Source organism: Mobula hypostoma, chromosome 31 (genome assembly GCF_963921235.1).
Source record: "Mobula hypostoma chromosome 31, sMobHyp1.1, whole genome shotgun sequence".
Lineage (NCBI taxonomy): Eukaryota > Metazoa > Chordata > Chondrichthyes > Myliobatiformes > Myliobatidae > Mobula > Mobula hypostoma.
Genome location: NC_086127.1, coordinates 2142002 through 2286180, shown reverse-complemented (window position 1 = coordinate 2286180; position 144179 = coordinate 2142002). Strand labels below are relative to the sequence as shown.

Below are 144179 nucleotides of genomic sequence, written 5' to 3'. Positions count from 1 at the left end.
CCACGCTCCAGCCACTCTCTCAGTAAAGAGCCTTCCTCTAAGATCCCCCTTGTACTTCCCACCTCTTACCTTAAAGCCATGTTCTTTTGTATTGAGCAGTGGCGCCTTGGGTAAGCGGCGCTGGCTATTCACTTTATCTATTCCTCTTATTATCTTGTACACCTCTATCATGTCTCCTCTCATGCTCCTTCTCTCCAAAGAGTAAAGCCCTAGCTCCCTTAATCTCTGATCATAATGCATACTCTCTAAACCAGGCAGCATCCTGGAAAATCTCCTCTGTACCCCTTCAAATGCTTCCACACCTTTCCTATAGTGAGGCGACGAGGACCGGACACAGTACTCCAAGTGTGGGCTGACAGAGTTTTAAAGAGCTGCGTCATTACATCGCGACTCTTAAACTCTATCCCTCGACTTATGAAAGCTAACACCCCATAAGCTTTCTTAAGTACCCTATCCACCTGTGAGGCAACTATCAGGGATCTGTGGACATGTACCCCCAGATCCCTCTGCTCCTCCACACAACCAAGTATCCTGCTATTTACTTTGTACTCTGCCTTCGAGTTTGTCCTTCGAAAGTTTACCACCTCACATTTCTCCGTGAACTCCATCTGCCACTTCTCAGACACTTCTGCATACTATCAATGTCTCTCTGAAATCTTTGACAATCCTCTGCATTATCTGCAACACCACCAACCTTTGTGTCGTCTGCAAACATGCCAACCCACCCTTCTACCCCAGCATCCAGGTCGTTAATTAAAAATCATGAAAAGGAGAGGTCCCAGAACAGATCCTTGTCGGAGACCACTAGTCACAATCCTCCAATCTGAATGTATTCCCTCCACCACGACCCACTGCCTTCTACAGGCAAGCAAATTATGAATCCACCTGGCCAAACTGCCCTGCATCCCATGCCTTCTGACATGCTGAATAAACCTACCGCGTGGAACCTTGTCAAATGCCTTACTAAAATCCATATAGATCACATCCACTGCACTGTCCTCATCTGATCACCTGGTCACCTGATCACCTCCTCAAAGAACTCTATCAGGCTTGTTGGACACGATCTGCCCTTTACAAAACCATGCTGACTGCCCCTGATCAGACCATGATTCTCTAAATCCCCAGAGATCCTATCTCTAAGAATCTTTTCCAACAGCTTTCCAACCACAGACGTAAGGCCCATTCGTCTATAATTACCTGGACGATCCCTACCACCTTTTTTATGAACAAGGAGACAACATTCTTATAGATATGGACGGAGAAACGGCATATGACACTGAAACCGGCCAAGTGTGAGGTGTTGCAGTTTGGGAGATGATTTGCAAATCAACACTGCTCAGTTGTTGACACGACATTTAATAGCGTTGACGTACAGAGGAACCTTGGGATCGCATTCTCCAAAGTGTCTGCAGAGGGTGATAGAATGTCAAAGCGGCACCCAGGAAAGAGACATCTGAGCCATTGAACTCCATAGGGGTGGCGTGGAGTCTCCGTTTGAGTCGGCGCTGGCACTTCGTGCTTCCTCAGCAGAAAACAGTCCATATTTTGTTCGGCTGCCGGTTTCTGCGACATTCATTGATACGAGCCACGAGCCTAATGTTTGTGTGACTGTGTTTTTCTGATATCATTGATATGTTTGCATCTTTTTACTGCTTTAATCTGTATGTGGTTGTTGGTACTGGGTTTTGCACCTTAGCCATGGGATAACGCTGTTTTATTTGGATGTATTCATGGGTTCACGTATAGTTGAACGGCAATTAAATTTGATCCACGAACTATAAGGTATAGCACATTCGCATTAAATAGTTTAGATAATGAGGTCAAGAGCCAGGAAGTTGTATCGAAGCTGCATTAAACTACTGTTAGACCTGAAGACTGCTCAGTTCTCCTTGGTCCATAATGGAAAACTTGAAAGGAGAACAAACGAGGCTTGCATGGATATTGGCTAGATTGGAGAGCAGGGTTGCCATAAGCAGAGGTTGCTTTCTCTACAGACGTCGTGAGTTAGGGGAGATTATCATTCAGGTGCATGTGGATAATACTAAGTAAAATGATAGCTCTGTTTGGATTATTTCGGCCGAAGGGAGCTCTATGATTCTATATCTACAATGATGCTACGCACGTATCACCCTATATTTTAACTTTCTATCTATTTCGATTACAATACGATAAGCCAGAAACAATCAGTACCTGTTCGTGAAATTTCATTCAGTATTTTCCTTAGATCTGGGTCAATATTCTGAAACTTGAGAAGTCTTTTCCAAACTTGACGTACTTTTTTATCGTCACTTTCACTGATAATGTCAAAGAGGGATTGGCGAGAATCATTCTTTGCAAGTAGCTCCTGCAGAAATATCTGGATAAATCATGTAAAAATTACACGGGTTAATGAGATCATAATCACTACACCAAATATCCCCGATGAAGATTCGCAGTGCTACTCAATTGCAGGCGCTCTTGGCGAGCTTTAAATGTAAACCACAGTGACATAAATGCAAGGTAGCAAACGCAGTTTGCGACTAGACTTGTTGAAGACAAAATAGTATGAATAGAATTGCTTCTATGGGTAAATTTTGCCGAAGAACATGAAAAACGCCATCTCATATTTTGGCAATTTATATTATCTGCTTTCATTTTACCTGGCATTCTTCCGAAGTTATTACATTTTCTTGCCCCATAATCCATATGAAATCAGCAATTGTTTTTTGAAAGACACCTTGAAATCCCTGGAGATATTTCTGTATCATTCTACGTAGTTCCTCGGCGTCTGCAAATGTTATGGTGTCGTTCAATGTCGTCCCTGGGGGTGAGAACGTGAACAAATAAAACAATTTCGGAAAACATTCTGTGAATGGTGTGGGGGAAGCATTTCGCTCTCTGTCCACCAGAAAATCCATATGCAGCCCCTAAGCTCTTCGCCACATTTGGTTCACCACGAGTCTACCAGAAATAGAAACATAGGAACGTAGAAAACCACAATACAGGCCCTGAGGCCCACAAAGCTACGCAGAACATGACCTTACTTTAGAAATCACCCAGGGTTACCCATAACCCTCTATTTGTCTGAGCCCTATGGAACAATCTAGGAGTCTCATAAAGCACCCCACCACCGTATCTGCCTCCACCACTGCCGCCAGCTGTCCGTTCCACGCACTCAGCACTATCTGCGTCAGAAACTTACCCCGACATCTGCTCTGTACCTACTTCAGAGCACCTTAAAACTGTGTCCTCTCATGTTAGCCATTTCAGCCCTGGGAAAAAGCCTCTGAATACCCATACGATCAATGTCTCTTCTCATCATCCTATACACCTCTATCAGGTCACCTCTCATCCTACTTCGCTTCAAGGAAAAGCTGTCGAATTCACTCAACCTATCTCAGGAGGCATGCTCTGCAATCCAGGCGACATGTCAGAATGCTGGGGAATCAGGAGGCTACATTGATAGTCCAAGAATGCTTTGGAAAGGCCCATAAAGTGACTAACAGTTCTTGCACTTCCTCCTTCATTACAGACATGAAATATTTGCATAAATCTACGATCAACATGGTCAGAAAGAATCAACACTTCCGTAAATCTTTATGTTTATTGGAAACGCCCATGAATTGAGTAACACTTCTTTGACTTCCAACTTCATTTGAGACTTTAAGCAAATGCATAAGTCCACCATAAACATGAACTATTTAAAACACTTTCGGAAATATTTAGGTTCATTGGATTTTCAGATAGATAATCAAAAAGTAAACAAGGCTTCACTATAGTGATTCTGCTTTATGAGGCATACTTCACCCACAACACTTCGGATACAACGCTCAAACCCAAAGAGTCATCAATCGATCAGACGGAGAATCCTAGAATAGACAGAGGCGGTGGGAATTCTGTCATGATAAACTCATCACGGTGCTCGGAGGTGCCGGAATTGTCTCATTCTTGTTCTCTGGACTGGGACACCTAATGATTAAATACCGACCGCATACAAAACGAGAATCTTCTTCGCGTGATGTTGATCGTATGTCACCTGAAACGTTAACAAACTTTTATGGATGAAAAGTACAAAGTATCCTAAAAGGTTGCCCAACGGCCTGGTATAGACACACCAATACCTTGGTAAGAATGAGTCTATAGAAATGGAATATCTAGACAGCCCAGTCCATAACAGGGAAAGCCCTCCCTGGTATTGATCGCATTTACATGGAGCGCTCTCATAGTAAAGCATCATAATTCATCAAATTCCGCCACCATTCAGTGCATGCTGTCTTCCCGCTACGACCATCGGGAAGAAGGTGCAGAGGCCCAAGTTCCATCCCACTCGATTCAATCAGCGTTAATACCCTCCAAACATCATGTCCTCAGCCATCGCAAGATCTGCACTCACTATAACGCTGATCTGTTTCCACAGAGTGCAATCTCTCTGTCAAGGACTCCACAGCCCGTGAGTCTGCACTGCGTGTTCCAGTGTAGGTTCTCTATTATTTGCGCAATTTGCCTTCATTTTTCAACATTATTTTTGTTTTCTGCTTATGTGCATTTTCTAGAAAAAAATAATTTATACTCTATTTCTTTATGTATCTGTAACTTTCGGAATCAAATACATTTCGTGTTAGGATGAGACGACATATTCCAAGGAGGAGAATAAATGTGCATTGAGAAATTTTATTTTGACTGCATTGAATGCTTATTGGTGTCTGCAGGGATTCGGAAGCCGGAATATTTAGACTTATGCAAAACCGAAGGAGGAAATATCTGTCAGTGAGGTAAAATATGAAAACCCTTTTGATAGGCAAAACTGGAAACTGTGTGCATTTCTGGTTAGCATGACTTTGACAAGGCTGCTGCTTCTCTTCCTTCTAAGTTTGCAAAGATACTGCATGACGTTTGAAGTTATGAAGAATTTCCATAGATAGGTAGAGGTGATGAGCTCTGCTGGTTTGGAAACATCAGTAACTTTGAAAGGAGCCTTCTACAAATATAGTGGATACTTCTACGTTCATCAGGGCACATGTTCTCTTCTCCAGAGAAAACATACACACGGAGTGCTGTGGCAGATTATTGGTACCTGTCATCAAGAATCACAGCGTCTGGCTGTGCGGACAGCTCGCCACAACCGTCAGAAAGAAGTTCCAGCTGACTCAGAATCCACATTAGCAGGTTAAGGAACAGTTAATAACCATCATCCAGCAGGATTTTGAACCGCAGGAGATACATCATTCAACTTTACTCGCCCCGTCACTAACTTATTCCCACAATCTATGGACTCAATGTCAAGAACACTGCATCACACGCTCCTGGTATTAATTTCTTACTGTTATGTTTTTTTTAAATTTCTTTTCAGCTCAATCTGATCAAAAATAAAATATGAGCGGAGCCAAACCCGCCTATTTTGCAATTGCTATGAACAATCGAACTATCTCTGTCGCGCTTAGTATTCGTGCTTAGTATTGTGTCTTGCTGGAGATTTACATAGTTATTGCTGGTCAATGCACCTAAATGTTGAATTGTATTGCGTAGATATTTTGTGATGATGCCAGATGTATATATTACCATTGATAGAATGTGTGCCCTGCACATGTGATAGCAATGGCTATATATAAAAAGTTGCTCTTGCTTGCTTGTCCTTCAGTATATCCGGACAGTAATTATGGATTGCCCTCTCTATGGTCATCTCTCGGTATAAAACCGAAATGTTGTAGGAAGAAAGTGCGACAATCAGTGGACAGAAATGGAGACAGCTATCTTGTGAGACTGTCCTTGCAGCCCCCATTTTGTGAACTCCTTGGATGGATTTCTTGCTGTGCGGTACTTTAATCCGAGCAATGGAATGTGGATGCAGTTGATGACCTGCTAACCCTGAGATTATTCTCAAACATGTATCTGCTTCTTATATAAAGTGGCTGGCGTGCAGGGGGAGCAGATGGATACTCAATCACCGTGTTTGACTGGCTTGAGCCAGTCAGAGTTGAAAAGAACAAAAGGAATGAGTCTGAAGGCAAAGGCCATAGAACACTGTTGGTTGTAGCTCTGGATCAGAGCCAACTTTTGTTGTGTGTGTTGCAGCCATCAAATTCTAGATTTGTGTATGTTTACAAAATACAATTAAGTTGGTCAGTGAAACTACTGAAAATGTCTTCTTTGTATTTATGTCAGTTAAATAAAGGTTCACGTGAATTAACATATCACAGATTTTTGTCTTATTGCGTTTTGGAAAATATCCTAACTTTTCTGGAAATGGGGTTTGTATTATGCAACAGCAGCCTCGTAATATTTTGTTACTGACTTGCCATCGATTTCTCACTTGACCGCAAACTGGACAGGTGCTGTGGAGAAGGGAAGTAATATAATCCATCAATAGACTATACACACTAAAGTAATCATAACCCATGCAGCTAAGGCTAATGGAATACAGAGTGATTCAGGCTTTTGGAGTAAGGTTTCGAATTGGGAAACAAATGTTCAAATACAAACATGGGTGAGGGTAGTATCGTATGCTGCCGTAACAGTAATTATGTGTACCCTGTGAACTATATTGATTAATGTACGTCAATTTAGAAGGTGCAAGGCTGAGATAATGCAAACAAAAAAAAAATAGGATACTGTGTTATAAAATTATAAAGACGACTGTTGTCGTAAGGTGTGTGAACTCAGTAAGTAAATGTCAGCATTATTTATATAACGTAAGTTTTGCACACCTACTGGGATTCCATGTCAGTCCTATAAGCAGGCAACAGAGGAGAGGAGGATACTAATCCAAAGATAAATATCTTTGAACCATTTGGATGGAGATATTGTCCAAAAAGATCGAACATCAGTGAACAGAAATGGATGCGGCCAGCTTGTGATATGCTCCCTCTGAGATTCCCTCTGTTCCGGTTTGATTATGATTACTAATGGGCAGATCCTTGTAACGAATCGATAAGGATCTACTCCTCAATAATAATAACAATCAGAGAAGTTCCGAGGAAATCTGTATTTGCTGACAAATAACCTTTATTTTATCAGCTAAAAAGCATGTGGTTTCACAAACTAACTACCTGTTTGCACACCTGATTCCCTGAACCTCTGTATCACCCGGGAAGAAGTCCTCGCTGGCCAGGCAGTCCTTTTGTCCCTGCTTCCATCTTCGGCGGTCCGTCCTGTCCTCGACATCCGCCCAAGGTGGCCTGAAGAATTGTCGCTGCTTTACATTTAAAGCCACTTTATTAAAACTCCTCATCAGTGCAAATATCGCCTGTTGCGTTCACCAGCAACTTTGATGTGAATCGCATTTCCATCTCGTTGGCTGGACGTCAACCTGACCTCTTTGGGTCATGTTATTATTGGCTCTGGTCCATGGCTCCAAACAACATTATTCTGTGGCACTTGTCCTATCGCTCATTCCTTTAGTTCTTTTGAACTCTCACTGGTTCACACCATTGGAACCTAGTGGCCCAGACACTGAGCCTCCTCCTGCTCATCTTTATTATTTCCTCTCCTGACGAAGTGTCTCAACCTGGAACGTGGGCATTTCGCTGTTTTCCATAGTTGTTGCCTGGCCTGCACAGTTCATCCAGCATTTTGTGCGTGTTTCTTGGTTTTCCATCATCTGCAGAATGTGTCATGTTTGTGATAATAAGTAGTTACTAGTCTGAGAATGGGCTCACGTTTAGCAGGCCATTCGCTGAAAACTGCCTTCACATTCCAAACCTCTGATTGAACTATCCCAGAGCGAGAAATCAGTGCAGGCAGCTTACAAAATGGGGCCTGCAAGTACAGTCTCACAAAATGTTGACTCAATTTCTGTTCACAGATTGTCGTTATTTCTGAGCAATAGGTGTACTGAGGAGGCTTCATTAGGCGTTCATCCGTATACAGTTGGAATATTGTGACGATATTTTTGGGCCCAGAACTGGAACAGAGTGCGTCCAAGAGAGGCTCACATGAATGATCTCAAAAATGACATGATTAGCTCCGAAGAAATTTTGATGGCTGTGGGGCTGCACAAAAAAGTATTGCGAAGGGTGAGGCGAGAGGTCATTGAAACATATCAAATACTGAAAGACCTGAATAGAATTGAACTGTAGGGAATATTTTGGTAAGCAGAAGAGTCGAGTATACAAGGGCACAAACTGAATACTAAGGGGTAAGTGAAATATGGATACACTTCTCCAGGTAGAGGTCGTATGTCAGTGCAATACATTTTGAAGTAAACCGGTTGATTCCAAGACACTGAGTGTAATTAGGTCAGCAATTGTTAGGTCATTGTATAGCAAAAGGGTTAAAAGTTACGGCGAGAGTGCGGAAATATGACGTTAAAGAACATCATTCAGGAATGAAAGTTGTATTAGAGCCTTAAGTGTGTTCCTATAGCCCGTGCCATCATGATGTTTTAGTGTCCGATCCTGTTATGACATAGTTAGACCAAATAGAAAGGACCAATTTACATTAGAAAACAGACGAAGGACAAAGATGCGAGTTGAAAAATGAACGGAGCGACCATGTGAACGAAGGCTTTTATTTTCAACCTGAGTGTGAAACTCTCTGCCTGAAATCATGGTATGCGGATAAGCACACACAATTTCCTGTTGGTGAACGGCTTGGCTGCCAGCGTAGATAGCAGACATAAGTAATCCATGCCCAAAGTCCGGCGACTGTATAGCTGATCACATACACCTGCACACAGACACACACACACACACACACACACACACACACACACCACACACACAAAAGAAGAAGGATGATAACCGTTATATAACCATATAACATTAACAGCACCGAAACAGGCCCTACTAGTCCTTGCCGAACTCTTACTCTCACCTGGTCCCACCGACCTGCGCTCAGCCCAAAACCCTCCATTCCTTGTCTTTCCATTCAGCTGTCCAATTTAACTTTAAACGACAACATCAAACCTGCCTCAACCACTTCTGCTGGAAGCTCGTTCCACACAGCTACCACTCTCTGAGTAAAGAAGTTCCCCCTCATGTTACCCCTAAACTTTTGCCCTTTAACTCTCAACTCATGTCCTCTTGTTTGAATGTCTCCCACTCTCAATGGAAAAAAAGCCTATCCACGTCAACTGTATCTATTTCCCTCACAATTTTAAATACCTCTATCAAGTCCCCACTCAACCTTCTACGTTACAAAAAAAAAAAACAACTTGTTCAACCTATCTCTTTAACTTAGGTGATGAAACCCAGGTAACATTCTAGTAAACCTTCTCGTTACTCTCTCTATTTTGTTGACATATGTCATATAATTCAGTGACCAAAACTGTACAGAATACTCCAAATTTGGCCTCAGTAATGCCTTGTACAATTTCAACATTACATCCCAACTGCTATACTCACTGCTCTGATTTATGGAGGCTAGCATACCAAAAGCTTTCTTCTCCACATGAGATCCCACCTTCAGGGAACTATGCACAATATTCCTAGATCCCTCTGTTCTACTGCATTCTTCAATGTCCTACCATTTACTATGTATGTCCTATTTTGATTAGTCCTACCAAAGTGTAGCACCTCACAGTTATCAGCATTAAACTCCATCTGCCATCGTTCAGCCCACACTTCTAACTGGTGTAACTTTCTGCAAGATTTGAAAACCGACTTCATGATCCACAACTTCACCTACCTTAGTATCATCTGCATACTTACTCATCCAAATTACAACCCCACCACCCAGATCATTAATGTATATGTCAAATAAAATGCACCCCGTACAGATCCCTGAGGGACACCACTAGTCACCGGCCTTCAGTCTGACAAAACAGTTATCTGCCACCACTCTCTAGCGTCTCCCATCCAGCCACTGCTGAATCCATTTTACAGCTGCAATATTAATACCTGAATATTGAATCTTTCTAACCAAACTTGCGTGTGGGCCTTACTGAAGTCCATATAGACAACATCCTCAGCATTCCTAGTACCGTCTTCAAAAAATTAAATCAGGTTTGTCAATCATGACCTTCCACACACAAATCTATGTTGACTGCTCCTAATCACACCCTGTCTATACTGATAATTATATACACCACCTCCAAGAATATTTCCCATCAATTTACCCACCACTGACGTCTATCTCACAGGCCGATAATGTCTAGGTTTACTCTTAGAAATCTTTTTAAACAATGGAACAACATGAGCAATTCGCCAATCCTCCAGCACCATCCCCGTTTGTAACGACATTTGAAATATTTCAGTCAGAGCCCCTGCTATTTCCACACTCACATCCCTCAAGGTCCTAGGAAATATCCTGGCAGGACCCGGAGACTTATCCACTTTTACATTCTTTAAAAGCTCCAGTAGTTCCACTTTTTTAATCATCATAGTTTCCATAACTCCCCTACCTCTTTCTCTTATCTTGCACACTTCATTATCCTTTCCTTAGTGAATTCTGAAGAAAAGAAATTGTTCGGAATCTCCCCCATCTCTCTGTCTCCACATATAGCTGTCCACTGTGATACTCTAAGGGTCCAGTTCTATTCCTCACTATCCTTTTGCTATTTATATAACGGTAGAAACCCTTGAGATTTATTTTCACCTTACTTGCCAAAGCAACCTCATATCTTCTTTTAGCTTTTCTAATTTCTTTCTTAAGATTCTTTTTACATTCTTTATATTCCTCGAGCACCTCATTTACTCCATGCTGCCATTTTTATTGTAGGTATCTCTCTTTTTCCGAACCAAATTTCCAATATCCCTGAAAACCATGGCTCTCCCAAACATTTAACCTTCCCTTTCAACCTAACAAGAACATAAAGATCCTGTTCTCTCAAAATTTCACCTTTAAATGACCTCCATTTCTCTATTACATTCTTCCCATAAAACAAATTGTCCCAATCCACCATTCCTTCTAAATCCTTTCGCATCTTCTCAAAGTCTGCCTTTCTCCAATCAAAAATCTCAACTGTAGGTCCAGACCTATCCTTTTCATAATTATATTGAAACTGCTCTAGAACTTAATTTTGAAATTGCACAGGAATACGGGCAACTTCTTGAAACCTCAACTGCAGACTTTAATGTTATCAGATATCTACTAATCATTTTGTCAAGTACGGCGCCATCTTAGCATAGCGGTCAAGGCGACGTCGCTACAACTCAAACTGCGGGAGTTCGGAGTTCAATTGCTTCGTCCACTGCAAGGCGATTCTGTGGGTCCTCACCTGGAATGCAAGGATTTTTTTTTTCCTTTCCGGGCCCTCCGATTTCTTCCTACTATCTCAAATCTTTGGCCATCGTTTACTTATTTAATCTGCGATCCATATATATATATTATGAATGGGGCCCGGTCAATACATCAATCGGGAAAAAGTTACACGAACGGATTTGTCCCTATTTACATTTCCATGAGTAAGTCGGCACATAGCCAAGGACTGACCAAGGACGTCAGTTAATATCCTGTAAAACTCAAGTAATTGTCTCCGCTTCTTTCAGCTTTGTTTAATACCATTATTCATGAACCCTAGTCTTTATAAATTCATGCTTTCCATTGCTCTCTAGGTTACATCCCTGAGATAATAAAATTCATCGTTTGATATATACTGTGAAAATTGACGATGTCACATTATTTTCTGTTTTGCACAACTATTTACGATTTAATATGTTCTTTTCAATTTATTGGCGCTGTGTGTATTGGGGAAGATGGCTGGGATGGTTGGGAAGCAACGTTTGATCAATGTTTTATCAACACGAGCGTAACTTCAGTTGATGGTCATGATCAACTGGCAGTTTAGGTCTCCAGCTCTAGTCAAGATTCAAGTTTTATTAAATATCAGATATACATGGAAAGATATAGTGAAATGGACAGTTTGCGTTAACAATCAATACACCGTGGTGTGCGCGGGGGTGTGCACGGGGGGGGGGTGGGGGGGGGGGAGCTGTCCAAAAGTTTTGGCACACTTCCCAGTGCGTACATGGCATGCCCGTTGTTCTCGACAGAGCAACACAGAGCACACTAAACAACAAAACAACGGCAAAATAACCACTCCGACAAATGCACGTATACAGTCTGTAAAACCAGTCATCCTCGGGCCCCAATATCCGACCGCCTCACATTTCTCCTGTCACTACAATGCCGGGCCGGGCCGGTTGTCCTGCTACACTGCCACAACAATGTCGACCAGAAAATAATGAGCAGTACGAAATCATCTGGATAGAATTCAGCAATAATTTGTTACCGTTATCGACAACTGCCGCTAATACAAGGAATACAAATGCAAGGAAACAACACATTCCATATAATATCAACAAACATATTGGGGAGCTCGGGACTAAAGGGTACAGGCGAAAGGACAAATTTCTCGGGAATGTACAGGTGTAAACTTGATAATCTATCCCGAAACGGTGAGTTGCCCCCTGACTCTATCGGCTGTTCCAGCAAATTGCCCTTCAGTTTGATGCGTTAGGTAATTGTAGAAATAATATCTTACGTGATCGAGTATCCATCCCTTCAGTCCTCGATTGTGTCGGACTCCTCAAATTATTTTAAGCGACCAACTTTGTTAAACTGACACAATGGAAATGCTCTTGGAAGATTCTTTCTTGGTAACATGAACTGAATTTTTTTTGTTGGAGATAATGTGGGTTCATGATCACACCTTTGACAAAGTTCAAGTACCCTTCAGAGTTGCCATGGAGTTGATCAATAAAACATTCCACGCCTTGATTTCAAGTAATGCGCTGTTTCTCAGTCTGCAAGGGAAGTATTGAGATGTTGCAATTCATGTGAGATAACCGATATAAAGCAGCAAACAGCAGCAGTAGTAGCCCGCCCTAGACTAGGGCTCTCGCGTTCTCCTTCTGTATTAGAGAAAACGAAAAGACGATTTCAACATGTTGTGTTGTAAAGTACATTCGTTATCAGATAATTCAATGACGTATATTCCAAAGGTTCAATTTATAGGTCGTTTATTAGGATTGCAGTTCAAAGAGAAGGTTGTTGAGATGATAAACGAGCAAGACTTTGGTTACATTTCTCTTCCATTTTCAGGGCGTTGTTTAACTTATTAAACTTGTTCGCACACTATTCACTTTGGGACATTTTAACTCTACTATCGATTTTTTAGTCGTCGGGAGTGCAATAGATCCTGACATGTGAGATTCTGCTTAAGTAATTCGCACAAGGTCACATTCGTCAAGTTAGCGGGATCAGAAACATAGTTTCAATTACCTAAACTTGCTCAGGGAATTTGTGTGACGTACATCGTCGGATACAAGATGCTTTTTAGATCTATTTTGCAAATCACATAACGAACAGGAGAGAAGCAGCGCTGTATGATAATACCGGACATAGTTTCGTAAAGAGATTGACTCTGTCGGTCAAGGAATACTTCAAAATTGCATTCGCTAAGAATGGGGAACAGGGGTATGGTCCTGATTATTTTCAATTGGAGTCAATGATACGCCGCATACTTTCATTGAACATAAATAGGCAGTGAGGACCGGATTTATGAATCACAAAGTTAGGAAGTATGTGTGTAAGGCCAGTTTTCTGTGCTCGGTGTCAGATGTGGGAGGTCCTGGAGTTTCCTAGCCTCCCGGACGGCCATGTCTGCACCAGATGTGTCGAGCTGCAGCTCCTAAGGGACCGAGTTAGGGAAATGGAGATGCAGCTCGATGAACTTTGCCTGGTCAGGGAGAGCCAGGAGGTAATAAAAAGGAATTATAGGCAGGTAGTCACACCAGGGACACGGGAGAGAGAGACACGTGGGTCACAGTCAGGAAGAGGAAGGAGAAGAGTCGGGTATTCGGGAGTACCACTGTGGCTGCCCCCCTTGTCAATAAGTACTCCTGTTAGATGTGGGCGGGGGGTGTTGGAAGGTGGGGAGCCTACCTGGGGAAAGGACGGTGGCCGTACTTCTGGCACAGATTCTGGCCACCTGGCTGAGAAGGGTACGGAAAGGATGAGGAAGGCAGTAGTGGCAGGGGGCTCTATAGTTAGGGGGCCAGGCAGGCGATTCTGTGCACGCAGGAAAGAAACTCGGATGGCTGCGTGCCTCCAGGTGCCAGGGTCCGGGGTGTTTCAGATGGCGTACAAGATATCCTGCAGTGGGAGGGAGAACAGCCAGAGGTCGTGGTATATATTGGTACCAATGACATAGATAGGAAAAGGGAATACGTCCTGAAAAAAGAGTACAGGGAGGAAGGAAGGAAATTTGAGAAGCAGAACGGAAAGATAGTAATCTCTGGATTACTGCCTGTGCCACGCGACAGGAATAGAATGAGGTGGAAGATAAATGTGTGGCTGAGGGTATAGAACAGGAGGCAGGGATTCAGATTTCTGGATCATTGGGAACTCCCTTGGGCAGGTGTGACCTGTAAAATAAGAACGTGTTGCATTTGAATCCAGCGGGACCAATATACTGGCGGGAAGGATTGCTAAGGCTACTGGGGAGGGTTTAAACTAGAATTATTGGGGGGTAGGAACACAACTGAAGAGATTGGGGAAGAGGAGGTTGGCTCACAAATAGAGAAAGCTTCTGTACAGTGCGAGAGTGAGGATAGGCAGGTAATAGAGAAAGGACGCTCTCAAACCGAAGGTTTGAAATGAGTCTATTTTAACGCCAGGAGCGTTGTGAACAAAGGGCATGAGCTTAGAGTGTGTATCGGTACTTGGAGATATGATGTGGTGGCATTATAGAGACTTGGCTGGCTCACGGACAGGAATGGTTTCTTCATCTGCCGGGTTTTAGATGCTTCCGAAAGGACAGGGAGGGAGACAAAAGCGATAGTGTAAGGGATGCAGAAAAGGTAGACACCATAGAGGGATTGTCTACGGAGTTTCTGTGGATGGAGGTTAGATAGAGGAAGGGGTCAAAATCTTTATTGGGTGTTTTTTATAGACCGCCCAGAAGTAACAGGGATATCGAGGGGTAGATAGAGAAAAAGATCCTGGAAAGGCGTAATAATAACAGAGTTGCTGTGATGGGAGATTTTAATTTCTCAAATATCGATTGGCACCTCCCTACAGCAAGTTGTTTAGATGGGGTGGAGTTTGTTTAGTGTCTTCAGGAAGGTTTCTTGTAGTGATTGTAGTGATGATTTGCAGCGGACTGAAAAAGAAAAAACCTTGAGCACGTAGTTATTAAGAAACAGGATGCGCTGGAACTTTTGGAAAGCATCAACTTTTGGAGAAGTCGCCAGGTCCGATTGAGATGTACCCCAGTTTACTCTGGGATGCGAGGGAGGAGATTGTTGAGCCTCAGGCGATGTTATTTGCATCATCTATCGGGACGGGAGAGGTTCCGAAGGATTGGAGGGTTGCAGATGTCGTTCCTTTATTCAAGAAAGGGAGTAGAGATAGCCCTGGAAAATATAGACCAGTGAGTCTTACTTCAGTGGTTGGTTAGTAGATAGAGAAAATCCTGAGAGACAGGATTTATGAGCATTTTGAGAAGTATAGTATGATTAGGAATTGTCAGCATGGTTTTGTCAATGCAGGTCTTGCCTTACTTGTCCCATTGATTTTTTTTGAGGATGCGACTAAACACATTGATGAAGGAAGAGTAGCAGTTGTAGTTCATATGGATTTCAGGAAGGCATTTGATAAGGTACCCCATGAAAGGCTTATTGAGACTGAAAGGAGACATGGGATTGAAAGGGATATTACTCTGTGGATCCAGGCCTGGCTTGTCCACAGAAGACAAAGAATGGTTGTAGATGGGTCATATTCTGTATTGAGGTAGGTGACCAGTGGTGTGCCTCAGGGATATGTTCAGGGACTCATACTCTTCGTGATTTTTATACATGACCTGGATAATGAAGTGAAGAGATGGGAGAGTAAGATTGGGAGTGTTGTGGATAGTGTGGAAGGGTGTCAGATGTTACAGCGCGACATTGATGTGAAGCAAAACAGGGCTGAGAAGTGGCAGATGGCGTTAAATCGTGATAAGTCTTATGTAGTTCATTTTGGTAGGTCGAGTATGATGGCAGAATATAGTATTAATTGTAAAACTACGAGCAGTGTGGAGGATCAGAGGGTACTTGGGGTTCGAGTCCATAGGACGCTCAAAGCTGCTGCACAGGTTGACTCTGTGGTTAAGAAGGCATATGGTGCATTGGCCTTCATCAATCATGGGATTGAGTTAGGAGCCGAGAGGTAATGTTGCAGCTATATAGGACCCTGGTCAGACCCCACTTGGAGTACTGTGCTCAGTTCTGGTAGCCTCATTACAGGAAGGACGTGGAAATCATAGAAAGGGTGCAGAGGAGATTTACAAGGATGTTGCCTGGATTGGGGAGCATGCCTTATGAGAATAGGTTGAGTAAACTCGGCCTTTTCTCCTTGGAGCGACGGAGGGTGAGACGTGACCTGATAGAGGAGTACAAGATGATGAGAGGCATTGATCATGTGGGTGGTCAGAGGCTTTTTTTCCAGGGGTGAATTGGCTGCCACAAGGGGGGCACAGGTTTAAGGTGCTTGGGAGTAGTACAGAAGAGATGTCAGGAGTAAGTTTTGTTTTACGCACAGGGTAGTGTGTTCGTGGAATGGGCTGCCGTCAAAGGCGGCCTTCTAAGAGACTTTTGGATGGGTGCATGGATCTTAGAAAAATAGAGTGCTAAGTGTAACCCCAATAATTTCTAAGGAAGGTACAACTATTTTTGGTATAACTTTGTGGGCCGAAGTGCCTGCATTGTGCTGTAGGTATTTTATATTTCTGTGAAATACTTAGAGTCATGGAGCCATGGAAACGTACAGCACAGAAACAAGCCCTTCGGTCTGTCTGGTCATTGCCATGCCATTGCAAGAGTCGTCTGTGCTCGACCTGGACTGGTACCATAGTACTCCATAACATTTCCATCGTAGTAGCGATCTAAACTTCACTGAACTGTTGGAATCAATCTCGCAACTATCACTTCTACCGGCAGATCTTTCAGTCTGACTACCCACTGAAGGAAGAAATTCGCTCCCATGTTCCACTTAATCTTTTCACCTTTCATCTTAGAAACACAGAAGCAACGAAAACCGACAGAACAATACAAGTCTTTCGCCCACAAAGTTGTGCCGAACATGTCCCGACCTTAGAAATTGCTAGGGTTGCACAGAGCCCTCTATATTCTAAGCTCCTTTTCCATATCCAAAATTCTCTTAAAAGATCCTATCGTATCCGTCTCCGTTGCCGGCAGCCCATTCCATGCACACACCACTCCCTGAGTGAAAAACTTACCGCTGACATCTCCTCTCTACCTGCTCCCCAGCACCTTAAACCTGTGTTCGCGTGTGGCAAATATTTCAGCCCGGGGAAAAAAAAAAACTCTGACTATCCACACGATGAAAGCCTCTCAACATCTTGTACACCTCTATCAGTTCACCTCTCAGCCTCCCTCGCTCCAAGGAGAAAAGGCCGAGAGCACTCAACCTAATATCATACGGCATGCTCCCTAATCCAGACAGTATCCTTGTAAATTTCGTCTGCAGCCTTTTTAAGGGATGCACACCCTTCCTGTCGTCATGCGATCAGAACTGTGCACAGTAGTCCAAGTGGGGTCTGACAAGGCTCCCATATAGGTGCAACATTATCTCTCGGCTGCTAAATTCAGCTCCACGATTGATGAAGGCCAGTACACCGTACGCTTTCTTAACTACAGTGTCAACCTACACAGCTGTTTTGAGCGTCCTATGGACCTCGAGCCCCAAATCCTTCTGATCCTCCACACGGCCAAGAGCCTTACTAGTCATACTATATTCTGCCATCATATTTGACATACCAAAATGAACTACTTCACACTTACCTGGGTCGAACTCTATCTGCCACTTCTCAGTCCAGTTTTGCATCCTATATATGTCCCGCTGTAAACTCTGACGACACTGGTGAAAAGCTGAATGGGTCCTAATGCCCTTCCCTTGAACAACATCAGTGGCGTGGAGAGGGGAGACTTGCAGCATGGGCAACTGCGGGTCTTCCACATAACCTTGCCGAGGCTTGCGCCCTGGAAATCTTCCAAGGCGCAAATCCATGGTCTCACAACACTATCAGATGCCCATATCTAAAATCTCTGACAGCCCTCCACACTATCCACAATAACTCCAACCCTTGTGTAATCACCAAGCACACTAACACATCCCTCCGTTTACTCATCCAGATCATTTATAAAAATCACGATTGTTAAGGTCCCAGAACAGATCTCTGAGGCACACCACTGTTCACCGACCTCCGTGCAGAATATGACCCGTCTACAATCACTCTTTGCCTTCTGTGGGCAAGCCAGTTCTCGATCAACAAAACAATGTGTACTTGCATCACATGCCTCCTTACTTTCTCAATAAGCCGTCCATGGGGTACTTCGTAAAATGCCCCGCTGAAATCCATATACACTACCTCTACTGCTCTTCCTTCATCAATGTGCTTGGTCACATCCTGAAAAAAAAATCATCAATCAGGCTCGTGAGGCAGGACATGCCTTTGACAAACCAAGCTGACTATTCCTAACAACACACATCAAAGTTGCTGGTGAACGCAGCAGGCCAGGCAGCATCGATGCTGCCTGGCCTGCTGCGTTCACCAGCAACTTTGATGTGTGTTGCTTGAATTTCCAGCATCTGCAGAATTCCTGTTGTTTGACTATTCCTAACCACGTTATACCTGTCCAAATTTTCACGAATCCTGCCTCTCAGGATCTTCTCCAGCAACTTACCAACCACTGAAGTAAGACTCACTGGTCTATAACTTCCAGGGCTATCTCTACTCCCTTTCTTGAATAAAGGAACAACATCCTCAACCATCAATGCTCCGGATCCTCTCTCGTCCCCACTGATGATGCAAAGATCAGAGCCAGTGTTTCAGCAATCTCCTCTCTCGCCTCCTGCAGTAGTCTGGGGTATATATCATCCGCTCCCGGTGACTTATCCAACGTGATGCTTTCCAAAAACTTCAGCACATCCACGTTCTTCATATCTACATGTTCAAGATTTTCAGTCTGCTGCAAGTCATTACTACAATCAACAAGACCCTTTCCATAGTGAATATTTAAGTACAGTACTCATTCAGTACCTCCACTATTTCCTCCAGTTCCATACACACTTTCCCACTGTGACACTTGATAGGTCCAATACTTTCACATCTTATCCACTTGTTCTCTACGTACTTGTCGAATGCCTTGAGGTTTTCCTTAATCCTGCCCGCCAAGGACTTCTCATGGCCCCTTCTGGGTCTCCTAATTTATTTCTTAAGCTCCTTCCTGTTAGCCTTATAATCTTCTAGATCTCTAACATTACCTAGCTCTCTGAACCTTTTGTAAGCTTTCCTTTTCTTCTTAACTAGATTTATTACAGCCTTTGTACACCACGGTCCAAGTACTCTAACAGAACTTCTCTGTCTCATTGGAACGTACCTATGCAGAAGTCCACACAAAGTTCCCTGAACATTTGCCACATTTCTTCCGTAGTTTTCCCTGAGAACATCTGTTCCCAGTTTAAGCTTCCAATTTCCTGCCTTTTAGCTTCATACTTCCCCTTACTCCAATTAAACGCGTTTCTAACGTGTCTGTTTCTATCCCTCTTCAATGCTGTTGTAATGAGAAAGAATTATGATCACTCTCTCCAAAAATGCTCTCCCACTGACAGACCTGACTCCTGACCAGGCTCATTTCCCAATCGCAATCAAGTACAGTCTCTCCTCTAATAGGCTTAACTACACATTGTGTCAAGAATCCTTTCTGAACACACATAACAAACTCAACCGCATCGACACCCGTTGCTCTAGGGAGATGCCAATCGATATTCAGGAAATTAAAATCTACCCTCATAACAACTCTGTTATTATTACACCTTTCCAGGATTTGTTTTCCCCTCTTCTCCTCAATATCCCTGTTACGATTGCATTGCCTATATAAAAAAAAACACCCAGTAATGTTATTGAGCCCTTACTGTTTCTAACCTCCACCCTCAGAGGCTCTGTAGACAATCCCTCCATGCAGTCTACCTTTTCTGCAGCCGTTACACTATCCCTGATCAAAAGAGCCACTTTCTTGACTTGTATTACCATGCCCCTTTGTTCTGCAGTACACCTCTGTGCGATACCATTCAATGTGTTAGACCTAACTCAGTTGGTCCTTCCGAAGCGCAATATCTCGCATTTCTCAATATTAAGATCAACTCTGCCGTTTTTCAGCACATTTTTCCAGTTGCTTCCTTGCTGTCCACTACAGCCCTAACATTTCTGTCTTCCGCAAATTAGCTGAGCCAGCTAACCACATTAACACCCAAAAAGTTGATACAGATGACGTAAAACCACGGACCCAGTCGGACCCCAAAGGTACTCAACGACTTACACGCCTCCAGTCAGACCAGACTAACGCAGACCAGCCAATATCTAATCCAATTTGCTACCTCATCTTGAATGTTCAGCAACTGAAACTTGTTGACCAGCCTCCCCTGAGGAAGCTAGCAAATCCCGTGATAAAGTCCATGTAGACAGCATCCACTCCCTTAGCTTTATCAATTTTCCTGCTACTGCCCTCGAACAAAAAAGCTCTGTACGATTGTATAGACACGACGTACCATGCACGAAGACATACTGACAGTCCTTAATCACTCCATGATCTATTCAAATACTCATACACTCAGTGTTTTAGAATGCTTTCCAATAACTTTCCCACTACTGATGTCAGTATCACAGGCCTAAAGTTTTTGCTTTAGTTTCAGAGCCTTTCTTAAAAAGCTTCACAACTTCGGCTTGCCTCCAATTCTCCGGCAGTTTACGTTCACTAACAATGATTTACATATCTTTGATAGGGTCCTGGCAGTACCTGTGCTTGCCTTCTGCAGGTTCCGAGGGAACATCTGGGAATGATCCACACTAATTTGCTTCAAGACAGCAGAGAACTCGTCCACTGTAATCTTTATCATGAAGTCTATGCCGTTTTGCCATACTTCGATAGACTCTGTGTCCGTCACCTGAGTAGAAGCAGATGCAAAAATAAATGCACTTCAGATCTCGCTCACCTCTTCCTGATAGATTATCAGTTTGATATTCCGAGGAACCAATTTTGTCCCTTGTTATCCCTATTCCCTAACATATCTCTGGAATCGTTTGGGATTCTCCTTCACCTTGTCTTGAATTCCGTTTGAATTCCTATCCCCATTTCTGTTCTGACGTATTCGTCAAGGGCATTTACCATTGCCACACAAAGGCAATTATCCGGGTGGAGGCGCAACACGTAATATTCCGTCTGGATAGCCTCCAACGCCATGACATGAATATCATTTTATCCTTCCAGTCAAACAATGAGATTCCCTCCCCCTTAACTCTTCTTTTATTCTCCACTCTGGCTCCTTTCCTTCCTTCTCACGTGCAGAACACCGCACCCCCCCCCCCACCACACCCCCGGCCTTCCGCCTTCTTCTCTGTCCAATCAGTCTCCATCTTCTCCAGCCCTTTCCGTTTCCTACCTACCTGACTTCCCCTACCATCTCCTATCGAGTTCCCGCTCCCAACCACCTCACCTTTCTCTTCTGGCGCCTTTCTGCTTTCTTTCTTGTCCTGAATAACGCTCTCGACCCGAATAATAATTTTCATTGATGCTACCTGCACAGCAAACTTTCCCCACCATGTTGTGTGTCTGCATGTATAGTGAACAGCGCTAAATTAAGAAGGAGCATGATTTTTTTCTTAAATATATAACGTAAGACTGCCAGTTAGGGATTGCATGGCATCGAGAGAGTTTCCATGCGAAATACCGCTCAAAAGCTAGGAGAATATAATGATACTGCTTGGTTTGCAACTGGCACTCTGAGACAGCGATGCAAACATCTTTATGATCCTGTTCCCTTACACACTGCTCACGTTCTGAAGAAAACGGTTGGAATTCCTGACCGTATACAAATGTTAACAGACTGCCAATTGGCATCAATATTATTTGCAGCGACAGTGTGAGAGGTAGGACACATGGGAGACAGTGTGTGTTTGTTTGATGTTGGATGAGGAATATATGCAAGAGACAAGATGTGATTACTGTAGAATTCTTGTAAATTGGTGCGCGATGCTCAATGTCAACTTGTTCTACTGTCTGCCGCATTGTGTCACTCTAAGATCTCGTTTCAAAATACGAGCTATTCTCTGTACCTGTCTGTCCATGCCAAAAGCACCGTCGGCTGGATCACGACAAAGGTAACCCAGTGGTATACGGAGCGGTTCCGTAAATCTATTGAACGTTGTTGGAGTTTGAAACGAGGTAAAGAGAAGTACATTGAACAAGTACAAGAGAAGACCGAGCAATGCAAGGAAAGTAAACATAACTAATTTAATGCGCTGGAATAAATTTCAAACAATTGATCAAAAATTTGAAGTAATGACAATGAAGACAATGCACAGTCTATAGAATATAACCACCTGAGTCAAAAAAACTTCATGCGATCTGATACTCTCTAACTTCTCTGCGTGCTTCCAACATCTTACGTTTGATCCAAATGTCAGCATGTACTTTATCTCTCCTTTTTTTTTTCAACGTTATTAAGATTTCCCGTCAATGTAAGCGTTATCCATCTCAAACTTTGAAAGGACATCACAGTGATCCCTTGAAAGAGAATTCACAATTTTTCAGATTCCTCAATCTTATTAGTCCAATATTGAAAAGCTAATTGCCCGCAAGAGGCATTTCAGGACAAAGCGAGAAACGAATGTAACTTGAAGATAGAATAAAAGAGATAAGAACAGAACTCAAAACGGGATCCCACTTTTAGGGGAAAACACCATAAGCAACTGGAATCCTAAATTAAAGATGTTTTGGACAACTTTAGCGAATCACTCTTAAGTGGAAGGCTGTTGGCAGAATATATCCATGAGGTGTGAGTCATGTCTTCTACGTGCTATACTAAAGTAAATAAAACAAGTATTGTAAAGTCAGAAAATCAACGATATAGCCACCATCGACACAGTCCGAAATATTGACCTCTGTTTTCGCTAGTTCATGCTGCCGGGCTCGCAGAGATCGTCAGAAGTTTGCTAATGCTCCTTTATTTATGTGATTTATACAAGTATCTGAAGCTGATGCGTAATAGGTTTGAAGTGCAGTCGTTCTAATGAGAGAATAAACTTGAAGCTACTCAGATTCCAGCAATGCAGGAATGGTTTGTGCGTAGGACTCGCTGTGTACATTTAATACAATTTGATGTGAACAATTCAGTTTATTGCAGTGCCAGGATGATGCCGGATCACGTCAGAGCTCTGACATATATATATCAAGATCTAGTAAGAGATGACTATCTCTTCGTTCAGTTAGTCCTGACGAAGGGTCTCGGCTCGAAACGTCGACTGTACCTCTTCCGATAGATGCTGCCTGGCGTGCTGCGCTCACCAGCAACGTTTATGTGTGAAGTTTATTTGTGTAGCACTAAAAAAAAAAGACAGTTGGAAGTCCTTTATATTGACAAGAAATAAAAATTAAACAACATTTTTCGAACAATATATAAGAAAATTAATTTACACAAAAAATACATTTTACAGCGCAGGAGATTCTTTTATAAATTCTACAAACAAAAGAAAAACGTTGAGCCTTGATTTGAAAGAGCTTAAAGTTGGGGAAAACTACAGATTCTCTTTAAGGTTATTCCAAATAAGTGGAGCATACTAAAAGCACTTTACGTTACCGTAAAAGCTTTCGTCACTATTTTTATTTTTGATTCTGTGGACAGTAAGATGAACCGCCCAGACGACCTGAAAGTTCCAGGAGATTTATAATGCAGCAACTGAAACGGAGACACCTGTTTATCTTATATTAGGGAGAGAGAAAGAGTCTGTGGTATGTCGCATTAGTGAGTGAACGAGTAATCTTTGTGGTACTGCAAGTCTGTGTCTTTATTGATAATTTGCCGCACTCTTGAGTGCTTTGCAGCAGCGCAGATGTTTTTTTGTTTGGTTGGTGGAGAATAAGGGATCGCTGTTTCTCCGACATTAAATGTACCTATTGAAACCTTAGAACTGATGCCTAGAGACAGCGTTCTCACAGGGAATTTGGGGCCACCAGGGAAACATAATTTGGCTGACTGCTGGCTGGCTACGCCTCATGTAATGGAGAGTCAAATTCCAAATGTGCCAGTTTTTGGGTGAAGCCAGAAGACGGGAAAGGACCTGTCAAAATCGTCCATCGGAACCACATTTTACCTCCAGAACAGGAGGTAGGTGTTGACTCAGAGACTGACGTGGCGCAACACCTGGTAGGAGAATTCTGCAAGCGACGTGTGAGAACTGAAAGACAATCAGTGAAGAGATCTGAAGAGGTTCTAACCAGTAAATATTGTACGGACTCAGAATAAATGGAAAAATATACGTGGTATATGTTAACTTATGCAAACTCCTTAATAACTGATGAAGAGTTTCCCGAACATCCCCACGCTGATGCGGATATAGCATTGGGTGACTGCAGCTTGATAGACAGGATTGTGGCTGGACAATGAAGGGGACATGGGAGCCACTATAACAGTTGATGACGTTGGGCTCAGCCAAGCGTCAGGGGAACCTGAGTTGGCGGGATGCAATAGCAGTGGGCTGGGAAAATCTCTTCAATTAGACAGGAAAGAACCCAAGGCAAGGCTTAGATTGAATAAGTGAAAGATGGGATACGGAGCTCAAAGAGTCAGGTGATTTTATTGATGCTGAGCCTGGCATTAATCCTCCTACTGACAGATGTCACTGCCATTTAGAAAAAAAGATTGACAATCCCAACATCACGAAATTCCTTTCGTAATAAAGTGTAAGGTAATAAGGACATAATTATTTTGGTTGGTTGGGTAGGGGGCGGATAGTGTAATACACTGGTTCAATTTTTTTTACTATATGCTTCAGGTATTTCATTTTCGCAGTTCTGGAAGAACCGTCTGTCGTGTTTTCCGCCTGTTTGTGTTACCGTCAAAGTTAAGGATGGCATAGGAATGATGTGTCATCCAGTCAGGATGGTGTAATTTGGTGAAGTTGCTAGAGCATGCTGGGAGAGAGGTTTCTGTGACGGAGGCTAAGGATGGTTGAGTTATTTTTTTTTGGCGAGAGATGAGGAGAGAGTAAGCTTGAAGAACTGGCCGGAGGATTGGATCCATCGGGAATGCAGGATACAATGGAGCCAACGTTCCAGAAATCTACCCGTAGTATCGGGGAATATCAGTTCGCAATTTGAGCATATCAGGCACATTGGCTTTTCGAAGAACATAGAACATAGATTAGTACAGCACAGTACAGGCCCTTAGACCCACAATGTTGTGCCGACCCTCAAACCCTGCCTCCCATATAAGCCCCCAACATAGATGACTCCATATACCTGTCTAGTAGTTTCTTAAATTTCACTAGTGTATCTGCCTCCAGCACTGACTCAGGCAGTGCATTCCACGCACCAACCACTCTCTGAGTAAAAAACCTTCCTCTAATATCCGCCTTGAACTTCCCACCCCTTACCTTAAAGCCATGTCCTCTTGTATTGAGCAGTGGTGCCCTGGGGAAGAGGCACTGGCGATCCACTCCATCTATTCCTCCTATTATATTGTACACCTGAAGACAAGGCTCAGACTGAAGAAGTGAATGATGGGAGACGAAGCTCAAAGAGCTAGGTGATTTCACTCCCCCCCCCCCCACCCCCGTCGATAGGTTTGCAGCTGTCGTGCTATTGAAGCAGAGCCTGGCATTAATGACAAGAGAAGTCAAAGCCAAAGTTAAAGCAAAGGAGAAGGCATACAAGGAAGCAAAAATTAGTGGGAAGACAGAGGATTGGGAAGTTTTTAAAACCTTACAAAAGGAAACCAAGAAGGTCATTAAGAGAAAAAAGATTAACTATGGAAAGAAACTAGCAAATAATATCAAAGAGGATGCTATAAGCTTTTTCAATTATATAAAGAATAAAAGACAGGTGAGAGTAGACATAGGTCCGATAGAAAATGAAACTGGAGAAATTGTAATGGCAGATGAGGAGATGGCAGAGGAACTGAACACGTATTTTGCATCAGTCTTCACTGAGGAAGACAGCAGGATACCGGACACTCAAGGGTAGCAGGGAAGAGCAGTGTGCGCAGTCACAATTACGACAGAGAAAGTACTCAGGAAGCTGAATAGGATAAAGGTCGATAAATCTCCTGGACCAGATGGAATGCACCCTCGTGTTCTGAAGGAAGTAGCTGTGGAGATTGCGGAGGCATTAACGATGATCTTTCAAAAGTTGATAGATTCTGGCATGGTTCCAGAAGACTGGAAGATTGCAAATGTCACAACGCTATTTAAGAAGGGGGCAAGGAAGCAAAAAGGGAATTACAGACCTGTTAGCTTGACGTCGGTGGTTGGGAAGTTGTTGGAGTCGATTGTCAAGGATGAGGTTACAGAGTACCTGGAGGCATATGACAAGACAGGCAGAACTCAGCATGGATTCCTTAAAGAAAAATCCTGCCTGACGAACCTATTACAATTTTTTGAGGAAGTTACCAGTAGGCTAGACAAGGGAGATGCAGTGGATGTTGTATATTTGGATTTTCAGAAGGCCTTTGACAAGGTGCCACACATGAGGCTACTTAACAAGATAAGAACCAATGGAATTACAGGAAAGTTGCATACTTGGATAGAGCATTAACTGATTGGCAGGAAAAAGAGAGCGGGAATAAAGGGATCCTATTCTGGTTGGCTGCCGGTTACCAGTGGTGTTCCACAGGGATCAGTGTTGGGGCTACTTCTTGTTACATTGTACATCAACGATTTGGATTATGGAATTGATGGCTTTGTGGCTAAGTTTGCTGACGATACGAAGATAGGTGGAGGGGCAAGTAGTGCTGAGGAAACGGAGAGTCTGCAGAGAGACTTGGATAGATTGGAAGAATGGACAGAGAAGTGGCAAATGAAGTACAATGTTGGAAAGTGTATGGTTATGCACTTTGGCAGAAAATATAACCGGGCAGACTATTATTTAAATGGGCAAAGAATTCAAAGTTCTGAGATGCAACGGGACTAGGGAGTCCTCGTACAGGATTCCCTTAAAGTTAACCTTCAGGTTGAGTCTATAGTGAAGAAGGCGAATACAATGTTGGCATTAATTTCTAGAGGAATAGAGTATAGGAGCAGGGATGTGATGTTGAGGCTCTATAAGGCGCTGGTGAGACCTCACTTGGAGTACTGTGGGCAGTTTTGGTCACCTTATTTAAGAAAGGATGTGCTGACGTTGGAGAAGGTACAGAGATGATTAACTAGAATGATTCCGGGAATGAGAGGGTTAACATATGAGGAACATTTGTCCGCTCTTGGACTGTATTGCTTGGAGTTTAGAAGAATGAGGAGAGACCTCATAGAAAAATTTCGAATTTTAAAAGGCATGGACAGAGTGGATGTGGTAAAGTTGTTTCCCATGATGGGGGAGTCTAGTACGAGAGGGCATGACTTCAGGATTGAAGGGCGCCCTTTTAGAACAGAAATGCGAAGAAATTTTTTTAGTCAGAGGGTGGTGAATCTATGGAATTTTTTGCTACGGGCAGCAGTGGAGGCCAAGTCATTGGGTGTATTTAAGGCAGAGATTGATAGGTATCAGAGTAGCCAGGGCATCAAAGGTTATAATGAGAAGGAGGGCAGTGGGACTAAATAGGGTAAGATGGGCCGAATGGCCTACGTCTGCTCCTTTGTCTTATGGTTTTATGGTCTTAATAATCTTTCTACTGAAAGATGTCAATGACATTTAAACATAGATTGACAATCCCAACATCACGAAATTCCTTTCCTAATAAAGTGTAAGGTTATAAGGACATGACTATTTTGTTCGGGTAGGTAGCGGGGCGGATAGTGTAATGCTCTGGTTCAATGTTTTCCTGATATTGCAGGTATTTCATTTTCGCAGTTCTGTAGGAACCGTCTCTCCTGTTTTCCGCCTGTCTGGGTTACCGTTAAAGATAAGAGTGGCATAGGAATGATGTGTCATCCAGTCAGGATGGTGTAAGTTATTTTTTCGGCGAGAGATGAAGAGAGACTAAGCTCGAAGAACTGGCCGTAGGATTCGATCCATCGGGAATGCAGGATACGATGGAGCCAACGTTCTGGAAATCTATCTGAAGGATCGGGGAATACAGTTGGTAATTTGAGCATATCAGGCATATTGGCTTTTCGAAGATTTGCATGAGCACATTAGATTGCTAATTAAAATGGGCCCTTTGACGTTATTTTTTTCCTTTTCTTTAATATTTATTTGGCTGAGTTAACGTTCATACATTTTCGTTACTTACAACTGTATGCAGTGCCCGATCTGTTATTTCTTACGGGTTAAGCGAATACATAGGGCGGAAAATTACACTGCCGTAAGTGCATTGGCTGTGCACAGACACAATCCATCAGTTAGCCAGTGCAAGATTGTACCCTATCCATTCTGCTCAATTGACCGGTTCAGAGTCGCTTCCGAAAGCAGGTGCAGTGGTATCATCTATTTGGGTACTGCAAATGCTTCTCCTTCTATCTGGCTGCACAAATATTGTCGTAATGCAAGTGAACTTTCTCCCACAATTACTTAGCTTGAAATTACTGCAGTACTGGATAATAGTGGAATGCTGCAAAATGTCTCCTTTCCTCGTTGTATCACAATCTTCGGACCTAGCACATACTACGACGGTAATATTAGCTCAAACGCAAGGAATCCGCAGGAGCTGGATTTCTAAAGCAAAGCACACAAAATGCTGCAGGAACTCAGCAAGCCAGACAGCATATTTGGAAAAATAGTAAGTAGTCGAAGGTTTGGGCCGAGACCCTTCAGCAGGACTGGAGAAATTCAGAACATGGAGTTGGGATGAGTGGAAGGAAAAGTACATGGTGAAACCAGGAAAGGGGAGTGAGCGGAGAAGTAAAGAGCTGGGAAGCTGATTGGTGAAAGAGACAAAGGACGAGAAGTGGGGGATCTGAAGAGCGTAGAAGAACAAGGAAGAAAGGGAAGGAGGAGGAGGACCAGCGGGTGGTGTTATGCAGTGAAGGAGGTAAGTAGAGAGAGGAAACCGGATATGGAGAATAGACAAGGAGGGCTGCAAAATTAGAGGAAGATTGCGAATTTGATGGTCATGCATCAGGTTGGAATTTACTCAGACTGAATCTAAGGTCTTGATGCTACAACCTGAGTGTGGACTCACAGCGGCCGTAGAGGGGTCATGGGCTGAAATGTCGGAAAGGGAATGTGAGGTAGAACTGAAATGGGTGGCTACAGGAATATCCCGATTTTTCCGGTGCTTTTCTGTGATAATTACGTATTTATATTTCGGGTTTCTGGTAAATTTTAAGACACCTCCACCCGGCATATTGTCTGTATTTTAGCATTTAGAATGTATCGAATCTAGTCACACAGTTAGTTGTCGAGACCAAGCATTCAATGTGCTCACTGTCAGATTTTGTGAGTGTCGATGGGACATATTCTTTGCGGATTCACTGGAGAATAACCAAGTTTCTGAAAGAATGGATATTTGCAACTGGAGATTCCAGATGATTGGAGTTGATGGAGGAAATAGGGAATTCGGTTAGCTTGAACAACAGAATAAGATTAAGATGAAATCAGGATTTTTGCGGTGAATGGAAAAAAATATGGTGTACATTTAAGTTGATAGCAGTTTATCTTGGACTTTTTTAAAGCATTGTTATGTGATGGCAGGAGTTGAGATTAATTCATCTACCTGTCCTTTACCACAAGGTGGAGGTGCTCGCGATCTCGCCCTCACTGCAGGGTATTTCTGCAATTTAATGACGTTATACTGACCGCTGAACCTCACGAAACTTTCCTGCCCACCACCCAACTCAAACTGGTCAAAACTGGTTAAGGTCCCAGGGCTGTATCGAGTTAGAAATTCCCAAGCATTTTGCCAGTCTTCATTTTAATTAAACGAAGTATTTGCATATTACTTCAAAGTTCTAAGCTCTATATCAGGGCTGGCATATTGATCACCATTTTAGCAATTTTCTAGCGCAACGCTTCACGTCAATAAATGGGTGCGGTCTTTCATTCCTCAAGTAACATTGTACATCTGCTACACCAATAAATGAACTCTGCTATGTATACGTTAGTCCATATGAAGCTGGACAAATTATGCTAACTGATTTATAATACACTAGTGAATCAGCTTCTGCTAATGCGAAAAATGTTTGCAGACGTGTTCTCTGGCTAGGCTGTTGGGCCAAAAAGATGTAAGAATGCAGGACATGGAGCATGGTTCCTGAGACAACTATAATTCCCTGTTCCTGCCAGCTGCACAAATCTCTATATCAAAAAAAAAACAGGTTTGGAAAACCTAACGAAATTCCCGATACGACGATGGATCTGCTTGGACCTGTTGGTGAAATTGGAATCAGAACACTCAGAAGTACCGACTTTTAGTTGATTCATACTGTTTGTTTTTGCTTAAAACACAGTTTGCAGTGGTCAGCGCTCCCCTTCTATTGGGAAACGTTTGCTCGGGTGTTTCGAAAGGGCTCGTCCCTTTCGCCAGATTGCTGGAGAGTTCCGGTTGTAGATGTTTCAATTGAATACCGTAAGTTTAGTCTGGTCTAAGCGCCGTAGATACCAGGATAGTTTGTTGACAACGTTTAATAAATCGGAATATCGCCGGTCCAGTGCGCGGACGAAGAGTTAATTGCAAGCGGCTAAACTAGCAGAAGTAAAATGTCGAAGCTTGCAACTGACTGAAATTGCTATGAAGTCGGGACCAAAATTAAACTTGCTACTGACGCTTCAGTGAAGTTTTAAAAGCGGAATATAATGAAAATATAAGGAAAAGTAAAGGCTTAATAACATCAATTAAGGATTTCATGGGCGATACCAATAAATCGTTACAAGTGCAATCATATTTTAAGGATTTCACTAGTACCTGTTGCTGAGCAACACCGCGTGTAGTTGTCTTTAATTCCAGAGCCAGGACAAGAAATCAATTTGGAAGTTTCGTCGAGATTGAAAATGTAAAGGTGTTTTTTTTTTTTTCAAATTCCAAGGGGTGACTTGCCTGCGCAGAGGACCGCCAGGGACGAGCAGCCGAAATTGCAGGAAAAAAATTGCCGCACATTTCAGGGCTTTATTTGAGGTGGGTGCGAAACGTGTTCCAGCAGGACAGTCCTACGGTGTGACACACAATATTGATAAGGTACAGAGAGAACCCAACACACTGTGTGTCAGTGTTGATTTATTTTTTTTTCTCTAATGTCTTTGAGACGTAAGTCAGGGCCCCAAGAGGTAGTTTAGCAGGTGCTCATAGGGACATAAACGTGATAGAGTTTAAAAAAAAAAGGGAAAAGAAATAGATGTTATGAGAAGACAAAATTAAATGACAATCTTATTGGAACATGAGCACACTTCCTGCATTTGGTTGAACAGTACACGAGTGGCCGCCCTAAAGAACCTGTCAGACGTTGCGAGCATGTCGATCCTAAGGCAGGATTTCTAAATGCCATCGCTTAACGACATGAACATTTTGCTGATGAACAAGAAATTGCTTCGTCCTAAGTACGATTGGTTCTGTCGTGGGCACCTATCAAATCTGAGGACGTGATAGATCTTCAGAGCTACAGTTCTTTTTATTTTCATAGAGGCTGAGATAACGCCATGGAAGAAGTAGAGTACATGCATGAACTGACAGCATGTCTATTGCTTAGGGAAAAATAGACTGGCAGTGTTGCTTCCCCCCCCCCCCCCCGCCGAAAGACAAGTAAAGATTACGACTCCTTTGGTTTTTGGTAACATACAAGATGGGACAAACATAAAATAAGCAAAGCTGTAAACAAAGCTAAGTCAAATTTTCGTTCTGAGGCTAGACGAAGCTGCTTTGCCTGCCCTCTGGCCATTATGAAGAGAAAAGCAAAACTGAGCCTGAAATCTATGAAACCTTGCGTCAGTTTGGCGAGCCTGGGGGTAGAGTTGTGTGTGTGTGTTGGGGTGGGGTAGGGAATGGGGAGCATACACTGAATTCGTGCCCTTAGCTGGAGAAAAAGGCTCATAGTGATACTTTGAGGTAGTCCTTCGGAATGCAAATTAGTAACAGAAAATGTGCACAGGACCTACCAGCAATTACTTCAGGAAGCGTCTTTCATGTAAGCATTGGTGATCAGCCCAACATAGTTTATATTCACTTTGACTGAAATTATATAGAATTAAAGCAAGACGTGAAATAATCACAGGGCTGGCGACCATGATTGTAAACTTCCCACAACTTCAGTCCAGACGAGCTCCCAGAAGGGGACCAAGCCAGTGATTACTTGTGCTTTCGTAGGTCAATGGATTTCCCCAGTGCTTTGCTCAGTTAGCCTCTGAGCAAGTTCAAACTAACAGGGTAAGGCACTCATTTTCTTACGCACCATGAGTCCAGAGAAGGTGGTGAGAATTGGAAGTGGCTTGCCTAGATCGTGAAAACTATTGTGAACTACCGAATGTCTATACGCAGAAACGTATGCCTGTCCACAGTGGTATCTCCGGGAATGGTCTCACCTGAAGCATACACATTTGCCGGAGACAATCGTAACAGTGCTCTGCTTGTTTGCCTTTTGTAATTTTCTCTTTATAATTTATATTCCACACCCTGGCTACTGTTCGGGGAGGGGAGGGGAGGGTGTGGTGGAAGGGAAGGGTGGCTGAGCATAATTCCCATCAGGGTCTTTTTACCTTTGCATTTTATTAACTCCACCTTCCGAACATTTGTCACCCCTCTCAAAGGATTTGATTTCAAATTTTAAACAATAGACCATCCCACCCCATCTGCATTCTTGCCTATCCTTTTCGATACAATATGTATTCTTGGATGTTAAGCTCGTAATTATGATCTTCCATCAGTTAGGATTCGAGAAGCCCACAACGCCATACTGACCAATCTCTAACTGCACTGCAAGATCATCTACCTTATTCCGTATACTCCGTGCATTTAACTATGTCATTTGCAATCCTGCATTCGTCACCATTTTCCATTGTGTCCCTATGTTTCACCTTAACGCATGCCACCGCTTCAAAATTTGCCGTATTATCTGCCTGTACTTCCTCACAGTTTCACTGCACTTCAACTACTTATCTTGAGCCCTGTCACTCCGATTTCTATCCCGCTTGCAAAATTAGTTTCAATCCACCGAAAGCTCTTGCGAATCTGCCAGCAGGGAGTTTGGTCTCTTTTGGACTCGTATGCAACCTGTTCTTTTATATGGGTTATTTATTCCCCAGAAGAGATCCCAATGATCCAAAAATCGAAAACCCTGACATCTGTACCGGATCCTCGGCCACCTACTCGTCAGTACTAGCAGTTTACTCTGAGCTGTCTAGCAACTGACACTCCAAGCCATTCGGAGACCTTAGTTGTCCTGTTCTCAACCTTTTCATAAATTCCTGTTGGCGCTGTGAACCACGGCCTCTAGATAAACTAAGCGATAGTCTGATTCATGCAGCCAATTTGACAGAACAGGGCGGGTGCGTGCATGGAGCTAAGGCTTGGGCCTGAGGAGTCAGTTAAAGGAGAAACGCCTTTAGACGGGAGTGATGTGTTGACCTGTTTTTGTAGATGGCTCAGGAAAGTACCATGACGGTAGTCGGCGAACAGGATGGTCTGTTATGGATAAAGGAGGAAACCTAAGGGCAGAATTAAAACTCTCGGGCCACAGGTCAATACACGTGACAGGAGTAATCGCGCTAACATCGGCCCTTAAATTCGGTAAGGGACAGACAGTGAGCAATTTCAGAGAGAGCAGCGCATGATGATATGACAGACAGAGCAAGGCGAGGGTACGTGACCTCGTCAGGAAGAAACAGACTGAACATTATGAAGAAATAGTGAAAGCGCTAGTTGAAGATGCTAATGTGGTAACAGGAACCGAAGACGAAGCCTCGAAGTACAGACATAGTATGACGCCTAAAGCCCGGGAGTTTCGTTAATTGTGTACTACAGTGCAACCGTTGTTGTAATAGAATACAGGATCTACTGTCTGACAGATAAACCCTTTATTCTGCAATCCTGATCTAGTCCGTTGGTTAATTAAGTCTTCTTGAGGTCACCATTCTGATGTCCATATGTAGGTGTGATGGCAAACCCATCCACTGAGGATGTAAAAGCTCTAACAAATTCATGCTTAGGTAGATCAATTTTGCCTGGTCTTTAGGTTCGCACCATTTTTAATAAACAGTCCATTATTTCAAACACCAACGTCGGTGTGATCTTTCTGGTTTTGTTTTGTTTCAACATAATCATTACATATTTCTGGCAACAAAATGTGGAATGAAATTTCCTGAAGTAATCCAAATGCTGAAAGTGTTGTATTAATTAGTATCAGAATCAGAATAGAAGTCATGTTTTATATCTTCAGTATATGTCGTGAAATGTTTTGTTTTGCTGTAACATTACGTTGCAATAGATTGCATTAGGAATTGCACAAATGGTATTTCCTGATGCTCGTTAAATCCAAAGGCCAGCCCTAAAGGATAAGATAATTCGGAAAACCGACAAATATTCTGTTGCTTCAGGACTGAGAGTGGTAAAATGCTATAGATTTAACATCTTTAGATAGAGCCAAAACGAAGTTGTCTTCAGTACTTTGTAAGTTTCCAGTCAAATGTTGCAGCAGATATATTGACCAGTAGATTCATTGCTAGCATTCCAGATGGCGTTTGAAATGTTTCTATGTTTGGCCTGAGAACCCTACAGTGGGGATATGTGTAGCTGGGACGACTAACATCCGGATTGGAAAAGCGCTTGTCCCATTGGGCAGTGAGCGGGAAACTTAATAACCTGGCTTGAGTCAGATTTCTCTGCTGATAATACTTATTTGTCTGGACAAGAATTGGGCGAACGAGAAATGGTAAGTTTCCTCGCAATGTTGTGACCTCTAAACTTGATACAACGGACATTCTACTCTTTTTTATATAACTCATATATTAAAATACCACAATCAATTAGTTTAACGTAGAATGTGCGTCCCTGTCTCAGTGTGACATTCTGTGAAGAGAAACTTGCTACCTAATTCTTTAATCAACTTTTCGGATCATTGGTACCGAGAAAAATCGTTAGTTTTTCCGACATGTATGAAGTGATTGTAATGCACTGAAGCCTACGGTTTATAGAAGAAAAAAAATAATATAAATATCATCAAAACGTCACGAAGTAAACAGTGGTTAAAATTAACAGAACGAAAAATAAAGTAAATAATGTAAGACATTCCAATAAATATCATTCCCCAATTCTGTCCCCCTTTTATTAATCAGAATGCGGGTATATTGGAAGTGGGGGAAGACAGAAGGGGAATTTCCCCAAAATGTAGAAGAAAAGGGCGGACAGTCCAATTTCGCGTCCGTTACACTTTGTAGTGATTTTAATCTTCGGAGGGAGGTGATTTTAAATCGAGGTATATTCTGCTTTGTCTCGACAGTGAGATATCAGAATTAATCGCCATACGTTGAAGTCCGCTACACATGTTAACAGCTGTTTCCGAAAATAAGATAAATCAGTTGGTTGCCTTTTTAGCTTTCGTATGGAAAGATTTGCGCTCATGTTACTCGCGCAGAGTCAATAATATGCCCTCCCGATACAGGTGAAATGATATATCCAAAATTAGTGAGCATGTGACAATCACTTGTGCAGGGTCATGAATGACTGAGCACGTAGGTTATTCATTCGTTTCGAACTAAAAAATGAAATCAGGAAACTCTCTTCACACATTCGTTCTCTTTCTAAATAATTGCATACCTATATCGTATGTGGAAGAAGCACTGAACCGAGTAATCTCCAAATCTTTCACAACATTTGCAAATTACCTATATTAAGGTTTTGTTATTTCGGTATAAACATAGGGAATAAGCCATCTCGTCACCAAACACAACCGTAGATAATGCAACTTTCAGTAAAATGAGGTAATATAGTTCGTGACACCATAAAGTAACCTGAACAATGCATTGTCATTTTAATTGGTGAGTTGCTTACATGTCACCTAGTTTTATTATTTGCATCCACGGTATAATTTCATCAGAATTTTGCAAGATATTCTCAGCCAGAGTTAGAAAAATATCCGGAAACATTATGATAGCAGTCAAGGTTGTTACCTTACGATGTGCGGGAATAATTTGACAGCAGGAAAGTTTGTTACATTACTATATCAGGATTGGATCGATAAGTTTTGAATACACGCACATTGAAAAATAAGCCACAACCTGCTCCTCATCGTGTAGGGTTGGGATCAGTAACCATAGCGGACGGTAGTTTGGATCTTTTGAACTGTGTTATTTTCCGTTGTTGTCGACGTTATTTCAGTGTTTTGTTTCCATTTGTTGATTATCTTGAATGTTGCCAATCTTTTCATTTACTAGATTATGAAGACGCTCCTGAATTTCCTATTAGATTACATTTCGCTGGGTTCTTCCCCCGTTCTTGTTTAGTCCCAAAAAAGGCTGTGGCATGAAAAGTCGACTCTTTATTTCCCTTCAAAGTTTCCGCCTGACTTGTGCATTCCTTCCATATTTTGCCTTTTTTTTGTTTTGGATTTCCAGCATCTGCAGAACATCTTGTGTTCACTAATAAATCATACAAATTTGTGTGGAAATCGGTACTTTGTTCCTTACACCCCCGTTTACCAGGCTGATAATCTGTCCTTCATTCTGTGATTACAGTTAAAACATTCAATGCAGTTTCATCCTTTGAACTATTTTGTTCAAAATCTCGAGAGCGTATCAGTCTGAAAAGAACATAGAAACCTAATTAACAAATGCCTACAAGTAGAATTCCCTGACCCATATCCAGAGGCATTGTTTCGTTTAGTATCAAATACATATTTAGCAGCACGAATTTATACAATAACGAATTATTGTTTCGTGAGTTAGGAAAGTATTAATTTTATAGAACGTTATATATAAAACAAGAAAATCTTTCTTTTCACCGACCATGAGATTGAAAAGAAAAAGAAGTAAAGAATAAAGCGTAACGCACCTGATTTGCTTCAGATCGCTGTTCTGTATAACATTCTGCAGTATGTCAGTGGTGAATCGGTTGGCCTCCTCCTCTTGCTGTGTGGAATTGCTCAGGTCCAGCTCCGTCAGTGACCGATTTCTAGCGAGCGTGGAGAACAAATCTTCCAGACAATCATCTGTGAGCTTGTTGGATTTCAGCCTGCAATACAAGTGAAATATTGGATTAAGCATTGACACAGAGTCTTACCTTGCCGAACGGAAGCTACTGCTTGGGCCCTCAAGCCGGCTCGCTATTGAGCACGATTATAAGTGATCCATCATGGTACCAATCTCTCCCCTGTGCCATGTGTCCGGTAGCTTCCGGGAATTAAGCGAGTTCTGAATGAAGAGTTAAAATAATGGATCTATCATCCTCGCTCCCACTTTGTTCACAACCCTAAGGTACAAACCTTGGGTTTACTGAACTATGTCTTCCTTTCGGCACGTGAACATTTGGATTAACTGATTAGGTTTTTAAAAGATTCCTCTCTGCTGTAGAAATCTGCTCACTTGCTATCTTTGGTATCTTTGTACTGCCCACCAAGGAGAAAACAGATGGAAAGGCGATGTCGAGTTTGTGTGTGTGCTTTTTTTTTCTTTTGGTTTGCAACTTGTCTTTCTTTGCACATTCCTTGTTTGTCAATCTTTGTTTACCTGTGGTTTTTCATTGATTCTATTGAATTTCCTTGTTTTACTGTGAATACAGGCAAGAGACAAATGAAAAAAAAAGTTATCATGTGGTAATAAATTTACTCGGAACCTGAACTTCTACTATTCCATGTTTATTTGGTATTAACATCATCGCTCTCTAAATTTCGCTCACACACGTGAGGTGCATTTTTCCGCATTACGTATCCAGAGAAATTCTTACTCTTACTACTTTTTCTGATGTTACAGCTATGTTGACTTTGATTTTCCTGCCCTCTCATCAGACGTTTAGTCTATTGTTGGTAAACCCTAAAAACTGCCCGTCCAGTACTCTGTCCTACCACCAGACTTGATATATTCTACTTTTTAAGTTTAGCACGTTCTCGTCTTCCTTTGTCAACTACAGAGTGTGTTTTATTCTTTTTGAAACAATATTTCCATTTGAGATTAATCAGTTTTGAGTGTTAATCTCAACTTGTTTGAATACCTGCCACTGGCAAAACTTTTAATCACATAACTAAAGTTCGGAGGCAATAGCATCTCCTTAAGAATACAAATTCATATCTTTCCGCTACAACGAGGTTAAGGGCTTACTGTAGATAACGCACAGGTCACATGTGACTCTAGTTGTGTAGTTTAAGTCACATCAATGGAATGTCACACCCTCACTACCAGTAACACATATTCCGGCGGACCATCCATTAATCTGTCGCTATTCATCGACTGACAGGTCTCTGGTATCAGTCCCATGTCTTGTATCACATTTCTACTACATCCCTGTTTAATCTTCTCATCCTCTGTCTTTTTAGTCTCTACTAACTTTCACCACACACACACACACACACACACACACACACACACACACACAAGCACCGTCAAAGTGATAATATCGGCCACTAATAAAAACACACACATACACAGAGACACATCCTTTCACTCACAGACGCCCAACCATCCACTCGCACACCCAATTTATGCTTCCACACAAATAAAAATAAATAATGTAGGTACAGCATATTGATAGGCACACGCAATCTCTCTCTCTCTGACACACACACACACACACACACACACACACACACACACACACACACATCAATAAAACATAGACGTGCACGCGCACACACACATACACACACATTGCAACCATAGCCATACACATCAGAGCCTCTCAGAACAACGCACCGACACACACTACACGAGAATAGAAAGAGAGGCGGAAGAAAGCATACAAACACAAACGACTCTTGATATAAAACGATAGAAAGACAATTGCAAACGCACACACATGGACAAACATACGCGCGTGCGCATAGACACACACACACTCTCCCTCTCTCTCACACAGATGCACACACACACACGGATAGGTGTTAACGGATCCAAGTCTGGCTATTATGGTATGGATAACTCACAGTTTAGGCAGTATATTGATTGTATTTGTATATCTAAACGCAGGAGCACAATTGTTAAACAGCAGCTGACTGCTACAGAGTAATACCCTGATGTATACTCACTCCAGTCTTTGTACTCTGCAATCACTTTTCTTCAGAACTTCAGAAAGAAACTTCACTCCAGCATCTCGCAGGTCATTGCCATTGAGTCTAAACGTGCAGAATCGAGGGCGGAGGATGCAACAGAGATTATCACAATTAGTCGTCGTATTCGACTTGTTTCTCGCAATGATACAGAAAGCAATGATTTTGTTTCTGGTGATTTTCTGATTCATTGCCTATGTAAATAAAGCTAGGAAGATGTTTTGCAGCTCAATTAATAAATTTTGTAATTTTGGTTGTAAAATGCAAATGAAACATAAAGTATTTAATTAATTTTACTGTACAGATGTTTCTGAAACAAGGTACTTTTCAAAGTTAGTAAGCTTGCTCTCGATCCAATATTATTCTACGAGGAGAAGAGAGTTGGTGCCGATAGCGGAGTTTTGCATCCCAAATTAATTTAGTCTGAAATACTGAGTTACAGAGAGCAAATCAGAATGATATGAGGTTATGCATTATTGTAACCTTTCAGCCTCAATTAGCCCCTGCTCAACATGGTGTTCATCTAATTTCATACATATAGAACATAGAATAGTACAGCACAGTACAGGCCCTTCGGCCCACAATGCTGTACCGATCCTCAATCCCGTATAAGCCCCCACCTTAAATTCCTCCATATACCTGTCTAGTAGTCTCTTAAACTTCACTAGTGTATCTCCCTCCACCATTGACTCAGGCAGTGCATTCCACGCACCAACCACTCTCTGAGTAAAAAGCCTTCCTCTTATATCCCCCGTGAACTTCCCACCACTTACCTTAAAGCCATGTCTTCTGGTATTGAGCAGCGGTGCCCTGGGGAAGATGTGCTGTCTATCCACTCTATCTATCCCTCTTATTGTCTTGCACACCTCTGTCATGTCTCTTCTAATCCTCCTACTCTCCAAAGAGTAAAGTCCTAGGTCCCTTAATCTCTGATCATAATGCATACTCTCTAAACCAGGCAGCATTCTGGTAAGTCTCCTCCGTACCCTTCCCAATGCTTCCACCTCCTTCATATAGTGATTCGACCGGAACTGGACACAGTATTCCAAGTGTGGTCTAACCAGAGTTTTATAGAGCTGCATAATTACATCGCGACTCTTAAACTCTATCCCTCGACTTACGAAAGCTAACACCCCATAGCTTTCTTAGCTACCCTATCCACCTGTGAGGCAACTTTCAGCGATCTGTGGACGTGTATACCCAGATCCCTCTGCTCCTCCACACTACCAAGGCTCCTGCCATTTACTTTGTAGTCTGCCTTGGAGTTTGTCCTTCCAAACTGTACCATCTCACACTTCTCCGGGATGAACTCCATCTGCCACTTCTCAACCCACTTCTGCATCCTATCAATGTCTCTCTGCAATCTTCGACAATCCTCTACACTATCTACAACACCACCAACCTTTGTGTAGTCTGTAAACTTGCCAACCCACCCTTCTACCCCCACATGCAGGTCGTTAATGAAAATCACGAAAAGTAGTGGTCCCAGAACAGATCCTTGTGGGACAGCACCAGTCACAATCTTCCAAACTGAATGTACTCCCTCCACCACGACACTCTGCCCTCTGCAGGCAAGCCAATTCTGAATCCACCTGGCCAAGCTTCCCTCGATACCATGCCTTCTGACTTTCTGAATAAGCCTACCGTGTGGAACCTTGTAAAATGCCTTATTAAAATCCATATAGATCACATCTACTACAATACCCACATCTATATGCCTGGTCACATCCTCAAAGTACTCAGGCTTGTTAGACACGATCTGCCCTTCACAAAACCATGCTGACTGTCCCTGATCAGACCATGATTCTCTAAATGCCCAGAGATCCTATCTCTAAGAATCTTTTCCAACAGCTTCCCCATCACAGACGTAAGGCTCACTGGTCTATAATTACCCGGACTAATCCTACCAACTTTTTTGAACAAGGAGACAACATTCGCCTCCGTCCAATCCTCAGGTACCATTCCCGTGGACAACGAGGACATAACGATCCTAGCTATAGCCTCAGGAATCTCTTCCCTCGCATCGTGGAACAGCCTGTGGAATATTCCGTCAGGCCCCGGGGCCTTATCCGTCCAAATGTATATTAACAACTCCAACAACTCCTCTCCTTTAATATCAACATGCTCCAGAACATCAACCTCACTCATATTGTCCTTACCATCATCAAGTTCCCTCTCATTGGTGAATACCGAAGATAAGTATTCATTGAGGACCTCGCTCACTTCCACAGCCTCCAGACACATTTTCCCACCCTTATCTCTAATCGGTCCTACCTTCACTCCTGTCATCCTTTTTTTCTTCACATAATTGAAGAATGCCTTGGGGATTTTCCTTTACCCTACTCGCCAAGGCCTTCTCATGCCCCCTTCTTGCTCTTCTCAGCCCCTTCTTAAGCTGCTTTCTTGCTTCCCTATATTCCTCAACAGACCCATCTGATCCTTGCTTCCTAACCCTCATTTATGCTGCCTTCTTCCACCTGACTAGATTTTCCACCTCACTGGTCACCCATGGTTCTTTCACCCTACCATTCTTTATCTTCCTCACCGGGACAAATTTATCCCTAACATCCTGCAAGAGATCTCTGAACAGCGATCACATGTCCATAGTACATTTCCCTGCAAAAAAGTCATCCCAATTCACACCCGCAAGTTCTAGCCCTATAGCCTCATAATATGCCCTTCCCAACTAAAAAAAAAAATGCTGTCCTCTCTGATTCTATCATTTTCCATGATAATGCTAAAGGCTAGGGAGCGGTGGTCACTGTCACCCAGATGTTCACCCACTGAGAGATCTGTGACCTGACCCGGTTCATTACCAAGTACTAGATCTAGTATGGTATTCCCCCTGGTCGGCCTGTTCACATACTATGACAGGAATCCGTCTTAGAACACTTAACAAACTCTGCCCCATTTAAACCCTTGGAACTAATCAGGTGCCAATCAATATTAGGGAAGTTAAAGTCACCCATGATAACAACCCTGTTATTTTTGCACTTTTCCAAAATATGCCTCCCAATCTTCTCTTATGTATCTGTGCTGCTACCAGGGGGCCTATAGAATACTCCCAATAGAGTAACTGCTCCCTTCTTGTTCCTGACTTTCACCCATACTGACTGAATAGAGGATCCTGCTGCATTACACACTTCAGCCCTTCTACCTTACTGTCTTTACACCGTTTATTCTGACTCTCTTTCCTCAATGCCTCTCTTTATGTTAGATCTGGCTTTACTCCATGCTCTTCTTTCACTGCTCTATCGCTCTGGCTCCCATCCCCCTTGCAAATTATTTTACATACTCCCGAACCATGCCAGCAAGCCTACCTGCAAGGATATTGCTCCTCCTCGAATTCAGTTGCAATCCATCCAATCTGTACAGGTCCCACCTTCCCCAGAAGAGATCCCAATGATCCAAGCATCCAAAACCCTGCCCGCTGCACCAACTTACCTCAGCCACGCATTCAACTGCCATCTCCTCCAATTCTTAGCATCACTGTCACGTAGCACTGGCAGCAAACCTGAGAACGCCACCCTTGAAGTCCTGTTCTTCAGTCTTCTGCCTAGTTCCCGAAACACAATTCAGGACCTCATCCCTCTTCCTGCCTATGTCGTTGGTCCCTACATGCATCACGACTTCTGGTTGCTTTCCCTCTCATACCAGGATGTCATGCAATTTCGTACCATTCTCCCGCGCCTGGACCATGCAATCTGTACATACTTATCCGCGAACTGACATAAGCATTTTTAATTGCTGCTGTTACTTACTCCAAGCCCATCTCTTTGAAGCTCTTTCTATATACTCAACAACCTGAGATACTTTTAAATATTTTCCTTCTCGCTTTATATCGATGCCATGTCGTTTTTAGTTTCTTCTTCCAAGGAACATAATGTGTGCATTCACCCTCGCTGTATATCTCACAGTTTTTTTTTTATCGATACTCCTTCGTAACTGTTCCTACGATGAATAATGCCTGAGTTTGTCTGGCGTTTCCACGTAACTCAACACTCCCAATTTGGACAACAAAAGGAAACAGCAATGGAAAGTTGCTCACTATCATGTATTGAGTAATTGTCCACGACTATAGAATTGCTTCATTCAAATGAGAAATTGGAATACCATAGCTGTGTAAAATGCATGTAGGCTGAGAGAGAAATCATAACGTGATATGTAATTGTTTGATAGAGACTTGGAAAGACCATAAAATAGGCATGAGAGCAAAAGAAGACAGATATTGAAATTTTACTTTTTGCCTCTGCAGATTACACTGGAAGATACTCACACATACACCCAGTGCCACTATGTTAAGTACAGCAGTGGAACACCGTGTTGTCTGCTGTTGCAGCTCATCCACTTCAAGGTTCGACCTGCTTTGTGTTCAGAGGTACCTTTCAGCGCACCTCTGCATACTTGAGTTACTGTCACCGTCCTGTCATCTGGACCCAGTCTAACCATCTTTCCCTGACCTCTCACATTAATAAGGTGTTTTCACCAACAGAACTGGCACTAACTGGTTGTTTTTTTTTACTCTTTGTTTTTGTACTATTCTCTGCAACTCCAGAGATGTGCATGGAAATCGCTGGTGGTCAGATGGTGCTGAAATACACTAACCTTCTCAAATCGGCCCATACAAAATGAAAGATATAAATGCATTCTAAACATTGTTCTCCTTTGATGCACGACTTGAATGCTTATATATTTATCATACGTAAACTCAACTAACAATACATTAGCGATTAATATCCCTTTTCCTGATAAAATGAAAAGAAAGCAGATTGCGAGACATTGACTTAATACACAGCGCATGTGTTTTTTTCTCCTAGAAATTTTACTTCTTTTTAAAATTAAATATCTGCTTTTGTCTGTAATGGTAGAGTAGGGGTGATGAGAGTTGGTAGTTCAATTCCGGTACCGTCTGCAAGGATCCTGTGTCCGAGGATCGACCGGTTAGTCGATTACCTCGTCATCGCAAATTGTCCTGCGATTAGACTGTTGCTAAATGCATGGTCTGTCGGACAACGAGTTTCGTTCGGGCGGACGAACCTGTTCCTTGCTGTACCACTAAATAAATACATTTACAAAGTCTGGTGAATTACCTGAGAATTTCACATTTGTGAAGAACGGGTTCCAGTTGTTGGATTACTTCTAGTTGTAAACGGCATGAACTGAGATCCATTTCTGTAACAGTTTCAGAGCAGGATAATGTGGTGGATATCACCGTGCAGTCGGAATGTCTGAGAAGGCATTGATTCAGCTTTATTGCCGGTATCATTGTCAGTGCATTCTTGGTTAGTTGTATGTCTCCAAATTCAGATAAACAGTGTAGAATGTTTAAGAAAGTGTTCTGGGTAAACTTTCCCTCTAGATTCCCGATGCGACTTTTGATCGTTTCTGACAACCAATCGGAGATGCACCGGGATACATCAGAAATACATTTGCCCAGTAGCCCCTCTAGAAGATCACTTGATTCCTCTGAACAAAGGCCGACAAGAAAACGTGAAAATATAACCCATCTGTCGTCGGTGAACGTGAGCGTATCGTTTAATATTCTTTGCAATTCAATTCCCTTTGTATGCAGCCGTTTACTAACTGCAGCAATAAAGTCCCGAATAAAGGAGTGCGTAAATTTATAAACAGAAGCAGTCATATCGTTGTCTTGAACTTGAATTATAAATGTCGAGGCAAAATTGGGAAGAAAGAAATTCAAATCACTTAATTTGTCGGATTCAAACGAATTCTTTTTATGACCAATCGATTTATAGGCTAATTCGCCGATTGTACGGAGGCTATTTCGGGAGAATTTCACATTATAACCGGACCGGTCCAGAAGCAGTGCAAAGAAGGCGAAGAAAACCCGAGAGTTGTACATGGCGCACGTTGTCCTCTCTCCTTGAATTTGTTGTGACTTCAGTGAAGAGCAAAGGGCCGAGCAGAATAAAGGGTTACGGCACATCCTGCGCAATATCTCACTCTTCTCAATGAGTTTGATTACATTTTCCCCTTGAAACCCATCTCGAAAATAACGATTAAAATATTGTTTTGCTTGATCAGTGGTGCACCCAATGATTTGGAATGTTGCATCTATCGGTGCCTCGTGCAGAGTCTCGAGGTTCCACGGCCGGGTTGTGATCAGCAACGAGCATCCCTTCAGCAAGTCTCCCTGCAAGAGGGAATGTACAATATCGGACACTAAGCAAACAGATTGTGGTTCCAAGCACTTTTGCTGTGGGTTCCCTTTCTTCACCTCGTCCTGATAATAACCGATTCCCGCAAATTGATCGAAATCGTCAAGTATGAACAATAGATTATTGGTTTCACTCCATAGATGTTCGAGATTACTTTTGAAGTGAGGATAAGCGTCAAGGATCAACGTGTTTAAATTCGTTTTGCATTTGATTGCATTTAATTGCCGAAGCGGGAAATGCAAGATAAACTTAAATTGTTTGTACATAGTCCCCGTGGACCAGTCGTGGATAATTTTCTGTATCATGGTGCTTTTCCCAGTTCCAGCAGCCCCGCATACCACAGTCATAGACGTATTGTCTGTTAAGGAGTTGCCACTTCTAAACAATTGATGGAAATCAATTTGAATGTCTTGATTGTTGTTTTCCTCCTGCATCATATCGTGTTCAATAAACAACCGCTCCCGGGACGTGGCAATAACGCACAAGTCAGTGTAGATATCATCGAAATTTCGTGTCTCAGCCAATACGCTTCCTTCATTCTCTGTGCCTTTCCAAAGCTTGCTCTGTTCTCGGAGAAAACACTTGTGCAACTGTTCAACATCTTCAATATGGAACCAAGAGAAAAAGAAAATCAATTATTCGGTTTCCGTTCAACAGAAAATATGCAATATTTCAACTAAATATCTGGAACCCACGAGAAGGAATAAAATCAACAACACATTCTAAATTTCGTCGCGAACGTGTTGCAGTTCGCTGTCAGTATACCGGATAGTCAGGAAAAGGGTCATATGAAACATTGCATGTGTGTTTAATTCGAATGTTATTCAAAATACCTCGCTGCTCGTTATGAAATAGTTTTGACTTGATGTAAGTGACGGGGATATGTGACATCACAGAGAAAACCTTTTTCATTGGGGTTTGAACTTCAGTGCTTATGGTTGGCAAAACATAGTGACAGTAATGGTAAGAATTAGAGGAAATGGTATTTGAATGCGTGGCTGAGGAGTTGGTGCAGGGAGCAGGGTTTTGGACTTTTGGATCATTGGGATCTCTTCTGAGGAATATGGGACCTGTACAGATTGGATGGTTTGTAGCTGAATTCGAGGGGGAGCAACATCCCTGCAGGTAGGTTCGCTGGCATGGTTCGGGAGGGTTTAAATTAATTTTCAAGGGGGATGGGACGCAGAGCGATAGAGCAGTGAAAGAAGTTCATGGAGTAAAGCCAGATCTAACATATAGAGAGTCTTTGAGGAAAGAGAAGTAGAATAAACGGTGTAAAAACAGTAAGGTAGAAGGACAGAGCTGTGTGTACCTCAATGCAAGAAGCATCAGGACCAAAGGCGATAAACTGATATCTTGGGTACATACGTGGAATTATGATGTAGTGGCCATTACAGAGACTTGGTTGGCACCAGGGCAGGAATGGATTCTCAATATTCCTGGATTTCAGTGCTTTAAAGGGGATAGAGAGGGTGGAAAAAGGGGAGGATGGGTGGCATAACGGGTCAGGGGTACTATTACAGCTACAGAAAAGGTGGGCAATGTAGCAGGATCCTCTTTTGAGTCAGTATGGGTAGAGGTCAGGAACAGGAAGGGAGCAGTTACTCTATCGGGGGTATTCTATAGGCACCCTGGTAGCAGTACAGATACAGAGGAGCAGATTGGGAGGCAGATTTTGGAAAGGTGCAAAAATAGCAGGGTTGTTATCATGGGTGACTTTAACTTCCCTAATATAGATTGGCACCTGATTAGTTCCATTGGTTTAGATGCGGCAGAGTTTGTTAAGTGTGTCCTGGACGGATTCCTGTCACAGTCACAGATGTCAACGTGGGTGAGCATCTGGGGGACAGTGACCAGCGTTCCCTGGCCTTTAGCATTATAATGGAAAAGGATAGAATCAGAGAGGACAGGAAACATTTTAATTGGGCAAGGACAAATTATGAGGCTATAAGGCTAGGACCTGTGGGTGTGAATTGGGATGATGTTTTTGCAGGGAAACGTACTATGGACATGTGGTCGATGTTTAGAGATCTCGTGCAGGATGTTAAGGATAAATTTGTCGCGGTCAGGAAGATAAAGAATGGTAGGGTGAAGGAAGCATGGCTGACAAGCGAGGTGGAGAATCAACTCAGATGGAAGAAGGCAGCATACATGAGGTTTAGGAAGCAGGGTTCAGATGGGTCTATTGAGGCATAGAGGAAGCAGGAAAGGAACTTAGGAAGGGGTTGAGAAAAGCAAGAAGGGGGCATGAGAAGGCGTTGGCGAATTGGGTAAATGAAAACCCCAAGGAATACTTCAATTATGTGAAGAAAAAAAAAAATGACAGGAGTAAAGGTAGGACAGATTAGAGATAAAGGTGTGGAGATGTGCCTGGAATCTGTGGAAGTGAGCAAGGTCCTCAATGAATACTTCTCTTCGGTATTCACCAAATAGAGTGAGCTTGATGATGGTGAGGACAACATGAGTGAGGTTGATGTTCCGGTGCATATTGATATTAAGGGAGAGGAGGGATTGAAGCTGTTAAAATACATTAGGAACAGTAAGTCCCCGGGGCCTGACGGAATATTCCCCAGTCTGCTCCAGGAGGAGAGGGAAGAGATTGCTGAGCCTCTGGTTCGGATCTTTATGTCCTCGTTGTCCACGGGAGTGGTACCAGAGGATTGGAGGGAGGAGAATATATTTCCTTGATTAAAAAGGTAGTAGGGATAGTCCGGGTAATTATAGACCAGTGAGCCTTACGTCTCTGGTGGGAGAGTTGTTGGAAAAGATTCTTAGATATAGGATCTCTGGGCATTTAGAGAATCATGGTCTGATCAGGGACAGTCACCATGGCTTTCGGAAGCGCAGATCGTGTCTAGCAAGCCTGCTAGTGTTCTTTGAGGAGGTGACCAGGCGTATATATGGGGGTGGAGCAGTGGATGTGATCTATATGGATTTTAGGAAGGCATTTGACAAGGTTCCACACGGTAGGTTTACTCAGAAAGTGAGAAGGCATAGGATCCAGGGAAGTTTGGCCAGCTGGATTCAGAATTAGCTTGCTTGCAGAAGGCAAACGGTTGTGGTGGAGTGAATACATTCATATTGGAGGATTCTGACTAGTGGTGTCCACCAAGGATCTGTTCTTGGACCTCTACTTTTCGTGATTTTTATTAACGACCTGGACGTTGGGGTAGATGGGTGGGTTGGCAAGGTTGCAGACGACACAAAGGTTGGTGGTGTTGTAGATAGTGTAGGGGATTGTCAAAGATTGCAGAGACACATTGATAGGATGCAGAATTGGGCTGAAAAGCGGCAGATGGAGTTCAACCCGGAGAAGTCTGAGGTGGTAAACATTGGAAGGACAAACTCCAAGGCAGACTACAAAGTAAATCAGCGGTCCCCAACCACCGAGCCGCGGACCGGTAACCGGCCGCAAAGCATGCGCTACCGGACGAAGGGCCTCGGCCTGAAACGTCGACTGCACCACATTCTAGAGATGCTGCTTGGCCTGCTGCGTTCACCAGCAACTTTGATGTGTGTTGCTTCAAAGCTGAATATCCTGAGATAGCCACAAAAGCACCGAAAAAGTTGCTTCCAACATATTTCTGCGAAGTGGTGTTTTCTGCAATGAATGCAACGAAAACTAAATTGAGGAATAGACGGGACATAAGGAACCCCCTTCGAGTATAGCTGTCTCCCATCACCCCTCGACGGGGCAGTCTTGTTGCAAGGAAACAAGCCCAGGGCTCCCACTGATTCAGCGATATTGGTGTGTTGCAAGAATTTTATCTGTTCAAAAGGGGGAAAATATGCGCTGTGTGTTTAATATCCAAACGTTACTTAAAATGTTATGATGCTATTGACATGTAAGGGACTTATATAACCATATAACAATTACAGCACGGAAACAGGCGATCTCTGCCCTTCTAGTCCGTGCAGACCGCTACTCTCACCTAGTCCCACCGAGCTGCACTCAGCCCATAACCCTCCATACCTTTCTTATCCATATACCTATCCAATTTTTCTTTAAATGATAATATGGAACCTGTTTCTGCCACTTCTACTGGAAGTTCGTTCAACAGTTACTTCAAGCTCCCGTGTCCTCCCCTGATAATTGACTTATCACAGCATTCATGAGAGGAAAATTTGGGCCATGCGTTTAAAATTGAATTCGTTAGATAAACCCTGTTTGAAACGAAATTGAGCGTATAGCCACTTATCACCAATATTCCGCTCGTGATTAACACCACCAGCCCACACCGCTACCACCCCCCCCCCCAAACGGAATCGACAAAAACAATTTGCAGGGGAAAAGATCGGCAGGCGCACGTGTGCACAGGATACGCGTGCGCAGGATACGCATTCGCACTGGTAGCTGCGCAAGACTTCACGGTCATTGTAGTCTTTTGTGGAAAAACGCAACGTATTTGACTGCTATTCTTGTCCGATGGCAACCCTAACACCGCACCCCCCAACCCCCACCTTCTAGTTCGGCCGGTCCGCAAGAATATTGTCAATATCAAACCGGTCCGCAGTGCAAAAAGGTTGGGGACCCCTGAAGTAAATGGCAGGATACTTGGTAGTGTGGAAGAGCACAGGGTATCGGGGTACATGTCCACAGATCCCTGAAAGTTGCCTCACAGGTGGATAGAGTATTTAAGAATTCTTATGGGGTGTTAGGTTTCGTAAGTCGAGGGATAGAATTTAAGAGTCGCAATGTAATGATGCAGCTCCATAAACCTCTGGTTAGGCCGCACTTGGAGTACTGTGTCCAGTTCTGGTCACCTCATTATAGGAAGGATGTGGAAGCATTGGAAAGGGTGCAAAGGAGTTTTAACAGGATGCTGCCTGGTTTAGAGAGTTTGCACTATGATCAGAGATTAAGGAAGCTAGGGCTTTACTGTTTGGAGACAAGGGGGATGAAAGGAGACATGATATAGGTGTAAAAGATAATAAGAGGAAGAGATAGAGTGGATAGCCAGCGCCTCTTCCATAGGGCGCCGCTGTTCAACACAAGAGAACATGGCTTTAAGGTAAGGGGTGGGAACTTCAAGGGGATATTAAAGGAAGGTTTTTTTTTACTCAGAGAGTGGTTCGTGCATGGAATGCACTGCCTGAGTCAGTGGTGGAGGCAGATACACTAGTGAAGTTTAAGCGACTACTAGACAGGTATATGGAGGAATTTAAGGTGGGGGCTTATATGGGATGCAGGGTTTGTGGGACGGCACAACATTGCGGGCCGAAAGGCCTGTACTGTGCTGTACTATTCTATGTTCTATGTTCTGTAAAAATCAGATGTTTGATTTATTCCATGAAATGCTTTTACTCATTTTGATTCCTACCTGTTCAACTGCAAGATGTGGAAAAAAGAATGGTAGCTTGGATTCTTTAATCTGGAGCAAAAAAAATAAACGCTGGAGGAATTCATGGGGAGGGTAGCAACACTGGCGGAAATTCACATTCGACACTGCGTTTCGAGGCGATCTGTACTCGCGGCTAGAGTAGAGATAGTCAAGAGGGAGCAAGTAAGAGCAACGGTGAACAGAGGTGGAGGAGAAAATAGCGATAATGGTGACAGAGGAGGGATGTGATTGGTTAAGTAAAAAAAATGCTCTAGGTTCAAGAATACAATTGGAAAGATAGATATGTGGACACAGAAAGGAAGGGGTTTTCTGATGGGAACAGCGAGGTAAAGATGACTTTGACTAGTGTATGCATTCACAATGGATCGAAAGCGCCTCAGTGAACATAATACTTTTTTTGTTTTACACTATGAGATTACGACAGTGGTGTTAGCTTCTCAAGACTGCCAATGCCAAAACTCACGGACAAAAAAAAAACAACAAAAAAGAAAAAAAACACAAAGAATATATCACTAAGTCCTGTTTAGGTTGCTCCTGTTGGAAACGTCAGTGCAACAGAATGACGAGAAAAAATATACGTATTGTTGTTTTTGCTGTGAAGTTCCTTGTCAATAACTTGGAAGTGCTCCTGTTCTAGAAGTGAGTCTCGGCGAATGTCTTGAGGACCACTAGCACTCTCTGGGAGTTCTGAAGGGAAGATGGAAATGCAATTTGTATACAATCGTACAGGGTATACTAGCTAGAAGTGTTTTTTTTTAATAAGAATTACAGTACATGAAGGAAAAGCAGCTACCGCTGTAAATAATCTCTGCAGTATCATCACCTGTCACCTGCCTGTGTGTGTCACGATGGTGGGGCATTGGGAGCAAGGGTGGACCTAATGCAAGACAAATCATGTGAGGTTAATTAGATTTAGTTTATTGTTTGATACCAGGAGAGCAAAGCAGAAGGAGGAATAGTGAACACGACAAGGACTACGACTAGGCTGGGACCAAGGCTCTGGGCTTGGACTCGGAATCGGTTCCCAGAACTAGAGGAAACATGAAGGTGCTAGGGTATGGAATCCGAGCCAGAGACTGGGCAAGGGCCCAGTACCTGGGTCTTGCCTCGGGCTCGGACCCTAGAACCAGGTATGGACATGACATGGGCTAGGGAGAGGAGGAACCTGGAAAACGGAGCCTCGGTCTCGGCAGAGCAGGTACATGGAACCATGGACAAAATACACAGAACGCAGATTCGGGACCCCTCCTTGAGAACAGGACATAGGGCCGGGGCTCACACACAGAAGAGAGAGCTGGACCCTCCTTGGGTACAGGACATGGGGCCGGGACTCATGACCATCCGCGAGGCAACGGCAAGATGGCCTGACTTACCCCACGGAGGCGAGGACCAGACAAGACAAGGCATGACGCCCCGCGGGGCAACGGCAAGACGGCCTGACTTACCCCACGGAATCGAGGACATGACAAGACCAACACGAAAGCAGTCCAGACAGTACCTGTCAAGCTCCGGCGATAGAACTGGACCGAAGTGCAGGCGAGGGCTGCAGGTGAGGGCTAGAGGCGAGAGGGGTAGTGCAGGGACTCAGACAGCGGGGTTGGACAGGAATCACAGACCGCCAGAGCCAGGACTTGACTCGGAACTTGGAAGCCGCCAGGGCCAGGACTCGACTTGGACGTGCTACTTGGATGGTGCCGGAGCCAGGACGTGCTACATGGATGCCGCCGGAGCCAGGACGTGCTATTTGGAACCTCCAGGTAGTGGCGAGCACTAGACTCGGCCCAGGAACAGTAGACAGCGGCTCCTGATTCTCTCCGGCGGGTTAATTGACGGACCCACCTAGATGAGGAAACGTTGCAGGCCTGCTTCGGCGAGGTAACTGGACAGGGTTGCTCCGGTGAGGAAGGACGAATTACTGGCACTCGTTTCGACAGAGACTAGGCTTGCTCCGGCCAGATTACATCGGCACGCCGTACGTTTGATGACTTTGCAGACACTCCCGCGCCGATAAGCTGAAAGCTGGAGGCTATAAACTACCGGTTCAAACGAGAGTAAATTGCCTCCAATCACCAAGGCCGAGGGACACGGAAAAACAGGGAACCAAAGGGAAACACATGAGTCAACGGTTCGCATCGTAAAATAAACAAAGTACATTTAAAGGGACTCCGATCCGGACTATGACAGTGAGAGATTTTTAGAAGGATGCCGATGCGCACAAGCAGCGATTACAAGTGGCTCTCATTTAATTATGGACCGTTTGTTTTCGCACATGGCATTCCGAACCTAATGTAAACAGTTTTTTTTCCAACTCATGTATGCACCAGTATTGACTTATCAAAATAAGCACCAAGAGCATGTTAGAAATATATGTTCAATAGCTCTCTGAGAATCAGTTCGGTTCGTTGCAAATCAGTTTCATTTAAGAAATTTTGAGAAGCAGTGTTGCTCACGTGCTTTTAGTCGGATTAGTTTTTTTTTGTGTTAGACGCAGGAGAGAACGAGAATAAGTAGATTTCAGTCAGAAAGTGTGCGTTCGTTTTAGCTAATCGCGGTCGATAGGCGGGGAATTTGCTGGTGTGTCGAGGAAATGCAATTGCTAATAGCATTAAAGGCTATGAGAGTTTACAACGACCTTACCCCCTCAAGGATAGCAAGTTGATTGCAATGTCCACTCGGTAACTGAGTGCATTTTGAATAAGTTTCATATTACCCTGCAGTCGAATTTGCGGATTAAATATCAAGCCATGAAGCTCAGATTACGACTTGCATATTCACGCAACCAAAATTGTCCATGTATGCATTGCACACAGGTCCTGTACTGAGAAACCTAGAACGGGCTGGCTACCTCTTGAATCTCCCAACCTGAGCACAATGCAATTAAGTTTACAGAGTAAGTGGTTACTTGCGTCAATATACAACACACATTATGCATCACCGGACTGGATTCGGATACGACGCACATTTTAACAATGCAGACCCTGGCTCTGGCTCTATTTGCCATTGTAATGTCATTGCTTACTCTCAGAATACTCCAATTACAGAGTTAGTGCAGATCTGTATTGCCCAATAAAACAGAATATTTACCGGCACTATCAGCCATGATTGCCTGTCCTGCATCTCCCTTTTCAGCGTGCAGTGCAACAGCTCAGCATGGTTCAATTGAAATTCTCATAGATGAGGTACTCAAAGCAATTACATCCATTTTAGCAGGCAAGTAGGAGTATAATTGATGTCGAGGGCACGGCCTTGTAGCGATTTAGAAGCTTAGGTGCCTCAATGAGCGGGAGAGCTACATTGGCTGGAGTCAGGGTTTTGACTTATAGCTCTTGGGACAGCCAAACATTTCCAAAGAGGATATACTCAGTGTGATAAGATTTATCAATCTTTCTGTTCTCTAATGTTGTTGGAGACGCTGCGGAGTGTCTGGGATATTTTCTTTTGTGTGGTAGCACTTGGAGTAATTTCAAGAAATGTGTCAACATTGTCTTTAATATCTCGAGGGGAAAGTGTTAATTTACCATGGATGGAATGCACTATAAATCGTTTTATAACTCTGTTTATTGCCATTTAGACGAGAACCTGCCGATTGGAATACATGGCGATCAGTTAACAGCATTATTTAATCTTACGGACAACATTAGTCTGCATTTTATTTTAAACAACTGTAATAAGAGCACATCAACATTGTCGAGAATATGATTATAAAATAACCAAACTGGCAATTTTATGTATTTCAATCCAGTTTGACATTTGCAATCACGGTACCAGTTTCATCTGAGCAGTTTTGTCGTGAAGCTGGACACAAAGATGACGATGATGATGTCCGCATCCCTCCTCCCGCCTCCCCCACCCCGGCACAATTTTGTCCCAAGTTATTGTCCGGGTATTCTTTGCACATACCATCCACTCATCGAGTGCCAGCTCTGGCCAGCTACTATGCGTTCTGTGAGGACAATTTCCTGGATCCGTTTACAACGCATTACTTTCTTAGATTTCAACCTCACTTTCCCCTTCATTATTTTATACTAGTTTGAATGAAGACCACGCATCGGGCGATCATTCCTGATCCCGTCCGTCCTCGCAGGTTAGGGTTATGCACTTGGTAATGTTACCAACTTGTTTTCCGTAGTCTAATCCAATTAATGCACCCACCCCTGACCCCGCCCCAGCCCAATGGCAATCACAACCTAGCAGCCAGTGTCGCGGATTATTTACCAAAAAGCATTTCTATAATAGGTTATGCAACGCGATACACGGAGCGAGTTGATAACATTTCACATAAATAACAAAGCATTCATTACACATCGAAGTTGCATCCTTAATTTCAAAGAGAATATCTTTATATCTGTTGTAGACGTTGGGGCAATTTCCAGCATAGTTCTACTTGGTTAATTAAAACAGATTGTTATTTTTGGTAGAATTTTAATGCAACAGAGTAGTAAAAAAAAAACTCACCATCGTCTGTTTTGCTCGCTTCGAGGCTTTGCATCCCTAACACCTGCAATGCGTCTGGTCGATCTTCATCTGCATTGTTAATGTTGGTCCTATACCAATCTGCAAGAGAATGTATTCCTCTCACTGACTGAGTTTCCATTTGATCTTGATCGACATCCAGCTTTAGCTTTCTATCGCTGTCTGAATCAGTACTGCCCTTCTGGAGTTGCTGAGATTCTGTTGATGCATCTGCAGGAAACGTACACAATATAGTCGGTAGTTTCGTTAATGTCGCGAGGGAAATTATATTTTTTGGCCTTATGAAGGAACCCTGGCCTTATTACTTCATTCAAGGGCATTTGGATACAGGTGTGCCTATTTACCCTAGAAAACGCGTGATACGCCCTGGTACAGTGGGTCTCAAACAATTAAACTTTTAAGAACAATTTTCCGTTCACGAATGCGCATTAGAATGCGGACCTCGCCCTGGATATGCGCTCTTGTTGCTACTCTCTGCTTGCGAACATGTATTAGAATGAATGGAACGCCAACTTACGGCAATCTGGATACGATATACAAGAATGTTCATTTTTTTTTTCCAAATCGGAGCAAGAGGCTGATAGTAGAGGAATAAAGTAATCTCGGAAAGAAGTCATTTTTTTACACTGCTCGTGGAAAAGGGGCTAGACAGCGCAAGCGCGTGACGTAGAATTCCAAAGGTTTAGAAAGGAAAGAAATTTTCCACGGTCTTTTTCAAAATTGGAGCAAGAGGCTGAGAGTGAATCAGTAAAGCAATCTCGGAGAGAAGTCATATTTTTACATTGATCGGGGAAGAGAGGTTAGTCTGCGCACGCGCTTGACGTACAGCGCCAAATGATTAAAAAAAAAGACCACCATATACAGTGGGCAGCGGAGTGAGAGGAAGCAGAGTGGGACGGCTTTGGCTAAACAGACTTCGGCTTGAACATGCAGAGGCGAGGGTAGGTTCCGGTAAGTATTGTTTTTTTTGTTTAGAGTAGAGAGAATGCCAGGCAGGATGTTGCAATGCTCCACTTGCAAGATGTGGGAAGTCAGGGAGACCTCCGGTGTCCCTGACAACGACACCTACAAGAAATGCATCCAGCTGCAGCTCCTAACAAACCGCGTTAGGAAACTGGAGCAGGAGCTGGATGACCTGCGGGTCATTCGGGAGAATGAAGAGTTTATAGTTAGTAGCTTCAGGAAGGTAGATACCACAAGGGAGCAGCGTACAGGTAATTGGGTTACCGTCAGGCAAGGCAAGGGGAAAGGACAGGCAGAGCAGGGTTCCCCTGTAGCCATTCCACTCAACAACAAGTATACCGATTTGGATGCGGTTGGAGGGGGTTGACTTAATCCGTTTCTGCAGTCCAGAAGGGAGGGTGGAAGAAGAGGAGAGCGGTAGTGACGGAGGACTCGATAGTTAGAGATACAGACAGTATGTTCTGTAGTCGTGATAGAGACTCTCAGATGTTTTGTTGCCTCCCAGGTGCCAGGGTCAGGGTTGTCTCTGATCGCCTGCACAGCATTCTGAAGTGGGAGGGTGATCAGCCAGATGTCATGGTACACACCAGTAGCAATTACGTAGGAAGAAAGAGTGAGGAGGTCCTGAGGAATGAGTATAGAGAGCTTGGTAGGAAGTTGAAAAGCAGGACCTCGAGCGTGGTAATCTCAGAATTGCTACCTGTGCTACGTGCCAGTGAGGGTAAGAATAAGATGCTCTGGAGGATGAACACGTGGCTGAGGAACCGGTGTAATGGGCAGGCTTTCAGATTTCAGGATCATTGGGACCTCTTCTGGGGCAGGTGGACCTGTACAAGAGAGACGGTTTTAACCTGAATTGCAATTGGACCAATATCCTTGCAGGGAGGTTTGTTAGTGCTATTGGGGAGAGTTTAAACTAGATTTGCCGGAATTGGGATCCAGAGTGCCAGAGCAGATAGTGGACCAGGGGTAAATATTGAATGTTGTTCAAAGTTCACTTAAAGTCACAAATACAAGGATTGCGTGTAGTGATAATACTCTTCTGAGCTGTGTCTATTTCAATGCAAGGAGTATTGTGGGGAAGGCGGACGAGCTGAGGGCGTGGATTGACACATGGTATTCCGACATTATAGTTATTAGTGACACTTGGCTACGGGAGGGGCAGGACTGGCAGCTTAATGTTCCAGGATTTTGATGTTTCCGACGTCACAGAGGCAGAGGAATGAAAGGTGTGTGTGTGTTGGGTGGGGGCGTTGGCATTGCTAGTCAGGGAAAATGTTACAGCAGTGCTCAGGCAGGACAGATTAGAGGGCTTGTCTACCGAGGCCATATTGGTGGAGCTGAGAACCGGGAAAGGTATGAACACATTAATGGGGTTGTATTATAAACCACTGAATAGTTAGCGAGAAATGGATGAGCAAATCTGCAGAGAGATAGCAGACAACTACAGGAAGATTGTGATAGTTAGGGATTTTAATTTTCCACATATTGATTGGGATTCGCATACAGTTAATGGTCTAGACAGGTTAAATTTGTAAAATGCGTTCAGAAAAGTTTTCGAAATCAATATTTCGTGGTACCAACTAGAGAAGATGCAATATTAGATCTCCTATTAGGAAAGGAGTTAGGACAAGTGACGGACGTGTGCGTAGGGGAACAGTTTGGTACCAGTGATCATAACACCATTAGTTTCAACTTCATCATGGACAAGGATAGACCTGGTCCTAGGATTGAATTTCTAAACTGGGAAAAAAGGTCAAATTTTAGCAAATGAGAAAGGATCTAAAAAAGCTTGGATTGGGAAAGGTTGGTCCCTAGCAAGGATGTAGCTGTTCAGAAGGAGGCCTTAAAGGACAAATTTTGAGAGTGCAGAGTTTGTATGTTCATGTCAGGATTAAAGGCAACGTGATTAAGAATAAGGAACTTTGGTTTTCAAGGGATATTGGAATCTGATAAAGAAGGAGAGAGAGATGTTGGACATGTATAGGAAACAGGGAGCAAATAAGGTGTTTGGGAAGTATAAAAAGTGAAAACAATACTTTAGAAATCAATCAGGAGAGCTAAAGGAAGACATGAGGTTCTTTTGACTGTCAAGGTGGAGGATAACCCAAAGAGCATCCACAGGTATATTAAGAGCAAAAGGATAGTAAGCGATCGAATTGGTGCTCTTGAACATCAGAGTGGTCGGCTATGTATGGAAGCAAAAGAAATTGGGGAGAGCTTCAATGTTTTTTTTTGCGTCTGTATTTAGTAAGGAAACTGGCGTGGAGTCTATGGAAATAAGTCAATCAGGTAGTGAGGTCATGGTACATATACAGATTGAAGACGCGGAGCTGCTTGCAATCTTGAGGCAAATCAGAGTAGATAAATCCGCACGACCTGACAGGGTAGTCCCTCCGACCTTGAAGGAGACTAGTGTTGAAACTGCCGGGGTCCTGGCAGATATATTTAAAACATCTGTGTCTATGGGTGGGCTGTGGGACGATTGGAGGATAGATTATGTTGTTTTGTTGTTTAAAAGAGGCAAATTATAGTCCGGTAAATTTAACGTCAGTTGTAGGTAATTTATTCGAAGGAGAACTAAGAGATGGGATCTGCAAGTATTTGGATAGACAGGGTCCTATTAGGGAGAGTCAACATGGCTTTGTGCTTGGTAGGTGATGTGTAATAATCTTTAAAGTTTATCGAGGAGGCTACCTGGAAAATGGATGAAGGGAAGGCAGTGGATGTTGTCTACATGGACCTCAGTAAAGCCTTTGACAAGCTCCCGCATGGGAGGTTAGTTAGGAAAATTCAGTCGCAAAGTATACATGGAAAGGTTGTAAATTAAATTAACATTGGCTCAATGGAAGAAGCCAGAGAGTGGTAGTAGATTATTGCTTCTATGAGTGGAGGCCTGTAACCAGTGGTGTGCCACAGCGATCAGTGTTGGATCCGTTGTTATTTGTCAATCTACTTCAATGATCTGGATGATAATGTGGTAAATTGGATCAGCAAATTTGCTGATGATAGAAAGATTGGAGGTGTAGTGGACAGTGAGCAAAGCTTGCAGAGTGACCTGGACCAGCTGGAAAAATGGGCTGAAAAATGGCAGATGGAGTTTAATACTGACAAGTGTGAGGTATTGCTCGTTGGAAGGGCAAACCAAGGTAGAACATACAGGGTTAATGGTAAGTCACTGAGGAATGCAGTAGAACAGAGAGATCTGGGAATACAGATACAAAATTCCCTAAAAGTGGCGTCACATATAGATAGGGTAGTAAAGAGAGCTTTTGGTACATTGACCTTTATAAATCAACGTATTGAGTATAAGAGCTGGAATGTTATGATGAGGTTGTATAAGGCATTGGTGAGGCCGAATCTGGAGTATTGGTTGCAATTTTGGTCACTAAATTATAGGAAGGATATAAATAATGTTGAAAGCGTTCAGAGAAGGTTCACAAGGATATTGCATAGTGTTGAGAAACTGAGTTACAGAGAAAGACTGAATAGGTTTGGATTTATTCATGGGTATATTATCATGGGTATAGATAGAGTGAATGCAAGCAGGCTTTTTCCACTGAGGCAAGGGGAGAGAGAGAGAAAAAAAGCAGAGGACATGATTTAAGGGTGAAGGGGGGAAATATAAAGTGAACATTGGGGTGAAGGGGGAAAGGCTTAAAGAGAACATTAGGGGTGAAGGGGGAATTTTAAAGGGAACATTGGCGGGAGGGGCTTCTTCACACAGAGAGTGGTGGGTATGTGGAATGAGCTGCCGGATAAAGTGGTAAAGGCGGGCTCACTTTTAACATTTCAGAAAACTTGGACAGATACATGGATGAGAGTTGTACGGAGGGATATTTTCCAGGTGTATATCAGTGGGACAAGGGAGAAAAACGGTTCGACACAGACAAGAAATGCCAAAAGGCCTGCTTCTCTGCTGTAATGTTCTATGGTTATATGGTTATGGGGATACCCAGTACTCAGCACTCATCCCTGCGAAGCTGTAAAACCTAACTCAATAAAGAATACAATTCAGCTATATCCACGGTCTATTATTCAATACATTCACAATATAATGACATCCGTAGCATAATAAAATTTAATTTTCCCATTAAGGGCGAAGGACCGAATCGCTATGGAGGACTTATTTGCCTTATGGGATAAGGTCTTTCCGGACAATGGGGACCACTCTGCTTGGTATGTGAGACTTGCGACTGTGAAACAATCTCAGCCTTTGTGGGTCTCCTCTGTGGTGCCTGGAGGGGCTGACTCTAAGACTGCCGGAAGTTGTTGTGATAGCGGCTGCCTTCTCTATCAATTGACTCTGCTCTGTTTAACTGAAAGATGTGTCATCTCCGGATGACACCGGACTCAATCTCGACTATGCAGGAGGGTTTTATAGCTCGGTCCTTCATCTTTCCGAGTAGCCATTTCTGATCATCTCTGTAGTCCCTCTGCAGAACTGTTTTTGTTGCAGGAGTGAAACATCGACATTTTTCTCTGATGAGTAAGGCAACCCCTCGCACTTTAATCCCTGTCACGTTTAAAGCAACGGAACCTCGGAATACTGAGCTGCCAGTCCTGCTACTATTCTCACTGTCTTGTCAATGCGTCCGATGTCATATTTTCATGTGCTGATCCATGTCCTGTGCTCATCTTTATTTCTACGATACAACTTGCATTGACATATAAAGAACCCTGTACATTAGTCGCACAGTGATCAACATTTTGATACCTGACCAACTACCGTTTCCGATCAATTCCATTTTCATATCCGGTGTTGGAATATTAGACTTGGAGGAATACCACGATATTATTGTCTTCTTATGGCTATATCTACTTGAGATGCCAGTCTCATTGAATTTTGGACATGTTTTACTTTGTTCCATCGCACTCGTCAGTGCCCTGTCCTGGTTGGTCCTACCGAGGTGTGACACCTCCCATTTGTCTGCGATAAATTCCATCTGTCATGATTAGCTCATTTTTCCAGCTGGTAAAGATTGCACCGTATGAAAGGATTGTCTTCCTCCCTGTCCACAACCCCCAACCCCCACAGTCTTGGTGCCATCTGAAATTGTGGTGATCCTTTAACACGTTATCATTTGAGATAGATGGCAAACCGATAAGCACGGCAGTCCCCTAGACACAGTCCTTCAGTCAGAGAGGCAAACTACAAACTAATGTCTAATCCAATTAAGTACATCATGTTGAATATCTTGCGACTGAAACCTTTTGACCAGCTTTCCATGAGGGACGTGGTCAAGTATAATTACTAATATCCGTATGGATAACATTCATTGCACTGGCTTCATCAACATTTCTGGTAACTCCTTAAAAACTCAATAGGATTATTTGGACATGACCTACACCGCATAAAGTCCTGATGAGTGACCCGAATCAGTCCGTGTCTCTATACCTCTTTTGGGAAAGATATGACCTGCATCGAAGGCATAGGTTACATCTGAAACCGAGGTGGTCAATATCTTTGGTGCAGGTTTGCAGAAGTTGCTCATGTGGGTTCAAACTAATTTGGCAGTGGTATGGGTACCGTTGATATAGTTCCTTTACAAGCAGACGGAATATGCAGTGAGACTGCTAGCAAAGCAAAAGCGAATGATAGGGCAAGATTTCTCACAACGGGCTGAGTTGCAACGAAAAGGCGTAAACAATCGAAAAGTGTGAACACCGTACTTAGGTGTTATAATTGACTCCAAGCAGTACACGTATTAACGTCGATGAAACGTTAGATTTTTATCCTTGGAATCACTGCTGAAGGTAGGTTAGAGTTGGGAGTTCAATCTCCAAGCATACACATTGTATCGGAAGAACAGGCACGAAGGCAAAGGGGACGGTGTTGATCTGTTAGCAAAAATGGCATTAAATCATTCGAAAGCGGTGACAAAGCGTCAGAAGGTATTGAATCATTGTCGATAGATCTACGTGACTGCAAGGTTAAAAATACAATGATGGGAATTATATACAGACATCCAAACAGTAGTAAGGATGCAATCTGCAAATTACAACGGGAGACAGAAGGACGATACCAAAAGGACGATCCTACAATAGACATGGGGATAGATTAGGAAAATCAGGTTGGTGCTGGATTCTAAGACAGAGTAATTCTGGAATGTCTACGAAATAGTATTTTACAGTAGCTTGACTTGAGACCAGTAGGGAATCAACTGCTCTGGATTCGACGTTGTGTAATAAACTGCAATTCACTAGAGAGCTGAAGGATAAATAACCCTTGAAATAAGTGATCATAATATGATCGGATAGACTTTGAAGATTGAGAAGGTGTAGCTAAAATCAAATGTATCAGTATTACAGAGGAGGAAAGGCACGTAGACAGACATGAGAGAGGAGTCAGCCGGAAGTGATTGGATTGATACATTTATATATGCATTTATTTCTTTGTATCATAATGAGAAAGAGGTTTTCTAAAGGCAAAAATGACACAGCCGTACATAATGAGAGACGCTAACGTCAACATAAAGGCCCAAAAAGAAGACATGCATAAGAAAAAAAAAGGAAGTTGTGCAATAGGGAAGCTTTGGAATAAGAACAGAAGATTTCAAATACCGTGCTTCATTAAGTGTTTGAAAAAAATTTCGGTATGCCGACAAAAATACTCAAAAACTTCAATAGATGTAGCTTGGAGAGCACTCAGACTGGCTGCATCACTGTTTGGTATGGGGGTGGGGGTTGCTACTGCACCAGACCGAAAGAAGCTGCAATGGGTCGGAGATTTAGTCGGCTCTATTTTAAGTACTTCAGGGAGCACTGTCTCAGAAAAACAGCGTTTGTTATTAAGGACCCCTAGCACCTAGCGCATGCCCTTTTCCCACTGTTACCATCAGGAAGAAAATGAGGAAGTCTGAAGGCACACACTCAGTGATGCAGGAAGAAATTCTTCCCCTCTGCCATCTGATTTTCAAATGAACATTGAATCCACGAACACTACTTCACTTTTCAAATATATATTATTTCTGTTTCTTTTTGCAGAAATAGATGTTTACACATGTACTTTAATTGATGTATTTATTTGGTATTATTATTATTAATAATATTATTATTTTCTTCTTCTATATTATGTATCGCATTGAACTGCTGCTGGTTAGTTAACAAATTTCACGACATTCAACGAAGATAATAAACCTGATTCGGGTTCTGATTCTGTTTCTGAACCGTCCTCCAGATAGTAAAGATTGAATACCAAATTAAACTAGCCCAGCATATGAACGAGAATACCAAAAGTTGTTGTTGTTTTTTTTTTTCAGATCCATAAAGTGTTAAAGACAGGCGAGAATGGATATCGACCACTGGAAAACATTGCTGGAGAGGTTATACTGTGGTGACAAGGAAACGGAAGTCGAAATGAAGAAGTATTTTGCGTCTGTCCTCAATGTGGAAGATAGAAGGTCCAAAATGTGAAGGGCAATGAAGTGTGTGAAGTTAGCAAAACTATAAACGGGGTTGTTGGGAAAAAGAATGGCCTGAAGGCAGTTAAGTCACCTGGACCCTGTGGTGTACACTTCACGCTTCTGAAAGAGGTGGCTTAAAAAACTGAGGAGGCATCATTAAGCCTTTTGCAAGAATCGCTAGTTTCTGGAGTGGTTCCAGAAGACTGGGAAATTGCATATGTCACTTCACTGTACAATAAGGGAAGAAGGCTGAGCAGAGGAAATTTTAGGCCTGTTAGTCTAACCTCAGGCGTTGGAAAAATGTTGGATTAGATTGCTAAGGATGTGGTGTTGGGGTACTGAAGGTTCATGATAAAATAGGTCATAGTCACTATGGTTAACTCACACGAATGTCCTGCTTGAAAAATCCATGGGATTCATCGAAGAAACAGCAAACTGACTAGACAAAGGAGAATCGGAGTATGTTGTCTGCGTGGATTTTCAGAAGGCATTTGACAAGGATGTATACGTGAGGCTGCTTAACAGTCTACGAGCCCATGGTAATACAGGGTAGATTCAAATGATGATAAGGCAGGTGGCAAAAAAATTGCGAAGACAGGGAGCCATTGTTGGGTGGCTGTCGCCGGCTAGTGGTGATCCTCAGGGGTCTTTCTTGGGACCAAATCTTTAACCTTGTATGTTAAAGATTTAGAAGGTAGAATTAATGACTTTGTTGCAAAGTTTGCAGATGACACGAAGACACGTGGAGGGAAAGGTAGTTCTGAGGATGTAGAGACACTACAGAATAATGTAGACAGTTTAGGACAATGGGAAAAGTAGTGGCAGCAGAAACGCCGTATCAGGAAGTGTATGGCCTTGCACTATGGTGGAAGAAATGAAGGCTGACTATGTTTTAAGTAGAGAGAAAATACAAAAAAAAACAGGGAGGGATGTGTTTGTGCTGGATTCCTGGAAAGTTAATTTGCAGACTGAATCTGTGTTGAGGACGGCAAATGCAATGTTAGCATTAATTATAAGAGGACCAGGATATAATTTTTGAGGAAATTACCAGTAGGCTAGACAAGGCAGATGCAGTGGATGCTGTATATTGTATTCTCAGAAGGCGTTTGACAATGTGCCACACATGAGGCTACTTAACAAGATAAGAGCCCATTGAATCACGGGGAAGTTACATACGTGGATAGAGCGTTGGCTGATTGGCAGTAAACAGAGAGTGGGAATAAAGGGATACTATTCTGGTTGGTTGCCGGTTACCAGTGGTGTTCCACAGGGGTCCATGTTCGGGCCGCTTCTTTTAACATTGTACATCAACGATTTGGATTATGGAATACATGGCTTTGTGGCTAAGTTCGCTGACGATACGAAGATAGGTGGAGGGGCCGGTAGTGCTGAGGAAACGTAGAGTCTGCAGAGAGACTTGGATAGATTGGAAGAATGGACAGAGAAGTGGCAAATGAAGTATAATGTTGGAAATTGCATGGTTATGCACGTTGGCAGAAAAAAATAAACGGGCAGACTATTATTTAAATGGGGAAATATTTCAAAGTTCTGGGATGCAACGGGACTTGGTAGTCCTCGTACAGGATGCCCTTAAGGTTAACCTCGAGGTTGATTCATTAGTGAAGAAGTCAAATGCAATGTCGGCATTCATTTCTAGAGGAATAAAGTATAGGAGCAGGGATGTGATGTTGAGACTCTATAAGGCGCTGGTGAGACGTCACTTGGAGTATTGTGGGAAGTTTTGGTCTCCTTATTGAAGAAAGGACGTACTGACGTTGGAGAGGGAACAGAGAAAATGCAGTAGAATGATTCCGGGATTGAGAGGGTTAACATATGAGGAACGTGTGTCCGCTCTTGCACTGTATTCCTTGGAGTTTAGAAGAATGAGGGGAGACCTCATAGAAGCATTTCTAAAGTTGAAAGGCATGGACAGAGTGGATGTGGCAAAGTTGTTTCCCATGATAGGGGAGTCTAGTACGAGAGGGCATGACTTAAGGATTGAAGGGCGCCCATTCAGAACAGAAATGCGAAGATTTTCTTTTTTTTAGTCGGAGAGTGGTGAATCTATGGAATTTGTTGCCACGGGCAGCAGTGGAGCCCAAGTCATTGGGTGTATTTAAGGCAGAGATTGATAGATATCTGAGTAGCCAGGGCATCAAAGGTTATGGTGAGAAGGCGGGGGAGTGGGACTAAATAGGAGAATGGATCAGCTCATGATAAAATGGCGGAGCAGACTCGATGGGCCGAACGGCTGACTTCTGCTCCTTTGTCTTATGGTCTTATAAAAGCAAGGATGCAAAGCTGACAATGTAGAAAACACTGGTGAGAGAATTCACTTCGAGTGCTTTGAACAGGTTATGACTTCTGATCTTAGAAAGGGTGCGCTGAAACTGGAGAGGGCTCAAAGGAGGTTCACAACAGTTATTCCAGGATTGAATGGCTTCTCATATGAGGAGCGCTCCATGGTTCTGGGCATAAATTTACTACAATTGAGAAGCATAACTGTTGACCTCATTGAAATTTATCGATTGTTGAAGGGCCTCTACAGGGTCGCTGTGGAAAGGCTATTTCTTATGGTGGGACAGTCTGACCAACGGACACAACCGTAGAATAGAATGTTGTCCTTTTAGGGCGGAAACGAGGAGGAATTTCTTTCGCCGGAGAATGGAGAAACTGTGTATGTATTTTCCACTGGCAGCTGTGCAGGAAAACTATTTATATACAGCGGCATGCAAAAGTTTGGGCACTGCTGGTCAAAATTTCTGTTACTGTCAATAGCTAAGCGAGTAAAAGATGAACTGATTTCCAAAAGGCATAAAGTTAAAGATGACACATTTCTTTAACATTTAAGCAATAAACGTTTTTTTTTCTTTTAATTTCCATCGTTTACAGTTCCAAAATTACAAAAATCTGAAAAGTGCCCGAAGCAAAAGTTTGGGCACCTTGCATGGCAGTACTTAGTAACACCCACTTTGGCAAGTATCACAGCTGTAAATGCTTTTGGAGGACTGGACTTGACTCGGAGCCTGAAACTTGGACTGAACTTGGACTTGGTCTCCACAAATGGACCTGGGCTTGGACACGGACACGGAACGAGAAAACAACCACAGTCCATCCGTGCAGCCACAAACGGCCTACCGACTGAGCTGGATAGGGAACGACTGAACAACGAAAGGCTATTCGAGTAGCAGCAAACGGCCTGCCAACTCAGCCGGATACGAGACGACGAAATTCAAACTATGACTGTCCATTCGAGTCTCGGCTTGGATAAGCGGTACTCGGCCAGCAAATCTCAGCCAGCCAAGGAAACGGCGGAATTCGTAACTTTGGCTCGGAATGGCAAAAAAAGGCCGTCAACTCAGATGGACACGAAAACGACAGAATCCACAAAGCAAACCTTGGGCACCGAATACACTTAGAGTCCACGAGGAACGGGGATCTGAAACGGGCACAGCTGCGCTTGCGCAGGCGACGGTCCAGCGAAGAGTAGCTGTAAACCAGAGCTTTATGCTCACCGCTTGGATGAAAAACAGGTGCCTTAATTATGGCACCCGGTGGACCACTTGGAGAAGGAAATAACTGGAATGATGAGTCCACGGTTCGGACCGTGACACTCAGCCCAGTTTTGCAATCTATAAATGTCCCACTGTAAACTCGGGCAGCCCGCCACGCTGTCCACAACACCCCTAATCTCTGTGTCATCAACAGATTTACTAACCCAACCCTTCACTTCCTCATCCAGATTATTTATCAATATCACGAAGAGTAGGGGACCCAGAAAAGAACGCTGACGCACACCTCTGGTCACCAACCTCCATGCAAAATATTACCCGGTTAAAACTACCCTTTGCCTCCTGTGTGCAAGTAAGTTCCGGATCCCATGTCTATTTACTTGCGCAAGAAGCCTAGCACTGGCTCCCTTACCAAATGCCTTGCTAAAATCCATATACACTACATCTACGACTCGACCTTCATCAATGTGTTTATTCACCTCTCAAAAAATTCAATCAGGCTCGTAAGGCAGGAGCTGCCTTTGAAAAAGCCATGCTATCTATTCCTAATCATATACTGCCTCTCCTAATATTCATAACTCCTGCTTCTCAGGTTTTTCTCTATCAACCTACCAATTACCGAAGTCAGACTCACTGGTCTATAATCTCTTTCGTCTATCTCTACTCCATTTTCTGAACAAGGGAGCAGCATATCCCCAGAACTCCAATCCTCCGGAACCTCTACCGTCCCCATTGATGAGTCGAAGATCATTGCAAGAGGCTCAGCAAACTCCTCCCTCGCTTCCCACACTTGGTTGTGTTTCATTCTGTCCGGTCCCGATGCCTTATCAAATTTGATGCTTTCCAAAAGCTCCATCACATCCTTTTCCTTAATATCTGCATTTTGTAGCTTTTCAGTTTGCTGTAAGTTATCCCTACAATATCAAGACTTCTTTTTCGGAGTGAATACTGAGGCAAAGTGTTCATTAAGTACCTCTGCAAACTCCTCCGGTTCCATACACACTTTCCCACTGTCACATTTGATTGGTCCTACTCCCTCACATGTTAGCCTATTGCTCTTCACATGCTTGTAAAAATACCTTGGGTTTTTCCTTAATCCTGTTTACCAAGACATGCTCAGGGCCCGTTCCATCTCTCCTAATTTCATTCTTCTTATCTTTCATGCTAGCCTGATAATTTTCTAGATCTCCATCATTATTTCTTTTTTTTTAAACCTTTCGTAAGCTTTTCTTCACTTCTACTCTGGATTTTGAACTGTCTTTGTATATAATGTTTCCTGTACCCTGCCGTCCTTTCCATCTCCCTGGTGTCCTGAAAGAATATCTGGGCCGCAAAGTAGACAGTTTTCACATTTCATCAGGTGCTGACTGACCTGCAGACGTCCTCTAGTGTTTTGTATGTGTTTTTCTGGCTAAATATACTATAAACAAAATAGTAAATTGAATATGTTTATTTCCAGCGCATCAGTATATCTGCAGTAACATGAATGCTAGTCCTGGAGCTCCAAAGTACGGCTAACAGTTTTTTTTTTCTCTGTGTTATGCTCAATACGCATTTTTGCTGGATGTTGTAACAAAAGCACCTACCTTTTCCCAATATGTTCTCTTCGGGGAGTTCCATATCCGCTCCTGGTGTTGAGAACGGTTGAACTTTATCAGCCTTTTCGGCGATGTCTCTTTCACTTACGGTGGCAGGCTGTTGCCCAGCCCATGGCTGAGAATTGGGCTGGACTTGGTCATCATCCAGTTTATGCTCGTTTAATACTTCACGGGCATTTTCTTCAGGCGAGCCAGCGTTTTCCTTAAGTTCTGGAGGGGAAAGGAGAACATGAATTAATTATGATAAAGTAATGTTGTTCACTCATCTCTGTGGCTGCGAGATTGAAGGGCATTTTCAGTTTGAAACGAATAAAAAAAACATTCACCGCAATTACTTAATCAACACGGCCACAGCCGCCGGCACGTGACACACGTTATTTTAGTTTCACTTTAGAGTAAATATGAAATGCCAGACCAACATCGTTCCCAAATATTTTAGCTCTCCCAGTCACCACGAAACCTTCCGGGGTATATGGATAAACGCGATCGTCTCCGTGATCTGGGATGCGTGGAAAATCTGTTATTATCTTCACCAACATGAGCTGAAATGAAAATTCCCTAATATTTTGTATTATAAAATATATTTCTACAATTGCATTTCAGATTTATCAGTTTATTTGGGATCCTATGTATTCAATTTACTTTTATACATATAAATAGAACATCTTGAGATAAAACCAATGCCAAAGGCGTTCCTTACGGTAAATATGTTTGAGACCACAAGCTTATTTTTCTGACATTTTATTGCAGCCGAGTAGTAGCAGTTAAACTGTAGTTGGTGCGACTTAATGTGACGCCCTGACGGAGATTTCTTCTCCTATGCGGTGAACTAGTTTATATTAGCAGTTTTCTATTGAAGGATTGAAGGGCGCCCATTCAGAACAGAAATGCGAAGATTTTTTTTTTTAGTCAGAGAGTGGTGAATCTATGGAATTTGTTGCCACGGGCAGCAGTGGAGTCCAAGTCATTGGGTGTATTTAAGGCAGAGATTGATAGATATCTGAGTAACCAGGGCATCAAAGGTTATGGTGAGAAGGCGAGGGTGTGGGACTAAATAGGAGATTGGATCAGCTCATGAAAAAATGGCGGAGAAGACTCGATGGGCCGAACGGCTGACTTCTGCTCCTTTGTCTTATGGTCTTATAAAAGCAAGGATGCAAAGCTGAAAATGTAGAAAACACTGGTGAGGCCTCACTTCGAGTGCTCTGAACAGGTTATGACTTCTGATCTTAGAAAGGGTGCGCTGAAACTGGAGAGGGCTCAAAGGAGGTTCACAACAGTTATTCCAGGATTGAATGGCTTCTCATATGAGGAGCGCTCCATGGTTCTGGGCATAAATTTACTACAATTGAGAAGCATAACTGTTGACCTCATTGAAATTTATCGATTGTTGAAGGGCCTCTACAGGGTCGCTGTGGAAAGGGTATTTCTTATGGTGGGACAGTCTGACCAACGGACACAAACGTAGAATAGAATGTTGTCCTTTTAGGGCGGAAACGAGGAGGAATTTCTTTCGCCGGAGAATGGAGAAACTGTGTATGTATTTTCCACTGGCAGCTGTGCAGGAAAACTATTAATATACAGCGGCATGCAAAAGTTTGGGCACTGCTGGTCAAAATTTCTGTTACTCTCAATAGCTAAGCGAGTAAAGGATGAACTGATTTCCAAAAGGCATAAAGTTAAAGATGACACATTTCCTTAACATTTAAGCATTTAAGTTTTTTTTTCTTTTAATTTCCATCGTTTACAGTTCTAAAAATTACAAAAATCTGAAAAGTGCCCGAAGCAAAAGTTTGGGCACCTTGCATGGCAGTACTTAGTAACACCCACTTTGGCAAGTATCACAGCTGTAAATGCTTTTGGAGGACTGGACTTGACTCGGAGCCTGAAACTTGGACTGAACTTGGACTTGGACTCCACAAATGGACCTGGGCTTGGACACGGACACGGAACGACAAAACAAACACAGTCCATCCGTGCAGCCGCAAACGGCCTGCCGACTGAGCTGGATAGGGAACGACTGAACAACGAAAGGTTATTCGAGTAGCAGCAAACGGCCTGCCAACTGAGCTGGATACGAGACGACGAAATTCAAACTATGACCGTCCATTCGAGTCTCGGCTTGGATAAGCGGTACTCGGCCAGCAAATCTCAGCCAGCCAAGGAAACGGCAGAATTCGTAACTTTGGCTCGGAATGGCAAAAAAAGGCCGTCATCTCAGATGGACACGAAAATGACCGAATCCACAAAGCAAACCTTGGGCACCGAATACACTTAGAGTCCACGAGGAACGGGGATCCGAAACGGGCACAGCTGCGCTTGCGCAGGCGACGGACCAGCGCCGAGTAGCTGTAAACCAGAGCTTTATGCTCAACGCTTGGATGAAAAACAGGTGCCTTAATTATGGCACCCGGTGGACCACTTGGAGAAGGGAATAACTGGAATGATAAGTCCACGGTTCGGACCGTGACACTCAGCCCAGTTTTGCAATCTATCAATGTCCCACTGTAAACTCGGGCAGCCCGCCACGCTGTCCACAACACCCCTAATCTCTGTGTCATCAACAGATTTACTAACCCAACCCTTCACTTCCCCAAGCAGATTATTTATCAATATCACGAAGAGTAGGGGACCGAGAAAAGAACGCTGACGCACACCTCTGGTCACCAACCTCCATGCAAAATATTACCCCGTTAAAACTACCCTTTGCCTCCTGTGTGCAAGTAAGTTCCGGATCCCATGTCTATTTACTTGCGCAAGAAGCCTAGCACTGGCTTCCTTACCAAATGCCTTGCTAAAATCCATATACACTACATCTACGACTCGACCTTCATCAATGTGTTTATTCACCTCTCAAAAAATTCAATCAGGCTCGTAAGGCAGGAGCTGCCTTTGACAAAGCCATGCTATCTATTCCTAATCATATACTGCCTCTTCTAATATTCATACCTTCTGCTTCTCAGGTATTTCTCTATCAACCTACCAATTACCGAAGTTAGACTCACTGGTCTGTAATCTCTTTCGTCTATCTCTACTCCATTTCCTGAACAAGGGAGCAGCATATCCCCAGAACTCCAATCCTCCGGAACCTCTACCGTCCCCGTTGATGAGTCAAAGATCATTGCAAGAGGCTCAGCAAACTCCTCACTCGCTTCCCACACTTGGTTGTGTTTCATTCTGTCCGGTCCGATGACTTATCAAATTTGATGCTTTCCAAAAGCTCCATCACATCCTCTTCCTTAATATCTGCATTCTGTAGATTTTCAGTTTGCTGTAAGTTATCCCTACAATATCAAGGCTTCTTTTTCGGAGTGAATACTGAAGCAAATTGTTCATTAAGTACCTCTGCAAACTCCTCCAGTTCCATACACACTTTCCCACTGTCACATTTGATTGGTCCTAATCCCTGACATGTTAGCCTATTGCTCTTCACATGCTTGTAAAAATACCTTGGGTCTTTCCTTAATCCTGTTTACCAAGACATGCTCAGGGCCCGTTCCCTCTCTCTTAATTTCATTCTTCTTATCTTTCATGCTAGCCTGATAATTTTCTAGATATCCATCATTATTTGTGTTTTTTTTTAACCTTTCGTAAGCTTTTCTTCACTTCTACTCTGGATTTTTAACTGTCTTTGTATATCATGTTTCCTGTACCCTGCCGTCCTTTTCATGCCCCTGGTGTCCTGAAAGAATATCTGGGCCCGCAAAGTAGACAGTTTTCACTTTTCATCAGGTGCTGCCTGACCTGCAGACGTCCTCTAGCATTTTGTATGTGTTTCTCTGGCTAAATATACTATAAACAAAATAGTAAATTGAATATGTTTATTTCGAGCGCATCAGTATATCTGCAGTAACATGAATGCTAGTCCTGGAGCTCCAAAGTACGGCTAACAGTTTTTTTTTTCCTGTGTGTTATGCTCAATACGCATTTTTGCTGGATGTTGTAACAAAAGCACCTACCTTTTCCCAATATGTTCTCTTCGGGGAGTTCCATATCCGCTCCTGGTGTTGAGAACGGTTGAACTTTATCAGCCTTTTCGGCGATGTCTCTTTCACTTACGGTGGCAGGCTGTTGCCCAGCCCATGGCTGAGAATTGGGCTGGACTTGGTCATCATCCTGTTTATGCTCGTTTGATACTTCACGGGCATTTTCTTCAGGCGAGCCAGCGTTTTCTTTAAGTTCTGCAGGGGAAGGGAGAACATGAATTAATGATGATAAAGGGATGTTGTCCACTCATCTCTGTGGCTGCGAGATTGAAGGGCATTTTCAGTTTGGAACGTATTAAAAAAAACATTCACCGCAATTACTTAATCAACACGGCCACAGCCGCCTGCACGTGACACACGTTATTTTAGTTTCACTTTAGAGTAAATATGAAATGCCAGACCAACATCGTTCCCAAATATTTTAGCTCTCCCAGCCATCACGTCACCTTCCGGGGTATATGGATAAACCCGATCGTCTCCGTGATCTGGGATGCGTGGAAAATCTGTTATTATGTTCACCAACATGAGCTGAAATGAAAATTCCCTAATATTTTGTATTATAAAATATATTTCTACAATTGCATTTCAGATGAATCAGTTTATTTGGGATCCTATGTACTCAATTTACTTGTATACATATAAATAGAACATCTTGAGATATAACCAATGCCAAAGGTGTTCCTTACGGTAAATATGTTTGAGACCACAAGCTTATTTTTCTGACATTTTATTGCAGCCGAGTAGTAGCAGTTAAACTGTAGTTGGTGCGACTTAATGTGACGCCCTGACGGAGATTTATTCTCCTATGCGGTGAACTAGTTGAAATTAGCAGTTTTCTATTGAATGATTGAAGGGTGCCCATTCCGAACAGAAATGCGAAGATTTTTGGTTTTTAGTCAGAGAGTGGTGAATCTATGGAATTTGTTGCCACGGGCAGCAGTGGAGCCCAAGTCATTGGGTGTATTTAAGGCAGAGATTGATAGATATCTGAGTAGCCAGGGCATCAAAGGTTATGGTGAGAAGGCGGGGGACTGGGACTAAATAGGAGAATGGATCAGCTCATGATAAAATGGCGGAGCAGACTCGATGGGCCGAACGGCTGATTTCTGCTGCTTTGTCTTATGGTCTTATAAAAGCAAGGATGCAAAGCTGAAAATGTAGAAAACACTGGTGAGGCCTCACTTCGAGTGCTCTGAACAGGTTATGACTTCTGATCTTAGAAAGGGTGCGCTGAAACTGGAGAGGGCTCAAAGGAGGTTCACAACAGTTATTCCAGGATTGAATGGCTTCTCATATGAGGAGCGCTCGATGGTTCTGGGCATAAATTTACTACAATTGAGAAGAATAACTGTTGACCTCATTGAAATTTATCGATTGTTGAAGGGTCTCTACAGGGTCGCTGTGGAAAGGGTATTTCTTATGGTGGGACAGTCTGACCAACGGACACAACCGTAGAATAGAATGTTGTCCTTTTAGGGCGGAAACGAGGAGGAATTTCTTTCGCCGGAGAATAGAGAAACTGTGTATGTATTTTCCACTGGTAGCTGTGCAGGAAAACTATTTATATACAGCGGCATGCAAAAGTTTGGGCACTGCTGGTCAAAATTTCTGTTACTGTCAATAGCTAAGCGAGTTAAAGATGAACTGATTTCCAAAAGGCATAAAGTTAAAGATGACACATTTCCTTAACATTTAAGCAATAAATGTTTTTTTCCCTTTTAATTTCCATCGTTTACAGTTCCAAAATTACAAAAATCTGAAAAGTGCCCGAAGCAAAAGTTTGGGCACCTTGCATGGCAGTACTTAGTAACACCCACTTTGGCAAGTATCACAGCTGTAAATGCTTTTGGAGGACTGGACTTGAGTCGGAGCCTGAAACTTGGACTGAACTTGGACTTGGACTCCACAAATGGACCTGGGCTTGGACACGGACACGGAACGACAAAACAACCACAGTCCATCCGTGCAGCCGCAAACGGCCTGCAGACTGAGCTGCAGAGGGAACGACTGAACAACGAAAGGCTATTCGTGTAGCAGCAAACGGCATGCCAACTGAGCTGGATACGAGACGACGAAATTCAAACTATGACCGTCCATTCGAGTCTCGGCTTGGATAAGCCGTACTGGGCCAGCAAATCTCAGCCAGCCAAGGAAACGGCGGAATTCGTAACTTTGGCTCGGAATGGCAAAAAAAGGCCGTCAACTCAGATGGACACGAAAACGACCGAATCCACAAAGCAAACCTTGGGCACCGAATACACTTAGAGTCCACGAGGAACGGGGATCTGAAACGGGCACAGCTGCGCTTGCGCAGGCGACGGTCCAGAGCCGAGTCGCTGTAAACCAGAGCTTTATGCTCACCGCTTGGATGAAAAACAGGTGCCTTAATTATGGCACCCGGTGGACCACTTGGAGAAGGAAATAACTGGAATAATAAGTCCACGGTTCGGACCGTGACACTCAGCCCAGTTTTGCAATCTATCAATGTCCCACTGTAAACTCGGGCAGCCCGCCACGCTGTCCACAACACCCCTAATCTCTGTGTCATCAACAGATTTACTAACCCAACCCTTCACTTCCTCATCCAGATTATTTATCAATATCACGAAGAGTAGGGGACCCAGAAAAGAACGCTGACGCACACCTCTGGTCACCAACCTCCATGCAAAATATTACCCGGTTAAAACTACCCTTTGCCTCCTGTGTGCAAGTAAGTTCCGGATCCCATGTCTATTTACTTGCGCAAGAAGCCTAGCACTGGCTCCCTTAGCACTGGCATTTTCAGTTTGAAACGTATTAAAAAAAAACATTCACCGCAATTACTTAATCAACACGGCCACACCTGCCGGCAGGTGACACACGTTATTTTAGTTTCACTTTGGAGTAAATATGAAATGCCAGATCAACATCGTTCCCAAATATTTTAGCTCTCCCAGCCATCACGGCACCTTCCGGGGTATATGGATAATCCCGATCGTCTCCGTGATCTGGGATGCGTGGAAAATCTGTTATTATGTTCACCAACATGAGCTGAAATGAAAATTCCCTAATATTTTGTATTATAAAATATATTTCTACAATTGCATTTCAGATGAATCAGTTTATTTGGGATCCTATGTATTCAATTTACTTTTATACATATAAATAGAACATCTTGAGATACAACCAATGCCAAACGCGTTCCTTACGTTAAATATGTTTGAGACCACAAGCTTATTTTTCTGACATTTTATTGCAGCCGAGTAGTAGCAGTTAAACTGTAGTTGGTGCGACTTAATGTGACGCCCTGACGGAGATATCTTCTGCTATGCGGTGAACTAGTTTATATTAGCAGTTTTCTATTGAAGGATTGAAGGGCGCCCATTCAGAAGAGAAATGCGAAGTTTTTTTTTGGTCAGAGAGTGGTGAATCTATGGAATTTTTTGCCACGGGCAGCAGTGGAGGCCAAGTCATTGGGTGTATTTAAGGCAGAGATTGATAGATATCTGAGTAACCAGGGCATTAAAGGTTATGGTGAGAAGGCCGGGGAGTGGGACTAAATAGGAGATTGGATCAGCTCATGAAAAAATGGCGGAGCAGACTCGATGGGCCGAACGGCTGACTTCTGCTCCTTTGTCTTATGGTCTTATAAAAGCAAGGATGCAAAGCTGAAAATGTAGAAAACACTGGTGAGGCCTCACTTCGAGTGCTCTGAACAGGTTATGACTTCTGATCTTAGAAAGGGTGCGCTGTAACTGGAGAGGGCTCAAAGGAGGTTCACAACAGTTATTCCAGGATTGAATGGCTTCTCATATGAGGAGCGCTCGATGGTTCTGGGCATAAATTTACTACAATTGAGAAGAATAACTGTTGACCTCATTGAAATTTATCGATTGTTGAAGGGCCTCTACAGGGTCGCTGTGGAAAGGGTATTTCTTATGGTGGGACAGTCTGACCAACGGAAACAACCGTAGAATAGAATGTTGTCATTTTAGGGCGGAAACGAGGAGGAATTTCTTTCGCCAGAGAATGGAGAAACTGTGTATGTATTTTCCACTGGTAGCTGTGCAGGAAAACTATTTATATACAGCGGCATGCAAAAGTTTGGGCACTGCTGGTCAAAATTTCTGTTACTCTCAATAGCTAAGCGAGTAAAAGATGAACTGAGTTCCAAAAGGCATAAAATTAAAGATGACACATTTCCTTAACATTTAAGCAATTAATGTTTTTTTCCCTTTTAATTTCCATCGTTTACAGTTCCAAAATTACAAAAATCTGAAAAGTTCCCGAAGCAAAAGTTTGGGCACCTTGCATGGCAGTACTTAGTAACACCCACTTTGGCAAGTATCACACCTGTAAATGCTTTTGGACGACTGGACTTGACTCGGAGCCTGAAACTTGGACTGAACTTGGACTTGGACTCCACAAATGGACCTGGGCTTGGACACGGACACGGAACGAGAAAACAACCACAGTCCATCCGTGCAGCCACAAACGGCCTGCCGACTGAGCTGGACAGGGAACGACTGAACAACGAAAGGCTATTCGAGTAGCAGCAAACGGCATGCCAACTGAGCTGGATACGAGACGACGAAATTCAAACTATGACCGTCCATTCGAGTCTCGGCTTGGATAAGCGGTACTCGGCCAGCAAATCTCAGCCAGCCAAGGAAACGGCGGAATTCGTAACTTTGGCTCGGAATGGCAAAAAAAGGCCGTCAACTCAGATGGACACGAAAACGACCGAATCCACAAAGCAAACCTTGGGCACCGAATACACTTAGAGTCCACGAGGAACGGGGATCCGAAACGGGCACAGCTGCGCTTGCGCAGGCGACGGTCCAGCGCCGAGTAGCTGTAAACCAGAGCTTTATGCTCAGCGCTTGGATGAAAAACAGGTGCCTTAATTATGGCACCCGGTGGACCACTTGGAGAAGGAAATAACTGGAATGATGAGTCCACAGATCGGACCGTGACACTCAGCCCAGTTTTGCAATCTATCAACGTCCCACTGTAAACTCGGGCAGCCCGCCACGCTGTCCACAACATCCCTAATCTCTGTGTCATCAACAGATTTACTAACCCAACACTTCACTTCCTCATCCAGATTATTTATCAATATCACGTAGAGTAGGGGACCCAGAAAAGAACGCTGACGCACACCTCTGGTCACCAACCTCCATGCAAAATATTACCCGGTTAAAACTACCTTTTGCCTCCTGTGTGCAAGTAAGTTCCTGATTCCATGTCTATTTACTTGCGCAAGAAGACTAGCACTGGCTCCCTTACCAAATGCCTTGCTAAAATCCATATACACTGCATCTACGACTCGACCTTCATCAATGTGTTTATTCACCTCTCAAAAAATTCAATCAGGCTCGTAAGGCAGGAGCTGCTTTTGACAAAGCCATGTTATCTATTCCTAATCATATACTGCCTCTCCTAATATTCATAACTCCTGCTTCTCAGGTTTTTCTCTATCAACCTACCAATTACCGAAGTCAGACTCACTGGTCTATAATCTCTTTCGTCTATCTCTACTCCATTTCCTGAACAAGGGAGCAGCATATCCCCAGAACTCCAATCCTCCGGAAGCTCTACCGTCCCCATTGATGAGTCAAAGATCATTGTAAGAGGCTCAGCAAACTCCTCACTCGCTTCCCACACTTGGTTGTGTTTCATTCTGTCCGGTACCGGTGTCTTATCAAATTTGATGCTTTCCAAAAGCTCCATCACATCCTCTTCCTTAATATCTGCATTCTGTAGCTTTTCAGTTTGCTGTAAGTTATCCCTACAATATCAAGGCTTCTTTTTCGGAGTGAATACTGAAGCAAAGTGTTCATGAAATACCTCTGCAAACTCCTCCGGTTACATACACACGTTCCCACTGTCACATTTGATTGGTCCTAATCCCTCAAATGTTAGCCTATTGCTCTTCACATGCTTGTAAAAATACCTTGGGGTGTTCCTTAATCCTGTTTACCAAGACATGCTCAGGGCCCGTTCCATCTCTCCTAATTTCATTCTTCTTATCTTTCATGCAAGACTGATAATTTTCTAAACCTCCATTATTATTTTTTTTTTAACCTTTAGTAAGCTTTTCTTCACTTCTACTCTGGATGTTTAACTGTCTTTGTATATCACGTTTCCTGTACCCTGCCGTCCTTTCCATCTCCCTGGTGTCCTGAAAGAATATCTGGGCCCGCAAAGTAGACAGTTTTCACTTTTCATCAGCTGCTGCCTGACCTGCAGACGTCCTCTAGTGTTTTGTATGTGTTTTTCTGGCTAAATATACTATAAACAAAATAGTAAATTGAACATGTTTATTTCCAGCGCATCAGTATATCTGCAGTAACATGAATGCTAGTCCTGGAGCTCCAAAGTACGGCTAACAGTTTTTTTTTGTGTTTTATGCTCAATATGCATTTTTGCTGGATGTTGTAACAAAAGCACCTACCTTTTCCCAATATGTTCTCTTCGGGGAGTTCCATATCCGCTCCTGGTGTTGAGAACAGTTGAACTTTATCAGCCTTTTCGGCGATGTCTCTTTCACTTACGGTGGCAGGCTGTTGCCCAGCCCATGGCTGAGAATTGGGCTGGACTTGGTCATCATCCAGTTTATGCTCGTTTGATACTTCACGGGCATTTTCTTCAGGCGAGCCAGCGTTTTCTTTAAGTTCTGGAGGAGAAAGGAGAACATGAATTGATTATGATAAAGGAATGTTGTTCACTCATCTCTGTGGCTGCGAGATTGAAGGGCATTTTCAATTTGAAACGTATAAAAAAAACATTCACCGCAATTACTTAATCAACACGGCCACAGCCGCCGGCTCGTGACACACGTTATTTTAGTTTCACTTTAGAGTAAATATGAAATGCCAGACCAACATCGTTCCCAAATATTTTAGCTCTCCCAGTCACCACGGCACCTTCCGGGGTATATGGATAAACCCGATCGTCTCCGTGATCTGGGATGCGTGGAAAATCTGTTACTATGTTCACCAACATGAGCTGAAATGAAAATTCCCTAATATTTTGTATTATAAAATATATTTCTACAATTGCATTTCAGATGAATCAGTTTATTTGGGATCCTATGTATTCAATTTACTTTTATACATATAAATAGAACATCTTGAGATATAACCAATGCCAAACGCGTTCCTTACGGTAAATATGTTTGAGACCACAAGCTTATTTTTCTGACATTTTATTGCAGCCGAGTAGTAGCAGTTAAACTGTAGTTGGTGCGACTTAATGTGACGCCCTGACGGAGATTTCTTCTCCTATGCGGTGAACTAGTTTATATTAGCAGTTTTCTATTGAAGGATTGAAGGGCGCCCATTCAGAACAGAAATGCGAAGATTTTTTTTTTTGGTCAGAGAGTGGTGAATCTATGGAATTTTTTGCCACGGGCAGCAGTGGAGCCCAAGTCATTGGGTGTATTTAAGGCAGAGATTGATAGATATCTGAGTAGCCAGGGCATCAAAGGTTATGGTGAGAAGGCGGGGGAGTGGGACTAAATAGGAGAATGGATCAGCTCAATGAAAAATGGCGGAGCAGACTCGATGGGCCGAACGGCTGACTTCTGCTCCTTTGTCTTATGGTGTTATAAAAGCAAGGATGCAAAGCTGAAACTGTAGAAAGCACAGGTGAGGCCTCACTTCGAGTGCTCTGAACAGGTTATGACTTCTGATCTTAGAAAGGGTGCGCTGAAACTGGAGAGGGCTCAAAGGAGGTTCACAACAGTTATTCCAGGATTGAATGGCTTCTCATATGAGGAGCGCTCCATGGTTCTGGGCATAAATTTACTACAATTGAGAAGCATAACTGTTGACCTCATTGAAATTTATCGATTGTTGAAGGGCCTCTACAGGGTCGCTGTGGAACGGGTATTTCTTATGGTGGGACAGTCTGACCAACGGACACAACCGTAGAATAGAATGTTGTCCTTTTAGGGCGGAAACGAGGAGGAATTTCTTTCGCCGGAGAATGGAGAAACTGTGTATGTATTTTCCACTGGTAGCCTTGCAGGAAAACTATTTATATACAGCGGCATGCAAAAGTTTGGGCACTGCTGGTCAAAATTTCTGTTACTGTCAATAGCTAAGCGAGTAAAAGATGAACTGAGTTCCAAAAGGCATAAAATTAAAGATGACACATTTCCTTAATATTTAAGCAATTAATGTTTTTTTTCCTTTTAATTTCCATCGTTTACAATTCCAAAATTACAAAAATCTGAAAAGTTCCCGAAGCAAAAGTTTGGGCATCTTGCATGGCAGTACTTAGTAACACCCACTTTGGCAAGTATCACAGCTGTAAATGCTTTTGCACGACTGGACTTGACTCGGAGCCTGAAACTTGGACTGAACTTGGACTTGGACTCCACAAATGTACCTGGGCTTGGACACGGACACGGAACGACAAAACAACCACAGTCCATCCGTGCAGCCGCAAACGGCCTGCCGACTGAGCTGGATAGGGAACGACTGAACAACGAAAGGCTATTCGAGTAGCAGCAAACGGCATGCCAACTGAGCTGGATACGAGACGACGAAATTCAAACTATGACCGTCCATTCGAGTCTCGGCTTGGATAAGCGGTATTCGACCAGCAAATCTCAGCCAGCCAAGGAAACGGCGGAATTCGTAACTTTGGCTCGGAATGACAAAAAAAGGCCGTCAACTCAGATGGACACGAAAACGACCGAATCCACAAAGCAAACCTTGGGCACCGAATACACTTAGAGTCCACGAGGAACGGGGATCCGAAACGGGCACAGCTGCGCAGGCGACGGTCCAGCGCCGAGTAGCTGTAAACCAGAGTTTTATGCTCACCGCTTGGATGAAAAACAGGGGCCTTAATTATGGCACCCGGTGGACCACTTGGAGAAGGAAATAACTGGAATGATGAGTCCACGGTTCGGACCGTGACACTCAGCCCAGTTTTGCAATCTATCAATGTCCCACTGTAAACTCGGGCAGCCCGCCACGCTGTCCACAACACCCCTAATCTCTGTGTCATCAACAGATTTACTAACCCAACCCTTCACTTCCTCATCCAGATTATTTATCAATATCACGAAGAGTAGGGGACCCAGAAAAGAACGCTGACGCACACCTCTGGTCACCAACCTCCATGCAAAATATTACCCGGTTAAAACTACCCTTTGCCTCCTGTGTGCAAGTAAGTTCCGGATCCCATGTCTATTTACTTGCGCAATAAGCCTAGCACTGGCTCCCTTACCAAATGCCTTGCTAAAATCCATATACACTACATCTACGACTCGACCTTCATCAATGTGTTTATTCACCTCTCAAAAAATTCAATCAGGCTCGTAAGGCAGGAGCTGCTTTTGACAAAGCCATGCTATCTATTCCTAATCATATACTGCCTCTCCTAATATTCATAAGTCCTGCTTCTCAGGTTTTTCTCTATCAACCTACCAATTACCGAAGTCAGACTCACTGGTCTATAATCTCTTTCGTGTATCTCTACTCCATTTCCTGAAGAAGGGAGCAGCATATCCCCAGAACTCCAATCCTCCGGAAGCTCTACCGTCCCCATTGATGAGTCGAAGATCATTGCAAGAGGCTCAGCAAACTCCTCCCTCGCTTCCCACACTTGGTTGTGTTTCATTCTGTCCGGTCCCGGTGTCTTATCAAATTTGATGTTTTCCAAAAGCTCCATCACATCCTCTTCCTTAATATCTGCATTCTGTAGCTTTTCAGTTTGCTGTAAGTTATCCCTACAATATCAAGGCTTCTTTTTTCGGAGTGAATACTGAAGCAAAGTGTTCATGAAGTACCTCTGCAAACTCCTCCGGTTCCATACACACTTTCCCACTGTCACATTTGATTAGTCCTAATCCCTCACATGTTAGCCTCTTGCTCTTCACATGCTTGTAAAAATACCTTGGGGTTTTTCTTAATCCTGTTTACCAAGACATGCTCAGGGCCCGTTCCCTCTCTCCTAATTTCATTCTTCTTATCTTTCATGCTAGCCTGATAATTTTCTAAATCTCCATCATTATTTCTTTTTTTTTAACCTTTCGTAAGCTTTTCTTCACTTCTACTCTGGATTTTTAACTGTCTTTGTATATCATGTTTCCTGTACCCTGCCGTCATTTCCATGTCCCTGGTGTCCTGAAAGAATATCTGGGCCCGCAAAGTAGAGAGTTTTCACTTTTCATCAGGTGCTGCCTGACTGGCTGACGTCCTCTAGCATTTTGTATGTGTTTCTCTGGCTAAATATAGTATAAACAAAATAGTAAATTGAATATGTTCATTTCCAACGCATCAGTCTATCTGCAGTAACAAGAATGCTAGCTCCAAACTACGGCTAACACTTATTTTTTCTCTGTGTTATGCTCAATATGCATTTTTGCTGGGTGTTGTAACAAAAGCACCTACCTTTTCCCAATATGTTCTCTTCGGGGAGTTCCATATCCGCTCCTGGTGTTGAGAACGGTTGAACTTTATCAGCCTTTTTGGCGATATCTCTTTCACTTACGGTGGCAGGCTGTTGCCCAGCCCATGGCTGAGAATTGGGCTGGACTTGGTCATCATCCAGTTTATGCTCGTTTGATACTTCACGGGCATTTTCTTCAGGCGAGCCAGCGTTTTCTTTAAGTTCTGGAGGGGAAAGGAGAACATGAATTGATTATGATAAAGGAATGTTGTTCACTCATCTCTGTGGCTGCGAGATTGAAATCTTGCCTGCAGCCAAGGAAAGAGAGTTTTGTTTTAAAAAAAATGGTAATATATTTCATTACATTATGGTTTGAAATTGTATATAATGAGTTTTCGCAAGTTTTGTATCCCAGTTTTTTTACGTGTTAATTTTAACGCGTTGGAGTTTGGTTTACTTTGTTTCGTTGCTGTCCTGGGAAGGCTTTGGGTCATTTCAAGAGCAATAAGAGCCAAACGATAAAGCTGCCTATTAAATAAGTTGGGTAGATATTTCATTCTTAGGGGGATAAAAGGAAACAATTCTCACCATTTTCTCTTGGCATGTTTTCCGAAATGTGTCTCTGGGATTGTGGTGAAGTCGCTGATTGATCTTCGTAGAGCTTATTTGTTATGACGTCTTCAGATTTGCTCTCAGGCTGTTGGCTAGTTGTTGTCAGAAGGTCAGCTTGACTTCCATCAGTACCCGCCTTTTGCTCTGCAATGCTGTCAGATTCATTGTGGCTCAAATGGCCCGGTTCACTTTCTTCCGGGGTACCTGGAGGTATATTATGGAATGTGCCAATATGAGGTGCCTCTCGGGCAGCAGGAGAAGATGGCAGCGTGCCGCGCGTGCGCAGCTCTCTGGTGAAAATTGATATCGTATCTCTTAAATAGGGGACATAGACAATTCTGATTTGATGGAGAATGAACGTGAAAGCACAGAGGAGCATCTGGAGAAATTTCTGAAATGTCCGTTCGCTGCTGTCGTTACTGTGTGGTCGTGAATCGTTCGGAGGGTAGGCCTCAAAATCCCCGGCATTGCCTGCTTTTGGCGACCGAGAAGAAGGTCGAATTGTTCGTACAGAGATGACGCTCAGTACTTGGTGTCCGACGCTGATCAGAGCTCGAAGTTTTCGGATGACTCAGAGTCGGATGTGGACGGCATGGCAGGGAGAGGTTTTCTTCCTTCTCCCGTCTGCGTGACATTTTGGACATTTGAGAATCTTTGAACCTTTTACTGTGCTCACGGACTTGTTCATCAAGCTATGGTATTGTTACACTGTTTGTAATTATATGTTATAATTATGTGGTCTTGATAGGATTTACAGTGTTGGTTTTTCCTGTGTTTTGTGAAATCACACCGGAGGAAATAATGCATCATTTCTTAATGCATGCATTACTAAATGACAATATAAGAGGACTGCGTGTCTTCATAGTTATATTTTCATAAATATCTGGAGGGATAATTCTAATCATTATTTGCGAAAGGTAATAAGACATTTCGCTGGAGTGTGGGATGTCAGTTGGAAGAGAAAATTTAAATTTCACACTACACCATAACCTAATCCTTACTGCCGTAACACACTGCATATCAACTGTGAAGGACACTAAATTCTGCGTGCATACATACATAGAAAATCTGCATCACTATGCATGCTGCTCGGCGCATATTACTGTGCCGAACATGTACTTAATTTAGAAATTACATATAGATTTCCCTCGCTCTCTATTTTTCAAATTCCACATAGTGATTCAAGAGCCTCTAAAAAGACCGTGTTCCTTCTGCCTCCACTGCCGTCGCCTACGAGTCTACAGTTCATTCTACGCACTCACCAAACTCTGCCTAAAAACTTACAGATAGCATCCCTACTCTACATACTTCCAGTTACCTTAAAACAGAGGTGTATCGTGTTAGCTATTTCAGCCTTTGGAAAAAAATAACTCTGTCTATCCACACGATCAATGCCTTCTACAAATCTATCAGGGCCCGTCTAATCCTCCGTCGCTCCAAGAAGAAACGGCTATGTTCACTCATCTTCTTCTCGTAAAACATGCTCCCGAATCCTGGTAACATCCTTGTAAATCTCCTCTGTACAATCTCTCTGGTTCACATATCCTCCCACTGCGCTGGAAGCTGTTCGTTGTGCGGCTAACGAGCATAATTTCTATATGGCCCTCTTCCACTCTCTGTACACCCATGCCTCTGTCACGAACAACAACACCAAACTGTTCATTAACTCTGTGAACGACAATACACTGATTGGCCTGATCATAAATTAGTAATGAGGCAGCCTACAGAGGAAACGTAATCACCCTGACCCAGTTTTTGTCTAGAAAGAAACCTGCACTTCAATGTTTATCAGAATAAATAATCTTTTTGTAGACTGCAGGAGGAACGGAGACAGGTTCATCCGTATTGATATGATTGGATCAAAATGTTGAGAAGGTGATTACCTTGAAGTTACTCAGCATTAACACTATGGACTATCTCACGTGGCCTGCACAAACCAGCAGTGTGATTGAAAACGCGCAACAGCGCATATTGCAGCTCAGACGTTTGAAGAAGTATGGTAGGGGCCACGAATTCCAATGAACCTTCTCTAGGGGTACAACTGAGAGCATCCAGACTGGCTGCATCACTGCGTGGTATGGCAGCTGTACCTCCTGCAATCGCAGTGGTCTGCAGAGTGTGGTGTGGACAACCTAGCACTGTAACAGGAAATCCAGGATCAGCATTCTCTGGAACAGCTTCTTCCACCAGGTTATTAAACCGATTTATTAATGATGACGCATCTGTATTTCTGTGTTATATTCACTGTCCTGATTTACATACTAATCATTACAAATCACAATGAATTGAATATTGTACATTTAGATAGAGACCTAACATAAAGATGTTTACTGCTCATCCATATGAAGAATGTCGGTGATGAAGGCAAGTTGTTTGAAGACATTTCAATAAGAGAGTTAAAGATCTTCTCAGAGAGGGTTGAGTCCACCAGTTAGGCAGTGAGTTTGTAAACGCGGTTTGTATAGTGCACAACTGCACCTCGTCGCAGCAGCCAAACCCCAATTTTGGCACTGAACTATATCTAACGCTGTACAGATTCACGCTGCACAGGTTTCCCGCAGATCAGAATCCAACTCTGGCCTGTAAGTGAACCCTCTATAAGGACAATTGATATAAAAACAAACATCGTTCTTTGTCCCATTTTGCATCTGTGTGAGAAGTACGTATTTCAATATATATGAGGTTATCCACTTTGGTGGCAAGAACAGGAAAACAGATTATTATCTGAATGGTGGCCGATTAGGAAAATGGGAGGTGCAACGAGACCTGGGTGTCATTATACACCAGTCATTGAAAGTGGGCATGCAGGTACAGCAGGCGGTGAAAAAGGCGAATGGTATGCTGGCATTTATAGCGAGAGGATTCGAGTACAGGAGCAGGGAGGTACTACTGCAGTTGTACAAGGCCTTGGTGAGACCACACCTGGAGTATTGTGTGCAGTTTTGGTCCCCTAATCTGAGGAAAGACATTCTTGCCATAGAGGGAGTACAAAGAAGGTTCACCAGATTGATTCCTGGGATGGCAGGACTTTCATATGATGAAAGACTGGATCGGCTCGGCTTATACTCCCTGGAATTTAGAAAATTGAGGGGGGATCTCATTGAAAAGTATAACATTCTAAAGGGATTGGACAGGCTAGATGTAGGAAGATTATTCCCGATGTTGGGGAGGTCCAGAACAAGGGGTCACAGTTTGAGGATAAAGGGGAATGCTTTTAGGACCGAGATGAGGAAAAACTTATTCACACGGAGAGTGGCGAATCTGTGGAATTCTCTGCCACAGGAAGCAGTTGAGGACAGTTCATTGGCTATAGTTAATGGGGAGTTAGAGAAGGCCCTTGTGGCTAAAGGGATCCAGGGGTATGGAGAGAAGGGAGGTACAGGGTTCTGAGTTGGATGATCAGCCATCATCGTACTGAATGGCGGTGCAGGCTCGAAGGGCCGAATGGCCAACTCCTGCACCTGTTCTCTATGTTTCTATGTTTCTATATCACCCAATAGGCCGTCAGTCCAGGTCTTATTTTCATTTGTACAGATGAGCATTATGATGCGATCGGCGATATTTAAGTAATGTTACATCACTGCGTCAATTCCACTGATCGCCACCTTCTGGGAATTAAAACTTATGAGTAAATCAGTGATGTGATGAAATGCACAATAGTCACTAAGACAATATTCCTACAAATATTGTTTCACATGCAAGTTCACATTTCTGCCTGCAGCCAAGGAAAGAGTGTTTTGTTTTCAGAATGGTAATATTTTTTTATCCTTATTTTATGGGCTGATATATTATATAATCAGTTTTTCGCTGGGTTTGTTTCCTTGTCTTTACGCATTTTTAACGCATTGGTGTTTGGTTTACTTTGTTTCTTTGATGTTGTGGGAAGACAAATGTCGGGGTTTTATAATACATACATAGTTTGATACTGAATGCAATTTGAATATCGAAAATTACTTTGTGATTACATGTTTATTTTGAGCATAGAAATATGTCTTCTGTGAGCTTTGAGTCTTTTCAAGAGCGATAAGTGCTGAACGATAAAGCTGCCTATCAAATAAGTTTGGTGGACGTTTAATTCGCAGCAGTTTATAAGGAAACAGTTCTCAGCATTTTCTCTTGGCATGTTTTCCGAACCTTGTATCTTTGATTCTGGTAAAGTCACTGGTTGATCTTCATAAAGCATATTTGTTATGATATCTTCACAATTGTTGCCAGGTTGTTGGCTTATTGCTTTGAGAATTTCAGTTTGACTTCCATCAGTACCCGCCGATTGTTCTGCATCACTGTCGGATTCCCTGTGTATCAACTGCCCTGGTTCACTTTCTTCCAGAGTATCTGGAGGAATTTTATGGGACGTGTCAATATTTTTATAAATTTTTGGAGGGAAAATGCGAATGATTATTCGCATAATGTAATCCAACATTTCGCAGGAGTCTGGGTTGCCAGTTGGAAGAGTAAATTTAAATTAATCAAATCAAACTCCCATCTAACTTAATTCTCACTGCAGTAACACGCTACATACCAACTTTGCAGCACACCAAATTCTGCGTGCATAGAAACATGGACAAATTACAGCACTATATAGGCTCTTCGGCCCTTATTCCTCTGCTAACATATACTTCATTTAGAAATTACGTTTGATTACCCCAAGCCCTCTATTTTTAAAATTCCACATAGAGATCCAAGAGCCCCTTAAAATACCCTATCGTGTCCGCCTCCACCACCGTCGCCTGCAGTCCATTCCACGCACTCACCACACTCTGTGTAATAACTTTCCGATGACTTCCCCACTGTACCTACTTCTACTTACCTTAAAACTGTGTTTTCTCCTGTTAGCTATTTCAGCCTTAAGGGAGAAAGAAAAAGTCTCTGACTATCCACACGATCAATGCCTGTCATCATCTTATACACCTGTATAAGGGCACATCTTATCCTCCGTCGCTTAAAGGAGAAACGGCGATATTTCCTCTACAGTTTTCTTTTCTCGTAAGGCATGCTCCCCAATCCAGACAACATCCTTGTAAGTCTCTTCTACACCCTTTCGATGACTTTCACATTCTTCCATTGCGTCAGGCAGCTGTTCGCAGAGCCAGCTAATGAGCAGACTTTGTATATGAACCCTCCTCCACTCTCCCTCTATCCATGACTGTGTCACGAACTACAGCACCAAACTGCTAATTGAATTTGTGAACGACTCTGCTCTGATTGGGATGATCACAAAGAGTAACGAGGCAGCCTACAGAGAAAAAATCATCACACTGAGACAGTTGTGTCAAGCAAGCAACCTTTCCTTAAATGTTGCCAAAATAATCTGTTTGTAGACTGCAGGAGGAATGGAAACAGGTTCATCCCCATTGACATGATTGGATCAGGTGTTGACATGGTGATCAGTTTGAAGATCCTCGGCATTAGCATCATCGAGGATCTCACGTGGTCTGCACAAATCGGCTGTGTGGTGAAAAAGGCACAACAGTGCCGCTGTCAGCTCAGACGGTTGAAGTTGTTTTCTACGGTCCCCCAAATACATTGCACTTTCTATGGGGATATAATTAAGAACACCCTGACTGCTGGACTGGGAACTGTACTACCGTCAATCGCAATTCTTTTCAGAGTTTGGTGAGGACAGCACAACGCATCTGTAGGTGTAAGCTTCTCCAGATTCAAGACAGTTACAGAGACATGTGTGCCAAAAATGTCCTATGGATCATTGGGGACCGTCGACGCTAAAACTACAAATTATTCCAGCTGCTACCATCCCAGAAACTGTACCGCAACAGAAACGCCAGGATCAGCAGTCTCTGGGACAGCTTCTTCCACCAGTTCATTTCAGCGATTAATTAATGCTGTATTGACACAACTGTATTTCCATGTTATATTGATTATCCTGTTGTAAATACCACTCAAGATAAATCAGTATGAATTGCAGATTGCACATTTATACGGCAAGGTAACGTAAAACTTTTTACAACTCATGTATGTGAAGGACGTAAGTAATTAAATTAATTCAATTCAACACAATTCATTTAGAGAGTTACAGGATCTTATTAGAGAGGGTTCAGTCCTCCAGTTGGGCAGAGAGTTTGTAAACGCAGTTTGTGCAGCAGACAACGAGACCCAGTCGATGCAGACCGCACCCCATTTTTAGCACACAACTAAACTCACCGCTGTACAGTTTCATGCTGAAGACGCTTGTCGGACATCACACTCCATCTCTGACCTATATTGATACGTTCCATAAGGATAATGATGCAGAAACAATCGCCATTTTCTTCCCTTTTTGCAACGATGTGCGAAGCTATTTTGCTATTTTCAATATGGTAAGGCACTGAGGAGTGCAGTGGAACAGAGGGATCTGGGAATACAGATACAAAATTCCCTAAAAGTGTCGTCACAGGTAGATAGGGTCGTAAAGAGAGCTTTTGGTACATTGGCATTTATTAATCAAAGTATTGAGTATAAGAGCTGGAATGTTATGATGAGGTTGTATAAGGCATTGGTGAGGCCGAATCTGGAGAATCATGTTCAGTTTTGGTCACCAAATTACAGGAAGGATATAAATAAGGTTGAAAGACTGCAGAGCATGTTTACAAGGATGTTGCCGGGATTTGAGGAACTCAGTTACAGGGAAAGGTGGAATAGGTTAGAACTTTATTCCCTGGAGCGTAGAAGAATGAGGGGAGATTTGATAGAGGAATATAAAATTATGATGGGTATAGATAGAATGAATGCAAGCAGGCTTTTTCCACTGAGGCAAGGGGAGAAAAAAAACAGAGGACATGGGTTTAGGGCGGGGGGGGGAGTTTAAAGGGAACATTGGGGGGGCTTCTTCACACAGAGAGAGTGGTGGGTGTATGGAATGAACTGCCAGACGAGGTGGTAAATGAGGGTTCTTTTTTAACATTAAGTATAAATTGGACAGATACATGAATGGGAGGTGTATGGAGGGATATGGTCCGTGTGCAGGTCAGTGGGACTAGGCAGAAAATGGTTCGGCACAGCCAAGAAGGGCCAAAGGGCCTGTTTCTGTGCTGTAGTTTCTATGGTTTCTATATATATCGCCCAATAGGCTTTTGGTCTAGCTCTTATTTTCATTTGTGCAGAGGTGCATTAAAACGCGAACCTGCAGAGTTCCTCCAGCATTTTTGTGGTATTTATTTATCTAAGTATACTTTTTTTAATGAAATGATGAATTGCTTATGTTTAGTTAGAGTTCATCAGCATATCGGCATTAAAATGAATGTTACTTCGAGCGCTGCACACCACGGCTAGCATATTTTCTATGTATTATCTTTAATACGCATTTTTGCAGCATATTGTAACAAAAACCCTTACCATTTCCAACTCTGTTAGCTTCGGGGCTCTGCACCCCCGCTCCTGTTGGTGACGGTGCATGAACTTCATGTTGCCTGGTCCATGGCTGATCATTGGGCTGGTCTTGATAGGAATCCAGTATTTGCTTGGAATCATTTTTAGATTGACTGCTGTCTTTCTGGTGGTGTTCATTTTCCTGAGCTGAGCCAGCGTTTTCCTCAAACTCTGAAGGGGAAATTAGAATTTCAGGTCAGTTTGAAGGAAGAACGTTGTTCACCCGTCTCTGTAGCTGCCAGATTGAAGAGAATTTTTCGTTTGAAATGTATGAAAAAAAAAACCGTTCACCAAAATTACTGAATCAACAAGGCTACACAATCCGGTTCATTACACACGTGGATTTCATTTCACGAAGAAAAAACACAAAGTGCAACAGCAGCATAGTTCCCAAATATTTTTTGCTGAAGGGTAACTATCCTAGTGTCCAGGGACCCTTCGGAAGTCCATGGATAGACCTGATTTTCTCCCTGATCTTGGATGCGGGGAAATACATGTTCAGGAACATGAACTGAAATTGGGAATTTCCTTTAAAAATATTTTGTATTTTAATATGCATTTTTACAACTGAATTTCAGTTTAATGGGTTTATTTTGGAATCGTATGTATTTTGAGAAGGGGTGCAGAGGATTTAATCGAGATGCCAATGGCGTTCTTTACTTCAAAAAAGCTTAAGCACACCAGCTTATTTGTCTAAACTGAATAAGGTAACTGAGTAGTACCAGCTAAACTGTAGTTGTTGCTACTTCATGTGTCGCCCAGATTGAGAAATCTACTGAAATGCCGTGAGGTTGTTTATATCAGCACTTTACTGTAAAAGTGTGTTTTGGCTTCGGCTCAGTTAAGGTCACATGCTGTCCAAAGTAGGAATGTCAGTTAGCCAGTCAGGAATGTGGGATGTGAGTGATGGTTCCAGAGAGTTGTGGGGAAGAATTTACCAAAGGGCAATGGTCTGCTTCGATGTCTTTATGTGGTTGACGCGGTAAAGTGAAGGCCGCGAGATTCGATAAGAAGATGCGACTGTAATCGGTGCTTTGCGAGACGAAGGAGCACAGGGTGGGAAGCTTCACAGGTTAGCAGTCATGGGAATTCAGCACCGTGAGGTGCGGTTATATCCACCTTTAGGAAGAGACGAACTCCAACGGCTATGTGCGCACTTAGATTAATTTAACGGTAATGGTGTCTTTAATTTAATGTTTTCCTTTCATTCGTTACTTTCTCTTTATAACTACTGTATAAAGCTGAAATTAATAAACATTGAATAACCTTTCCAATGTTTTGCATTATACGATCTCTTATTTCTTGCCCGATGATAATTGTGTTTGGGTAACATTTAGGAGGATTCCGTAGCACCAAACTGCTAATTAAATTACTCCAATTGGCCAAATCACAAATAGTAATGACGCAGCCTACAGAGAAAAAAAAATCATCACCCTGCAACAGTGGTGTCAAGAAATCAACCTCTCCCTCAATATCTCCAAAATTAAGGAACTGCTTGGGGACAGAAGGAGGAATAGAGACAGCCTCATCCCTGTACACATGAATGGATCTGCGGTTGAGAGGGTGAACAATGTTAAGTTTCTCGGCACCCGCATCGCCGAGGATCTCACGTCGTCTGTTCATATCAACAATGTGTAGAAAAGGGCAAAATAGTTCCCCTTTCATCCCAGACGGTTGAACAAAGTTGTTACGGGACCCCAAATCAAATCTATAGGAGTATGATTGAGGGCATTCTGACTGGCTGCTTCACTACCTGGTATGGGAACTGTAATTCCCTCAATAGCAGTAGTCTGCAGAGTATGGTGTGGACAGCACAGCGCATCTGTAGATCTGAACTTCCCTTTACTCACACATGTACAACTACAGGTGTGCAAAAAGGATACGAACGATCACTGGGATCCCGATTAGCCCAGGGTTCAGTCCTCCAGTTGGGCAATGAGCTTGTAAACGCAGTTTGTGCAGCATACGACGGCACCCCGTCGATGCATTCGGCACCCCAATTTTGGCACAGAACGAACTCTCATCGCTGTACATATTCAGGCTGAACATGCTTCGTGCATATTAATCTCTAGTTCTGGCCTATACGTTCACCCTCTATAAGGACAATAATCTCCACACATTCTTTGTTGTGTCCCCCCCCCCCATTCTGCATCTATGTGGGAAGCCACCGTAAGCACGAATTTCAATATATAAGATCCGTATTTATTGCATTTATTTTCATTAGTACACAATCTTGTTCAAATGTGAACGGCAGGCCTTGGCTAATGTTATATCACTGCCTCAGTTCCAATGATCGCCACCTTGTGGAAAATAAAACGTATCACTAAATCTGCGATGTGATATAATGCGCAATATCACTGACGCAATATTCCTACAATTATTGCGTCACCTGCAATCTAGCATTTCTTCCTTTAGCCAAGGATTTTTTTCTTTTTTTTTCAGAATGACAATATATTTCATGACTATATGGTTTGATGTTTTATATTCCCAGTTTTTCGCTGGTTTTGTTTCCTCGTTTTTTACGCGGTTGTTTAACACATGTGGGTTTGGTTTATTTTGTTTTGCGGCTGTTGTTGGAAGACAAATGTCAGGGTTGAATACTGCATACATAGTTTGATACACAATACACTTCCAATTTCGAAAATTATATTGTGATTACTTGTTTATTTTGAGTATGGTAACATGTCCTCTCTGAGCTTTGAGTCATTTCCCGAGCTATGAAATATTAACGGTAAAGGTCTCTATTAAATTAGTTTGGTAGATATTTCATAGATATGGTAAAGCAGATAGAATTGCACTCCTATCTATAGAATTGCCACTATCCTGATCGAGAAGTTGCAGAATCTGCTCCTCTGTACCTCCGTCTGCAATTGGATCGTCCTCTTCCTAACGGAGACCACAGTCTGTGCGGATTAGTGACAAAATATTCTCGTCGCTGACAATCAACACTGGGGCACGCCAAGGGATTATGCTTAGCCCACTGCTCTACTCTCCGTATGCACATGACTGTGTTGCTAGGCATAGCTCAAATACCATTCTGAAAATTCCTGCCGCTACAACCATTGTTAGGAAAATCTCAGGTGGTGAGGAAAGGGCGTACGAGGGTGATATACGCCAGCTAGTGGATGGTGCCGTAGCAACAACTTGGCACTCAACGTCAGTAAGACGAAAGATCTGACTGTGGATTTCAGCAAGGGTAACAGGAAGGAGTGCATTCAAATCCTTATAGAGGGATCGGAAGTGGACAGAGTAGTCATAAAGAAAGCAAGACAGCGGCTATACTTTGTTAGGAGATTGAAGAGATTTGGCGTGTCAACACATACACTCAAAAACTTCCATAGTTCGTCCGTGGAGAGCACTCTGACAGGCTGCATCACTCTCTGGTATGGAGGGGCTACTGCACAGGACTGAAAGAAGCTGGAAGTTGTAAGTCGAGTCAGCTGCATCTTGGGCACTAGCCTGCAAAGTACCCTACGGAGGACTTCTTAGGGAGCGGTGTCACTGAAAGGACGCGTCGATTATTAAAGACCACCAGTACCTTGGCCATGACCTTTTCCTACTGTTACCATCAGTTAGGAGGTACAGAATCCTGAAGCCACACACTCAGCGATTAAGGAACAGCTTCTTCTCCGCTGCCATCCGATTCCTGAATGGACATTGAATCTTTGTACACTATCTCACTTTTGTTAATGCAGAGTAATTCTGTTTTGCACATTTTTAAAAAAAAAATCTATTCAATATACGTAATTGCTTTACTTGTGTATGTATTATTATATTTGATTTTATTTATTATAATTTTATTTTATAATTGTTTTCTCTCTGTCTGCTATATTATGTATTGCATTGTACTGCTGTAGCTAAACAAACAAATTTCACGTCACATAGCGGTGATAGTAAAATTGTATCTGATTCCGATTCTGATCGCAATCTGCAAAATGCTCTCCCACTGAGATACCTGTTACCTGACCTGGGTCATTTCCCAATAACAGACCGTGCACAGCCGCTCACCTTGTTGATGTATCTACACGTGACATGCCATCAATAGCAAGACCTGGAAACAGCAGTTGTAGAGGCTTATGTTACAGATACTCCCACAGCAAGGAGCTCCAGCTGTGGACAGCCACTGTGATGCCTGCAGAGATCATGATGTGACCACATTGCCTGCTCTTTGTCTTTCAGTGTTACAAGCGTTTTTCAACCCATTCAGAGGCATGCAAAAGTTTGGGCATCAATGGTCAGAATTTCTGTAACAGTGAATAGCTAACCGAGTAAAAGTTAAACTGATTTGAATAAGACATAAAGTTAAAGATGACACATTAATTTAATATTTTAGGCAAGATTACTTTTTTTATTACTACCTTCTATAGTTTCAAAATAACAGAAATGGAAAAGGTCCCGAAACGAAAGTTTGGGCACCCTGCAAGGTCAGTACTTAGTAACACCCCCTCTGGCAATTAGCACAGCTTGTAAACAATTTTTGTAGTCAGCTAAGTGTCTTTCAATTCCAGTTTGGGGGTATTTCTTCCCTCATTCTTCCTTGCAAAAGGGTTCCAGTTTTGTCAGAATCTTGGGCCGTCTTGCATGCTCTACTTTCTGAGGGCTAACCACAGATTTTTGCTGATGCTTAGGTCGGGTGCCTATGAGGGTCATGGCAAAATCTTCTGCTTGCGCCTCTTGAGGTAGACCACTGTATATTTTGGGGTGTGTTTAGGATCTTTATCCCGTTGTAGAAGACATTTTCATTTCATCCTTAGCTTTTTTACAGATGGTATGATGTTTGCTTCCAGAATTTGATTCATAATTCAATTCATTATTCCCTCCACCAGTTAAACGTTCCCCGTGTAGCTGACTGCAACAAAAGCTCAACGTATGATCGATATACCCGCGTGCTTAACGGTCGGACAGGTTTTTTTCATGATATTCTGTACTTTTTTTTTCAAACATACCTTTGCTCATTATGGCGAGAAATTTGTACATTAACTTCATCAGTCCGCAAGACTTATTGACAAAATACATGAGGCTTGGTGGTTAGATGTTCCTTTGCAAACTTCTGACGTTGAATTTTGTGGTGAGGATGAAGGTCATATTTGTGCAGGTGTCACTGCACAGTAGAACAGTGCACCAACACTCCAGGGTGTGCTATATTTATTTTGTAGTCGAACAGGGGTGCTGATTCACGTTTCTAGCAATCCTACGAGCAGATCTCTCTGAATGTTTCTTGGTCTTCCAGACCTCAACTTGACCTCCACTGTTCCTGTTAACTGCCATTTCTTAATTACATTACGAACTACTAGAAAACCCTTTGTTATCTTCCTATAGCCTTCTCCTCCTTGAGAGCATCAATTATTTTAATTTTCAGAGTACTAGGCAGTTTCTTAGATGAGCCCATAGCTGCTGATTTTTTGGGACAATGTTTGAGGAGTCGGGGTATTTATATAGCTTTGAAATTTGCATCACCTGGCTTTTGTTAACGATATTGTGAACAAGTCATAGCCCTAACAAGCTAATTAAGGTCTGAGACCTTGGTAAAAGTTAACTGATGGCTCAAATATCCTGGGGTGCCTAAAATTTTCATGGAGTTCCTTTCCTTATTCTCACTCTTAAAATGTACAAAACAAAAATAATATACTAATCTTGCTTAAAGAGTTAAAATAATGCTTCATCTTTAACTTTATGACTTTCGGAGTTCAGTTAATCTTCTACTCACTTAACTATTCACAGTAACATAAATTTTGACCAGGTGTGTCCAAACTTTTGCATGCCACTGTATATAATTCATGCTATACCACGCACGTATCTGCCCACCCTACCCCATCTCGTTTCTATAATTACGCTGGCGTTAGAATGTTTGAATTGCTTTTGTCTATACAGCGGCTATTGTTGCGATGATACCTAGTTGCAGCTCAGGCCAATGAGAGCCATATTGTAACAGTAAAAACTGGACGACCAACACATTCCTACCTGGCCACTGAGCACGTACAAAGGTCAAGACCAGGCAATTTGTCGATCATCAACTTCTTCAATTTCAATGTCTGAATCTAAGATGAATCCAACAGATATAGAATATAGAACATAGAATAGTACAACACAGTACAGACTCTTCGGCCCACAATGTTGTGCCGACCCTCAAACCCTGTTTCCCATATAACTCCCCATCTTAAATTCCTCTATATACCGGTCTAGTAGTCTCTTAAACTTCACTAGTGTATCTGCCTCTACCACTGACTCAGGCAGTGCATTCCACGCACCAATCACTCTCTGAGTGAAAAACATATATGTACGAATTTTGTATATATATATATATATATATATATATCGCCCAATAGGCCGTCGGTCCATCTGTTTTTGTTTTGTTTTTTTTTTCTTTCATTTGTGCAGAGGTGCATTAAAATGCGAGACGCAGGATTTCGGTAATTTACATCACTGCTTCAATTCCAATATTTGTTATCTTGTGGAAATTAAATCAGTGATGTGACGTAATGCACAACATATCATTTAAGCAATATTCCTGCAATTGTTATATTACCTGCAAAGTCGCGTTTCTGCCTGCAACAAAACAGAGTTACACAAAGAAAGGGGGTTTTGCTTTCGGAATGGTAAAAAAAAATAGCACGACATTATGCTTCATATGCTGAGAGTTCGACCTTTCTCCCCCCCCCCCCCCCACCCAGTTTCTACGCGATTTGCTTTTTAATTTAACGCACTGGTGGTTTGGTTTACTTTGTTTCTTGGCTGCTGTGGGAAGACAAATCTCAGGTTTTCATAGTACATACATACTTTGATACTAAATGCGCTTTGAATTTCAAAAATTATATTGTGATTACTTGTTTATTTTGAGCATAGTAATATGTCTTCTGTGAATTCTGAGTCATTTACAGAGCTATAATATATGAATGATTAAGCTCTCTGTTAACTAAGCTTTGTAGAAATTTCATTAGCAGGAGGATATAACGAAACAAGCTCCACCATTTTGTCTTCCCATTTTTTTCCGAACCTTGAAACTCTGATTCTGATAAAGTTACTGGTTGATAGTCTGACAATATATTTGTAACAACATCTTCGAATTTGCTGTCAGGCAGTTGGCTAGTTGCTTTAAGAAATTCAGCTTGACTTTTATCAGCGCTCTCCTTTTCTCTGAATTGCTCTCGGAATCACTGCGATCCAGTTCTGCAGGATCATCTGATGGAACTTTATGGAATGTGTCAGAGTTTTCATAAATTTCTGGAGGTACAGTTATAATGATTATTCTCATAATGTAATAAAGTATTTCGCTGGATTTTGGGTTGCCAGTTGGAGGAGAAATTCTAAATTAATAAAATCAAACTCAAACATAACTTAATAGTGCAGCAAGACGTTTCATAACTACTTTGAAGCATACCAAATCAGCTTCTATAGAACCATAAAATCTAAAGTACAGTACAGACCCTTCAGCTTACAATGCTGTGCCGAACAGACACTTGCTTTAGAAATTATCTAGTTTTACGTATCACTCCATTTTACTAAGCCCCATGTACCGAACAAAGAGGCTTTTGAAGACGCTATTGTGTTCCCCTCCAGGACTGTCGCCAGCAGCACCTCTACGAATTCACGACTGTCTGCGTCAGAATTCAACCCCTGACATCTCAACTTCAGTTAATTTCCAAGTACCGTAAAACTGTGCCCTCTCATGTGAGCCATGTCATCCCTGGTAAACAGCCTCAGACTATCCACATAATCAATGCCTCTCATCATCTAATACACCTCCACGAGGTCACCTCTCATTTTCCTTCGATCTAAGAAGAAAATGCAAAGTAACCTCATAGAGAATGATCCCCAATCGAGGTACCATCCTTTATAATCCTCTATGCAACCTTTCTATAATTTTCACATCCTTCCTGTAGTGAGGTGACCAGAAATGTGTACAGAACTCTAAGTCGGGTCTGACCAGATAATTTCAAATATATAACATTGTCTCTAGGCTTTTATTCACTTTAGTTTATTGTCGCCAAACAATTGATATTAGAGCGTACAATCATCACAGCGTTTCGAGCTCCCTGGATTACAAGTCGATCGTAGATATTAAAAAATATATAAATCTTAAATAGAAAATAGAAAATGGAAAGTAAGGTAGTGAAAAAAAAACAGGAAAAAAGAAAGAAACGAGATGCAGGACTGGATATTTGGAGGGTACACCCCAGATCCGGTTGAGGATCCGTTCAGCAGTCTTATCACAGTTGGAAAGAAGCTGTTCCCAAATATGGCCGTACGAGTCTTCAAGCTCCTGAGCTTTTTTCCCAGAGGAAAGAGGGACGAAAAGTGTGTTAGCTGAGTAGATCGTGTCCTTGAATATCCTGGCAGTACTGCTCCGACAGCGTGCGGTGTAAAGTGAGTCTAAGGACGGAAGAGCGATTTGTGTGATGTGCTGGGCTGTGTTCACGATCTTCTGCACCTTCTTCCCGTCTTAGATAGGACAACTTCGATTCCAGGTTGTGATGTACCCAAGAAGAATGCTTTCTACCGTGCATCTATAAAACATAGCGAACGTTTTAAGGGACAGGCCAAATTTCTCACGCTTTTGAAATTACTCGCACAGTTGATGAAGACCAATACACCGTGTGGCTCCTTAACCACACAGTCAAACTGCGCAGCAGCTTTGAGTGTCCTGTGGACTCAGACGCGAAGTTCCCTCTGATCCTCCACACTGCTAAGAGTCTAACTATTATTGCCATATTCTGTCATCATATTTGACATTATAAAACGTATCACTTCACATTTGTTGAGTTGAACTCCATCTGCCACTTTTCAGCCCAGGTTTGCATTTTATCCATGCCCCGTTATAACCTAAGACTGCGCTGCACATTGTCTGCAACATTCCCAACCTTTGTGTCATCAATAAAGTTACAAACCCATCCCTCCACTTTCTCGCCCAGGTCATTTGTAAAAAATCACGAAGAGAAGTGGACCCGCAACATATCGCTGGACACCGAACTCCATGCTGAACTAGAGCCGTCTGCAAACGTTCGTTGCTTTCTGTGGGCAAGCCAATTCTAGATCCACAAAGCAATGTCCCCTTAGAGCCAATGCTTTCTTACATTCTCAATAAACCTTGCACAGGGCACTTTATCAAATGCCTTGCTGAAATCCATATACTCTACCTGTACGGTCACATCCTCAAAAAAGAAAAAAAAAATCAGACTCGTAAGATACGACCTGCCTTTGACAACTCCTTGTTGACTATTCTTTAACATATTAGGCCTCTCCAAACGTTTATAAGTCCCTCCTCTTCTCCATCAACTTACCAATTACTGATGTAAGACTCAATGGTATATAATTTTCAGGGCTCCATTGCTAAATAATGGAACAAAATCTGCAACCCTGCATTCCTCGGGAACCTCTCCCGTCCCTCTTGACGATGGAAAGATCATTGCCAGCAGCTCAGCAATCACTTCTTTCAACTTAACAATAGCGTGGAGAATATCGCGTCCATCTCCGTTAGCGTACCCAACTTGATGCTTCGCAAGAATTCCAGCACATCCTCCATCTTAAATGCTATATGCTCATGCTTTTCAGTCTGCTGCAAGTCATCCGAATAATCGCCATTTCCTTTTCCGCTGTGAACACTGAAGCAAAGTATTCATTAGTACCTCAGCTACCTCTTCCACAGTCGCACTTGACTGGTCCTATTCTCTCATGTCCTTTACTCTTGCTCCTCACATATGTGTTGCATTCCATGGGGTTTTCTCAATCCCGCTCTCCAAGCCCTTTTACCGGCCTTCTCGCTCTTCTAACTGAATTCTTAATCTCATTTCTGCTCGACTTGGATTTTCTAGTCTCTATCATTCTCTAGTTTTTTTTTGGAACCTTTTGTAAACTTTACTTTTATTCGTCACTCGGCTTTCAAAAGCCCTTGTCCTCCATAGTTCCGGTACCCTACCATTCTTTCCCTGTTTTATTTGAGCAGTCCTATGCAGAACCTCACGCAAATATCCCCTGAACATTTGCGATATTTCTTGATCTTGAGATTCAGGAATACAGAACACAGAGCCTTTCTCCTGGTTGACAGAAACGCAGGACACAGAGACTTGGTCTTCGGACACAGGACCGGACAACCCACAGCCATGGTTCTGAGAGACAGGAACGCAGAAGACGGAGCCTTGTTCTTGGGAGACAGGAACGCAGAACAGAGAACCGGGGCAACTCCTTGACAACAGGCCGTAGGGCCGGGACTCATACGCAGAACACAGAGCTGGGACCCCTCCTTCGGAAAAGGACTGGGGGTCAGGCCATACATAGGGTCATGACCATTTCTAGGGAGCATGACGTAAGTCCGGTACTCGTACACAGGATACTAAGAGACAGATCTCCACACAAGGTAGCAGAAAACTGCAGGACCTACCCAGCGGAGGCGAGGGCACAAGGAGACGGTTCCCAACACAAGTTAGCGGCAAACGGCTGGACCTACCTAGCCAAGGTTAGGACACAAAGAGACATTTGCAAAAACCGAAAGGCAGTTCATTATCTAGACAAAGCAACGCCACAATCTTGCCCTAGCGGTTGAATTTGACTGTGTTACAAGCGAGGACACAGGCGAAGGTAGCAGAGCAGGCTTAAGGCGAAGGTAGCAGGCGAGGCTTCAGGCGAAGGCAGCGCGTAAGGCTCAAGAAAGAAGGGGAAGGGTAGTGAAGGGAACAGTCAATCAAATGAAGCTGAATCAGCTCCTATTTAAGTAACAGCCCAAGATGAGAATCATGCGCCTGAATAGAGGCACTGAACAGAACAAGAAGAAGAAGAAAAAAAAAAAACTGGAAAACCTGGAATGAGGATCGATTGACAGGACCGTGAACTGGAATGCGGACTTCACAGACCTGACTATGAGAGAACCGCGCCCCCCCCCCCATGGAAGCCTGCTGGCGACCAAACAGCCTGTCCCAGACGATAGACGTCTCGGGCGGGTGGGGATGCGTTAAACAAGAGGGAACCCGAGAAGGTGAGAGTAAAACGACAGTGTCTGTGTCACTGGTTCCAAATGTGACTGGACTGTTCTGTCATAAGAGGGGCGCTAGCAGTCCACCCAGATGCCAGACACAGACATTGAAGTATTAGAAACAGGGCTAGGTGTGTCAAGAAAGCAAGGGAAGTGGGGGGAAAATGGACGCTGGACATTCAGACAGGCCCGAGGAAGCAGTGCCTGGACTAGGACATGGTCAAGAAACACGGAACCCGGATAAGGAACTAGGAACAAAGAGCCTGGACTAATGACACGGAACTCTAGAACCATAGCCTGGACAAGGTCACCGAACCTGGGTCTTGGTTGGAACAGTGAACCTGATTCTTGACCCGGAACCGGAACCCGGGTCTAGGCTAGAACTCGGGACTAGGAGCTTGGCAAAGACAGGACGTGGCTACAGAACAAGGCGTTGCTGCAGAACAGGACGAGGGACTGCAGTACAGGATGAGGCAAGTGGACAGGACGAGAACACAAAGACATGACATGCACAGGACGAGGTTGCTGGACGTGGTTTGGACAGGAGGAGGTTCTTGGACGTGGCTTGGACAAGACGAGGAAAGTCCAGCACCGGGCTGGGCGAGGCACCTTGGGCAGGACGAAAAGATGGACAGGATGAGAATACGAAGCCTTGTATTTGTCTTGGGATATAGGAACGCAGAACACAGAGCTGTGGTCTTGGGAGACGGGAACGCAGAGTACAGAGCCGGGACCCCTCTTTATGAACAGGACGTAAGGTCGGGATTCATTCACATAACCGGCACCCCTCCTTGAGAACCGGACTTGGGGACGGGGCTCTATACAGAGTCAGGATACCTCATAGAGAGCGGGACGTAGGGTCGGGACTCGTACACAGAACACTGAGAGACAGATATCAACTCAAAGTAGCAGCAAACGACCGGACCTACCGAGCGAAGGCGAAGACCCGAAGAGACAGTTCAAAACAACGAAAGACAGCTCCTTATCTAGACCCAGCAAGGCCCAGATCTTGTCCTGGTGGTTGAACCTGATGGCGTTACAGGCGAGGACACAGGAAAAGTAAGCTGGCGAGGCTTCAGGAGAAAATAGTAGGCGAGGCTTCAGGCGACGTTAGCAGGCGAATCTAGCAGGCGAGGTTTCCATAAGACCATAAGACCATAAGGCAAAGGAACAGAAGTAGGCCATTCGGCCCATCGAGTCTTTTCCGCCATTTTATCATGAGCTGATCCATTTTCTCCTATTAAGTCCCACTCCCCTGCCTTCTCACCATAACCTTTGATGCCCTGGCTACTCAGATACCTATCAATCTCTGCCTTAAATACACCCAATGACTTGGCCCCCACTGCTGCCCGTGGCAACAAATTCCATAGATTCACCACCCTCTGACTAAAAAAGAAAATACTTCTTCGCATTTCTTTTCTGAAAGGGCGCCCCTTCACTCCTTAAGTCATGCCCTCTCGTACTAGACTCCCCCATCATGGGAAACAACTTTGCCACATCCACTCTGTCCATGCCTTTCAACATTCGAAATGTTTCTTTGAGGTCTCCCCTCATTCTTCTAAACTCCAAGGAACACAGTCCAAGAGGGAACAAACGTTTCTCATATGTTAAACCTCTCATTCCCGGAATCATTCTAGTGAATCTTCTCTGTACCCTCTCCACCGTCAACACATCCTTTCTTAAATAAGGAGACCAAAACTGCCCACAGTACTCCAAGTGGGGTCTCACCAGCGCCTTATAGAGCCTCAACATCACATCCCTGCTCCTATACTCTATTCCTCTAGAAATGAATGCCAACATTGCATTCGCCTTCTTCACTGCTGACTCAACCTGGAGGTTAACTTTAAGGGTTTCCTGTAGGAGGACTCCCACGTCGCGTTGCATCTCAGAACTTTAAATTCTTTTCCCAATTAAATAATATTCTGCCCGTTTATTTTTTTTCTGCCAAAGTGCATAACCATACACTTTCCGACATTGTACTTCATTTGCCACTTCTCTGCCCATGTTTCCAATCTATCCAAGTCTGTCTGCAAACTCTCCGTTTCCTCAGCACTACCGGCCCCTCCACCTATCTTTGTATCTTCAGCAAACTTAGCCACAAAGCCATCTATTCCATAATCTAAAATCGTTGATGTACAATGTAAAAAGAAGCGGCCCCAATACTGATCCCTTTGGAACACCACTGGTAACCAGCAGCCAACCAGAATAAGATCCCTTTATTCCCACTCTCTGTTTCCTGCCAATCAGCCAACGCTCTATCCACGTATGTAACTTTCCCGTAATTCCATGGGCTCTTATCTTATTAAGTAGCCTCATGTGTGGCACCTTGTCAACGGCTTTCTGAAAATCCAAATATACAACAATTACTGCATCTCCTCTGTCTAGCCTACTGGTAATTTCCTCAACAAATTGTAATAGGTTTGTCAGGCAGGATTTTTCTTTAAGGAATCCATGCTGAGTTCTGCCTATCTTGTCATATGCCTCCAGGTACTCTGTAACCTCAACCTTGACGATCGACTCCAACAACTTTCCAACCACCGATGTCAAACTAACAGGTCTATAATTTCCTTTTTGCTTCTTTGCCCCCTTCTTAAATAGCGGATTGATATTTGCAATCTTCCAGTCCTCCGGAACCAGGCCAGAATCTATCGACTTTTGGAAGATCATCGTTATTGCTTCCGCAATATCCACAGCTACTTCCTACAGAACACGAGGGTGCATTCCATCTGGTCCGGGAGATTTATCTACCTTTAGACTATTTCCGGAGTAGGTAGCAGGTGAAGGTTCCAGCGAAGGTATCGGGGGGACTTCATGCGAAGGTCTGGCAAGCCTTCAGAAGGAAGAGGAAGGGGAAGGAAGGGAACAGTGCAGTAAATTAAACTGTGCCAGGAGCTATTCATATAGCAGTCCAAAGTGGGAATCAAGTGCCTCAATGAGGATTCATGTACCGGATTGTGAACCGGAATGGGGACTTCACGGACCAGTCCATGACATCCAGTCAATGTAGTCCACACCTCAAATTTGGCGCACAACTTGTTCTCACCTCCGTACGGATTCACGCTGCATACGCTTCCAGTACATCAAGCTCCTGCTTTGATCTGTACTTAAAAGCTGCATGAGGATAATAATCTTACTAGAACAGTCTCCAGTTTACTTTTATCGTTTTTGCATCGACATTGGAATCTTAGCATGAGTACTAGTTTCAATGTACAACACTCAGTAGGCGCTAAGTCTATATTTTGTTATTAATTTGCGTTAAAATGCAAGAAATAAGTGAACTACAGCATATGCCCAAAATCCATGGGCAATTGGGACTGACGATAATTAGATGGGATTCTATACATACAGCAGAAATGTTTGATGTCGTACTCACGTAAGCAAAACGTTCTGGACCCAAACATGTGATCGATCAAGAAAGGGCAATGAATGCTGACTCTATCAATTTCTGCAAAACATCTGACAAGATCCCTCGTGGTAATCTCATACAGATATTGGGAAGGAATTACGTTAACAAAGAATTTACAATTGTTATCTATTACAAGCTTTTCCATAAAATGCACAGATCAGAATCGGGGAGACGTTCACAGGCTGGAAGCTAGTGGCTAATAGCATACCGCAGGAAACTGTGTTGTGATCTCTGTCGTTATTAGCATGAATGATGAAGACGAAAGTACGGATGGGTCAGTTAGCAAACACGCAAACATTGCAAAGACTAGGGCCATATTGGAAGTGAAGGATATTACGAAATAATATCATTATATCTGCTAGATATGGACGTAAAAACGGCATATGACATTGAAACCCCCCAAGTGTGATGTGTTGCACTTTGGGAGATCAACTGTAGAACAACACTGCCCAGTTTATGAAAGGATATTTAATGGCGTTGACGTACAGAGGCATCTTGGGATCGGAATCTCAAAACTGCAGGAAAGTGTCTGCAGAGGGTGATAGAATGTCAAAGATTCGCCCAGGATAGAGGCATCTGAGTCCTTGCACTCCACAGCAGGCGGTGTGGCGTGGAGTCCCGTTTGCGTCGGAGCTGCCCCTTCGTGTTCTCTCAGCAGAGAGCAGTCCATATTTTGTTCCGCTGCGGGTTCCTGCGAATTTACTGAGGCAAGGTCTCGGGCCTAGTATTTGTGTGACTGTGTTTTTTCTGATATAATTGATATGGTTGCTATCTTATAACTGCTTTAATATGTATGTGGTTGCTGGTACTGTGTTTTCCGTCTTGGCCATGGTGTAAGGCTGTTTTATTTGGCTGTATTCATGGGTATTCACGTATAGTTGAATGGCAATTAAATTTGATCTACGAACTATAAAATAAAGCACATTCGTACTGAATAGTTTAGATTATGAGGTCAAGAGCCAGGAAGTTGTATCGGGGCTGCAGAACACTATAGTTAGTCCTGAAGACTGCTCGGTTCTCTTTGGTCCATAATAGGAAATTTGAAGGGAGTTCAAAGGAGGCTTGCTAGGATATTGGCTAGATTGGAGGGCTGGTGCTATAAGTAGAGGTTGTTCAAATTGGCTAGCTTTCCCGACAGGCGTCGAGAGTTAGCGGGATTATTGTTCAGGTGCACGTCGATAATACAAAGAAAACTGATAACTCAGTTTGGACAATTTCGGCCGGAGGGATCTCTTTGATTCTATGTCTTCAATGATTCACATAGCACCATATATTTCACCATCCCATCTATTTTGATTATAATACAATAAGCCAGAACCAATCTGTACCTTTCCGTGAAATTTCATTCATGATTTTCCTTAGATCTGCATCCATATCCTGAAATTTCAAAAGTGTTTTCCAAAAATGTCGTATTTCTTTATCGTCACTACCGATGATAACGTCAAACAAGGATGGGCGAGGATCATTCTTTGCAAGTAACTCCTGCAAAAATGTCTGGATAAACATGAAAAAATTGCATGGGTTAATGAGATCATATTCTGTACACAAAATATCCTCAAGGAATATTAGTAGTGCTACTCAATTGCAGGCGCTCTTGGAGAGCTTTCAATGCAGTCCACAGTGACACAAGTGCAAGTCAGCAAACCCAGTTTGCGACTAGACGCTGAAGGAAAAATAGCATGAATAGAATTGCTTTATGGGTAAAATTTGCAGAAGAACAGGAACAACGCTATCTGATATGCTGGCAATTTCTATTATCTGTTTGTATTTTACCTGGCATTGATCCGAAGTTATTAGTTTTTCTTTCTGCATAATCCAAACGAAATCCATAATTGATTTTTAAAGACACCTTGAAATCCCTGGAGGTATTTCCGTATCATTCTACGTAGCTCCTCGGCGTCTGAAAATGTCACGCTGCCGTTCAATGTATTTCCTGGGGGTGAGAACGTGAAGAAATAAAAAAATTTGACTGTGATGCTCATCAGCATGAGGGATTTTGGAAGTGCCGCCCACTGAGGCTCCGAGACTGACATGTGTACGTGATTATTCGGAAGACATCCTCGCAATAGTGTGTGGGAAACACTTCGCTAGCTGTCGATCAGATAATCCATATGCTGCCCCTAAGCTCTGCACCAAATTCTCTTCGTCTCAGGTTCATAGAAAACCACAATACAGGTCCTGCGGCCCACAAATTACCTAGGGTTACCCATAACTCTCTATTTTTCTGAGCTCCATGTAACTACCTAGGAATCTCTTAGAAGACTCTATCGTACCGCCTCCACCACCGTCACCGGTAATCCATTTCACGCACTCTCTAATCTATGTCTAAGAAATCTACCCGTAACATCTCCTCTGCACCTAATTCTGAGCACCTTAAAATTGTGTCCTCTCCTGTTAGCCACTTCAGCACTGGGAAAAAAGTCTCTGAACATTCACACGATCAATGCTTCCAACCACTTTATACACTTTTATCAGGTCATGTGTCATCCTCCTTCCCTTCCAGGAAAGAAAGGCCGAATTCACTTAACCTACTTTCATAAGACATTCTGTCCAATCCAGACAGCATCCTTGAAAATCTTCTTTGCACCTTTTCTATGGCCTGCATAGACATTCCATAAATTAAAGGAGAAACGTCAGAAACTTTTTGATTACATGCTGGGCAATCAGGATGCTACGTCAATAACATTAGTTATTGACGTAGATTAGTTCCAAGGGTTTAGATGGGGCAGAGTTTATTAAGTGTGCCCAGGACGTATTTCTATCATAGTATGTGGACAGGCCGACTAGAGGGAATGCCATACTGGATATAGTACTAAATAATGAGCCGGGACAGGTCAAAGATCGCTCAGTGGATGAGCATCCGGGGGACTGTGACCACCGCTCCCTGGCCTTTAGCATTATCATGGAAAATGATAGAATCAGAGAAGACAGGAAATGTTTTAATTGGGGAAGTGCAAATTATGAGGCTATAAGGCTAGCACTTGTGGTTGTGAATTGGGATTTTGTTTTTGCAGGGAAATGTACTACGGACATGTGGTCAATGGTTAGAGATCTCTTGCAAAATGCTAGGGATAAATTTGTCCCGGTGGGGAAGATAAAGAATGGTAGGGAGAAAGAACCATGGGCGAAAAGTGAGATGGAAAATCTAGTCAGGTGGAAGAAGGCAGCAAACATGAGGTTTAGAAAGCAAGGATCAGATGAGTCTATTGAGGAATATAGGGGAGCAAGAAAGGAAATTAAGAACGGCCTGAGAAGAGCTAGAAAGGGGCATGAGAAGGACTTGGCGAGTAGGGTAGAGGAAAACCTCAAGACATTCTTCAATTATGTGAAGAAAAAAAGGATGACAGGAGTGAAGTTAGGACCGATTAGAGATAAAGGTGGGAAGATGTGCCTGGAGGCTGTGGAAGTGAGCGAGGTCCTCAATGAGTACTTCTCTTCGGTATTCACCAATGAGAAGGTACTTGATGATGGTGAGGACAATATGAGTGAGGTTGATGTTCTGGAGCATGTTGATATTAAGGGTGAGGAGGTGTTGGAGTTCATAAAATACATTAGGACGGATAAGTCCCCGTTGCCTGACGGAATATTTCCTATGCTGCACCACGAGTTGAGGAGAGTGATTGCTAAACCTCTGGCGAGGATCTTTATGTCCTCGTTGTCCACGGGAAAGGTACCGGGATATTGGAGGGAGGCGAATGCTGTCCCATTGTTCAAAAAAGGTAGCAGGGATTGTATGGGTAATTATAGACCAGTGAGCCTTTCTTAGAGATTGGATCTCTGGGCATTTAGAGATTCATGGTCTGATCAGGGACAGTCAGCATGGCTTTGCGAAGGGCAGATCGTGTCTAACAAGCCTGATAGAGTTCTTTGAGGAGGTGCCCAGGCATATAGATGACGATAGTGCATTGGATCTGATCTATATGGATTTTAGTAAGGCATTTGACAAGCTTCCATACGGTAGGCTTATTCAGAAAGTCAGAAGGCATGGGATCCAGAGATGTCTGGCCAGAATGGATTCAGAATTGGCTTGCCTGCAGAAGGCAGAGGGTGGTGGTGGAGGGAGTACATTCAGACTGGGGGATTCTGACTAGTGGTGTCCACAAAGATCTGTTCTGGGACCTCTACTTTTCGTGATTTTTTATTAACGACCTGGATGTTGGGGTAGAAGGGTGGGTTGGCAAGTTTGCAGACGACACAAAGGTTGGTGGTGTTGTAGATTGTGTAGAGGATTGTCAAAGATTACACAGAGACATTGATAGGATGCAGTAGTGGGCTGAGAGGTGACCGATGGAGTTTAACCCGGAGATTTGTGACGTGGTACACTTAAGAAGGACAAACCCCAAGGCAGAGTACAAAGTAAACGGCAGGATACTTGGTAGTGTGGAGGAGCAGAGGGATCTGGGGGTGCATGTCCACAGACCCTGGAAGTTGCCTCACAGGTGGATAGGGTAGTTAAGAAAACATATGGTGGGTTAGCTTTCATAAGGCGAGGGATGGAGTTTAACAGTCGCGATGTAATGATGCAGCTCTATAGAATTCTGGTGAGGGCACACTTGGAGTACTGTGACCAGTTCTAGTTGCCTCAATACAGGAAGGATGTGGAAGCACTGGAAAGGGTACAGAGGGGATTTACCAGGATGCTGCCTGGTTTAGAGAGTACGCATTTTGATCAGAGATTAAGGGAGCTAGGCCTCTGCTCTTCAGAGAGAAGGAGAATTAGAGGAGACGTGATAGAGGTGTGCAAGATAATAAGAGGAATAGATAGAGTGGATAGCCTGCTCCTCTTCCGCAGGGCACCACTGCTCAGTACAAGAGGACATGGCTTTAAGGTAAGGGGTGGGAAGTTCAAGGGGGAAATTAGCTGAAGTTGTTTTACTCAGAGAGTTGTTGGTGCGTGGAATGCACTGCCTGAGTCAGTGGTGGAGGCAGAAACACTAGTGAAATTTAAGAGGATACTAGACAGTTATATGGATGAATTTCAGTTGGGGGCTTATATGGGAGGCAGGGTTTGAGGGTCGGCATAACATCGTGGGCCGAAGGGCCTATGCTGTGCTGAAGTATTTTATGTTTTATGTTCTATGTTGATAACCGAAGAGTACTTTGGAAAGGCCCATGAAGTGAATAAAATTTATTGCACTTCCTAGTTCATTACAGACATGAAGTATTTGCATAAGTCTACGATCAACATGGCCAGATAAATTCAACGCTTTAGGAAATATTTATATTTATTGGAAACACCCATGAATTGAGTAACATTCTTTGACTTCGTCATTGATTTCAGACTTCAAACAATTACATATGTCTACGATCAACAGGAATTCAGTTAAGAAAAAACACAACACCTTCGGAAATATTTAGATTTATTGGACTTTGCAGATAGGTAATCAAAAAGTAAACAAGGCTTCACTCTTATGGTTCTGTTCCAACCCTAGGAGTCACCAATAACCAGGCGGAGACTCCAAAACACGGCAGAGGCTGCGGCATATCCCTCATGACAAACTCATCACGGTGCTCGGATATGCCGGAAATATCCCATTCTTGTTCTCTAGACCTACTGAATAAATACCGAAAGTACTACATAAACAGAGAATAAAAGGTGGAGAATTCCTTAAATGCATTTATTTTTATGCTAGGAGCATTGCTGAAAGTGGGATGTTCTTAGATCATGGGTTGATACCTGGGAATATGATGTTGTACCTATTAGTGAAACATGGTTGCAGGAAGGGTTTGATCCGCAACTAAATATTCCTGGATTTCGTTGCTTCAGGTGTGAGAGAATTGGAGGGACAAGAGAGGAAGGTGTTGCAGTGCTTGTCAGAGAGAATATTACGGCGGTGCTCTGGCAGGATAGATTGCACAGCAGTCTAGGGAGGCTCATTGGTTGGAAGTGAGGAATGGGAAATGTGTAGTAACACTTACAGGGGTGTATTATAGACCACCTAATGGGGAGCGAGAATTGGAGGAGAAAATTTATAAGGAGATAGCAGATATCTGTAGTAAGCACAGGGTTGTTTTTGTAGAAGATTTTAATGTTCCACACATAGACTGGGATGTCCATACTGTAAAAGGGCTGGATGGTTTGGTGCTTATAAAATGTGTGCAGGATAACTTTTGCAGCAACACATAAAGGTACCAACTAGAGAAGTGTCAGTATCGGATCCCCTGTCAGGGAATGAGATCGGTCAGGTGGCGGAGGCATGTGTTGTGGGGCACTTCCGGTCCAGTGATCACAATACCATTAGTTTCAAAATAGTTCTGGAGACGGGTAGTACTGGACAGAGGGTTGAGATTTTTGATTCGAGAAAGCCTAACTTCGAGGAGATGCGAAAGGCTTTAGAGGGAGTGGACTGGGACAATTTGCTTTATCAGAAGGATGTAATAGAGAAATGGAGATCATTTAAAGATGAAAATTTGAGGGTACAGATTCTTTATGTTCCTGTTAGGTTGAAAGAAAAGGTTAAATGTTTGACAGAGCCATGATTTTCTAAGGATATTGGAGGGGATGCAATATTGGAACTCCTGTTAGGAAACGAGTTAGGACAAGTGACGGAATTCTGTGTCGGGGAGTACTTTGGTTCGAGTGATAATAACACCATTAGTTTCAACTTGATCATGGACAAGGATAGATCTGTACCTAGGGTTGAGGTTCTGAACTGGAAGAAGGCCAAATTTGAAGAAACGAGAAAGGATCTAAAAAGCATGGATTGACGTATGGATTGAGACTGTTTATTCCCTGGCAAGGATGTGATCGATAGGTGGGAAGCCTTCAAAGGAGAAATTTTGGGAGGGCAGAGTTTGCGTGTTCCTGTCAGAATTAAAGGCGCGGTGAATAGGAATAAGGAACCTTGTTTCTCATGGGATATTACAACTCTGATAAGGAAGAAGAGAGAGTTGCATGACATGTATAGGAAACAGGGAGTGAATAACGTGCTTGTGGTGTATAGAAATGCAAGAAAATACTTAAGAAATAAATCAGGAGGACTAAAAGAAGACATGAGATTGCCTTGGCTGTCAAAGTGAAGGATAATCCAAAGAGCTTTTACAGGTATATTAAGATCAAAATGATTTAAGGGATACAATTGGTCCTTTAGAAGATCAGAGTGTTCGGCAATGTGCGGAACCAAAGGAAATGGGGGAGATCTTAAATAGGTTTTTTGCGTCTGTATTTACTAAGGAAACTGGCATGAAGTCTATGGAATTAAGGGAAGCAAATAGTGAGATCAGGGAAACTGTACAGATAGAAAAGGAGAAGGTGCTTGCAGTCTTGAGGAAAATTAAACTGTATAAATCCCCGGGACCTGACAGGGCATTCCCTCGGACTTTGAAGGAGACTAGTGTTGAAATTGCAGGGGCCCTGGCAGAAATATTTAAAATGTCGCTGTCTACGGGTGAGGTACCAGAGGATTGGAGAGTGGCTCATGTTGTTCCGTTGTTTAAAAAAAGGATCGAATAGTAATCCAGGACATTACGTAGGTTTAACGTCGGTAGTGGGTAAGTTATTGGAGGGTCTACGAAGAGACAGAATCTACAAGCATTTGGATAGACAGGGACTTATTAAGGACAGTTAACATGACTTTGTGCATGGTTGGTCATGTTTGACCACCCTACTGGAGAGTTTCCAGGAGGTTACCAGGAAAGTGAATGACGGGAAGGCAGTGGATGTTGTCTATATGGACTTCAGTAAGGCCTTTAACAAGATCCCGCATGGGAGGTCGGTTAGGAAACTTCAGTCGCTAGGTATACATGCAGAGGTGGAAAATTGGATTAGATATTGGGTCAATAGAAGAAGCCAAAGCGTGGTAGTAGAGAATTGCTTCTCCGAGTGGAGGCTTGTGACTAGTGGTGTGTCACAGGGATCAGTGCTGGGTCCATTGTTATTTGTCATCTATATCAATGACCTGGATGAAAATGTGGTAAATTGGATCAGCAAATTTGCTGATGATACAAAGATTGGCTGTGTAGTAGACACTGAGGAAGATTTTCCGAGCCTGCAGAGGGACTTAGACCAGCTGGAAAAATGGGCTGAAAAATGGCAGATGGAGTTTAATACAAATAAGTGTGAGGTATTGCACGTTGGAAGGACAGACCAAGGCAGAACATACATGGTTAATGACAAGGCACTGAGGAGTGCAGCAGAACAGAGGGATCTGGGAATACAGATACAAAATTCCCTAAAAGTGGCGTCACGGGTAGATAGGGTCGTAAAGAGAGCTTTTCGTACATTGGCCTTTGTTAATCAAAGTATTGAGCATAAGAGCTGGAATGTTAAGATGAGGTTGTATAAGGCATTGGTGAGGCGGAATCTGAAGTATTGTTTTCAGTTTTGGTCACCAAATTACAGCGAGGATTGTAATAAGATTGAAAGAGTGCAGAGAAGGTTTAGAAGGATGTTGCCGGGACTTGAGAAACTCAGTTACAGAGAAAGGTTGAATAGTTGAATAGTTTAGGACTTTATTCCCTGGAGCGTAGAAGAATGAGTGGAGATTTAATAGAGGTATATAAAATTATGATGGGCATAGATGGAGTGAATGCAAGCAGGCTTTTTCCACAGAGGCAAGGGGAGAAAAAAATAAAAAAAACAGAGGACATGGGTTAAGGGTGAGTGGAGGAAAGTTTAACATGGGGGCGGGGCTTCTTCACACAGAGAGTGGTGGGAGTATGGACTAACCTGCCAGACGAATTGGTAAATGCGGGTTCGTTTTTAACATTTAAGAATAAATTGGACGGATACCTGGAGGGGAGGTGTATAGAGGGATATGGTTCGTGTGCAGGTCAGTGGGAATAGGCGGGAAATGGTTCGGCAGAGCCAAGAAGGGTCAAAAAGCCTGTTTCTGTGCTGTAGGTTTTGTATGGTTTATATGGTAGCATCGCTCGTAAAAGGAGATATCTACAATAAATATAGGCAGCATGGAGTAAATGAGGTGCTCGAGGAAGATAAAGAATGTAATAAGAATCTTAAGAAAGAAATTAGAAAAACTATAAGAAGATACGAGGTTGCTTTGGCAAGTAAGGTGAAATACATCCAAAGGGCTTCGAAAGTTATATAAATAGCAAACGGATAGTGAGGGATAAAGTGGTCTCTTAGAGAATCAGAATGGACAGCTATGTGAGGAGCCAAAAGAGATACGAGAGATTTATTTTCTTCTCTATTCACTCTGGAGAGGGATATTGAATTGTGTAAGGTGTCGCTTTCCAATATCTTCATCCTTTTCTCATCCGCACGTTCGGGATGCGCTCCGGGATTTATAGAGGACTCCCAAGACAATAGTGACACGTGTTTTGATGTCCATCCACACAGATACGGTTGACATTACGTACACTGCGGCCGCTCTTCCTGCAGTCCATATATATTTAAAAAAATGTCGGTCACGCCTCATTCACGTCACAATAATTCCTTCTGAAGCATCAATAACGCGGAATATCAAGCAGCTAATTCAGCACTATCGACAGCCAGGGCTCTTGCAACCTTATTCTTAATCCCGCTGGCAATTAAAACTAACATCTTTCAACCCGTCCTAATGCTTTGATGTCCAGTTCGACACAGTTCCTCTGCCTTTTTTATCAATCTTAAAACGAACTGTTGCATAATTGAATCTAACTTGCTTGTTTCCACAGGTTCACTGTTTCAGGCTCGCGTAAGTTCTCCCCAAAGGCACCAGCATACCTGTACGCAAGGATATTATTTCCAGGTTAGTTGTTTTGCAACCAATCCTTCTGTGAAGGTCGTGCATTTTCCAGAAGACATCCCTGTAACCTTCCCCTTGCACCAAATCATCATGTCAGACAACTTCTGTCGAGAGGAATAAACTCTCGACCTTCCGAGCCGAGACAGTTTATCAGGAAATATGCTAATGTTACCTCGATTGTTTTCAGTTGCTAATTAAGGGAAAGCAGACAACAAATTATATAATGTTTAGGACATCTTCACATGGCATGTCAATTTCCCGATGCTATGGTTGGAAAGATCTGCGACGGTGGGGTCCAACCTTCAAGAGCGAGTGAACAAACACCTATTGTCTCTGAGAGGAAAGTCACGTGTTTCTTCATATCGTATAATGAAGGGGACCAGAATGGCAATCCTTGGTTGTTGGTAGGTAGGGTTAACACCTGACTTTCAAGAGCACGGGTGAGTAATGTTCCGGCTGGACTTAGTCCTTAAACTCCTGGAGAACAGTGCCAAAACATCAGGTGCTGTTTTCTCCCGGTGGGGACTAGTTTTTAGCTCCAAGTGCTCCTGCCACGTTTTGTGACCCTGCAACCTTATCCTTCAATATCTTTGAGTTATAGAGGACAGCATGTGTATAAAAGTCTCTCTCTAGCAGACTTCATCATGATCATCATGGCTCTAGTATTTCTACTATACTTTAATGTTTCTTAATTGTACATATGATCCTTTTTGTGTTCTATTGCTGAACAGATGTGAAAGATTTCATTAGCCTATCAGAGTTCTCTTCGGGAACTAGTTCACTTGATCAGAGTTTCTGATCTGGCTATTGTTTACGATTGCACTTAATAAAATCAAAAATGATATCTTCACGTCGGACGTCATTTTCTGCCTTACGTTTAAAATGTGTGAAATGGAACTGTGTGGATTTCGCACTGGCACATTCAATAAGGTGATACAGGAAAGCTATCAGTCAATTTTCTTAGTTCTTTGCAATTTCTGGACCAGTTGAATTCCTGCAGGTATACAACCTTATCGTAAATGCACTCTGCAAAGACCATCAAGACATCCCCGCGAAATATTTGTAGAGTTACTCGAAGGCTGGCGCTCTTGACCAGCTTTCAATGTAAACTGCTGTGACATATAAACAAACAATTCGCGACTGGACTTTCTGAAGTCAAATTGTATAAATAGAGTTGCTCCTAAGGTTAATTTTTGCAGAGGAACATAAAAAATTCTCGTCTGATATTTTGACATTCTTTTATTATTTTCTTTCACGTTACTTGCCATTGTTCGGAAGTTATTACATTGCCTCGCCTGAATATCCAAAGGAAATCAATACAGTAATGGTTTTATTTTAAGACACGTTGCAATCCCCGGAGATATTTCTGTATCATTCTACGTAGTTCCCCGGCTTCCGTAAATTTCACTGTTTCGTTCAATGTGAAGAAATAAAACAACTTCACTGCGGTGATCGTCAGTTTGAGGGATTTTGGTAGTTCCGCCCACTGAGGCTCCGAGGCTGATATTGGTACGTGATTATTCGGAAGGAATCCTCTCCATGGTGTGGGGAAAACATTTCGCTCTTAGGCTCCTAAGCCCTGCGCCACATTTGTTCACCGCACGTGTATCAGAAATGTCAGAGATAAACAGGGAAACACCAGCAACTTTACGAATAACTGCTGAATCAGCGGTTGGATCGATAATCCAGGATTCCTTTCCAAAGGCTCATAAAATCTATAACGTATTTTAAGGGAAACACATCGTACTTTATTAGAGACACAAAGTTATTGCATATGTCTACGATAAACGGTCTGAAAAGCATCAACACTTTCGGAAATGTTTAGGCTTAATGGATTTTCTAGACAGATAATCAAAAAGTAAACAAGGCATCACTGTTGTGATCCGGATTTAAGGGACATGCCTCAGCCAAATCACTTCGGATACGGCGCTCCAACCCAAGAATTCATCATTTGACCAGACAGAGAAACCAAGAATGGTCAGAGGCAGCGGCAACGCTTTCATGATAAACTCATCCTGGTTCTCGGAGGTGCCGGGCTGGGCTTGGCTCATTGCTTGGCTTGGCTCTAGACTGGAACACCTAATCATTAAATACCGAACGCGCTACATACCGAAAAACTTCTTCGCGAGATGTTGGCCGCAGTTAACATAACGCCAAAGACAGATGTTAAGCAATTATTCCTTGTATTGAGTGACACGACAACAAAATGAGGCTCTCATCCCTGACAGCCTTCATGTCCTTGTCAGAGAACATGATCAGACAAGCTTCCAGAAGTCGCTGCCCATCTATATTCAGCACAATAACTACAGCTGCATTGGATTTAACACACTGCTCCAGTGATGCCCTAACAAGAAGAATGACAACTGTTCAATCCCGCCACGGTATTTCACGAAATCAAATCATGTCGCTGTACTTCCCCCCCCCCCCCTAATTACACATAGAAATGAACATATGAGCAAGGCATCAGATTCAACGGCAACAAATAGGTCGTTATTGGAGTCAGAAGGCTTTCTATGTAAGTGCTTCGAATTGGGGAACTGGGTCGTGTTCTGTGACTCATCCGTGGAGGAGTCAGCGGAGATACGGCATCCCACCAGACACCTTCGTAGACTTTCACAGGTGTGTGGTGAAAAGTGTGCCCACTGGCTGCATTACAGTCTGGTGAAGGAGCACCATTTCCTTTAACAAAACCTAGTGGATTGCGCTGAAACCTCCAACTATTGGGCACATCTGCATGAAACGTTGCCGAAAGAAAACAACTTCCATTAACAAAGATATTCACCACCCAGGCCATGCTCCGCGCTTGCTACTGCCATAAGATGCCAGGGTCCGGGATGTCTCTGACCCGATGCACGACATCCTGGTACGAGAGGGAAAGCAACCAGAAGTCGTGATACATGTTGGGACCAACGATATAGGCAGGAAGAGGGATGAGGTCCTGAAGTGTGAGTTTCGGGAACTAGACAGAAGGCTGAAGAACCGGACCTCAAGGGTGGCATTCTCAGGATTGCTGCCAGTGCTATGTGACAGTCATGGTAAGAACTGGAGGAGATGGCAGTTGAATGCGTGCCTGAGGAGTTGGTGCAGCGAGCAAGTTTTAGATTTTTGGATCATTGGGATCTCTTCCGGGGAATGTAGGACCTGTACAGATTGGATGGGTTGCACCTGAACTCGAGGGGGAGCAATATCCTTGCAGGTACATTTGATAGCATGGTTCGGGAGGGTTTAAACTAATTTTCAAGGGGGATGGGACACAGAGCGATAGAGCAGTGAAAGAACTGCATTGACTAAAGCCAGATCTAACATATAGAGAGGTTTTGAGGAAAGAGAAGCAGAATAAACGGTGTAAAGACAGCAAGGTAGAAGGTGTGTACGTCAAAGCAAGAAGCATCAGGAACAGAGGTGATGAAGTGAGAGCTTGGATACATACATGGAATTATGATGTCGTGGCCATTACAGAGACTTGGCTGGCACCAGGGCAGGAATGATTCTCAATATTCCTGGATTTCAGTGCTTTAAAAGGGATAGAGAGGGCGGAAAAAGGGGGAGGAGGGGTGGTATTACTGGTCAAGGACACTACTACAGCGACAGAAAGGGTGGGTAATGTAACAGGATCCTTTTTTGGGTCAGCATGGGAGGAAGTCAGGAACAGGAAGGGAGCAGTTACTCTACTGAGGGCATTCTATAGGCCCCCTGGTAGCAGCAGAAATACAGAGGAGCAGAGTGGGAGGCAGATTTTGGAAAGGTGCAAAAATAACAAGGATGTCATCACAGGTGACTTTAACGTCACTAATACTGATTGGCACCTGATTAGTTCCAAGGGTTTAGATGGGGCAGAGTTTGTTAAGTGTGTCCAGGATGGATTCCTGTCACAGTATGTGGACAGGCCGAATAGGGGGAATGCCATACAAGATCTAGTACTAAGTAATGAACCGGGTCAGGTCACTGGTCTCTCAGTGGGTCAGCATCTGCGGGACAGTGACCACTGCTCCTTGCCCTTTAACATTCTTATGGAAAAGGATAGAGTCAGCGAGCACAGGAACAGTTTTAATTGGGGAAGGCCAAATTATGAGGCCATAAGGTGAGAAATTGCGGCTGTGAATTGGGATGATGTTTTTGCAGGGAAATGTACAATGGACATGTGGTCGATGTTTAGAGGTCTCTTCCAGGATGTTAGGGATACATTTGTCCCGGTGAGGAAGATAAAGAACGGTAGGGCGAAGGAACCATGGGTGACAAGTGAGGTGGAAAATCTAGTCAGGTGGAAGGAGGCAGCACACATGAGGTTTAGGAAGCAAGGATCATATGGGTCTCTCGAGGAATACAGGGAAGCAAGGCAGGAGCTTAAGAAGGGGCTGTGAAGAGCAAGAAGGGGGCATGAGAAGGAATTGGCGAGTAGGGTAAAGGAAAACCCCAAGGTATTCTTCAATTATATGAAGAAAAAAAAAAGGATGACAGGAGTGAAGGTAGGACCGATTAGAGATAAAGGTGGGAAGATGTGCCTGGAGGCTGTGGAAGTGAGCGAGGTCCTCAATGAATACTTCACTTGGGTATTCACCAATGGGAGGGAACTTGATGATGGTGAGGACAATATGAATGAGGTTGATGTTCTGGAGCATGTTGATATTAAGGGAGAGGGGGTGTTGGAGTTGTTAAAATGCATTAGGATGGATAAGTCCCCGGGGTCTGACGGAATATTCCCCAGGCTGCTCGACGAGGCGAGGGAAGAGATTGCTGAGAATCTGGCTAGGATCTTTATGTCCTCGTTGTCCACATGGACGGTTCCGGAAGATTGGATGGAGGCGAATGTGGTTCCGCTTGTTCAAAAAAGGTAGTAGGGATAGTCCGGGTAATTATAGACCAGTGAGCCTTACGCCGGCAGTGGGAAAGCTGTTGGAAAAGATACTTAAAGATAGGATCTCTGGGCATTTAGAGATTCATGGTCTGATCAGGGACAGTCAGCATAGCTTTGTGAAGGGTAGATCGAGTCTAACAACCCTGATAGAGTTCTTTGAGGAGGTGACCGGGCATATAGATGAGGGTAGTGCCGTGGATGTGATCTATATGGATTTTAGTAAGGCATTTGACAAGGTTCCAAATGGTAGGCTTATTCAGAAAGTCAGAAGGCATGGGACCCAGGGAAGTTTGGTCAGGTGGATTCAGATTTGGCTTGAGGGTGGTGGTGGAGGGACTACATGCAGAATGGAGGATTGTGACTAGTGGTGCCCCACAAGAATCTGTTCTGGCACTTCTACTGTTCAGGATTTTTATTGACGACCTGGATGTGGGGTACAGAGGTGGGTTGGCAAGTTTGCAGACGACACAAATGTTGGTGGTGTTGTAGATAGTGTAGAGGATTTTCAAAGACTGCAGAGGGACATTGATAGGATGCAGAAGTGGGCTGAGAAGTGGCAGATGGAGTTCAACCCGGAGAAGTGTGAGGTGGTACACTTTGGAACGACAAACTCCAAGGCAGAGTACAAAGTAAATGGCAGGATACTTGGTAGTGTGTACGAGCTGAGGGATCTAGGGGTACATGTCCACAGATCCCTGAAAGTTGCCTCACAGATGGATAGGGTAGTTAAGAAAGCTTATGGTGTGTTAGCTTACATAAGTCGAGGTATAGAGTTTAAGAGTCGCGATGTAATGATGCAGCTCTACAAAACTCTGGTTAGGTCACACTTGGATAACTGTGCCCAGTTCTGGTCGCCTGACTATAGGAAGGATGTGGAAGCATTAGAAAGGGTACAGAGGAGATTTACCAGGATGCTGCCTGGTTTAGATAGTGTGCATTATGATCAGAGATTAAGGGAAAGGGCTTTACTCTTTGGCGAGAAGGAAGATGAGAGGAGACATGATAAAGGTGTACAAGACAATAAGAGGACTAGAGAGAGTGGATAGCCATCACCTCTTCCCCAGGGCGCCACTGCTCAATACAGGAGGACATGGTTTTCAGGTAAGGGGTGGGAAGTTCAAGGGGGATATTAGAGGGCGGTTGTTTACTCAGAGAGTGTGTGGTGCGTGGAATGCACTGCCTGAGACAGTGGTGGAGGCAAATACACTGGTGAAGTTTAAGAGACTACTGAACAGGTATATAGGGGAATTTAAGTTGGGGTGGCAGGGTATAAGGGCCTGCAATGTGCTGTACTATTCTATGCTCTATGTATCTGCCTCCACCACTGACAGAGGTATTAAGAATCTTCACCAACTGGAAGAACAGAATGGAGAAAAGATTCGATACTTGCTGACGGCCATATAGGTGGTGTTGAGGGACGACGAACGAGAAGAGTACAAAGGACCATTTCCGATAAATGGCAAGCCATTTCACATTCAAAGTTGCAATTTCCTGCTAAGTTTTAATCACAGTAGAACTCTCAACGGTTGTTGCAACGTTAGAATTTCATAATTTCCTACAAAGCAAAGCAAAGAAAAAACTAACATACGTGACAGTTTTTATCCAGATGAGACCTGTACCTTTTGTGCTCGTTTTCACGGAAAAAAAGCGTTTCCTTCAATTTCCCTCTTGTCATCACAGGTCAGCAGAAAATGATATTCCATTGGCACTTTACGCAGCTCTGGAACACTTGTGTAATTAAGAAACAGACATCAGGAAGTTCTTCAGTGCCACTGATCAGCATTCAACATCCTAAATGGTCGCCCACGGCCTGGTATGGACACACCAATATGCAGGAAAGGTGAAGTCTACAGAAAGTGGAAAAAAAAACTACAGACAGTCCAGTTCATAGTTCTCCGATATTGACCGCATTTACAATGAGCGCTGTCATAAAAATGCATCATCATTCATTAAATTGCGTCACCATTCAGTGCATACATCCCTCCTGCTAGTACCATCAGGAAGGAGCTGCAGAGGCTCAAGATTCCATCCCACCAGATTCAATCAGTGTTACTACCAACCTATAACCATCATGTCCTGAACCATCATGCTACCTTCACTGACCATAACACTGAGCTGCTTCCACAGCATACAATCTCTCTATCAAGGATTCCACAACTCATCAGTCTGCTGTGTGTGTTCCCAGTGTAAGTTCTCTTTTATTTGCGCAATTTGCCTTCATTTCCAACGTTGTTTTTATTCTTTTGTTTATATGTACTTTCTAAAGAAAATAAATTTAATTGTAGTTCTTTATTTATCTGTAACTTTCTGAATCAAATGAATCTTAATTTAGGATAAGGCTACATATTCCTACGACGACAATAAATGTAGGCTGATCACTTTTACTTTGACGGCATTGACCTCTTTAATGGTACTTGCAGCGGGTCCGAATCCGGGATATATAGACTTCTGAAAAAACAAACGATCAAATACCTGACAGTGAAGACAAATGTTAAAACTCGTTTGATAAAGATAGCTGGAAACGGTGTGCATTTCTGGTCAGCATGACATTGAAAAAACGCGATTAGTCTATGGCATATCGTCTGGATGGAAAATTGCAGTTGTGAGTCTTGGATAGGCTGTGATTGTTTACCATGCAACCTTGACATGTGAGCTGGAGGTGTTTGAATCTCATCATCTTTTGAGGGGTTTAGATATGATTACCAGTACGAATGTTGTACCAATTTTCGAGTTGTCTGCGACCAGAGGGCACATTTTATTTTTTTTTTTAGATTATGAGAACACTCAGTCCACTTTTCTTGTCAGTTCGAAATGCACACATGCATCAAGACATGATACAATATTTCTCCGGAGTGATGTCACAGAAACAAGACAGACCAAAGACTAACACTGACAAAACACCATAATTATAACACATAGTTACAGCAGTGCAAAACAATACCATAATTTGATAAAGAACAGACCATAGGCACAACAAAATAAAGTTCTCAATGTCCCGAATCGATCGACTCCCGAGTCCACAATAGCAGGTGGAAAAAGGGATAAACTCCCTGCCATAAACCTCTAGGCACCATCAACTTGCCGATATCTTGGAAGCAGCCGACTCCAGCTGACCCTGATTTATCCGTCCGAAAACTCTGAGTTCCCGAGCAGCCTTTCCGATATCGCCTCGCGAGCGCCATCCTCTGCCGAGCGCCTACGACGTCCACACGGCCGCTGAAACACGCAAAACCGAGGATCTCGAGGCCTTCAGCTCCGGAGATTCCGGTTACCACACAGTAACAGCGGTAGCAAAGCAGTCATTTCAGAATTTTTTTTCACTTGTTCTACTGTGCTCTCACGTCGGTCTCCATCAAATCAGGATTGCGCACGATCCCCTTCTTGACAAATAACAGATATTCACACTGAAGTGACCGCGCGCGCTGTCATCGCGCCGCCATCTTCTCCCCCCTCCCGGGAGGCATTATTTCAAGGGAGGTTTAAAAGGTTTACTGGGTGTCTGACGAAGTTCTTTTATACACAGGTGGTTCCTGTTCACATTGCATTTTCTGAGAAATTAGGATTAACAAATTTCACAAATTATTAAGCCTATGAATCGCCAGATATACCAGGCTACATACAGAATGGGTAGGCTCTGGAGCTTGTACCGACAGATAGTTGGTGGTCAGAGAGCCAGTTGTGTAGAATTCGCCCTTGTACCATCAGTGGAAGTTAATCGTGAAAATAAAAAAAAAAGACGATTCCATATGAAATACCAGGCCCCACAGCCGTGACAGGGTGTGTATGCAATTAATTGCTCCACATTTGGACGTACTTAAAGCGGAACTTGATAAGTTCTTGATTAGTTACTGCATCAAATGTTTCGGGGAGAAGGACGGGGAGTGAGGCTGAGGAGCGGGTGGGGAGCAGCCATATTTGAATAATGGAGCAGATTCGATTGTCCAAATAGCCTAATTCTGTTCCTATGTTTTCTGGTCTTATGGTCTCCGTCGAAATCTGACAGGATAAAAATCTAAACAACAGGAATTCTGCAGATGCTGGAAATTCAAGCAACATACATCAAAGTAGCTGGTGAATGCAGCAGGCCAAGCAGCATCTATAGGAAGGGGCGCAGTCGACGTTTCAGGCCGAGACCCTTCGTCAGGACGAACTGAAGGAAGAGTGAGTAAGGGATTTGAAAGCTGGAGGGGGAGGGGGAGATGCAAAATGATAGGAGAAGACAGGAGGGGGAGGGATAGATCCGAGAGCTGGACAGGTGATAGACAAAAGGGGATACGAGAGGATCATGGGACAGGAGGTCCGGGAAGAAAGACAAGGGGGGGGGGGTGACCCAGAGGATGGGCAAGAGGTATATTCAGAGGGACAGAGGGAGAAAAAGGAGAGTGAGAGAAAGAATGTGTGCATAAAATGAGTAACAGATGGGGTACGAGGGGGAGGTGGGGCCTTAGCGGAAGTTAGAGAAGTCGATGTTCATGCCATCAGGTTGGAGGCTACCCAGACGGAATATAAGGTGTTGTTCCTCCAACCTGAGTGTGGCTTCATCTTTACAGTAGAGGAGGCCGTGGATAGACATGTCAGAATGGGAATGAGATGTGGAATTAAAATCTGTGGCCACTGGGAGATCCTGCTTTCTCTGGCGGACAGAGCGTAGATGTTCAGCAAAGCGGTCTCCCAGTCTGATAAAAATCAATGACGTTTTACTCTCCAGTGACGTCAACACCGTTTATGCAAAATTTAGAAGTGGGCAGAACTCGCAACGTGTGTGAATACCCACAATTCTCGGCAGCCAAATACTCTCTGTCTCAGAGGTTGATATCAAAATATGCATCAAGAGGGTAAAATATTTCAAGTTGTCGAGCTTCCATGGTGTACTTGGCCGAGTACTGAAAACCCCTTTGGACGAATTAACTGCGATGTGCATGGACATCTTCTAAATCGTCCTACTGCATATTGAATCCCATCTTCAAAGGCGCAACATTCGCAACATTCAGAAGAGGAGGGTGATCAATCTCAATTAATTATTGATCTAAAGATTCGTATTTACCTGATTTAAATTGTTCGAGAAGTTGGTACTGTTTGGAATTAACACCTGCCTGAATGAGCACCGGGCCGGCCATAATTCGCCTACTACCACAATGGGTCTAAAACAACGCAATCCCACTGGTTCGCCACTCACTTGGACAACAAACAATAGTAGGTGAGGTTGCTGCTTGTCTGTCATAGACCCGTAAGGTTGGTTAATCAACAGACTTCTGTAAGTGAGCGTCTGGACGCACCTCCGTAACTGGATCTCCAACTTCCTCAGAGGGAGATCACAGTCAATATGGATCTGAGATAGCATGGCTTTGCTTTGGATTCAAGCTGGCGCCTGTGAACCAGGATGCCATGTTTGGGCAGCTTACAGAACGTCTAAACATACGTCTGCTGAATTACTGCCATTGCAATCTGAAGCCTGTAAGTTTTCTCTAAGGAACTACATTTGAACCGTCTTGAAGAACTAGCGACTTCACTATTTTTTTTTTTGGACGTACTCCGCGGACTTATCTCTCAAGCATGCATATACGTTATTTTTAAGTGGCGAAGGTACATCACACTGGCCGGAGGAGAGAGAAGATGTGAGAACACCAAGCCAAGATGAAAGGCTCAGGAATGTAAGTCCCTCTAACCAGCATATTGTTCGGAAAAGTTCAAATGTGGGGAGAAAGATTGTGGATAAATGACAAGATTGCTATGAAGATCAAGATTTCAATGAGACATGGCTCACTCCGGACACGTCGGATACATCAATAAGGCTTGAGAGCTTCTCGATACAGAAGGTAGATCGGACTGCTGCTTCGTAGAAGGCAAACATGATGGACTGTGTTTCAAGAATAGCTGTCCCTGGTACTCGGATTCAGCGGTATTAGTATCGTTTTGGCGGAAGTATTTATTGCCCATGTTATAATTGTACTATTCTGCTCTGTTTTGCAGTTTTTATAAGCTCTGAAATAAATTGTATCTACAGATTTCAATTTAGCGGACCATGATGTATACAGATGTAAATTTCTGTCACTGTGTATAGTTAGGTGAGTAGAAGATGAATTGATCTGCAAAAGTATTAAAGTTAAAGATGAAGCATTCTTCTCAACACATTTCAGCAAGATTAGTGTATTATTTTTATTTTGTACAATTTTAGAGTGGAAAATGGAAAGGAACACCATGCAAAAGATTGGGCACCCGAAGAGACTTGAGCATTGAGATAACTTTTACCAAGGTATCAGACATTAATTAGCTTGTTAGGGCGATGACGTTTTCACAGTAACCGTTAGGAAAGGCCAGGTGATGCAAATTCCAAAGCTGTATGAATACCCTGACTCCTCAAACCTTGTTCAAATAGTAAGCAGCCAAGGGCTTCCTTAAGCAGCTACTTAGCACTCTCAAAATTAAAAGTAATGATGCCCACAAAGCAGGAGAAGGCTATAAAAATATAGTAAAGAGTTTTCAGATTGCAGTTTCCTCAGTTCGTAATGTAATTAAGAAATGTCAGTTAACAGGGACGGCAGAGGGCAAGTTGAGGTCCAGCAACCAAGAAAACTTTCCGAGAGAACTGCTCGTAGGATTGCTAGAAAGGTAAATCAAAACCCCCGTTTGACTGCAAAAGACGTTCTGGAAGATTTAGCTGTCTCTGAAGTGGTGGTGCACTGTTCAAATGTGCAGCGACACCTGCACAAATATGACCTTCATGGAAGAATCATCAGAAGAAAACTTTCCCTGCGTCCTCAGCACAGCATTCAGCGTGAGAGGATCACGAAGAAACATTTAAACGGGCCTGATGCATTTTGGAAACAAATCCTGCGGACTGGTGAAGTTAAAATATAACTTTTGGCCGCAATGAGCAAAGGTGTGTTTGGAGAAAATAGGGTGCAGAATTTCATGAAAATAACATCTCTCCGACTGTTAAGCACAGGGGTTGACCGATCATGTTTTGGGCTTGTGTTGCAGCCAGTGGCACGGGGAACATTTCACTGGTAGAGGGAAGAATGAATTAAATTAAAACACAGCAAATTCTGGCAGCAAACACGATACCGTCTGTAAAAATGCCGAAGATGAGAAGAGGATGGATTCTAAAACAGGATAATGATTCTAAACACACCTCAAAATCCACAATGGAGTACCTCAAGAGGCGCAAGCTGAAGGTTTTGCCATGGCCCTCACAATCCCCTGACTTGAACATCATCGAAAATCTGTGGATAGACCTCAGAAGAGCAGAACATGGAAGACGACACAAGAATCATGGAAGCCTAACATCAGTAGTGGGGAAGACGCTAGAGTCCATTATTAAAGATGAAATAGCGGCATATCTTGATAGCAGTGACAGGACTGGGCCGAGCCAGCATGGATGTACCAAGGGAAAATCATGCTTGACTAATCTGTTGGAGTTTTTTGAGGATGTAACCAGGAAGATAGACGCGGCAGATCCAGAGGATGTGGTGTACCTTGACTTTCAGAAGGCATTTGATAAGGTACCACATAGGAGATTGGTGGGTTAAATCAGAGCTCAAGGCATTGTGGTGAGGATATTGACATGAATAGATAACTGGTTGGCAGATAGAAATCTAAGGGTAGCAGTGAATGGGTGTTTCTCGGAATGGCAGGTGGTGACTAGTGGGGTGCCACAGGGCTCGGTATTGGGACCACAGCTGTTTACGATTTACGTCAATGATTTAGAGGAAGGCATTGTGAATAACATCAACATGTTTGCTGATGATACTAACCTGGGTGGCAGTGTGACATGTGATGAGGATGTTAGGAGAATTCAAGATGACTTGGATATGCTGGGTGAGTGGGCAGAAACTTAGCAAATGTCGTTTAAGGTGAACTAGTGTGAGGTTATTCACTTTGGGAGCAAGAACAGGAAGGCAGGTTATTATCTGAACGGTGTGGAGCTAGGTAAGGAAGAAATACAAAGAAATCTAGGAGTACTTGTTCATCAGTCTGTGAAGGTGAATGAGCAAGTGCAGCAGGCAGTGAAGAAGGCTAATGGAATATTGGCATTTATTACGAAGGGAATTGAGTACAAAAACAAGGAAAACATTTTGCATTTGTACAGGGCCCTGGTGAGACCACACCTGGAGTATTGTGTGCAGTTTTGGTGTCCAGGGTCAAGGAAGGACATCCTGGCTGTGGAGGAGGTGCAGGTTCACTAGGTTAATTCCTGGGATGTCCGGACTGTCTTACGCAGAGAGGTAGGGAGACTGAGCTTGTACACGCTGGAATTAAGGAGATTGAGGGGGGATCTGATTGAGACATATAAGATTATTAAGGGATTGGACAAGATAGAGGCAGGGAATATGTTCCAGATGCTGGGAGAGTCCAGTACCAGAGGGCATGGTTTAAGAATAAGGGGTAGGTCATTTAGGACAGAGTTGAGGAGGAACTTCTTCTCCCAGAGAGTTGTGGAGGTGTGGAACGCGCAGCCTCACAAGGCAGTGGAGGCCAATTATCTGGATGCTTTCAAGAAGGAGCTAGGTAGGTATCTTAAGGATAGGGGAATCAAGGGTTATGGGGACAAGGCAGGAACCGGGTATTAACAGTATACAATCAGCCATGATCACAGAATGGCGGTGCAGGCTCGAAGGGACGAATGGTCTACTTCTGCACCTATTTGTCTATTGCCTATTGTCTATAATCTCACAGAACTAGAAGCCCTTTTGAAGGAAGAATTGGCAAAAATTCCCCGAACAAGAATTGAAAGACGCCAGCAAGGAGTTTAAGAAAGGACTTAGAAGATTTCGAAGCGGGTATGAGATGGGTTTGCCATGAGAACCCCATGCGTTCTATACGTATGTGAAGAAGAGAAGGACGACAAGAATGAAGGTTGGACTGCTAAAGGATAAAGAATGTAACATATGCCTGGAGGCGGAGAAGGCTGGGAAGGTCCTAAATGAATATTTTGCTTCAGTATTCACAAGAGAAAAGGATCTTGATCAATCTGAGGTCAAAATAAAACAAGCCTATGTGCTGCACAATGTGGAGATTAAGGAAGAAGAAATGTTGGATCTTCTTAAAAACATCAAGCTTGTTAAGTCCCCAGGGCCGGACATGATATACCCCAGGTTGCTGTGGGAAGTGATAGAAGAGATAGCTGGAGCAGTAGCTATGATTTTTGAATCCTCTTTGGCTGCAGGGGAGGTGCCGGAGAATTGGAGAATGGCAAATGTAGTTCTCTTTTTTTATAAAAAAAAAAGGTAATAGGGGGGATTCTGGGAATTTTAGACCGGTGAGTCTTACGTCGGTGGTCAGCCTCAAAGGATTATTAAGGATAGGATCAACGAGCATTTGGAGAAGTACAGTCTACTCAAGTACAGTCAACATGGCTTTGTGAAGTGAAAGTCGTGCTTCAGGATCCTAATTGAGTTTTTTGAAGAGATAACAAAATAAATTGATGAGGTTAGGGCGGTAGATGTGGTCTACATGGATTTTAGCAAGGCATTTGACAAGGCCCCACACGAGAGACTCGTACAGAAAGTCATGAGGCATAGGATCAGTGGAACTTTGGCTGATAGGTTAAAGAAATGGCTTGCAGGAAGTAAACAGAGAGTAGTAGTAGAAAGAAAGTATTGTGCTTGGAGGTCGGTGACTGGAGAAGTTCCGCAAGGACCTGTCCTAGGACCCCTGCTGTTTGTGATTTTTAAATGACCTGGATGAAGAAGCGGAAGGATGGGTGACTAGGTTTGCAAATGACACGAAGATTGGAGGAGCTGTGGATGGAGCTGTAGGTTGTCGGAGGTTGCAAGAGGAGAAAGATATGATGCAGAGCTGGACAGGAAAGTGGCAAACTGAGTTCAATCCGGATAAGTGTGGGTTAATGGTCGGACACTTAAGAGAGTGGATGAACAGAGGGACCTTGGTGGTCAAATCCATACATCCATCAAACTCACTGCGAAGGTTAATAGGATAGTTAAGACGGCCTATGGGATGCTAGGCTTCATTAATAGGGGGATTGAGTACAAGAGTAGGGAGATCATGTTGCAATTTTCCAATCTCTGGTGAGACCACAGTTAGGGTATTGTGTTCAGTTCTGGTCACCTCATGATAAGAAGGATGTGGAAGCTATGGGAGTGTGTAGAGGGTATTTACCAGGTTGTTGCCTGGATCGGCAAACAAGTCTTATGAGGCAAGGTTAGCAGAGCTGGGACTTTTCTCTTTGGAGCTTAGAAGAATGAGAAGAATCATGATAGAGGTCTACAAGATTATGAGAGGCACAGATAGGGTGGATAGACAGTACATCTTTCCAAGAGCACGAATAGCAATCACCAGAGGGCATACGTACAAAGTCAAGGGAGGGATATTTAGGGGAGACATTAGGGGTAAGATTTTTACACGGAGCGCTGTGGGTGCCTGGAATGACTTGCCAGGGATGATGGTGGAGGCTAAAATATTGTGGGTATTTAAGAGCCTCTTGGACAGGCACATGGATGAAAGATAAATAGAGGGTTACGGAGCAGTGTGGGTTTAGTACTTTTTTTAAGGAATATATGGGTCGGCACAAAATCGAGGGTCGAAGGACCTGTATCGTGCTGTGGTGTTCTAGTGTTCTCGTGTGCTTGTGTTCTTAGCTGACTACAGAAAGCGTTTACAAGCTGTGATACTTGTCAAAGGTGGTGTTACTAAGTACTGACCATGCCGGCTGCCCAAACGTTTACTTCGGGCCTTTTTCCTTTTTTTTTGTTATTTTGAAACTGTAAAAGATGGAAATAAAAAGCAATATTGCTTAAAGTATTAAATAAATGCGTCATCTTTATCTTTATGCGTTTTGGAAATCAGGCCGTCTTTTACTCGCTTAGCTATTGACAGTAACAGACATTTTGACCAGAGGTGCCCAAGCTGTTGCATGCCATTGTATGGGCTGCTTGTCCACACTCGCCCATCTCTTGTGTTTTATCATGCTGATTGCATAATATTTTACTAGACCGATTCAACTGTTCTTTAAGTTTAATGTTCTGCAGGAATCGCAAAGTTTAAAAACCTTTGTTTAAGAATCGAGAGTGGATCAGAGCGATCTATTCTGTGCTTCGCGTTTCAAATGTTCATTATGATATTAAGCAGGGGCGACGTTAGAGCGAGCGGGATAAATTACATATTCATGAGTATTTCGTAGCCATTCGTAGCTTTGGATAGTGAATGTCGCACCTTTGCTGTCTGCTGAGATAACGCTCAATAATGCTGAACTGCATAATTTCTAATTGCTCATGGATTATGGAATGAGAATATTTGGAGCCAACTTTGCAGCTGTAGGCGTGTCATGCAAGTACTATTCAATTGTGTAGCAAACTGGGCGCAAAGGTTTTGTTTGGATCAATTTTGCGGCTACGACAGCGAAGTATGATATAGTTGGCCGAACCTCGGTGTTAAGATTTTAGAGTCCATTGTTGGGGGATGAACTTTTAGGGAACTCGATCGCCGTTTCACTAATATGAAAGGATGCCTTAGAAATCTGATAGCATTCACGAAGGAAGCAACAAGTAGGTTAGACATATGAGAGAGGATGGATATAATTTACCTGAATATTAAGAAGGCAATTGATAAGATGTCGCACATGAAGCTGCAAAACTAGATAATTATCCATGATGTTAGATGCAAGGAATTTGCGCAGTTAGCAGATTGAAAAACTGCCACATGTCAGAATTAGGATCATTGAATCGTTATTATGATGACTGTTGGTGACGAATGAGATTGTCCAGCGAGCTGAGTTCAAATGCAAATTTTTAAATTTACATCAGCCATCCGAATGACGAAATTGACTGCATGTGGCCAAGTGTGCAGACAATACGGAAATTGGAGGCGGGAAAAATGGAAAAAAAAACTAAGTTGCAATCAGAATCACGGTGTCTAGACTGGAGGAAGTGTGTAGCGGTGTGCCTCAGGGATCTGTACTGGCCACAATGCTGTTTGTCATATATATTAATGATCTGGATGATGGGGTGGTAAATTGGATTAGTATGTAGATGATACTAAGATAGGTGGAGTTGTGGATGATGAATTAGGTTTTCAAAGCTTGCAGAGAGATTTCGGCCAGTTAGAAGAGTGGGCTGAAAGATGGCAAATGGAGTTCAAAGCTGAAAAATGTGAGGTGCTCCATTTTGGTAGGACAAATCAAAACAGGACATACATGGTAAATGGTAGGACATTGAAGAATGCTGCAGAACAGAGGGATCTAGGAATAATGGTGCATAGTTCCGTGAAGGTGGAATCTCATGTGGGTAGGGCGGTGAAGAAAGCTTTTGGTATTCTGGCCTTTATTAATCAGTGCATTGAGTAAAGGAGTTGGGATGTAATGTTGAAATTGTTTAGGACATTGGTAAGGCCAAATGTGGAGTATTGTGTACAGTTCTGGTCATGGAATTATAGAAAATATCTCAATAAATTTGAGAGAGTACAGAGGAGGTTTCAAAATTGTTGCCTGTTTTCATCTCCTAAGTTACAGAGAATTTGAGCAAGATAGGTCTTTATTCTTTGGAGCGTAGAAGATTGAGGGGGACTTGATAGAGGTGTTTATAATTATGGGGAAGATTGATAGATTTGAAGTGGATAGGCTTTTTTCAAGTGAAGGTGGGGACGATCCAAGCAGGAGGACATGAGTTGAGAGTTAAACGAAAAAAGTTAAGGGGGAACTTCTTTACTCAGAGAGTGGTAGCTGTGTGGCACGAGCTTCCAGCAGAAGTGGTTGAGGCAGGTTCGATATTGTCGTTTAAAGTTAACTTGGATAGATATATGGACAGGAAAGAAATGGAGGGTTATGGGCTGAGTACAGCTCGGTGGGACTAATTGAGAGTACGAGTTCGGCACGGACTGGAAGGGTCGAGATGACGTGTTTCCGTGCTGTAATTGTTATATCGTGATATGGTTATATGGTCTACAGAAGATTTTGCATGGATTAAGAAAAGGGAAAACGAAGGTGCATGATTTTAAAACGGAAGCATGAAGAAATATGCAGAAGGGTCTCGGCCCGATACGTGGACTGTACCTTTTGCCATAAGATGCTTCCTGGCCTGCTGTGTTCATCAGCACTTTTTGTGTGTGGTGCAAGATTTAACATGGGCAACGCAAACAGGGTGGTATGCACCCTTACAGGAAAATAGATATATATTTTTTTTCAAGTAGGAAAAAACTCAGAACCGTGAATTACAATGGAATTTGTTAACCTCTTTCAGGATTCCCTGAAATTGATTTTGCAGATTCATGTCGGTATAAAACTGAAATGTTGTAGGAAGAAAGTGTGACAATCAGTGGACAGATATGGAGACGGCTCTCTTGTGAGACTGTCCTTGCAGCCCCCATTTTGTGAACTCCTTGGATGGATTTCTTACTGTGAGGTACTTTAATCCGAGCAATGGAATGTGGATGCAGTTGATAACCTGCTAACCCTGAGATCATTCTGAAACATGTATCTGTTTCTTATATAAAGCGGCTGGCGTGCAGGAGGAGCAGGTGGGCACTGAATCACCAGCTTTGACTGGCCTGAACCAGTCAGAGTTGAAAAGATCAAAAGGAATGAGTCTGAAGGCCAAGGCCATACAACACTGTTGGTTGTAGCCCTGGATCAGAGCCAATAAGAAGGTGCCCCAGGTAGGTGAACAGACCTCGAACAAACCAACTGCATTGGGATAGACTGATGATAAGTCTATTGAGAAAGAAAGGAGTGTTCAGTGCAAAGCCCCGACTACTCCCCAGCAGCCAAACACAGAACCATAAAGTAAGAGCGGGACCACTAGGAAAGCCCACTCAGCTTAGTCTCCATTCCCGGGTAATATATTTTGTTTTCAGTGACTGTGATGAAGGATCAGGGAATTCTAGTGGTATTTAGTTTGTGACCACACGTGCTTTTTAGTTGAGAAAATGAAGGTTACTTGACAGCAGATATTTCATGTGTGCTATGCACATTGTCAAGTTGAATCATGTAAAGGATGAATCGAACATTAAAAATATATAACTGCCAAAAATGCTACAATGACTTGAAACAACATGGCACGGGGCACTAATGATAATAAGGAATACGACAGCATCTTCAACAGCTTTCATCAGTTATAAACTCAGGACAGGAAGTGACACTATACTGAAGGAGGTGTCATGATTGGATTGTCATGACCCGGAACGGATTGCATTCTATCAGAAAAGTGGGTACAACTGTTGCTAGAGTAGTGCGACTGGCCAACTACGTAGCAGCCCATCAGATAGGGGAGAAGAAGCTACGTAGTAACGCCAACTCTGACACAAAATCTGTACTATACAATTAAGTTCAATATAAAACCAAAAAAAAAAAATGGTGTTTAAAATACAGCACTACACCTCATTTTTAACGTTTCTCGAAGGGTTCTTGCATCATTATGTCATGTCCATGGGTGAATTTAGTATACCGGGAGAGTACAATGGGGAAGGTAAAGGAGGGTACGGGCAATAGTTTCTGCCAGGGCCAAGAACCTATCCGTGTTTACAAACCATCAGAAAATTCAGCTCCCCCAAACTGTAGCAGAGCTTAAGTGTTGGGCGAACCAGCGTAATGTAAAGGAGGTAGAATGTATACTAAATTGAGTGAAAAAGCAAATTGTGCAGACGATACGGAGAGTCTGCAGGGAAATACAGATAGGTTAGGTGAGTGGACAAGTGTTTGGCAGATGGAGTACAATGGTAAATGCGAGTTCATCTACTTCAGAAGGAAACACGGAAGAGCAGATTTTTATTTAAATAGCAAACCAAATGCAGCATGCTGTTGTGCAGTGTGACTAGGGACTGCTTGTGCATGAATCACAGGATGTTGGTTTTCAGGTGCAGCAGACTATCAGGAAGGCAAATGGAGTGTTGTCGTTCATTGCTAGAGGGATTAAATTTCAGATCAGGGAACTTATGCTGCACTATACAGGGTACTGTTGGGGCCCCGCAGCTGGAGTACTGCGTGCAGGTCTGGTTTCCTTACTTGAGGAATGATATGCTACACACATCAACGCTGCTGGTGAACGCAGCAGGCCAGGCAGCATCTCTATGAGGAGGGACAGTCGATGTTTCTAGCCAAGACCCTTCGTCAGGGCAAACTGAAAAAGTGTTAGTTAGGGATTTGAAAGTGGGAGGGGGAGGGGGAGATCCAAAATGATAGGAGAAGACAGGAGGGGAAGGGATGGAGCCAAGAGCTGGATAGTTGATTGGAAAACGGGATATGAGAGGATCATGGGACAGGAGGCTCAGGGAGAAAGAAAGAGTGTGGGGGGGGGTGTGACCCAGAGGCTGGGCAATGCTTAAAATTGGACGGACAGGGGGAGAAATAGGAGAGATAGAGATAAAAAAAATGTGTCCGTAAATAAATAACGCATAGGGTAAGAGGGAGAGGTGGGGCATTAGCGGAAGTTGAGCAGTCAATCTCCGTGCCATCAGGTTGGAGGCTACCTAGATGGAATATAAGTTGTTGTTCCTCCAACCTCAGTGTGGTTTCATCTTTACGGTAGAGAAGGACATAGATAGACATCAACTTCTCAAACTTCCGCGAATGCCCCACCTACCCTTCGTAACCCATTTGTCATTTGTTTATATGCACACATTTTTCCCCCTCTCCTTTTCCTCCCTCTGTCCCTCTCACTAAACCCCTTGCCCATCCTCTGGGTCCCCTTCCCTCCCCTTCTGTTTCTCCCTGGGCCTCCTGTCCTATGATCCTCTCATATCCCTTTTGCCAATCAACTGTCCAGCTCTTGGCTCCATCCGTACCCCTCCTGTCTTCTCCTATCATTTTGTATCACTCCCTCCCCCTCCCACTTTCAAGTCTCTTACTAACTCTTCTTTCAGTTAGTCCTGACGAAGTGTCTCGGCCCGAAACGTCGACTGTACCTCTTGCTGGAGATGCTGCCTGGCCTGCTTCGTTCACCAGCAAATTTGATGTGTGTTGCTTGAATTTTCAGCATCTACAGATTTATTCGTGTTTGAGGAATGATATACTGGCTTTGGAGGTCACGCAGTGGAGGTTCACCAGTGGAGATTCCAGAGGAGAAGCGGTTTGACTATGAGGAGAGGTTGAGTCGCATGTGACTGTACTCGCTGGAATTCAGAAGAATGAGAGATCATATAGAAACATATAAAATTATGAAATGAATAGATACCACAGAGGCAGGAAAGTTGTTTCCACTGGTAGGAAAGAATAGGACCAGGGAACATAACCTCAAGATTCGGGGGAGTAGATTTTGGACGGAGATGAAGAGGAACTTCTTTTCCCAGAGAGTGTTGAATCTGTGGAATTCTCGGCCAATGAAACAGTGGAAGCTACCTCAGTAAATATATTCAAGACAAGATTGGTTAGATTTTTGCATAGCAAATAAATTAAGGATTATGGGGAAAAGGCAGGTAGATAGACATGTCCATGGCAACATCAGCCATGATCTTATCGAGTATCGGAGCAGGTTCGACGGCCCATATGTCCGTCCCCTGCTCCTATTTCTTATATGTGTTTTTTTAATGTCTTATGTGCTAGCCTACAATGAAGCCATTATTGGTTCAACGATTTTGGAGAGAACAAAGCAGGAGTAAATTTAAGCCAGTAGACAAATGGAAGGAAAAGAGGACTATTGTAATTAGTGGAAGCAGGTTAAGCATCAAGGATCGCAATTGTGAACACTAGATATCACAAAATTAGCACCATGGATACAACCTTCCCAAATAACAAACAAACGAGATATTACTGGAGGAGCTTATCAAGATCAGACTTAAGCTAATCATATTATTCGAGATGCATCACAGGCAGCTCGAGTTGCAGTTAAATTTCTTTTAGCCCCTTCAAGATGTAGAAAACTTCATTAATGACCGCATATACCATACTTCTAGAGAAATACATCAGACAGAGCCTTGTGCTACATATGGTAGTTGATTACAAGTCATAATTGGAACTAATTGTATTATAATTTGATGCTAATAAGGTACCTTTTTTTTTTTTTACAGCGAAAGCGTGCCATTGTGTCACATTGGAAATCCTACAATAACCAGTGTAGTATTTACTGGGTACCTGTGATGGTAGCAAATGAACATTTTATATCGTTGCAGTTTTGCAGGTTTTCTGAAATGGAAATAATTTAAACTACGCATGGCAAATGATTCACAATGTGTAAAAATACCATGGGAATAATTGGACACCCTTAAGTAACCCATCAAGGCATACTAATATTAACACTTCTATTGGTAAAGTGTAAATTAATGAAGACGCCATCAAGTGGGAGACCACTGGTATTGCCCCAAAGAAATGACAAGCAGAAACTTGTAAATTGCATTTTCAGTAATTACGAAAATAGTTCGTAGAATATTTTGCGTGACAAGCAAGTTTTCTGACGTATGCAATGGTCGTCCAGACAAATAAATAGCAGGAGCTCTGACAGAAATATTTCAAATGTCATTAGAAACGGGGACGTTGCACGAGGATTGACGTATTGCTCATGTTGTTCCATTGTTTAAAAAGGGTTCTAAGAGTAAACCTAGCAATAATTGGACTGTGAGTTTGACGTCGGAGGTGGGTAAATTGATGGAAAGTATTCTTAGAGATGGTATATATAATTATCTGGATAGACAGGGTCTAATTAAGAACAGTCGACATGGATTTGTGCGTGGAAGGTGATGTTTGACAAATCTTATTGAATTTTTTGAAGAGGTTACTAGGAATGTTGACGAGAGTAAAGTGGTGGATGTTGTCTATGTGGACTTCAGTAAGGCTGTTGACAAGGGCCCACACGGAAGGTTGGTTGGGAAGGTTCAATCATTAGGTACTAATATTGCAGTTGTATAGTGGATTCAGCAGTGCCTGGATGAGAGACACCAGAAAATGGTGGTGGATAACTGTTTTGTAAGATTGGAGGCCGGTGACTAGCGGTTTGCCTCAGGGATCTGTACTGGGTCCATTGTTATTTGTCATGCACATTAATCATCTGGATGATGGGGTGGTAAATTGGATTAGTAAGTATTTAGATGATACTAAGATAGGTGAAGTTGTGGGTAATGCAGTCGGTTTTCAAATCTTGCAGAGAGATTTACGCCAGTTAGAAGAGTGGCTGAAATATGCCAGATGGAGTTTAAAGCTGATAAATGTGACGTGCTACATTTTGGTAGGACTAATCAAAATAGGACATACATGGCTTAATGGTACGGCATTGAAGAATGCAGTAGAACAAGGGGATCTAGGGATAATGGTGTATAGTCCCCTGAAGGTAGAATCTCATGTGCAAAGGGTGGTGAAGAATGTTACCTGGGTTTCATCACCTAAGTTATAGAGAAAGGTTGAAAAAGTTGGTTCTTTATTCGTTGTAACGTGGAAGGTAGGGCGGGGACTTGATAGAGGTATTTAAACTTATTAGGGAGATAAATAGAGTTGACGTGGAAGGTTTTTTTTTTCCATTGAGAGTGGGAGAGATTCAAACAAGAGGACATGAGTTGAGAGTTAAAGGGCATGAGGGGGAAATTGTTTACTCAGAGAGTGGTAGCTGTGTGGAACGAGCTTCCAGCAGAAGTAGTTGAGGCAGGTTCGATGTTGTCGTTTAAAGTTAAATTGGACAGCTATATGGACAGGAAAGGAATGCAGGTAATGGGCTGAGTGTAGGTCGGTGGGACTAGGTGAGGGTAAGAGTTCAGCACAGACTAGCAAGATCGAGTTGGCTTATCAGAATACCATAATTTCAGCCAGCGAGTTTTACACTCTGGTTGAAAATAAACAAATAGCCTTCGTTCACATGGTCGCTCTGTTTGTTTTTCAACTGGCATCTTAGCCCTTCGTCTGTTTTCGAATATAAATTGGTCCTGCTGTTTCATCTAACTATTCCATAACAGGATTGGACACCAAAACACCATAATGGCACGAGCTATAGTAACACACTTAAGGATCTAATACAATATTCAATCCTGAATGATGTTCCACAACCTTATCTTTCCGCACTCTCGCCGTAACTTTTAAACCACTTGCTATACAATAACCTAACAATTGCTGACTTAACTACACCGAGCATCTTGGACTCCACCGGTTTCCTTCATAATGTATTGCACTGGTATACAACCTATGCCTGGAAAAATGTATCCATATTTCAATTACCTCTTAGTTTTGAGTCTATGCCCTTGTATACTCTACTCTTCTGCTTACCAAAATATTCCCTATCATTCAATTCTATTCAGGTCTTTCGGTATTTGGTATGTTTCAATGACCTCTCACCTCATCCTTCGCAACAATTTTTAGCGCAGCCCGACGGCAGCAAATTTTCTTCAGAGCTAATCATGTCACTTTTGAGATCATTCTTGTGTACCTCCCTTGGACGCAATCTGTTCCAGTTCTGGGCCCAAAAATCTCGTCACATTATCGCAAGTATATACGAATGAACGCCTAATGAAGCCTCCTCAGTGCATTTATTTGTCAGAAATAACGACAATCTGTGAACAGAAATTGAGTCAACATTTTGTGAGACTGTACTTGCAGGCCCAATTTTGTGAACTGTCTGCAATGATTTCTTGCTCTGGGATAGTTCAGTAGGAGGTTTGGAATGTGAAGGCAGTTTTCAGCGAATGACCTGCTAAATGTGAGACTATTCTCAGAGTAGTAACTACTTATTATCACAAACACGACACATTCTGCAGATGCTGGAAATCCAAGACACACGCACAAAATGCTGGGTGCACTAAGCAGGCCAGGCAACAACTCTGGAAAAAAGTGAACTGCCCACGTTCAGGGTTGACACACTTCGTCAGGAGAGGAAATAATAAAGATGAGCAGGAGGAGGCTCAGTGTCTGGGCCACCTGGTTCCAATGGTGTGAACCAGTGAGAGTTCAAAAGAACTAAAGGAATGAGCGATAGGACAAGTGCCACAGAATAATGTTGTTTGGAGCCATGGACCAGAGCCAATAATAACATGACCCAAAGAGGTCAGGTTGACGTCCAGCCAACGAGATGGAAATGCGATTCACATCAAAGTTGCTGGTGAACGCAACAGGCGATATTTGCACTGATGAGGAGTTTTAATAAAGTGGCTTTAAATGTAAAGCAGCGACAATTCTTCAGGCCACCTTGGGCGGATGTCGAGGACAGGACGGACCGCCGAAGATGGAAGCAGGGACAAAAGGACTGCCTGGCCAGCGAGGACTTCTTCCCGGGTGATACAGAGGTTCAGGGAATCAGGTGTGCAAACAGGTAGTTAGTTTGTGAAACCACATGCTTTTTAGCTGATAAAATAAAGGTTATTTGTCAGCAAATACAGATTTCCTCGGAACTTCTCTGATTGTTATTATTATTGAGGAGTAGATCCTTATCGATTCGTTACAAGGATCTGCCCATTAGTAATCATAATCAAACCGGAACAGAGGGAATCTCAGAGGGAGCATATCAGAAAATGGCCGCATCCATTTCTGTTCAATGACTTTCGAACTTTTTGGGCAACATCTCCATCTAATTGCTTCAAAGATATTTATCTTTGGATTAGTATCCTCCTCTCTTCTGTTGCCTCCTAATAGGACTGCCACGTAATCCCAGTAGGTGTGCAAAACTTACGTTATATAAATAATGCTGACATTTACTTACTAAGTTCACACACCTTACAACGACAGTCGTCTCTGTGCTTTTATAATACAGTAACCTGATTTCTTTATCTCAGCGTTGCATCTTCTAAATTGACCTACATTAATCAATACAGTTAACAGGGTACACAAAATTACTGTTACGGCGGCATACGATACTACTCTCACCCACACTTGTATTTGAACATTTGTTTCCCAATTCGAATCCTTCCTCCAAAAGCCTGAATCTCTCTATATTCAATTGGCCTTAGCTGCATGGGTTATGATTACTTTAGTGTGTATAGTCCATTGATGGATTATATTAGCTCCCTGCTCCACAGCACCTGTCCAGTTTGCAGTCAAGTGAGAAATCGATGGCAAGTCAGTAACAAAATATTACGAGGCTGCTGTTGATTTTTATATTCCTTAAAAGCTCCAGTACTTCCTCTTCCTTAATCATCATAGTTTCCTTAAGTTCCCTACCTGTTTCCCTTATCTTACACACTTCAATAACATTCTGCTTAGTGAATACCAATGAGAAGAAATTGTTCGGAATCTCCCCCATCTCTTCTGGCTGCATACATAGCTGTCCACTCTGATTCTCTAAGGGTTTAATTTTATCCCTTACTATCCTGTTGCTATTTAAATAACAGTAGAAACCCTTGGGATTTATTCTCAACTTACTTGCTAAAGCAACCTCATGTCTTCTTTAAGCTTTTCTAATTTCTTTGTTAAGATTCTTTTTTTTTCATTCTTTATATTCCTCAAGCACCTCATTTACTCCATGCTGACTATATTTATTGTCGTTATCTCTCTTTTTGCGAACCAAGTTTCCGATATCCCTTGAAAACCATGGTTCTCTCAAACTTTAACCTTCCCTTTCAACCTAACAAGAACATAAAGATTATGTACTCTCAAAATTTCACCTTTAACTGACCGCCATTTCTCTATTACATTCTTCGCATAAAACAAATTGTACCAATCCATTCCTTCTAAATGCTTTCGCATCTCCTTAGAGTCAAAGTTTCGCCAATCAAAAATCTGAACCCGGTGTCCAGACCTACCCTTCTCCATAATTATATTGAAACTACTCTATAAGTTGATTTGCAATTGCACAAGTCTACGGACAATCTCCTGAAACCTCAACTGCCGACTTTAATGTTATCAGATATCTACTAATCATTTTGTCAAGTACGGCGCCACCTTAGCATAGCGGTCAAGGCGACGCCACTACAACTCAAACTGCGGGAGTTCGGAGTTCAATTGTTTCGTCCGCTGCAAGGCGATTCTGTGGGTCCTCACCTGGAATGCAAGGATTGTTTTTTCCCTTTCCGGGCCCTCCGATTTCTTCTTATTATCTCAAATTATTGGTCATCGTTTACTTATTTAATCGGCGATCCATATATATATTATGTATGGGGCCCAGTCAAAACATCAATCAGGAAAAAGTTACATGAACGGATTTGTCCCTATTTATATTTCCATGAGTAAGTCGGCACATAGTTAGCCAAGGACTGAACATATAACCCCAGTTAATATCCTGTAAAACTCAGTTAATCGTCTCCGCTTCTTTCAGCTTTGTTTATTACAATTATTCATGAACCTGAGTCTTTATGAATTCATGTTTTCCATTGCTCTCTAGATTACATCCCTGAGATAATGAAATTCATCGTTTGATAAATTACTGTGAAAATTGACGATATCACATTCTTTTCTGTTATGCCACACGTATCTCATCATTTGCACAACTATTTAAATTTCAATATGCTCTTTTCAGTTTATTGGCTCTCTGTGTATTGATGGAGATGGCTGGGGTGGTTGGGGAGCAATGTTTGATCAATGTTTTATCAACACGAGCGTTACTTCAGTTCATGGTCATGATCAACAGGCAATTTAGGTCTCCAGCTCGAGTCAAGATTCAAGTTTCATTAAATATCAGATATACATGGAAAGATAAAGTGAAATGGACAGTTTGCGTTAACAATCAATACACCGTGGTGTGCGCAGGGGGCAGTCCGAAAGTTCTGGCACACTTCCCAGTGCCTACATGGCATGCCCGCTGTTCTCGACAGAGCAACACAGAGCACACCAAACAACAAAACAACGGCAAAATAACCTCTCCTACAAATGCACTTATACAGTCTGTAAAACCAGTCTTCCTCGGGCTCCAATATACTACCGTCTCTCCTTTGTCCTGTCACTGCAATGCCGAGCCAGTTATCCTGCTGCATTGCCACAACAATGTCGACTAGAAAATAATGAGCAGTACGAAATCATCTGGATAGAATTCAGCAATAATTTGTTACCGTTATCGACAACTCCCGTTAATACAAGGAATACAAGTGCAAGGAAACAACACATTCCATATAATATCAACAAACATATTGGGGAGCTCGGGACTAAAGGGTACAGGCGAAAGGACACATTTCTCGGGAATGTACAGGTGTAAACTTGATAATCATTCCCGGACCGGTGAGTTGCCCCCTGACTCTATCGGCTGTTCCAGCAAATTGACCTTCAGTTTGGTGGGTTAGGTAATTGTAGAAATACTATCTTACCTGATCGAGTATCCATCCCTTCAGTCCTCGATTGTGTCGGTCTCCTCAAATTATTTTAAGCGACCAACTTTGTTAAACTGACACAATGGAAATGCTCTCGGAAGATTCTTTCTTGGTAACATGAACTGAATTTTTTTGTTGGAGATAATGTGGGCTCATGATCGCACCTTTGACAAAGTTCAAGTACCCTTCAGAGTTGCCATGGTGTTGATCAATAAAACATTCCACGCCTTGATTTCAAGTAATGCGCTGTTTCTCAGTCTGCAAGGGAAGTATTGAGATGTTGCAATTCATGTGAGATAACCGATATAAAGCAGCAAACAGCAGCAGTAGTAGCCCGCCCTAGACTAGGGCTCTCGCGTTCTCCTTCTGTATTAGAGAAAACGAAAAGACGATTTCAACATCTTGTGTTGTAAAGTACATTCGTTATCAGATAATTCAATGACGTATATTCCAAAGGTTCAATTTATTGGTCGTTTATTAGGATTGCAGTTCAAAGAGAAGGTTGTTGAGATGATAAACGAGCAAGACTTTGGTTACATTTCTCTTCCATTTTCAGGGCGTTGTTTAACTTATTAAACTTGTTCGCACACTATTCACTTTGGGACATTTTAATTCTACTATCGATTTTTTAGTCGTCGGGAGTGCAATAGATCCTGACATGTGATATTCTGCTTAAGTAATTCGCACAAGGTCACATTCGTCAACAGTTAGCGGGATCAGAAACATAGTTTCAATTACCTAAACTTGCTCAGGGAATTTGTGTGATGTACATCGTCGGATACAAGATGCTTTTTAGATCCATTTTGCAAATCACATAACGAACAGGAGAGTAGCAGCGCTGCATGACGATACCAGGCATAGGCTCGTAAAGAGATTGATTCTGTCGGTCAAGGAATACTTCAAAATGGCATTCACTAAGAATGGGTATCAGGGGTATGGTCCTGATTATTTTCAATTCAAGTCAATGATACGCCGCGTACTTTCATTGAAAATAAATAGGCAGTGAGGACCGGATTTATGAATCACAAAGTTAGGAAGTATGTGTGTAAGGCCAGTTTTCTGTGCTCGGTGTCAGATGTGGGAGGTCCTGGAGTTTCCCAGCATCCCGGACGGCCATGTCTGCACCAGATGTGTCGAGCTGCAGCTCCTAAGGGACCGAGTTAGGGAAATGGAGATGCAGCTCGATGAACTTTGCCTGGTCAGGGAGAGCCAGGAGGTAATAAAAAGTAATTATAGGCAGGTAGTCACACCAGGGCCATGGGAGAGAGAGACACGTGCGTCACAGTCAGGAAGAGGAAGGAGAAGAGTCGGGTATTAGGGAGTACCAC

At 43.0% G+C, this 144179-nt stretch overlaps 1 protein-coding gene across 6 annotated transcripts; it reads right to left on the bottom strand.

Annotated features, from left to right (window-relative positions):
* Window positions 1-35627: 35627 nt before the first annotated feature.
* On the bottom strand, window positions 35628-143954 carry LOC134340008 (NACHT, LRR and PYD domains-containing protein 3-like). Of its 6 annotated transcripts, none has more exons than XM_063036885.1 (15): window positions 143590-143954; window positions 142849-143217; window positions 121380-121607; window positions 106993-107152; window positions 106548-106713; window positions 90818-91021; window positions 82876-83097; window positions 78921-79142; window positions 72458-72679; window positions 68487-68708; window positions 55002-55100; window positions 44116-45805; window positions 39005-39091; window positions 36820-36999; window positions 35629-36568 (listed from the first exon to the last, which is right to left on the bottom strand). In XM_063036885.1, the coding sequence occupies exons 4-15, from the start codon at window positions 107047-107049 to the stop codon at window positions 36487-36489; spliced, it is 3453 nt and encodes a 1150-aa protein (XP_062892955.1). In that variant the 5' UTR covers window positions 107050-107152; window positions 121380-121607; window positions 142849-143217; window positions 143590-143954; the 3' UTR covers window positions 35629-36486. The 6 variants fall into 6 exon arrangements, with proteins under 6 accessions (XP_062892956.1, XP_062892955.1, XP_062892951.1 ...); XM_063036881.1 differs by having other exon boundaries at window positions 35630-36568; window positions 55002-55229; window positions 143590-143952; XM_063036883.1 differs by having other exon boundaries at window positions 35630-36568; window positions 55002-55229; window positions 121380-121570; window positions 143590-143952.
* Between the last annotated feature and the right edge of the window lie 225 nt (window positions 143955-144179).

Bases quoted from the DNA above. Each gene is read 5' to 3' on its own strand.
- LOC134340008 (XM_063036881.1), bottom strand. From the start codon at position 107,049: ATGGATTTCGTTTGGATTATGCAGAAAGAAAAACTAATAACTTCGGAT. The intron at 72,680-78,920 runs GTAGGTGCTTTT...CTTCCCCTGCAG, and splicing joins AGAGAACATATTGGGAAAAG to AACTTAAAGAAAACGCTGGC. The intron at 36,569-36,819 runs GTGCGTTACGCT...TGTTCTTTTCAG, and splicing joins AGCGATCTGAAGCAAATCAG to ACTGATACGCTCTCGAGATT.